We start from the raw sequence: 144179 nt of genomic DNA on the forward strand, positions 1-144179 counted from the left end.
TAGATCTAGACAACCTAGGCATCCTCCCAAGCCAGCCATGTCTAAAGTTAAGCCTTCCATATTAATGGATTTAACATTAGCCAAAATTAAATCTAGAACTTAAGAAAAAAATAAAAGTGGTACTTGGAAGGAAAGAAAAAAAAAGCCTGCAAAGAAATCAGAATTCATTATTAGGGATAATGTCTCTTTTGGAAATACCATAAAGGCAGAAGAACCAATGCAGGCCAGGAAAAATCCCTATGGCTGTTTGGAGAGGAAAGAGTTAAAGTAAACAAGATTCTCTCATTACAAAAGTATTTGAACAATGGTTGGTTTCAGTTTAGCTGCTGAACTTTGAAGAGTCTGGGTGTACTCCCAACACAAGGTGTACCAGCCCTAAGAAGCCATCCATCAAGCCAGCAAGAGAAAAGTTGTTGCCTTCCCTGCTTGAGTTTTTTGACTTGGGCAGCACAATTTCCAATCAGAAAGTGTCAGAACTCTGCTCTTAGCCTGGAAAGCTGAGTTTATAATTTCCTGCAGCCTGCCATTGCTTTCCCCCCCACACACACACACCTTTCATAACATCCCCTCCTCTTTCATTTCCAAGAGGCTGCAACCCACATCCCAGGCTCCCAAGGAAAACATTAAGGAGTGGGTGTGCTTCCTCAAGATTGTTTTGTGCTTAAAGATAAGCCAAAACAGAAAACAAAGAGCACATTTAGAAGCAACTGGAAAAGCAGCTCCTGAGGTTTCCAACACTTAAGGAAGTTTAAAGGAAAGTGGATGTTAATGGCAAACAGCCCCTTTCTTGCTTCACAACTGCACCATTGCCTTTTGCTGGGTGAAGCAGGAGATTATTGATAATTATGCATTTGGCCATGCTTGGGATGTCAGTGAAAGTCAGTGATACTGTAGAGCACACCTGCTGTAGGAAATACAAGCTGGGAGACAGATATACAGGTAAAAAAATTAAAATTGTGTAGGTAAATGGGATACCATGTGTGTTACTTTTCACATCTGAGCTCCACCAAGGCTTTCAAGAAGTCCCTAAATTGGCAGGTAAAACATATTAAGCTGGACATAATCTAAATAGGACCATATCATGCATTTCCCTATGTTGAACAAAGTCTTCCATTACAAAGTTGTCTAAAAATTCTTAAAAAAAAAAAAAAGCTAACAAATCCACAACACATAAATCCCTTTCACCTCTGGTGTTGCAAAAAGCTCCTGACACTTGGCAAGCAGAGCATCTTGGAGTTAGAAAAAGACCTTTTCTTTGTCTCATCAAATTCTTTTTGGTTCGTGTTGATATGAAATTGTTAAAAATATCCATTTCCTTTCTCCACCCTGCCAAAACAGCAATTAAATGCAAAGCGTGGCTGATTAACATCTCAAAGCAACACAAAGTTTGGCAGGATTTAAGTGATAGACTCTGCAAGTTAAACCATTTGTTTGAAATTTCTTTATCTGGACCATACTACCTGAGAACAGCTTGTAAAACACAGCATGGATTAGGAGAGATGGTTTAGAAGAGAACTGTGCACCTATGAAGATGACATTGGTTTATGGGTTGTTTCTTGTTTTTTTAAGAATAAATAGATAAATAAATTAGTTTTTCTTCTTTTATTTATTTAAAGGAAGAGGGAATTATCATAAAGCAGTTCTTAGGACCTTACTTTACCTTAGGACCTTACCTTACTTAGCTTACTTATGAAGCTAAATAGAATAACTTACTTATAGCTGAATTCTTGCTTGCTGAGACAGGACAGAAATTAAGGTTAGGATGGCTCTAGGGGGTTATTTGTCAAGGAGTACACCAGCACCAATAGAAGGAGTTTTCCTGCAATATTTTTTCTCCCATTATGATAATTTGGACAGTTAGAATTGCCACTGGCTCATGAAGGTGGAAATACCAGAACTGACCTTTGGAGTGATTCTGTCAAATCTATCCCCTTGTCCATGTTAGCACCACAAATGATGCAGCACTTGCCTCATGACAGCAATAAAAAAAGCAAGGCAAGACATAGGGATTTCTAGATTTATTACAAAAATACTTCCTCTGAAGAACTCATCTAATGAGTAACACCTCCAGAATTTTAGGGTCTCTGGATCCCCCCCTGAGTTATCCTTCTGTGAGCTCAGAACTCATTTGTAAATAAATTTAGATGCACACATCCCCATGGACTAAGGACAATTAGACCATGAATATCTTTTTGCATGAACCAGGTGTAAGAAATTACACAGAATTCATGAAATCCATTCATTGACCATAACTTTAAGAATTTGCAAATATATGAAGGCAGAAGGTCTGAAAAGCTCAGGCTCCAAAGCAACCGTGCTACCCTGGGTTCCAACTCAATGTGGGAAAGGAGAAGCAGCAAATCCAGCCCACAAACTGACTCTTATATTTAAGTTATATGCTATCTTAATACAAGCCAGCATAAAAACATAAATCTACTTGCTGGGAGTTTTTTGTGTCTTTTTTGAAAAAGAAAAGATTTCACAACTGCAAACCATGAAGGAGGACAAAGTGATGTAGCATACAATAGCAGTCAAGTAATTTGGTTATGTAGTTTACAAAGGCTCAAAATACACTTTATATCTTGTAATTAAGGTAATTAAATGTCAGATAATCCACATAGACTCTGCTTTGGCCACACTACAGGGATAATATTGTCAGAAGAATGATTGAGAAGAATTGGCAAGGTGCAATACACGTCTCTTTGCAGCCTGCCAATACCCAGAAGTGGGGAAAAGACCCAAAAATGCACGTTTAAAATTAATGACATAGGAAATCTAGAATGGCATGGATTTAACTACATTAGAAGGAACAACATTCTTATAACCTATGCTTCAAAACTCTGCTAGACTGAGGCAAAAAAAAATGACTTTAAGATGCAAAGTATCACAGAGAATGCAGGAAGGAAAATATTAGGATTAGAAGCAAACCACTTCTTCCTAATTCTACAAAAACTGGTTTGTGTCCAAACATTGATCATAAGCAACCTAGGAAAGACCTTTCTTGCCACCAGTTCTTCTACAAAGTCAAAATCACTGCCATGATAAAGGATGTTGGAGCCATCATTTTGAAACCCTGCAGAAAACACACCTCTGGAAAACTCAGTGGTTTTGTTTGGTTGAGCTTTCAGCTTCTGATCACACCACACTCATTCTCACTCTGCTTCCCTTTATATTTTCATGCACCATGGGTGTCAGGTTAGAGCCAAGAAACACTGTTCTTGGGCTTCCCTGGTCGCATTGGGAAGAGATTTTTAAGGCATGGCATACGTGCATATATTCTGTAGAGAAAAGATGCTTTATTCAAAGGTTGCTGCCTTTTCCTCCCTCGTTTTATTTTCACAAAGCTTTAACTTACAGAGTATGTGCTCTTTGCACATTTCCCCTGCTTACAAAAAAGAAAAATAATAATAATAATAAAAAAACAAAACAACAAAAACCCCCAAACCAAAACCAACAAAAACCAAACATTGACTTTAAACCCCAACATCTTTTGGGAAAAGCCACTGAGATGGAAATAGCAGTGGTGAGTTCTGTACCTAAACCTGAGGCTTTTGCTTTCTCTTCTCTGTTTCCCTCCCACATCTGCCTCCAGAAGTCCCCATCCTCATGCTCAGCTTTTCAAGGAATGAAAAGGAAAGCAGAGACAACTCCAATTGCTAATCTCTTCTGAAGAATTTTAAGAATTTAGGCAAATACTCATCAAGAGCAAACCAGAGAGTTTAATTTGCTTCAAGCACTGGGAAGGGGAAGGAAAAAGGTCCAGGACCCTTTGAGGTCTCAACAGAACCTGAAAGAGACAAGTTTCAAAAAATCCCTCACATGTTTTTCTCTGTGCCAATAGTGAGTACAAAGCACAGGAGCAAACTGAAACCCTGCTTTTTCTTTGCCCAGTTATTCAAGTGAGGCAAAAAATTCTCTGTCCAAAGTGAATAAACTTAAGCCATAAGTAAAGTTCTGCTTAAATATTGACACAGAACAGTATATTCTCGACTACCCACTGTTTTGTTAGCAATTAAAGTGTTAGATAGCCAGGCACATGTACACAGCTGGATGGAGAGACCTCAAAATTCTGAACTGGGTCCCAGTTTCAAGAGTCAGAGTTGAGTCAAAATGACCTTTATCTTGCCAGTGCTAACAAATTTAGATTAGGTACACAGATACCAAATTCCTTGCATGATTTATCAACTATGTAATGCTCATTTTTGTACCCAGACAATTTGTACAGTCCCATTTTACTAGGCACTGGATGAAGTAACATGCCAAGCATAAGACAATATTGAAGATGAATAAATAAGAATTGGGGGGATAATAACTGGGGGGTGGTTTCTTGGTTTATTCCCACCCCCCCAAAGTAAAAACTCAACTGTGGACACCCTGATAATAGAAAAAGCACAGTGCTTCACCTTGCAGATCAGATTGGCAGAGGCTTCAGTCCAAGGGCATTTTTAGGAGACAGAAAGAGAGATGACTGATGGGAACAGTAAGTTTTGTCCTGGAATTCAGGAAGGAATGAAAAGGTTGAACCTGAGAGCACAGATCTGGCCTGCTGGGCACAAAGCAACAGGCATTGAGATGCAGGTAAAAGTGAAACTCAGGATACTACTCCAACTTCCCCATGCTTAAACCTCTTGTTAGAAGTCCGGCCATACCATTAAATTTCCAAACAAATCTATCTGTTCCCAGATGCTCACCAGTAGCACTTCAATTATGTCTATGCATATTTCCATTCTTATATTCAGTGTCCTGAAATAATTCCATTTTCATTTGGAGGTTTACTCTGGCAAAGGGGATGCAACACCACCAACCTTCCTCCAAATAAATTAAAAAGCCATTTTAAGAGGTTTCTACTTTCTCCCTCCCCATACAGGCCCATTCCCTTCACACCACTGGGCATCCCCCATCGTTTGCACCATGCAGCAATTTGTGATGCTCTGCTAAGAACTGGTTTGAAGTCATAAAAGGTAAAAAATTAAAAGCAGAAATGCAGGGGCAAGCATTGCATGGCCTGATCCTTGTAGAACAGGACTCTCCGAGAGCCCTAGCAGGAGGTAGGTGATAGGAACTGCCTCTCAGTTGATCTGATGCCTCACTACATCATTAAAACCCCCTCTCATATTCCACAATAATTCAGCTGTGTTTCTCAGCCTTTAAGAATCAATATCAGTATGGAATGACACACTGAAGATCTGTTTCATGGGGTATTACTCTTAAAGAGCACCAGCAGCTAAATTGTAGTTAAAAATAACTATATTTAACCACACCTGCAGTGATAAGGGGAAGCAGTCATAACTAATGCCTACCTCCTGCTGAAAAAAAGGTCCTTAAATAAAGTTCTTCTAGTAGTATTGCTAGTTTGGTGGGATTTTTTTTTTCTTTTTACATGCTGTGTGCCTCTGCCTCTCATTTCTCTGAAATCTCAGAATTATTTCTTTTTAAAATTAACCAAACACAAGTTTGCATAAAAGAAACCATTGAAGTCTACAGCTCCTGGAATGCAGCTGGGAGGTCAGGAGGTCAGACACAGGCTCCCTCTCACTTCCCCAGCTATATATTGAAATATCATTAGCAAATTACACACTGAAAGGAACTCAAAGGATAGCTTTATAATTACCAGGTGAGCACCTCACCAGACATTTTGGCTTTACTAGGTTTGCTCAGACCTAAGATAGGATGAGAAGCTCAGAGCTTTGCTTGCCATGCTTGTGGGGTGTGCATACCCCTGACCTACGGGATGGGGTTTAGGTGACAGGATGACTTAGTGCATGGGCTTTGCTGCCTGCAAAAGTCCTCCAGGGAACATAAATTTGCCATTCCTGCTTTTCTATCCATTCATTACAGGAAAGAATGAATGCTCCCTCCTCCCAGTGCAGCTCAAAGTCACCTGGTCTGACTGGGGTATAGCTACAATAAATTTGGATGTATTTATTTAATTGTCCAATGATATAGTTCATCAGAAAGATCCATCACAAAGCAGGCACTTCATGTTTCACAGTCCTATTTAATGGCAAGTTGAGGAGCAGCTGAAAGAAGTGAGGTTGTTCAGGCTGGAGAAAAGGAGGCTGAAGGGAAGACTTTGTTCTCCACAACTGCCTGAAATGATCTTGGAGCAAGGTGGGGCTTGGTCTGTTCTCCCAAGTGATAGAACAAGAAGAAACAGCCTCAAGCTGTGCCAAGGGAGGTTTAAATTGGGTGTTAGGAACTATTTCTTCACAAAAAGGATTGTCAGGAGTCAGTAAAGTGTCCCCTCAGAGCTGGGACACAGCTCTGAACACTGGTTGGAGATGCCATGATCTCATCAGAAGGTAACTGGTCCAACAACATTTTTTTTCCCTTGTCAATGATGAAGGGAGACCTGAGAAGCAGCAGAATGCTTCCATCATGGGTTATGGTTGGCTTTTTCCAAGTATGGTAGGTTCTGATCTGGCTTGGACAACTTTGGGACATCCCCAGTTCCTCCTATCCTTGTGCCTCCTCCCTAGCCACAGGATAAGAGCTGCAATGATCCCCCAGAAGAATATAATTAAAGGCAAATTCAGCTATTTTCAGTTCCAGCAAAGACCACTTTGCTCATCCCTGATGCTGCATCCCAGAGGCTTTTTCCCAGCAGGACCAACCCTGAGCCCCTGGTGCAGAAATCCATGGCAGGGCAGCAGCAGGGCCAGCTCACAGCAAACACTGAATTTCCCCCCCAAGATATTGTGTAAATTGAATACAAAAGGTTTGACTTTGCTCTCACTCTTCCCTGTGTAAATCAATAGCAATTTCATTGGAACACAATGAGACATTAAAGTCAGGATAAACAGAAATAAAACATAACACAACTCCTGGAATTAAATATTGGCCACCATTTATAACTGCAGGGCAGCTTCTCTTAGGTTGTCTAGAGCTCAACAAGCAATCCAAATCTCTGAAAAGAAATGTTTTGTGTATTTCTAGGAAGCAGGTCACACCATTAGGTGTAAGCTTACAACAAAAGGCAGCCATAAATAAAAAGAAAAAAAAAAAAAAAGATAAAATCTGAATTAGAAAAGGAACAGGTCCAAACAGTGCCTAATAAGCTGTAAATTCTGAATAGCTGGAATGATGCATGCCTGGTGACATCAATGTTTAAAAGCCTACCCTAGAGAATGAGCTCAGATGAGCTGTTCTCCAGGGGATTTGCTGCCTGCACAGCATGGATTCACTGAAGAGTTTGGTGACAAAGCCACTGCTGGTGCTGCTGCAGGGTTACACAAAGTGCTGGAGAAGCCACAAGTAGATCAGAGTGCAAAAATAACACAAATCAAGACTCAGTTTTTTTGCAGCAGTTGTTAAAGAACTAAACTGATAGGAGCTTAAAAATATATTATTACAGAAGAAGAAAAGACCTTATTTATACAATTTCCACCAGAAAATACATGTTCCCATAGATTGCTCAAGTTTTTGATCAAGACCTTAGAGAAGAGGGTTTGCTCACTTCACCAATACAAATTCATAAACTCACCAGACATCACAAGTTTAACCATTGACATATTTCTCAACCCTGAGCCTCAGTAACATCTCACAAGTCATGGAAAAACATCTGTTCCTGGGATGCTTCAAGGGTCCTTTCCCAAAAGGCACCACGACACCCAACAACTCAGTTCTCCAAACAAACACTTGGCCAACAAACCACCTTCTCAACATTGACCAAACAACTTGGAATGGAGGTGCCACAACACTAGGACAACCTACACAAACAGAGAGAAGCTCTGGAGAGTCAAGACAACCTTCCCAAGGACATGGAGACACCCAGCACACTGACTGACACCAGGGCTGGGGACCAGCTCGTGTACTCACCTTGGAGAAGTCTGGACATGGCCATGGAGCTGGGCAGAACCTTTCCCAGGGAATTCTGGAGTCAGGGAGAGGGGTCCATAGGTTTCTCCTCCAGGAATCCTCTCCAATCTGGAGCTTGCATCTCTCCTGCTCAGCGTCCAGGGTGGGCCAGAAAAGGGCAAGAGCTGCTCTGCTCTTCCAGTCCACAGCTGCCCCACTGTTACATGGATGAAAATGAACAAACAAGACAGATCAGCTCAAGGTGTGAGCACAGGGGTCACAACACAGAGGTGGGAGTGACCCCCAGCAGATGAAGGTCCTTACTGCTAGCCATGGGACCCACAGCCCGGGTCCACAGCAGCTCACACCTCCTGCTCAGCTGGCATTTTTTTCCTAGAACATTGTAGCTCCAGCAAGCAGGTGGAGGAACTACCCACATGCCCTGCCATGTTCTCCTTAAGGTGGGAAACAGAAGAACAAACCCACCCAAACCCACAGACAACTCAACTCAACCCAACTCCCCTGTGTTCCACCAGAAAAACCTCCAGAGAGAGAAGCCCCCAGCTCCAGCCCTTATCCAAGTCTCTCATCACCCAATTCCTTCCACCTGTTTAGGTCTCCAGCCAAACCCCACCCTAGGGAGTTGCACCCAATCACACAGCTGCAGTTCTTCTGGGGCTCCTCAGCTTAAAGAGCTGCTCTAAGCACCTCATAGTCATCTCTACGATGTGAAACATCAAATAATTCAGGTCACCACTATTTTAGCAGGAGTGCAAGATCTACCAGCTGCTGGTTGTCCTGGAACTAAAATCACTACTGTGACTGTTATACGTTGCAACAAAAAACTTTAATTGCTTTGATTTATAGTTTATTTTATAATATAGGAATCAGCAAAGGTTTTCTTCTGGATAGTAAATGAAGTAAAGCAGTAGAGTTCTCTGCTGCTTTCTTTAATTTGAATTATATTTCAGTACCATAGTAAATTATCAGCAAACCAACCCAGAAAAATGGAAAAAAAAAACCCAAAAAACCAAAACCAAACACCTAAATATCCCTGATTTCACATCTGACATTATTAAATATACTGTTAATAACATACTATTAACAAGCAGTCATGCTCAAAGCCACAACATTTTTCTTTCAGCAAAGAAAATGTTGCTTTGGAGCAAGAGGCTGGGGAGATGTTTCTCATTCAACTGATGGTAATTAGGGGAATAACAACTTTAGCATGGGCAAGACATCCCCAAGTGGGAGAAAACTCAGTCAGGAGGTGAATTAAAGGCGTGTGGCAAGGAGGTCACCAAATTGCTTGCAACAGTGGTTTGAAGCTCATGTGGGGAATGATAACACCACACCAGGGCACCTGTGATCCCTGAATCTACAGATTGCTTTGGTCCAGATTGGCACTGGGGCCTATGACACCACCTGGAATACATCAGCAGATAGGCAGCTCTGGACTTTTTTTATTTTATTTCTTATTTAGCTCCAGGAAGGGCATCAACACAATATTAGTCATGGGGTCATGGATGCAAAAATTACTTTACATGTAGTAGGTGTTCACCTGTTTCTAAATCCTGTACTTTTAAAAACTAGTTTAAAAATTACTCCAAAAACAATAATCTCCCCTCCTGTGAATGACTGCCCAATGTGCAGTTTAATGTTCCAACAGCAAATGTTTAGATTGCATTTTTAAATCCATGATGTTCAAGGGTATACACAAAATTGTAAAAAAAAAAAAAAAGGTTTGCTCATTACTGGGTATCTTCACAGAACAATGAATATCCTGAACACTAAAGATATGATTTGTGTTAGATGACAGCTTTTTTTAATTATTAAATTAACTTCATGGCATAGGAAGATGAAGTTAGCTGAAGATATAGTACAGCTCACAAACTCAGGCTGTGTAAATGGATGCAGCTTCCTTGGTTATCCATTTATATTATTTTATTCATTTATATCTGCAGATATTCTCATTTACTTTGGTACTTCAGAAATTTAATTTAAGATTTAATATGATCTCAGGACAGAATCCACAACCCTCAAACATCTGCAGTGATAACCAAGTGGTCAACACAATGATGGCATCCACTTGAGTTTCAGCAGAGTAAACCTGAGGGTTTGTGCCTAGCTCTGAAATACACGTGGAAAAAGATCTTTTTCTCTTCAGAAAGATAAATTTAATCTAGCAGTTCAGGATTCTGGCTACTCCAGAAGGATAAAGGAAAAAAGATTTACTAGACCTCAGCTGGGAATGTCAGCTTTCAGCCTTTTGATAGCTGCCTCTTCTGGAAACTCCAGTTTCGCTCTTGGTTTCTGTGCTTACTTTGGAGTGCAATGAACTCCCTGATTGCTCAAATGAATACACAAGGTAATAAAATATTTGACAGATTTAACTTTTCTGAATGCAGAAACTCCGTGGAGAGAATCAACCTATTTCAATGTTCTCATTATTAAAATTGCACTGTGATTTATTTTCTTATATTTCTTTCCCTTCTTTCATTGATTCCTCATAGAGCTGACAAACACTTATTGCTAAAGCCATTTTATCTGAAATTGAGCTGTAAACACAGATTGCCTCCCATCCCTCTCTACCCAGTCATATTTTCCAGACACCACTACCACCTTTTTCTGCCCCAGTCAGCCAGACCAATACCTACATTTATTCCTGTGCTTCAGACAACCTGAGCAACAATCCCTCAGCACAGCTTGGGCACAAACACACCAAGGTCACTTACAACACCAGAAAGTTCCTTCCATCTACCTTCACCTAACATGTCCCCCTCCTTTTGTACCACCGCTGATACAAGGACTGATGGGACTACTCTGGGTGAGATGTGACCTTCAGCAAAGCCCAGGAGCAAACAGATTTTCCTGTACTTTTCTTCCCACAAAATTCATCTTCTGCTATGCTTATGAGGAAAAAATTATCAATGTGGATACCTTCCTCCTTATCACTTCTGCAGCTCTTGGATGAGCCAAAAGTGCTGCATTCACTTCTGTCTCCCCCACCTTTTTTTTTTTTTTTTTTTTTGAGAGAGAGAGAGAGATTAAGTATCTGTAATGCAAACATGGTAAATACAAAACTCAACTTGGGCTGAAGCAAATAATTATTAATAAAGATTGATTTTGAACTTGGCCAGAGATGGCAAGACAGAAGTGCTCTGTGTGTGTGTGAGCTCCAAAGAAGGAGGAACAAGGCCAAAGTGAATTCAGTTCAAAACCCAACTAACTATTCACAGAATACTTTGGCAAATGCTCCCCAGGTTTAGTCCACATCATATTTTTAATCTGTGTCCATTTTGCATTGCCAGACTGATGAGACATTCCTGCTGTCTACAGTGCTGTCTGCAGGAAAGCATCTTAGGCTCTTCTCAGTGGTGACCAGTGATAGGACAAGGGGTAATGGATGTAAATTGGAGCATAGGAGGTTCAAGTTGAATATCTGGAAAAATTTTTTTCCTGTAAGGGTGACAGAGCCCTGGAACAGGCTGCCCAGGGGGGTCGTGGAGTCTCCTTCACTGGAGACATTCAAAACCCGCCTGGACGCGTTCCTATGCGAGGTACTCTAGGTGGCCCTGCTCTGGCAGGGGGGGTTGGACTAGATGATCTTTCGAGGCCCCTTCCAACTCCTATGATTCTATGATTCTATGATCTTCATAGCACAGAAATTTGGAAGGTGACTAAACAAACAAAAGAAACCCTCCAGAATTAGTTGTCAGCTACTAGAACTGATTTTTTACATTTGTTATGGACCTTCTCCTCCTCTGGACAATTTTGGCTCAAGCACTGTTTGCATCAGCACAGAGGTGGCTCCAGAAAGGTGATGTCCTGGTTACTCTGAGTGTTCTACCTGTTACCTGACCCAGGCCTTAGTCAGGATCCTAAAAATCCTTCCTCCACAGGCCACCTCCACCTCACTTGTAGAGAAGCCCTAATACTGGTGTACATGATTTACACTCACCTTGATGGCAGTGGTGACAAAGGATGTGCATGAGGCAACTATTCCATGAGTTTGTTCCATGAATGCACGGATTTTACAGCAATGCTGTGAGGGAACCTCTTCAGGCTAGAGTTTCAGAAAGATCCCACTTCAATGAACAGGGCAGATACCCCTTTTTTATATTTCCCAAGTTTTATTCCCACCAAATCTATTAGGAAAAAGTGATGAGTGCAGCTCTGACTGCAGTGATGAGTTTCAGCATTCGGTGTCCATGCACTTAACCAAACATTGATAAAGGAATTAAAAAGCCAGCCAAATTAATTTGTCTTAAACACCTGAAACACAGAACAAGTGGCTTGTAACCATTTAAAGAATACTGCTGAGAAAGAAAAATCATACTCTGTGTAGGGAGCACACATTATCCTCTACTAAAAGATTTACAGTATTATCAGGGTGGAGTGACTTAACAGGAGAAAATCTTTCCCCTTCTGCTAGAAAACATGCATGCTCCCTCAATCCTCATTCTCATGGCTGTGGTTACCTTGAGGATTGTTCAGTAGGAGTTAAAACAAGCACAACTCCTTCAAGCTGGAAATCTGGTTTATATCTTTACCCAATTAGTTTTGCAAACTTTACCCTCGGCTGTGAACGCCTCCCGATCTCGGCTTGTATGCTGGGTTATCAGAAAGAAAAATAAAATAAACCAAACCAAAAAGCCCATCAGGATGGTTAAGGCTGCAGTCACAGTTAAAAACACTTTGGATGGGGTTTTTAAACTTCCATAAGTTCTCACCCAAGTTCCTGTATTGCTGCTGACAGAGCTGGGTGCCTCATCCAGGCGGACGCACTGGCTCCTCTCAGACTTCAGAGGTTGCTGATGTTCTTGTTACATTATGTGCCAAGTTTGTATTAAGATATCTGTAATTCTAAAAAATGTTTTAGGGATCCAGACATCATCCTGGTCATAATTTGAACTTTAACATCCAATGAGAAGAATTTATCTCAAAGCTGCTCCAATCCCTTTGCTTTCATTCAGGGTTTGGTTTTTTGTTTGGGTTTTTTTTGTTTTGGTTTTTTTTTTTGGTTGGGTTTTTTTTTGGTTTTTGTTTTTTTTTTTTTTTTTGGCTTGTATCTCTTATTGTCCCAAAATTAAAATGTTTTTTAACAAATTAATTTTCCTCTTTATCTGACACAAAATATTCAACACTGATCAAATTGAAGAGATGTTTTTTTCTGACACAAAGAGGGAGCTGCTGTGCTGTCTGTGTATGAAGATCACCTCTACTTCTTCAAGCAATTAATTCCAATTAATTAATTCTCAATTAGCTCTTGTGAAGGAAGGAATTTTATCTTGTGGACACTGGGCAGTGAATGAGCCTAAAAACTTCCAACATCTTTTCAGCTGAGCTCATAGGAGGGACTCTACTGTGCATATCCAAGCTCTCAAACTAATTTAATCTTAGCAACTGATCTGAGCAAGGATAAATACAATATGACCAAAAAAATTGTTCAGTTGCTTCACAATGCTTGTGTCAGTTTATTTAGATCTCTGTTTTAGGACAAGTCAGAGCCATTGATACAGATGGATTAGTTTCAAAATCTTTTTCATCTATTTCAGTAAGTTTCATTAGAGGAGCTGAAAAGAAATCAATGTCTCTATTAGAGCAAGTCATCATTCAGTTATGGCAGTGATGGCAATGATGTTTTGGCCATACATTGAGCTCACCAGAGCCCTTTATAAAACGTAGAGGAAGACAGAGAAGGTTTTGTGCTCCCTGTCTATCTGCAGAGCTAAGAGACATATGCCCCAGCAGCACATGGTGCTGGTCAGAGGAGGCTGAACTCGAGTGGGTCCCTTTCATTGCCTGCCAAAATCCAGCAGCCTTGAAACCTTCCTGGAGGAAGAGGATGATTTACAAGTGTCTTTGGGAACCCCGCTGCTCCAGCTGCTTCTCAGACACACGACTTCAAACTGCAACCCAGCTGCTGGTATTTTCATTCCAATTAAGTTTTGAGTGTTTTTTAAACAAAATATTTTCATAGAGCGACTATTAAGAGATTTCATCATGATCTGATTTCAAACAACAAATGCTTACTGAATTGCTGAGACTGAGAGATGAAGGAACGTGTGTTTGGAGATTATAAAAATGCTAAAAGGATTTAACTTGGCAAGCAGAAGCCTGAGAGCTCAATTTGACTCAAGGGATGCCAAAGTACTGAGGGCTGTGGTAAACAGTAACCCAGACCTCCTCCATAAGCTGTCCATTAATAGGGGACCTGAGGGACACATTATAAAATTAACAATTGGAAAAAATTAAAACAAATCCAAAATCCAGCAGAATGCATGCAGTGTCCAGGCTATATGGTCAATAGCTGACTTTAGAAGAACTTGCTGTGGAAGAAGTGGTAATTTGCTCTAGAATAAAATGGAGCTCCATTTTTTAGGAGGTGAAGTGGCAGCCAGCATGGCAGGGATGAAAGCTGCTCACTCCTGTCAGTCAGGTAGGGCTTTAAGAAGGATGGGGGTCCCTTTTCTGGGGAAAAAATAAATGTGGGAGAACTGATTTTTACCCCCATCATCTGCTTCTTCCCCTGGTGTTGCTGCTGCAGTCGAAGAAGCTGGGGCTGGCTGGTACCACCCACCTGGTGGTGCCACCCACCAGGGAGCAGAGAAGGTTTTCATGGAGAGAAGATGAACCTTACCAACAATGTTCCACTCAAGGACTTAGTGCTGGGGTTGTAGTGCCTTCCTCCAAAGCCTCCCAAGAACCCTCCTGGAAGCAGCAAGAGCAGCAAGCTGTTGGACTCAGTGGTCCAAAAACGTGATCCAGAATTGCAGCCAGTAAACCTCCTGGCACAGCAAGTTTAGGACATGTCACATAGGAATGCTTACTGTAGGTAGCCCAAGATCCAGAGAAACCAATGTTTTTCTGTTAATTAGGGGAGATGAAAGTGGCCACAGCAAGGTGGTCCTTTCTGTAAGCCCTGGATGTAGGAGTGAGGACACATACACCTGCCAGCTCCAGAACCATCCCATCCCATCCATGCCCAGCTGGGGCATCACATTCCTGAGGGGTGGCTGCCTCTTTAAAAGCCATCAACACATTCCTTTCACATGGAGCTTCTCTGTAACTGGTTATTATCTTGAAATGGCCAAGTACATGAGGGCTAAACACACAACGATCATTTCCTACTGGCTCTGTCCCAGAATTTTAAGCACTCACAGCTATCTGGATGTCCATGGCCACTCCACCACCATCAGGAGGTTATTGGTGTGTGATGAACCTTTTTCACCATCACACCCTCCAAATACTCCTTGCCTTTCAAGGAGCAGTGCAGTGCGGATTTAGGGATGGAGACAACTTCTCACTGAGTTACTCTGGCACCATAAGAAAATTAATTACATGGCCACTGGCTATAGGCATAATTTTAGTGGCACCAAATGTGCAGAGGTTTTGCTGAGACTTCTGTTACATTTTCCTGGTGATTCTTGAGTACTGGCTCCTTAGCAGACTCAACACAAGAACTCCTGATAAATAGAGGATTGTAATGAAAGGTAGGTTTACAAGAATGACAAATGGGCTCTCTTGACTTTCAAACACAGAATTAGGTGCCAGGAAAATGAAAAGATTTATTAAGCAGACTAACATACAGATCAAGCAAAGTTTATTTTTTAAACTTACTTTGTTGCTGCAAAAGTTGGGAGTCCCATTTTCAGAAAATTGTCAGATTTTTTCCATTGGGTTAAAAAGCTCTTGGGACATCCCTCCCCTGATGTGTTCAGGAATATATTCATGACCTCCTATAGAAGAACCAGCTTATAATGTGGACTGCATAGGGAGCACTGGCACTAATAGCTGGGTATCTTTCTCTTTTCACACTATATGAGGAGCACATAGTAATTAACAACAATTGGTAATGAGAGTAACCCCAGCATTTCTCCTCAAAGGATTTACAATGGATGGAAGAATAAAACCTCAAAACATTTTGGACTCTAAATATTGAAACTGCTTTGAGGAAAAACAAGTGCATTCCATAGTAAATAAATATATGAATAAATAACAGCTCAATAAAACTAAACTAGATCTGCTTGATGGTAGTTTTCTGGAAGTAAGCTGAGGTATGAGGAGAAGCACTGAGGAAACCAAGAGCTCTGAAGCTTTTTAAGAAGAAAGCATTTACAAACGTAGCACCCAACTTTGCCATGTTTGTATGGCATCTTTGCTATTAATTAATGAAGTGGGCATCTTTCCCTGGAAAGGAACATACCATTCATGGCTGCTGGGCCACTCAGAGCAAAAGCAGACACTGTGCCTGCAGAAACCACACAAACACAGGGACTTAACACCTCACCACCCAATGCTCCTTTACCCCTACTCCTACTCCCAGACATAAAGCCAACCTGTAGGTTTTCGTCTTTCCCTCTGGCTCTCTATTTCTTAAAACAAATCCATTTAGACCTGCAGAGGTCTGCAAACAACCTGGAAGCCCCACAATATTTTGTTTGCCCTCCATGCTCCTCAAAGCCCCAACTCTTAACACCGCTTGAAAAGGATTTTGCCAGCAGTATCTGGAAACTTCAGCTGAGCTGATTGATTGCATTTAATTGCTTTTTGGTTTCATAAACACAGCACCATAAATCTACCACCTGTCAAACAGAGGGAGCTGATTAATGGAGCACTGGCTGTCTGCAGTTGAGTTGCAAAGAAATCTCAACACAATCTGAAAACCTTTGAGGATGGATGTTTTTCCACTACTGATGCTGCGTGTTCTGCGGGGAGGAGGCTCCAACAAGACACCCTGAACGTGGTGCAATGAAAAACAAGGGAATGCTGCCTCTTTCCTTCTCATCTGCCTGCCATGAGTGAAACAAAGTGAAGAGAAAACCACAGAAGATTTTTTTTTTTCTCCTTGTGCATTGCAACACCCAGGACAAAGGGAGCTTGGCGCGTGTAACTGGGAAGCCAACACACAGAGAAACAGAGATTGCCAGATGCAGGCCTGGAGCCAAGGGATATATTTCATAGTGAGGACAGTCAGTGTCAAAAGAGAGACCAGGCATGAAGTTCTGGGGTCATTTTAAGACTTTTTTAGCCCTCCTGAATGTAACTGTTGCTTCCTGATTATTAAGCCAAATGAGGATCGACAGAGTGTTTGTGAACGATGAAGCAAAAAGTCAAATGAAGAGTAAACAAAATGCTGCCAAATACTAAGGGGAAGGAAAAAACCAAAAAACAAGTTATAACTCACATTAAAAACATTTCTTCAGAATTTTTATCTGGTTACAAACATTTTCATTGGCTCTTCCAGAAGCCTGTAACTCTCATGATTACAGCTGTTACATGACTACTGAACATTTTTATGACTTTAGCCTAAAGATTTAGCAACCTGTAGGGCTGGAAAGACAAAAATTCCTGTACAGATCTAGTCCATCTGCATAAACAGAGACAAATATACTGTTTTAACTGAAAAGCCCTCAAGAAAAGGCTACTTCATATTAAAAAACAAACTAAAGGATCATACTTCATTGACCAACTGATAAATAAATATTACACCTCCTGTGACATGAATGAAATCATGGATTACACCAGCTGAAGAAGTCCACCATTTGTTATGACAGCTGTCAGGGAATAAGTCTTGGAAAATATGAATTTGGAAAAACATGCAGTCAAATTTTTATTACTTACAATTCCCTAGCAGAAACCTTTGGCTTTTTGTTTTTTTTTTTCTTTTTGCAAAGCTGTGACCTGAAAAATGCAAATACTTTCTTTAAAAAAAAAAAATATTTAAAAGTAAATGGAATATAGTAAAGAAAACCAGTAAGAAAAGAGGGCATTTAATAAAGAAAATGCTTCAGCAAAGATGGATGTGCCAGGCAAGCTGCATCCTGGCACCTTCATTTCAACCCCATTGGCAGCTCCATAGGAGATGAGCACAGGGGCACTGGTGTTGGGGCTTCCTGGAGCTGATGAGGAGAAAATTAACAGTTTCTTAAGGAAACACTTTGAAGCCAGTGCCCACTGCCTAAGTTTTCCTCTCTCCCCTCTTTTCCTGCAGCAGATTGTGCCAGATCACCACGCTCCCTTGCTGCACACACGCATCCCCTGCACCACCAGTGTCAAGGCTGCACCAAAAAGGTCCCTTACCTCCAAACTCATTTTGCACCACCAGAAACTGGATGCTGTGGGCTCTGTCCTGCCCTCTCCAAAAGCACCAGGTCGAGCAAAGAACACAGGTTTCCTTCTGCCACAGCACTTGGGTCCCTGCTCAGGAAACCTCAGGGCAGGCCAGGTGCAGGTGCAGTCAGTTTCTTCAGGGATGTTGGCACTCACCTTTTGGGGGGACAAAGTGTTCCCAAGCATCATTAGCATATAGGACATGTTCAAGGACATCTTGAAATTCAGGAATGATGCAAGAAGATGAAACTCCATTTCTTCCAGTGGTATCACACTTGATCTTTCCAGACCAGGCTCTACCGTGCTCTTCTGAATACCCAAACCATCGTTCCCATGGCAGATCCTTCACTTACTGAATTCAGCACTACAGCAGGATTCAGCTTTTATTTTGTGCATCTCTGTGGCAACAAACTTTTGGAAAAGCAAATACTGTCTGCTGCTGAACAGGCCTAAAAAATACCTAGTTATGCCAGACAAACACTTCTAGGCATAATGCTGCACCTTGGCTACCTTCTTTGAGATGCCTTTAAAAAAGTCCTTGGAAGTATTGATTTTTTTCTTTTTTTTTTTTCTCCATAAATTGTTATTCACTTTGGTTCCAGTAAAATGGGCCATAGATTTCTCCAGTCAGCAGTGACACTGGGGCTCTCACTTGCTGTCCATTTTCTCCACTCTCATCTCAGACAATTCAAAGACATGAAGCTGTAGCAGAAGAATTGCTCCTCTGCAACAAAGAAATATTAATCCTCCCTGGAAATCCACTAAGGCTTTGGAAGAGATTGCTCAGTAATTCTCTCCTTTATGGGAGGCAGACTGGTCCAAGCATCTCCCCAGTGCTGGTCAAGGGAAATGACACCAAGCTCCTCATAAAGCCCCCTGAGCTCTTGGCCTCACTCATAGAAGTGTGGTTGGGTCTTTTAAGCTTGAGCTGGTGCATTAGGAAAAAAGTCAAAAGTATTGATCTCTGAACACAAAAAAACATTATTGATACTCAGAAGTGTATTCCTCAAGAAATTCTGGCACTTGGAGAAAAACTCACGAGCCTGAACTACAAATAAACCATGTTAAAAGTCCAATTATTTGCAGTACTTGGTTGTCACTCTGGGTTAGTCCAACCATTCTTCTGATATAATCAAAAGGCCTCCATTCTTACTTCAACCTTATGTATTATTGTCTACTCTCAAGTAATTGCAACATTAAATGACTTCATTTCCTCCTGATAGGATGACTTTTTCATAGGGTCATGTCATTCTGGTAAGGTCAAAATACTTTCAGCTTCTTCAAGAGGCTTGTGCTTTAGAAAGCTTTTGACAAAACATGTTTTCCCCTGCATAGGAATGCAATCAGAAGGTTTTTGACCAGCTGTGATAACCAAAAACAAGCCAGGACCTGACTTTTAAAATCCAAATGCCATAATAGAGTGAATCTCTCATGTTAAATGCATCACTAAATCAAATTTACTGAACAATACACCCCACTAACAACCCAAAAGTGAGCCAAAAGTGCAGCTTTCCAGAACTCCTCTGCAGACCTGGGTTACCTCTGGCCAATAATGCAAATTTGCAAAAATCACAGAAAAAGTCTCAGCTGGAAGGGACCCCCTAGGTCACCTTGGCCAAACTCGTGTTGGAAGCAGAGCCTTAAATAAGGTTTTCCACTGCCCTGTCAAGCAGGGTCTTGAATATCTACAGGCAGACACATTCCATTGCTTTCTGAGCCACTTGTCCCAGTGGCCTCACAGTGAAGAAATTGCTTCACAAATCCAGAGAGAAACACCCTGCTACCTCTTACCCCTTGCTCTGTCTCCATGTCTCCTGGTAAAGAGAATGAATGCCTCTATCTTCTCTCTCCTTTAGGGAGTTTTATGGAAAATCCAGTTAAGAGGAGTTTTGCATAGGTAGAAGGGGATAAAACTCATGTCTTGCTCCTTAGTTTATTGCACTTGAGCTGTTTGCAACGTTCAGGACTGATGATGATGGAAGCTCAGAAGCACACACAGATATTTAAGGGCAGGAAAGGACTGATGGTCTTGCCAGGCACAAACTGTTGGAGGTAACTTATGGTTCCTCCCAATAAATTTATTACATTTACTGTGGAAAAATCAATGAAGTGTTTTTATAATAATTAGATTAAATTATGCAGATAGAGAACTTCCTGATTACCAAATGGACAGATCACATTTAAAAAACAGAATTTGATTGGCTTTTTTTTCCCCCTTCTATGAATAGCAGCCTTTTTGCATCACTTTTCCCCTTGAGTATGCCAAGCTACGTAAAAACATCCAAATGAAACTGAAGCAGAAGGTTTCCAGAAGGTTTACTGAAGGACTTGTCTTCTAACAGGTCTTTACCTTCCCTTATAAATAACAATCACACATTCTCTGCACATATTTGAAATTTCCTGGACTACTGAAATTCTCCAAATTTTGCCATTTGGGATCTGCACAACTTGAGCTTTCCCATCAGAGACTTGGAGGACAGAAGGAAACATCCCCCAACTCACTCAATGGCACAGCATCATTTTGCTGCTCCTACCCCTGATGACTCCAAAATACCTTTCCACCCAGCCTGGATGGGTTTTACTCCACCTTACAAACACTGGGTCTGGAGTTTTTATGGAAGAGACCTTGGTTATTAAAAGGTATTTTACTATAACAGCAGTTTATATACCCTGAACAAGACAACTCCTAACCTTCCCTTGCTTTAATTAATTACACTGAGATCACAGAAGCTTTCATTAAAAAGATGGTCTCAAGACCTGAGGGCTTTCTGATGCTTTTTTCTCAAGGGGCAGACAAGAAAATGACTACATTTTGTACACAGCTTTGCTCACATTACTTACAGAAATAAAACCATAAATTCTCTTTAGACAAATCTCAATCTCAGATCCCAGCTCAACTCTTGCTTTTGGAAAAGCATAACCAATAAAATATCAAATATGAAATCAACAGAAAAAAGGGAGAAAACAGAAATTACCTTATCTAATGTATATATCCCATGGTACTTGATATATGGTAGTAAAAAGGGGGGGGGGGAAAGCCAGAGCAAGCAACAGGAACTTGTTAATGAGCCTGAGCAACAACAAACCTGATTTCTACACCCAGAACATCTCACAGATTATGAAGAATGGATTTGAATCAATACTTAAATGGAGGGACAAGAAATAATTGGGCGCTGCAGGAAACTGATGATACCCAGAATATTCATGAATTCATTTCCAGACATAACACTATTCTTCATTATTCCTTGTGTTATTAATACCACCTTAAATATTATTAATTCCACCTTAATTTCTAAGATTAGGTAGCAATGCAGATTCCTGCCTCCTTCTTTTCATGAAAGAGCCAAAGGTAGGAATAGCAATAAATAATATTTGAAAAAAATTCAATACAGGTTCTTATTTTCTGCTCTCTAGTTTCCTCTTACAACTCCACACAGAGAAGACATTCAGCTCCCCCCCAGAAACAGAGTTTGTAATATTCTGGTTTAGGGCTAAGGTGAAAATCTAAATCTTTGAGCACTAAACCAAAAATAATCAAAGAAAAAGGAATATACTATTGAAAATGAAATCAGGGTCACCAAATAAGCTTACATTATTTAATGGTTCCTTTCCATCAGGTTTCTGAGTGTTCACATACTATTTTTAAAAGGATGACAGAGTAGGAAAGATGCATTTCAATTTATTTCAATAAAAACTGAGCAAGATTTGAGATCTTCCACTACCCTTTAAAAGAATCTTAGAAGCAGACCTGTGTCATGAAGAAGTTTGTGGTTTCTATCAGACAGTAGCTACCATTGCTGCTAACAGTAAAGGGAATTATTACATTTTAGTACAGCCAGGGGGAATTTTTCAATCAGATAATTCCTTGGGAAAACAGCAGTTTTTAACAGACACTTCTTTAGAAAGTTTCTTGGGATGGCATGGGATTTCTGGTCAAAGTAGAAAGAGACAAAAAGAAACCAAAGCAAAGTTTGGTGTCTGCAACACTTCTACAGATTCAGTAATTCTTTTCTGGATAACCTGCAAGTTTATATTGCATAAAGTTCTGTCTCGAGCACTAAGCTATTCTGGTTTCTCTTCCTTCTGTTTTCAAGTAAAAAAGCCACAAAACTTTTCTACTCTTTCCAACTGTTACTATTTTTTTGTAAAATCTCCCTTACAAACGATCCCAAACCCTCTCCAGAATGATTCAGTAACCTCACTAATTAGTCTGACTAAAAAGCCTGACTAAATAAAGGGAATATATTTCATGTCTACATGACGAATACTTCAAACCATTTTTCCATCAAATAGGGCCCCAGAAACACCAAAGACTGCACTTATATTTACTCAAATAACCCAGGTTATGCATGAGCAGACATTTTATAAGACAGAGGCAAAAGCATTTTTCCTGCAAGAACTGCTTTGTGATACAGGATCTATGATAAGGGCAAAAGGAAGTATTGCTGGATGTGTTCCATCACTTGATGTTCAGGAAACCATTTTGGGTGACACAAAGGATTAGGAAAAATAAGCTGCATGAAATTTATTTTGTAGTTTGAGCATTAATATCTGTAGAAACATTTTATTGTCAGTACAAAAGTTAACAGATTTTAATACTTCTTTTACCCATTTATTTTTCTTTTTTTTTTTTAAAAAAAAAACCAAACAAAACAAAAACAAAAACAAAAAAACCCCAAACACCAAAAACACCACCACATAAAACAGTTTAGTTTGCATTCATATTGCATGGCCATATCAGTGTGAGTGTTCTGAAAGAAAAAGCACAAGAATTCCCTAAAAAAAGATACAGACAACAGTGATGTTTTAGCAGAGGCCAGTGCTGTACTTACTGGTATGGAATGGATCAAAAGGAAAGACTGGAGTCAGCATGAATTAATCCCTTAAAAGATGCTGATATTCCTATGGCAAATTGTCATTATAAACAACTTCTCTCTTTTTAACTTAAGTTACAATAGAGGGACAGTCTAAAAGGCAAAAAGATCCAGGCCAAAGAATCTGGAACCTATTATCCCAACTCAGGGAAGAGCTTCAGAGTTAATTTGATGCATGTGCAACTCAGGATAGAAGCTCAGCTCCTTTTAGAGCAGTCTGTTCTGCTATGGTTATAGACAAATTCATGTCTTTCCTTTATTTAAGAACCCTCTTTAAAACTTTTTCTTTTTTTTTTTTTTTTCTTTTTTTTTTTTCTTTTGGTGTGTGTAATGATTCTGCTTTTTGGCCACGGGAAACATTGCTAAGGAGTTAAAAGTGTTAAAGTGACAGGTATTGAGAATAAAAGACTCTTGTTAAAGGATTTGGTTTTGAGAAGAACAATCATCTGACACTGCAGTTTTTAAACACAAATAAATCAAAAGTTTAATTCCCCCCAATTAGTTATATACTGTAAATATTTCTTTTTTTTTTTTTTAAAAAAAACAAAAAGATCTGAAAACTAGTAAAGTCTGAGCAATACACCTACTAGTTCTCTGTGCTGCCTGCATAGAAATGCCATTTAAATTACAAAAACACAACAATCCTATAAACGATTAACTGTTTTGTACATTACCAATTAGTTAATAAATTAACGATATACCATTTTCCCTGAAAGCAAAGTATTTTCCACCTCTGGATGGTGAAAATTAAGAAATTCTGTGTAAGAACAGCATTTAGCAAATAGCTGTTAAAAAAGAGACTAATTTGCTAGGTGGATTGGGACATCCATTTTTTTTAAATCAATACAAAAAATAATTCATTGTAAATATATATAATATATATTTATACATATTTTGAATATATTTACATACATCCAGCACCTATATACTGCATTTGTGCTCTGTAAGTGTGTGCCAACATATATTTTCTCCAAATATTACAAAATAAACAAGAAAGGCAGACCCAGAGTTTGCCTCAAGTCCAACTGGTCCATTGTACAAACCAAGTCTGGTGCAGCTTACAGGAAGCCAGAAAACTGATAGCAGTGGGTATCTAGACACAGCTCATAAACATTCTTCTTTGTTGGGAATATTTAAAAGATGCAAATATGAGATTTTTTTTTTTTAATGTCTCCTTTCCTCCAAGTTTTCTCTGGTTTGGTGTTTTTTTTCCTTTTTTTTTTTTTTCCTTTCCATATATCATATGTACAAGCAGAAACATTAAGGTCCTGGAGAAAAGATTTTTGTTTTGTATATGGTAGGTAGCTTGATGTCTCTCTATTCCTCTGTCTGGTTTCTTTTCATGTTTTAACACTTCCATTCATGTGTTGGTACTTGGGAAGGCAAGGTTCATAAGGCATTGGATCAGGAGAAAAAACAGAGTCATCACCTGAAGAACACGAACTCCTCGTGTCTGGGTAACTAGGTGAATATTGTTCAAGAGGTCCACTGAGGTCCAGATACTCCTATGACAAGAAATAAATTGCATTTTAGACAGTGAGTAAAAACTGATAATAACATTACTGCTGCTCTGACTTGGCTTGATTACACAGTGGGTAAAAGAACAGCTTAAAACTGACACATTCTAGACAACTGCATTCAAAACTGGCTGTTGCTTAAATATCTCAGGAAAAAAAAGGAGTTTGAATAAAGAAAAAACCAAACCAATAATGTGGTATTTTTCTGAAGTCCAACATCACCAGCATTAGCTGCATCACTTGCAATAAACATGCCAACCACATCAAAAGAAGACTTTTCACTCACAATGATAAAAATGAAATTTCATCCTAAATAGAACCATTTTGCTTTAGCACATGGTAATGATTTGGAGAGGGAAAGACCCTTCCAACTTTATATTCCCTTGGTCAGTTTGAATATCTGTTTTATATACTGTGATATTAAAGCTGAGTTTAAACATCCAGTGGCATATGTGCAAAAGAAAGCTGAAAGGAAAACAAAATTAAGTTCACCAGATTGGGGTTTTTTTTACTCCATATTCATAGGTGTGTGTGTGTGTACCAGAGCAGCCATGACCAAAGCAGTCATTAAAAAAGGAAATAGTATCTGCTGAATCCAAGTTTGGGGTTAAGGCTCTTTTTTGCTAGAAACAACAGTTTTGGCAAGAGAAGAAAGTGATTTTTCCCCTTGAAAAGTTCCTTCTCTTTCAACTTCTAAAGGCAGCTGCATTCATTTAAATGCAATCTCTTCATTTGCTAAACCACAAGTTATGATCACACAGACAAGAAAAATCTTCCACCTCACTCAGTATTTTTGTGCTGCTGTGCTTAGGTTTGGGGTAATTTAGCTCTTGATTTTAAATCAGAAATTTGAGCATACTATAGCTTTAAAATGGTCACCAATTTAATGGAGAGGTGGAGTTTGAGTTTTAAAATGCTGACAAATATATTAGGCAGGAAAAGAAGGCAGTTTGGATCTAGGATTCCTGTCTATCTTGCTACCTAGGCTTTCAGAAGATGCACAAGGACAATCTTGACACCTTTTTATATATTAGCAAACTGGCCTCATGTAGGCAGAAATAACCAAGCACTTCCTGGACAGACAGAAGACAAAATAATTCCAGTAGTTAAAGAAACTGGGCTTTCTCTTGGGAGAGAAATGGCTTGATGGGATTCAGTCATTAATTCACTATTAAAAGCAGGAGCCTTATCCACTCCCCCAGCCTCCCTATCCAACAGCAAGGGCCAGAGTCAAATAAAGGGGGATAAGAAATTTCCAGTATCAATGATTCCTTGCTGTCCCAGCAAGTTTTTGAGTTGCTGGATCAACAGTGTCATTTAGGGAGAGTGCCACTGTGGAGAGGACAGCCAGATTTCATGTCAGGCTGATGGGCAAAGGACCTGAACAAACTCTGCAGATGACCCAAAATCACTCAAAACCACAGGTTATAGAAGAAAATGGGACACACAGGAGTTCTCAGGAGACACTGAATGAGAACTTGAAGACTTTTCAGGAGCAGAAAATGTGCTGTAAAGACAAGCAAAATAATTTGCTTTCTATGTCTAGGGTAAATAGGACAAAAGCAATACCTTATGTTGAAAGATTAGAGACTGGGAAAAGCTTTCAAGAAGACAGGCTGATGAAACAAAGCAACAGACTGTCAAGGGGTGATGCAGAAACACAGCAGTGGAGATCTTTAAGGACAAGTTACACAAACATCTGTCAGGAATGACAAACGTACCATGGATCCTGCTGCAGGCCCATCAAATGCACTGGATGTATTCCTGAGCTTTTTCCAGTCATTTTTCCTATGGTTCTAGTCTAAAGTAATTTACATAACTTTAAAGGACTTTCCAGGTTACCTCTGAGATCATTCCAGGTCCATGAGCAGTACAGAATTGGGAAGGCAAGGTGGTTAAACATACACAAAACAGAGCAAAATCCTTTCCCAGGCTCAGAATTGCAGCCCAGAGCCTCCCTTTGGAATTTCCAAATGTCTATCCAGTTCCAGCCACCAAATACTCAGTGGTGGCACCTCCAACCAGTCTTAGGAAATCATAATATATAAATTAGGCAGGAAAAGCCACAGTCACCATTGGATGAGGGGGAAATGGGAAGGGCAGGCAGAGCTGTGTTACTGACTCCATGGGGAGCACAGCATCATCTTGCCTCAGCTTTGAGCTATCCCTGAAGATGCCCCTTCTTAGAACAAACCTTCCACAACAGAATCCAGACACATCCAGATGCTGCTACCAAAGCCAAAAATCTTTTTCAACCTACTGGGCAAATGATGATTCTAAAAAATGACATCTCTTTACCCAGGTTCTCCTGTCATCTCTGTTGTATATGACCTTTCCCAGTGCTGCTGAATAATCAATTTTTGTTCTTTCTCCAACAATTCTGAAAAATTATGAAGTCACATTGAAGGTCAAAACAAAGCAATCCAAATCTTTTTTCTTATCTCCCTTTTGTAAGGATCCACTTATAATCATAGAAAAGCTGAAAACCCCATTTTGAAATAGTCAAAACAAAATGTCACAACTTCCCTCTGTGAGGGTTTTGTCATTTTTTCCACCTCATGCTATGCACATAATTTCTCAGATATAATAAAAATTTATAAAATCTATCTATGACACCAAGCATTTTTCTCTCAGAAGAAGTTTCCACCTAAAGAATCAACATTTCCACCACTTGTGATCTCTGTATCAAAGCTGCATGTGACTGAGTGATGAGCAGAGCGATCCCTGTGTGAATACCCTGATCAGTGTGTTTCTTGCTAAACCTAATAATATCTCAGACCTCTGAAAGAATGCTCTTCAAATAAAACCATTTTTTTGCATTCATACATCCCAACCCGAAGCAGTGCTAGGCAGGATCTTTGGATAATTGGATGGCTGTTCAAACGTTCCCCATGGGTTCTCATTCCCTCCACAGAGAGCTATTTCAGTGAACCTAATTCACTCTCAGACTTATAATCTGAGATCTACCATTGACAATTCCTCCTCTCCTGACCTAGATATCATGGCTGGGAATCAAACAGAGTTTGATAAATGAAAAACACCGTGAACTCTACATCCCTCCCTCACCCAAAATTGGTGTTGAACCATAAACATTGCCTCTCAACCTGAGTGCCTCCATGCTGCAAACAACAGAAGAGGCAATGAGAAATAAACAAAAACCCCCCTAAAAGATGTGTGTCTGTTTAGTTACATAAATCAAGGATAATGGCAAGAAACCAAGAATTTCATAGGATACATACTTTAGCTGTGTGTAACCTCAGAGGACAACAATAAACAGCCCAAGAAAAGAACTTGAGCAAGATTTTATAATTGAATAAATTCCATCTGTCTCCTGATCTGGTTGGTGTTCTGGAGGGAAGCTGCTTATGGAGAGGCACAATTTACCTACCTCGTTAGTTGTGAGAGTGAGAATCCGATCCAAGTCTTCTACCAACTGTTTAAAAGTTGGTCTCTGGGAAGGCACAGCATGCCAGCAATCTCTCATCATCATATAGCTGTAAGAAATACACATTTTCTTGGTTTAATTAAAAGCATCCGTCCTTCTTGCAAACCTTTCCATAGCCAGTCAGTGTTCTTCATCACAAGTTCAGCAGCAAACACCCCCAGCCCTACATGTGGAGCACTAATGTTCCCAAAAATCTGAGATTTCTACTCCTCTATCTCTCCTAAACTACCTTTTTGTGGACTCTGCAATCTTCTGTCCCAGGAATTTCAATGGTATTAAATTACACATGCTTAAATATCTGTGTGCTAGACTGTGGTCTTTGTGAAGTGAAGAAATTAAAATGGGGAAAAAATATTAAAAATGGTTAAGGGCTACACTAGAATATCAGAAAAGGGAAATACTCTTCCCTTATCACCAAGGGATAATGCTGTGGTAATGCAGGAATTCTCAGATATATATTTTGTTTGCACAAAATGCTGCACACTGATTAGTGGTATGTGTACCAGGTAGGAATGTTCATGATAATGAGCTTAAAATACAGCAAACCTGGGTATAAAAACACTGACAAAGACTGGTTTGTAAATGATCTCTCCCCAGTGGGATCACAGCAGGGTTTATAAAAAAGCATCCTCTGCCAAACATTTCCTGAAGACCTTCTAGTACCTTTTTCTTTACACAAACACACATCCATCCACAATTTTAGAGTCAAGCAATTCTAAAAATCTTTGATTCTGCCAGGGATAGCATTAACCAGGTGAATTCAGCAGTTTGTGCCCTTCAGTCCTGGTACATCAAAGGAGGATCCTTACAGTTCATTGGTGCAGTTGGCAGGTTTATCCATCCGGTGCCCTTCTTTAAGCAGCTTAAAAAGTTCCTCCACTGGGATTCCTGGGTAGGGTGATCCTCCTAACGTGAAGATCTCCCACATTAACACCCCAAATGACCAACTACAAATCAAAGAGAAAACTGCATTAGTAGATGTGCTTTAGTGCTGAAAACAGAGATGTGTCTGTGGCAGATGCAATGATTACACTGGCTAAAGCTTGGACTTGATGATCTTAGAGGTGTTTTAAAACCAAAATGATTCAATGATTCTAAAGCCCTCTTAAATGATGCTTAAATCAGCATCTGCCTAACTCTGACCACCCTGATCAGGGCATCAACTTGTGAAGTGCATCACATACACGGGCAGCACACAGAACAGGGAATGACCTGAGCATGATCTCAAACACACTCTTTGCCTTTGTCTGATGGGCTCTGAGCACCCAAGTTTCCAGGGCTACTGCAAAGAACTGCATCTTCACAGCTTAATTATTTACAGAGCTCACAGTGGAGTTGAGCTGCAATTAAGTGTTGGGGTATTTTGGAAAAAGTAGACTGTTCAAGACAAAAATATTTTGCACCATTTTTCTCCCTCTTTTATTTACTTATTATTTATTTTTGGTAGGAAATTAAGGAGGATAGTTTTAAGCCAGTTTTCCTGCCTGGTTGCCACCTCCTTGCTGGCAACCTGGGGCTCTTTGGCAGGTGAGCAACAGCCCACACCTTGCACTGGTCCCAACTTTCTCTGTAGCTCTCCTAGTTTTGCAGCAGTGTATTTTAGTAAAGTGTATTTTAGTAAGCTGTTTGCACAAACTTAAAATAATATTATTCTTCAGCTATCTTCCAAGCCACCATGGGACCAAGAATCTCCATGTTTCAGTACTGAAACCTTTCTAGCTGCTTAGCAGATCTGACTGATTCTCAGCCCTGAGTCAGTGAAGTAGTTTACTTCACATTCACCCAAAGATTTTGATAAGATGTTATTTTAAAATAAAAGATTGATCCACCCTTAACCTATGTATATAGTTTCCTTTGTAAACAAGGTAAAGATGGAAGGAAAAGCCTCAATAAATGCTTAAGGGGAGGGCATCTTGTGAAGTGCACATAGGTTTAAGAAAGAGGAGATACCTCCTATTTTCTCCACGTTTCCCTTTTCTCTTTAACCCTACACTAACTTGCATAACCTTTTACACCTGTGCTGGGAAGCATCCAGCCCTTTACAGTTAGCAGCTTGTCTTGGAGAAATAAAAAACATAAGATCCTCATCTGTACAGGATAAAAAAGTACACATCTACTTTGAGCACGATGCCCACAAGTGCTGTAGCTGGGTTAAGGACACTGTAATAGGAAGCAGAATAAATCCTGAGTGGCTGCATCACTCAGCCACTCTGCACACACATTAAAAGAATTTGAAGTGTCAGAGCCCAATGATTTTCTACTACATATGAAGTACTGCTGGGAAGCAACAACCCTTCTAAAAATCAGAGAAAACTCTTCTAATATACCCAGCCTACGTTTTATTATACCCAATCTTAGCATGAATTTTTATTAAAAGTTTTCAGGAACTTTATTGCCTTTTTTTTTTTCTCTATTTTCTCTCTTTTTTTTTAACCTGAAGGAAGTCCAGACCATGTCAAAAGCCAAGCAAATTAGATAGACTCTTTGTAGCTGCACATCCGTAAATAAGTTCAAGGGGGGAAACTTCCGTACTGACAGAAGGAGGTTAGAATTTTCCACCTTTCATGTGCTTTGAAGCTGGGCAGATTAGTAACAGAGCACTGGTTAGCAGTCTACCATAAAATCCTCACTTTCTAAGGGCAAGTCCTGTTCCATCTATTAATATGTGAAACAGAATGAAAATACTTAAAGGTAAAGAACGACACCAAAGTGCATTTGAAATATTCCAAACTACTACATATATAACCCAAACAAAATCCTTCCTATCCCCAAGTCCCCCCTGCAAATGAAGCCACTTACACATCACTTTGATGGGTGTAAACTCTGTCAAACAGAGCTTCTGGAGCCATCCACTTTACTGGAAGCCGTCCCTATAAGTTTGGAGGAGAAGGGAAGAAAAATTAAAATGGTAGCAGATTACAGGATGATTTCAAAGCTAACTTTTCACAAAGATGAATATATTTTCAGAGAGCAGCCTGCTAAAGCAAACCAAGATATAATTTACCTTGAATTTTTTCAGGGAAAAATTAGTAAAATGGGCTAAAGTAGGGAGACTGCTAAGAAAAATGGATATAAACACTGAAGATAAAATTAAAAGCATTCAGGGCTCCCCAAAAATCCCCAGACTGCTTACTGAGAAAAAATTAGGATAAGCAGAACAAAACTTAAAAGATCATCCCACCATGGATCTTTAAAGATGAAATAACTCAATCAATAATCCCCTGAAAAATAGGCCTGCCTGCAAAAATCAGTAATTACTAAATCCAAACATTTTGCTTTTCTTGTTGCAGCTTTTTGTGGTGACCCAAAGCTCACAACTGCTTTTGGCTTTAGACACAAAGCCTGCCCTGCTCAGTGCCCAGGAATTGCACTAAATTTGATATAAAGAAGGTTGGATTCCCTCCAGCAGTGATGCATCCACACCTGGTTGCTCTGTCTTTTGGAAGTAGGAAGATCTTACCATTAAAATGCCATCACTCAGTGCTTTATGTACATAGAGAAGCCACTTAACATGATTGTTAATTAATATTTAAAGGCTGTACAACTAAATTAGCTCTACAAAGTTCCCAGCAAACACAAATGTAGCTGATCAGGATCCGAGAAGGAGGGGCAAGCTGTTCCAACTAAGTATCAATAACTACATCTGAAACGTTTTATCTTCTTGATTTGGTACAGGTAAAAAACTCTGAAACTGTGACAGGGTGGGGAGTAAAAACCCCATTTTCCCAATCTCTAGGCCCACTTTGATGCTGCAGCCATCACTTCTATATTACAAGCAAAAGACATCAAGCTGTATGTGGTGGCACCACTTCTAACCAGGATTTTTTTTTTATTATGGTTATTCCTAGGACTGTTTGTCCAGTGTTTTTCAGGATCCTAGGCTTGCTACAAAAAGCTGGGATGAACTGGAGTATTTCCACTTATTTCAAATGACTGGAGCCAGGGACCCACAAAAAAAAATAAATCTTGTATTTCAGCATTTCTAATAAATCATACAATATACAGCCTCTGTGGTTATCTTCTTAAATGTCAATGTAAGAGGGGACAGAAATGCTTATTCCTTAATCCCTGTTTTCTGTCTGAGATGAAAAGTGAGGCTGCTGTACAAGAAACCCATTAAGTCTATAACCATAGTTTTGAAGTGAATCACTGAAAGAAAATCCTTGTTTCCAGAGATAAGAAAACCATCCACTTACATTAGTAGTCTTTTTATAATAATCTATATTGTTGATGTCTCTGGCTAAACCAAAGTCTGCTATTTTCATGACATTATTTTCAGTTACCAAAACATTTCTTGCAGCCAAGTCTCGATGGATACACTGGAAAGAAAAGAAGAAAAACAAAAGCCCAGTGTAATAAAGTGCTGTAAAATTAGATATTTCTTCACCACAACTAAGTATTCTTTACAGATTTTAGCCTAAACCAGGAGGTGGGAAAGCCACACAAACACTTGTGAAATATGATTGCAATCCATCTCCTCAGCTGGTGCTGGCAAGTTGAACATAGAGCTCTAAGAAGCCTCTTAGAACAATCTTGTTTATTTAACACTTATATTTTGCTAAGAATGAAATTTTGGGTGGTAACCCCAACTGTGCCAGGGTGTTCATTCCCCATCAGATGTGCCCAGGTACAGGTATTGCAGCACTCACATAACAAAAAGCTCATGAGCAGCATTTGGGAAGTTGCTTCTCTTACATTATATCACCTCAAGAGTCATAACCTGACAGTCTGGAATCAGTGCAAGCATTTTTAATATAAAAGATCTTAATATGAGGTCTATCCACAGTATATAATTTAAAACTAGATGTCTAGGATGTGTGTATCTACTTCAACCATGAGACTATACCAGCTGAATTAAGGAAAAAAATCAAATAAACCCAAAACTAAATGAAACCAACCCAGGGCTGGCCTTTTTGCTTTTCAAACAGCTTTGGTACTGAAACTAAAAATATTATCTCCTCAGAGATTTTTTCCTTTGTGTCAGCATTATCCTGAAAATCTGCAATTGGTTCTTTACACTAAAAGGTTGTTGTGACTGCTCTGGATATTATCCCTGTGCTTAAGCAGCCTTATTAGTGTTGATGGCTGCAGAGATGTGGGAAGAAATATTGCATTTGGGCTCTCCCCAGGATATTCTACTTCTTTTCAAGGTTTATATATATATATATATGTATATTTTGTTATCATTACTTTTTTTTTTCCTCCTCTGTTTTGGATTATTCTTTATGTTGTCCTCTTTCTCTCAGCACATGCATGGACATGCTGGACTAAACCACTACAAAAAAAAACCTGTACAACAGCCAATTTCTTCCTTGCATTATAACCTGCCCCAGCAATTTTCTGAGATCTCTTATCCTACATGTGTAGAATAAGCCTACAAAGCTTCTGCTCCTCACTGGGTTAGTCATGAGGAACTGCCAGGAAAATCCTGCTCTAGCAATGCCTTCCCATGCTTTAGGCATCAAACCAGTCCTCTAATCCAGCTTCAGAAATGCTTCCCTCTCCCTCTTCTCTAACCCTACAAGAGCATCCTCTGAGACACCAGAAACTCAGTTCAGTTGCCCAAACAGAACTATACATTATTGTCAGAGATGCCCTGTGATACTCAAGGTATTTTGATGAGACCTGGAGCACTGTGCTCAGTTTTGGTCCCTGCTGTACAAAAAGGATGCAGACAGGATGGAGACAGTCCAGAGAAGAGCCACCAGGATGTTCAGGAGGACTGGAGCACCTCCCATAGGAGGAGAGGCTGAGAAAACTGGGTCTGTTCAGAAGGCTTAGGGGAGAGCTTATTATGACCTTCCAGTACCTAAAGAGGGGCTACAAAGAAGATGGAGACTCCTTGTCTCCATGGACAAGACAAGGGCAATGGGCAAAAGTTGCTCCTGGAAAGATTCTGATGGAACAGAGGAAAATTTTTCCATTGTGAGGACAGTCAGACACTGGAATGGTCTCCCAGGGGCAGTGATGGATTCCCCCACCTGGGAAAGTTTTAAGTCTCATCTCACCAGGGTGCTAAGACATCTCAATAATATTAGAAGGGTTGGACCAGATGAACCTTGAGATCCCTTCCAACCTGACATTCTATGATTCTGTGAGACTACCAGTTTTACAACTGAGACTCTTCATGCCTTCAAAATGGTTCCATTGATTTACATATTTTTGATTTACATATCTGAGAGGAGCCAGCCCTCCAGCCTCAATGATTTGCTGTCTCTTTGCAATGATCTGGGCCATCCCCTCTCCTGAAGCTTCCTTTGTTGTTTTTGCACAATACTGGAATGATGCAGAAGACACATCAACAGAATTTTAAAAAGCATCCACCCATCTACCTTAGGAACAACATCCCATTTCCAACATATAATTGGTTGCAAGGCAAAAAAGAGGTGCCTCAAAAACTTCTTTAAATATTTCTCTCTTTTTTTCTTGTTTTTTGGTCTCAATGAGACATTTATTGGATCAAAATAACAAGCACACTGGCCTTCTCACAGCTCCTGCATGCTGGCAATCCCGTGAGAAGCCCAGCTCTCTTATTATTCCAGCTCAGTAAATGGATCCCTAAGGGGAAGAAGAACTAGTGAAATCCAAACAGAAACGGGGGGATATCTGGAGAACTGGAATACACAGTTTTACTATGTGCAGCCTTTGTTTTCTTTCTGCCTTGTGCAATGCCTCCCACACTCTGTCAAGCATCAGCACAGTTTTTGCAAAGGAACTGGATCAAGGATGAAAAGGTTCTGCCATGTGCACACGTCCTTGGCAGTGTCCTCCAGCAGCACTTCAGAGCTTCTCAGGCAGACACTTGTTCTCAAGATTTGCCAATCAAAAGATTTATTTTTTTTTTTCCTTTCACAAGGGTTCTTTTTTCTTGGGATGTGGCTCGCTGCCAGGCAAATGTTTCATAAATCTTCAAAAGAGATATCCTAAGGTGCTTTACCTAACACAATATTCACACTTCCTCCATGAGGTGATTTCTGTCTTGGTGTCATGCATGTCTCCCTGTCTACACTACTGCACTGAGGCTATTTCAAAACAAGAGGATAAAAGGAAAATTAGACCTTTTTTCCCCTTCTACCTAACCTCTGCAAGTGCAGAAAATCAGTATTAAAAATAAAAATAATAAAAAAATTCATTACTCTACACAACAAGACTGGAGGTTTACACTCAGCTCTGGTCTTTGGTTAAAAACAGCTCCCTACTCAGGCATGGAAATGACTGGAATTGGTCCCACTAACCACTCCACACCTTGCAGGATGTGCTTATCATCAATATCTGGTGCTCTGGTTTAGCCACTGAGTCCAAACACCACTCAGGGTATTCATGATTGCTTGTCCACCGAGCCACATATGTTTACAGAGTTGGTGAAACAGGGCTATTTATGGTTTCATAACTGTAATTTGATCAAATTACTGGCTTAAAAAAGTAAAGAAAAACAAACAAAACTGTTTGAAGAAACAAGTGTCTAGGGACACGATGGGATAAATAAATTCTTTCAACAAGCTGCACTCCTGACAAACATCAGTTTTAAGCAAACTGCCTAATTTAAGTGACTAATTCTCTCCTATTTATTTTTACCTCCTCCATTCATAATTTTTACCCTTGCACTTTCTGGTCTTCTGAGCTCTGCCTGTTATCATTCTCTACATCCTTTCAGTAAATGAATTGATTTATTTTCCACCCCTACATGAGCTGATTTGGTGGATTTGACTGGAAACAGAAGGCAAATGGTGCCTGCTGCCTCATGGGTGGAGTGTGGCTTGTGTAATCAAGGGTCCACCTGTGCTTCTGAATTCAAAGTGCAGATCCAGATGCAATATTTACCTTAAACCATCTGTTCCGGGCCTCCTTTTAAGCAATGTCATTAAAGAGAGATTAAAAACTTTCAAGTGTATGAATTTTCCCACCAATTTTCAAAAGTACCGATTATGCAACTTGTTTGAGAAAGGCCTTTTTTATCCAGCAAATCCTTGAACTCAAACAAGATGAGAACAAAACTAAACTGAAAAAAAAAAATAATAATAAAAGAAAAGCACCGGATAAATTCGCCCCGCTTGCTTTCTGCAGTGTTTGCTGAGTTCTGCTTACTTTTTGGGATGCCAGGTACTCCATGCCTCTTGCCAGTTGGTATGTGCATGACACTAAGTCCTTGAATGTCATCTGCTCCTCTGGGACCCTGTTAATATCGAAGGAATATTCCATCCCTGGGGGACGGCGTGCTCGCAGGTACTCCCGCAGGTTTCCTTTGGAAGCATATTCCACTATCACGTACAAGGGACCTGTGGGTAAAGAGAACCTTGTGAAAACTGGAGTAAAGTGGAAGGATAACATGATTTAATATAAAGGAGTTTATAAAATAAATCAATTAAATTAATAAATGTGAAATCAGAGAGCACAACTTGAAAGCAAAGAAGGTTTGGACTCGGTTACTGTCCCAAGCTCCATAGCAGGATAGCAGCACAGCTGCAATTAGTGGCTGAAAGTATCTAAACCTTGACCCCAACACCTATTCTTTCCAGAGCATGCTAAGTACTGAAAAGCAACCATTTTCAATCAAAAAAAAAGTGAGATATCAAACAAGGGGGAAGTCCTTCTTAATATTTTTTTAATTTGCAGAACTTTAAGCCCTTCTGCATCGCTCAATGTGATGTAATTATCTTTTCATAAAATACCACACTCATTTCAAATTCATGGGATGCACTAAAGCAGGACAGAAAATTCACAACAACAGGTGTGGGAAAAGCCATTACAAAATGTCCTTTTTTCCCTTACATCAAGGGATTAGAGAGTTTTCATATGATATAGTACCTTTTCTCATATTAAAGCTCTAAGCCTAATGAGAGACAGAAGTTAAAATATTGCTGCTAAGCAGGGGATGTATCTAAAAATCCCACCATGGCATGACTGCTTCCTTAAAAACTCATGAAAAATTATGATTATTCAGACTTTTTGAAGACTGTTGGAAAGTCTTACTTTCTCTTCCCTACTCACCATCCTGGGTACAGGCTCCAAGGAGATTGATGATATTTTTATGCTTCCCAATCATCTTCATCATCTCCATCTCTGACACCAGGTCAGACAGATCTTTTTCTGTAGCATCATCTGTAGAAGACACGGGTTCAGTTCCTATTTTCTAGTGTGCCAACCTGAACTTCACTAGAGCTCACCAGCTGGTGTAAAACATGGGCTTCAAAAAGCAGAATAGGGGTTTTGTTTTCCAGTATACAGTGGATGTCCTAACAAAAAATTGTCACAGCTTCCTTTGATGGACTTAGCACCTCTTCAGTGTTGTATATTAAGAGGCAACACAGTTGTATCAGATGTAAAAATGGCATTCTTAGCTATCAAACCTTCAATAACTCCACTTTTCATCCAAAATAACCTTACAATTGAATTTTAAATAAATAGGCACCAACCACCTGGAGTGGATGGGGTAGGATCTACACATGGACAGCCTCTGACATGAGCTAAACTAAAAGCAGAGAGTCCCACACGATGCTAATATATCTCCTGGCTCCTAAATACTCAGTGCTCAAGATAAACAGGCTGTCAAGGATGCAGATTTACACCCCAAACTGCTGAAGGCTGAGGTCAGCTATGTGCTCTTTGACCCCCCCCACGATGACAGAGTTCAGATGGCACAAAAGAAACTTTTTTGTGGCTAAGAACTGCTGGATCACCCACCCTGATCCCTAACCACCCCATTTTCTTACCTTTCAACATCTTGACTGCCACAGTCACTGCTTCTTTTGGCCTGTCTTTATCAATCCCCACTGCTTCAGCCATGACAACTTGCCCAAAGCAACCTTCTCCCAGGGGTTTACCCAGCGTCAGCCTAGAGGTGTAAACAGGAGGTGAACACACAGCATCTGGTGAGGGGATGCAGCCAGTGAAATTCCAGGGCTAAATATAAAAAGCTTTCAACAACTTGGTGTGGGGTTTATCAGAGGCAACTAAAGGGGCTCTGGGTGGGCACTGATTTTCCCGTGTGCTGCACTGTGATTTCTTAGGGATGACACAGAGAGCACCTCATTTGGGCAGATCAGTTGCTAAATCCAGTTTTTTAAGCTCTCCCTCTCCTAGAAATAAGAGGCTGGACTCCATGGTAGTGGTGAGACACAGCGTGGAAGGGAAGAGCCTTCAAAAAGCATCAGATCATGGCTGGAATTCAGAAGTAGCCAGGCACAGGCAAGCTTTTGCTGTCATTGTAACTTGGCCAGTCATAGTCTTTTTTCACATTAACTGATGAAAGAAAAGGTTCTCTGTGTGTGCTGCCATGTGGTTGACTTCAGGCAGCCAGTGATTCATGGGGTATTGAGAGCAAGGGGATGTTTTAAATGTTATTAACTCCCACGATGTAATGGCACAGTGCAAAGAGAAAGGGAAATCAAACAGGGTCTCAAGGCAGCTTAATTTTAGCTCAAAATTCCTCTCCTTGCCTTCTGTCTGGGGACATGGGATGTGAACATTTGCCTGATGATCTCTTGTGCTGAAGAGACGAGGCAGGGCAGGGACAGCAAGTCATAATTTGGTCACAGACATGGGTAATTAGCACACTCCTTTCACTTGTGGCTAATGAGGTGCCCTGACAGCACCTTGGGGCAGAGGAAAGATGAAGGAGAGAGAGAGGGACATGGCAAGGGGTGGGTGACACACAAATGGTGAAGGCTCAAGAGGAGATCCTGCTGGCAGAGCCTGGGCAAAGGTGCTGACAAAGCTCACAGGCTCCAAATGGCTGCCAGGAGCTGCTTCTCAGGCACCTCCATGGGACAAAGCCCTTGGCAGCAGCATCCCCCACCTGAGTCGTCTTCTCCAGTACCACCCCATCCACAGCAAGATCCCTTTTCCCACAGCCTTGTGTGTTTGCTTGGATCCTCTCAGGGGAGAGACATGGACGCTTTGTTCATCCACAGCTGAGTCCAGCAGAGGCTGAGGGCACTTTGGTGCCATGAAGTAGGAGAAGAGGAGGAGATGTCTCCTGCCTGCAGCACCCAGGCTCTGGTCAGAGACTGAGGGACACAAACTGCCTTGGAATCATGGTATGAAGGCAAGAAACCTTTAAAAAAGAGCAGTAGGCTATGGAAAATGCATTTTGTGGGGTGTACACCTGGTTGCTCTAGCAGCTGGACGGAGAGATGTCAACCAAGAGAAAAGGAGGCTGAGGGGGGATCTTAATCAATGTTTATCAACATCTAAAAGGTGGGTGTCAGGAGGATGGGTCCAGACTCTTCTCCACAGTGCCCAGTGAGAGAACAAGGGGTAATGGACACAAACTGGCACACAAGAGATTTAAATTAAATATGAGAAAATACTTTTGCACTCTGAGGCTAACACAACACTGAAATAGATTGAGCAGGGACCTTGTGGAGTCTCCATCATCCCTGGAGACATTCAAGACCTGCCTGGATGTTCCTCTAACCCAGCCCTAGGGGATCCTGGTCTAGCTGGGGGGTTGAACTCAATGATCCTCAGAGGTCCCTTCCAGCCCCTGATCATTCTGTGATTCTGTAATCTCAACTTTAAAGAAAAAAGAAACTTCAGAGGTTCTGGGAAAAATCTTTTTGGTTGCAGCCTAAGGGACACATTCAGGCTCTGTAACACACAGAGAATAGCATCTAGCTCCAAATCAGTGAGAGTGCTCAGCAAGTTTGGTGCTCAAACACGACCCAATGTAGGGGCCAGATGTGGATGAGCATTTTCACAATAGATTTCTTAAGATCTTGGCTTTCCATGGTAAAAAGCAGGATTCACAGATGTGATACATGCAGGGACTTGTTCTTAATAGCATGGACTTCTGTCTGCCCCCACAAAATACAGGGAGAGGCTGTCACACCATCAAGACAAGAGTGGTAGCCCAGGGCTAAGGGGTTTGAAAACCCCACTCAGCCATGAGACAGGAGTGAGAGGTGGCTCCTTCCCAGGGCAGCCAACAGACTCCTTGTCAAACGTGGTCTTTGCCTCAGTGAGAATTCCTCAAGCTGTTTCAGCCTGGTTTCTAAAGCAAATGTGAGTTTTAAAAAGGTGCAAGGATTAAAGGGCAGCATATGCTATGCTGAGGTCATCCTGCATTTTCTCCAGAACGAAAATTGAATTTAGGATCTTGGCAGAGAACAAATATTTGCATTGGAAACTGCTTAATTTATGTGCTATTGCCCTGCTAGGACGAAAGTAACAAACCTCTCATTGTGTGCCTCCTGCCCCCCAACCTAATAAACTGCCTCTAAATAGCCTCCTTTCATTGCAGATCTGCTCCACCTACATTTGTGCTGAATGCTGGGTTTAAATGTTTCGCACTCGAAAACTTTCTGCCTTGAGTGGGTACCCCGAGGGGCTGGGCTGACAGAAGTACAAATACAGACCCCACTGTTGACTAGGATACTGCAGGTGGCAATTACAGCATTTTGCACCAGTTTGCAGCTCCATCATTAAATTTCCAGAACGGTGTTGTCAGAACCTTCAAAACTGCAGCTCTTCTATCCAAAAGACACAACCCTGAGCTCTAAAAGAGAACTGTTTGTGATAAAAGGTGTTGTTTTCCCAAGCCACCAAGACACTTCTTAAAATTAGCATTAACTTTAATATAGAATCGTGGTTCTACCCGTGTTAATATCCTCTCTCTTTTACATGTCTTTTTATATTAAGAAATATGGTTACAGCCTTAATTAGCTTATTCAGCAGCTCATTTTGCATGCTAGTCAACAGACTTTGAAGAAAATATTATGTAGGTGGATGAATTTGGATACATCAAGATTCAGTGTGCTCTGCTTGAAACCTAATATTTTTAAGCCACAGAAGTTGTACATGTATGTACACAATATGCAAAATGTCACACTAAACTAAACCCATCATCTCCACTAATACATCCTAATATAAAACCAACACAAAATACTAGCCAGGAGGTCCTGGCAGAAAGAAAAGATTGTCTAGCAACCTATTCTAGATCTTCTCTTTCTCCTACATGATATTTTATCACCTATTTTGTATATATTGAACAGTTAATTTTAATATTTCAACTAAGAAACATGGCTTAATGTTCAGAGGGTACTGCTTGGGGAAAACCCAGCTGCCCCTCAGCAATGCTTGGGTATGGACATGTCTCAGCCTAAGTCACTTCTGGTTTGCTAAAACATTTCACTGCTTTTGTAACAGAGTTGTTACATTTCAGCAGGGTATCCCAAATCCTACCAGAAATCTGAATATAAAAGCAGAATGACAAGCAGGGAAAAATCACCTTCTGCTGAAAAAACAACTGATTTCAGGAAGCTGAATTGAATCTCCATCTTAGAGGAGGTTCAGAAAATGGAGATTTTCTGATACATGGATACTTTGGGAAAGATGTTTCCCAAATCATGGTTTTCAGGGATGTGTAAAGAAACAGGCTACATACTTATCTCTTGGAAACTCCCATTTTGGGTCTTCTGGCAATTCATATTCTGAGACTCCTGCCAGCATGGGGGCATCAGCAGTAGAGGAGAGGCGAGTGGTGATCCTCACCAGGGGAGTGTTGGAATTCATGGAGGAGCTGGAGTCAGCTGACACCTGTTGTTGCAATACAAGATGCAAAAAGACAAGAAGGCAGAGATGTAATCTTGACCCAAAATCTGAAAAACAGCAGTCCCTGATAACCAAGCCAGCTCAGAGCAGTGGGAAAAGGGGCTGAATCTACAGTTTTGTTTCTATTGCACTATTCTCACACATTTACCCTCCACTTGTAAGCACAAGGGGGACTCCAATGGCTGCCAAGGCTGTAAGTCTGTTGTAAAAACATTCACTCAGAAGATAAATTAAGCTTTTCCATCTTTTTATCAAATGAGTATTTTTTTAATCAACTCAGTATTTCACCACCTTTAGATACCTCAGTAGGCACTGTGAGCCAAGGTAGCCAATAAGTTCTCCTCCACACACTTGTAGCTGTCAGTGTTCACTCCTTTCCACAAATCAGCACACAGTTTAACTACTTTTTGGTGTTACTCTTCAACTGAAACTTTCAATTTCACATTGAAAAACCAGTATGTTTTCAAAGACTCTCATAACTGTCACCAGTGCCAATGAACAAGTTCACATCCTGGATTCTCTCACATATTTTTTAAGTGTTCAAGCTATCACATTACTTAGGGGATATTTAAATTTTCAGTTGACCACATTCTTAATTAAAGATTCAGCAGGCAATGTGGAGAAGAGCTCATAAAAATAATCTAATGTCCAATGCTTTGAAATGTAATTTACTTTGGAGTATTATTTCTCATTGTCCTCAACAACAATTTTCCTTAGAGCATCAAAGGTAGTTAATGAAAATAAGGTAACAGTTCCATCCTTGTAACACAACTTGTCTTGCTGTGTATCCTCTGTCAGGCTGTATCCTCAAACCTGCAAGCAGCAGCCTGCTGTCTGCTGACCTCAGGGTTTCAAGTTTTGAACACAAAAATGCTTCTATTGCCAGTCTTCTCCTTTAAATGTGGATTATTTTTCTCTCTTCAGGCCACAACAGTCTTGGCCATGCCCAAATCTGGTGGTTGAGGTGGGATGAAAGGTGTTGCACAGTGCCATCAGTGGTACTCATCCTTGCATCAGGTTGCAGGAGATGCTTCTTGTCCAGCATCCTTGGCACCCTGCTGGAAGCCTAGAGCATCAGAGGAACCACCACTCTTGGGTTTTATCCTCCTCACTTGTTGTCAACTTTGACACCAGGTTTACTTATATAAAATGGCACCAGGCTACAGTTTTGTTCCACACATAACCAAGAAGAAGAAAAAAAATCAATTAGAAGCAAACAGATCCTGAGAGCACTGAAGTGAAGGTCAGTGACAGCGAGATGAACACAAAATCCTCTTGTCTCTGTGACACCTGGTAAGTCAAACTTAATGCTCCCTTCCATTATTCCAATTAACAATTACAGTGTTTCAGCCCAGGGAATTACTTGAGCTCCTCAGACTGGGGTTGAAAGGTTTTTGCTACCATGTCATGCTCTTACACACTGTATTTTGACAAGACAAGGCTAAAGTGCTCAAATTTCTCATCGTGACTCAGCCAGCCTGTTTTGTTTGAGAGGTCTTTTTGCAGGTCAGCATCCTCAAACCCATCTCATCCCATGGGGTTGGCATCTTGACACATTTTTCTAAGACCAGAGATTAAGACTGGCAAGAGTTTTCAGAAGGAAGAATGTGTTAAGGGCCACTATCACAAAATTAACCTTGCTGACCTTTTTTTGCAGCTGACTGACAGCTGTTTCTTGATATTAGAAGCCTCAGCTTCTGCATGCAGGACATGGTATCTAGGAAACTCCACAAACAACTGAATACATTCAGATTCAAGTGGTGGACTGTCCATGCAACCATTGTTAATGTTTGTATTAATATTTCTTTTCAGCAAATCATAGAATCATAGAATCATAGAATCCTTGGGGTTGGAAGGGACCTCGAAAGATCATCTAGTCCAACCCCCCCTGCCAGAGCAGGGCCACCTAGAGCACTTCGCATAGGAACGTGTCCAGGCGGGTTTTGAATGTCTCCAGTGAAGGAGACTCCACGACCCCCCTGGGCAGCCTGTTCCAGGGCTCTGTCACCCTTACAGGAAAAAAATTTTTCCGGATATTCAACTTGAACCTCCTGTGCTCCAATTTACACCCATTACCCCTTGTCCTATCACTGGTCACTACTGAGAAAAGCCTAACTCCATCTCCCTGACACTCACCCCTTACATATTTGAAAACATTGATGAGGTCACCCCTCAGTCTCCTTTTCTCCAAACTAAAGAGACCCAGCTCCCTCAGCCTTTCCTCATAAGGGAGATGTTCCACTCCCTTAATCATCTTAGTAGCTCTGCGCTGGACTCTTTCAAGCACTTCCCTGTCCTTCTTGAACTGAGGGGCCCAGAACTGGACACAATACTCCAGGTGCGGCCTCACCAATGCAATACAAGTACCTGGAACATTCTCTAGGCTAATAAATATGGTGATCACTGGGAATACAAACAGAAAACTACTATTAGGGTAGACTAAATAGATCAGTATGTGATTGCTGAAAAAGTCCATCCAGAGGGATGCTGCCATGCCCAGTCTAAAGGGGAACACACCTACTGGAGCTAAATTGCTCACTCAGAGCTGCAGGGCAGCTCAGCATGAGAACCCAGACTAGAATTAGACTTGTATTATTTTTACTTTTCATCATTTCGCTATAATTTAAAACTAATGCTTCATTAAATGAACCAGCTCAGCACTAAGAAACATGAAAACCTCCAAGAACAAAGTGGCAATTCCTCTGTCCCTCAGGACTTCCCTTGAACTTCGTTTCTCTTATTTCTAGTTTCCATTTTTAAATCTCCCTCATTTCAAATCTACTACTAATGCTCTATGACCATTTCTTTCACATTTCCAAAATCCACTCATCAGCCCCATTCTACCAAGAGCTTTATTCAAGTCCTGACATATTTACCTATTTATTTCTTATCATTGTCTTTACTTTCTAACCTTCCTTATTATAGCCATTGTTTTCTTGGGACATAAGGGAGGCATGGAATTGAAGCTGCAAAATTCAGATGTTATCCCTTATGTATCAGAAATAGCACAATTTGTTCTGGAGTCTTTTTTTAATGAATACAATACTTTTATTAGGCACTGCTCAAGTGTCTAATAATGTAAGACAAAGGAGTCTTAGCATGGTTAAAATCTATAAATGTAAAAATAAAATAAACTGAAATACTCTGGTGATGCATGTCAAATACAGAAGTTAAACAGTAATAATGTATAGAGAAAAAAAAACCAAACAACAAAACATAACAGATGAAAGGCTCTGCCAACTTCCCTTTTAACATGATTGCATATTTACTTCACGCAAGCATTGGATGATTGTCCAGAGAGGCTGCAGGTAACCAAAGTGCTTTAACATGGAAAGGAATGATGAGAAATCCAGAGGAACCACTCAGTGTCTGGGAGAAGAATAATGGATGCACTCCCAGGGAATATTCCTCTGATTGATTAAGTGGAACAGTACAGTTACAGGAGCTCAAGGGCTATAAAAATCAGCTCCAGCAAAGACAAAGCCAACCCAGGCTGGCCAGTAGTTAGAGGAAATATTCCATTTCAGAATGGCCTTTCACCTTTTCAGCAATAGTGCAGAATTAATCTTTGAACTCATCCCTTGAGCAACTTTTTTTTTTCATCACCTCAGAGTGCACTATAAAACACTGAGCAACACCCTACCTACTCCAAGGTCAGGAGACATGGTCAAATTTAATCTACATGTCTACATTTAAGTAAAAGCATACAGAAAACCTCCCTTCCAGCTTCCTGCTTTCCCCTTTTCACCTTTCCCTTTTTCCCCTTTTCACCTGCAGCACTTTCCTCCAACCCCTCCTCATGTGGGATCATGAACCCAGGACACTCCTGCCATGAACCCCATATTTTAGCACATGGAGTTGCTTTTAATTATGTGGACTCTCTTTTTGCTTCCAAAACTTCAAGGTTCCCAAGACACAGGTGTAACAGGGACCATGCTCACTTTGTGCAGCAAGCTTGGAATGGTACAGGACCAAAATAAAGACTCCAGGGCCACTTTGGTGCCAAGAAGCAGCAGCTGGACACCCAGGCAGAACACAGGAATTTCTTGCACTATCACCTAGCTTACCAACATGGGCTTCTTGGAAATAAAGGAAAAAAGCAAAGCCAGGGCAGAGAAGCAAAGAAGGGCAGCTGATATAGTTAAAACAGACACTTTCAAGGTCTATAGACTGTGTTGGTAGTGTCTGTTCTCCACTATGACACTGCACTAAGGAGGTATTTTGAGTGCTTAATTATAGCAAGGAAGGCTTGACTTGAGCAGAAAACTGAAAGTACTACTGTGGGATAAGTCAGCCTCAATATGAAGGTAGATCCCCACCATAAATATTTCTTCTGTGCTTCTTTTCTGCTTTTAGAAAGGCCAGAACCAAGAAAAGCAGCAGCCTCAGACAGATCTTTTGCTCCATATCTGCACTTCAGAAGGAGAAAAGCCCCGTGTCCAAACTTCATGCATTATAATATCCCCATTTTAACAACATATGTGTCCTCTGGACCACATAAATTCTTTAATCAGCTCTGAGAGAATGCTTTACAAGCATTTTTAAGCAGCGGATCATTCAAAACAAAGGAATCTTTGCTGGAATCTGGAAATGCCATGTGGCAAAATCAGCTGCAAAGCAGTGTGTAATTGTCTGTAATTGATTAGGAAGGGTGTTTTCCTCCACTGATGATTTATACCATATCCCGAGGCCCAAATCTGTCACTTCTGCCCAAATCTCATGCTGTGAGATTTTAGCATTCATGCAGTGATTTCCTATAATTGTCAGTCTTTTTGAAGGCTCTGCCATAAAAGTTAATTTGAAGTCAAATGCATGTATGTACACAAATATAATCAGTAAGTAATGTTATTAGCTGTTCATAGGAAGGGTCCATCTGAAGGACTGGAGCTAGGAAAATGCATTACAAGAAACTGAGGGTTCATATTGTTAAGTTCTGACATTTAAAACACACATGCCAGCCCTTCATGAAAATTACTCCTTCTGAAACCCACAAAAAATAACAAATGAGCACTGCTAGTCAATGGTTTCCATTTAGAGAAATCCAAGGAGAAAGCAAGAAGCTAAAAGAGGTATTCAGGCAAACTCCTTGCAACAAATCCTACTGACAGTTGGGTATTAATCTTAGTATTTCATGTAGCATTGAGCTGTAAAAATATAATTAATTTTAAGGAATAGATCCTGAAATACAATGCTACTTTATTTATTCTGGATTACTTTTTTGTTTTTCAGGTTCCAGCTGCCACCATCATTTTGAACTGGCTGTTCTGCTTGGTGTGTTTAAGTCTTATTTTAAACCCATCAGTTTTGGCTCATCACAAATGCCCTGACTATACCTTTATGAAGCATTAGCAACCACAGCCCCAGAAGACATAAATTAATGGGAATGTATTTAAAATACTCAATCTAAAAAAGTGATTTCTCCTTATGTAAGACACATAAATCCCCAAGTTGAGGGTGTCCAGATTTGACCAGCTGAATGTGATAGCACAAGTGAAATGCTCTAGTGATGACACTTGTACTTGGCTTTGACTGGGCAAGATGCAAGACATGGAACCTTCTATAACCACTAAAGCATCACTGTCTTTTTGTCTGTTTAAATTATAATTTATTTGTTAAAAGGAAAAAAAAAAAGTAGACATACATCCTACTGAAGGCTGCTCTACACCCTTTGGTTCAGTGAACCTTTCACCCATCTTCTATGCATCTAATGCCAACAGAGCACTGCACCTCTCTGCTTTATATAAAAAAAGAGAAACTCCTTGCTGGAGTTCCCAATAAGCAGTTTCCATCTCAAAAACCAAGTTTTAGAACCTAGTGAGGGTGAGGCTTGTAGGGGGAGGGAACTGATAATTCCTGACTTCATCGTGACCCTTCCGACGAATGTGGAAAAAAGCACATTTTGGCAGGAAAATAATAAAAAAATGCCTGCATGAGGGGAACGCTGTGGTAGCTCAGACTAAATAGTGTATGAGAATCCAGGCAAGCAAACCAAACCATATGTTAACTCAGCAAGACTCTTATTCTGCTTAGACAAGATGGCATCAAAGTCATGCAAACGTCTCTTCGTGAACCAGGATTATTTTCATATCCAGATCCTCAGGGATCTTGACCCAGCAGCAGAGAGCTTCAAAAACAATTATCAGGAATTTCTCAATCTATGGCCTCATTTCTCTGGAATTCCAAAAAATCCCATCACCCAGCCTCAGATCCCTGCCCAGCTCACTCAGTCTCCTGCCACCAGCATCTCCCCTGCTCCCTCTCACCCATCCTCTTGTCATCTCCATCATTCTCTCTCTGTTCTGCCCCTGCACAGCACAAAGGCAAGAAAGAACCTTTTGTGATCAATAAATAGAGGTTTAGTGACAAAACCCCGCCAGGCTTTAAACACAGTTCTCTGCAACACAAATAAACTGAAACAAAAAAGTAAGCCTGGTGGTAGAACAAAATAAAGCAAGTTGAATAAACCAGAAACACACACCCATTCAATAAAAACACTGCCTTTTTGAATTCTTGATTTGTGACAGTAATTCAGATATCCAAAACCAGCTTTTAAAAGATGCAGAAACTATACAGCTACTGCTGCCCCAGAGACCAAGGAGCTTAAAATTTAAAGAAACTTCACTAATGATGAATAAGTTTTCAGGCACTGATCGTCTCATCCTGCCTTTGCAAGCTAATATAATGAGAGAAACGACCAGTGAAACCAGTAAAGCAGAAATACAGATCTATTTTAATATTTTACAGGAGTTGTATTTTCCCTCTGAAGATACAACAGCAGAGAGCCCTTCAATGAGAAACTCCTGTTCATGAAAAAAAAAAAATACTTGGGAGAACTGAGCAGTGGAACTTTTGCTTAGAGGTTGAAATGGGATTCACACTTTCAAACATCCATTGTTTTTCACAAAACAATTCCCACTTTTATAAGGAAGATGCCCCTTTTTTGCTGAGACTCTAGAAAAATCAAAACAAAGCAATAAAACCCAATCTGATGAGCTCTTTAGAAGGCAGAGGCTTTTTTTCTCTGCGTAAACAATAGCTTTGGAGAAGGTCCATATTGCATCATTTCATCTTAACTGGCTAAAGCCAGGGCAGTGGTTGGCACTGCTGTCACATGCAATGAAATAACACTGTCCCCCTGGGGAGCCATTTCCATCTGACACAACTGAGCTCACACCAAACCCCAGGTTATTTTTTATGCTGCCAGCCTATCTCTGAGTCATTGTGATGCTTTTATATTTAGGCAGAAATCTAATAAATGCCTTCAATCAAAGCAGTTGATAAGTGTCTCTGTCTAACTTGCTCTGGTTAAGTACACAACATCCAAAAAAGCTTTTTGGTTTGTCCAGAAAACTACAAAGAATAAATATATATAAATACTACAAACTATATATATATATATACACACACACATATATATACTACAAGCTATATATATATATATATATATATAAACTACAAAGAATATATATATATATAAATATATATATATATATATTATACTCAGAGGCAAAAGTTCCTATCTTTCAGTGTTCCTCAAGCAAACGAGTAAACCCATAAAACTACAACAACACACACACACACACACACACACCCCCCAACATAGACAAACCCAACAAAATAAGAACATTTTTGCATATAAACCAAAATGAGTATTTTTCAGTTCAGACAAAGTTCATAAAGATCTGGTAAAATACAGCACTGCAGAGGAAGATGGCTAAAGCATTACCAGAGAAAGTTCCCTGCAGCATTTCTAACCAAGGTGATTCAGAAGCCCTAGAAAAAGGGTTCAGAAAAAAAAATAATAATGTCTGAAACCTCAAGCCCAAGCTCCACCCTGACTCTGGCCAATTATGCACTTACCCCCACTGAAAACCTATTTTTAAGGCAGGTGTATTACTGGTAATTATTGTACCCTCTACAAATGTAGAAATAATTTGCAGAAAATCTGCAAACTGTGGTGCAGATAGGCTTGAAATTTGCTCAGATCCAAAAGCCCTGAGCAGATCCTGGATCCAACCAACCCCTGCAGATGGTCCCTGTTTTAACAAGGAGCTGAACCAAAGCCTCCGACACCAACACTCCTCCACCTCATAGGGCTGAAGCCTGGGGGAGGATTTGGTGGGTTTAAAGGTCTACCTTGAAGACCTACTGTAAGAATTAATACTAAAACATGGACACTCCATCTTCAAAAGCAACAAGTCTTTCAGGAGAGGACAGTATGTGGGAAGAGAGGCTGCTTTGGCAAGTAATGGTTTGTGACAAAGCCAAAGGTCTGTTACTGGTTCAACTGGTTTGGTGCTTGTGGTATTATTGCCCTTTCCAGAAACACTCATTGTCAAACACAAGCCATTGTAAAATATATTTTATGTGATGCTGTTGTATTTGAAACCTGACATTTGCTTTCATTTCTCATGCAAAATCATCAGCATCTTAAGCAAACTGCCTGAGATCTGATAGAATATCTCTCCTATTTTTACTTGATTACAGTGTTTTCTATTTTGGGGTGGTTTCTGACTGTTTGGCTATGAAATTCCCTTTTCCTCAGTTTTCAAATTTCTTCCTGAAAAATACTTCTCTGTATCTGGTACCTAGTTACTGTTGCAATAGTTACCTTAGAAACATTATACATACAAAAATAAATAGGATTCTCTTCCAAAGTCCATTAAGTCAGCAAAATTTTTTCCACTGACTTCAATGAGCTGTGGGGTAAATACTTTAAATACTTTTTTAAAATAATTTTTTTCCCCCATCCATAGGCTGCTAATACAGAACATACTCAATTTTTTTTTTTACATTTCTCCTCCAACATCCCTGCCTTGTTTTCCCTGCCTGGAGACACCCATGGCTGCACCAAGATCCACTTTCTTCCCAGCGTGCCAGCTGAAAATCCCAACCCTCCTGCCATTTGCTTTAACTTTTAGTTATTTGGTTTCATTCTCTTGACTCCCCACTCCCAAGCTTTCACCGGAAGGATGTGCTGGCTGAGTTGTTGGGTTAAAAATAAAGGGTTCTGAAACTCTTTATCTACTTTCTGTTACCTGTCTGCGCAGAGGGATTCGCTTTGTCAGCTTGTGGACCGCGGGCTGGCTGCTGAAATCCGGCTTCTTGGTGGTGTTCTTCATGCGACACAGGATGACTGTCAGCACCATGCAGACAATGAAGAAGACCCCTATGCAGTAAATTGCTATTTCCAGGTAGTCTGGTGATGCTGGAAATTCTTTCTCTTTCTCAGGAGCTGGATTGGGAGTTTTCGGGAGGGAACAACCATGCCAGAGAGTTAGCGCGCGGTACAAGCACGGTTCAGTACAATGCTTGGAACAACATAAAATGGGTAAAATACCAGTTTTCACAGTGTCTCTGTGACATACAGAAGACTGTGAATGTTCAGGCTACGTTGCAGTCTAAGAGTGATTCCTCTTTCTAAATCACTGCTTTGACTTCTTTGAGACTGCCACTGAGTGCGAGCTTGTGCATATATGCACACTTCTATAGACATATCCATGTGTCTGCCTAGGTAGGTAGCTACATAGACATTAAAATATGAGATAATTAAGCCTAATTTCAGGGCAAAAGACTAACTGAAGTGTTCAAATTAGGCTCAGGTTCATTTGGTTGCTCTAGTCAAATTTCAAAAGCACTGGAACTCTTTTTAGCCTCATAAAGACACATTGGAAGTTAAGACACTGAATTAGCCTAAAAGAGAAGTGCCACAAATTAAGTCACAAATTGTGAATTTAAAAACAAACAAAAAACCATAATCACAAATAGGCATTTGGGCTTGAGTCTGCATTGGCTGTTTATCCAAAATTCTCACTGGGATCTAAAAATACAGAGGGAAGGCAGGATGAACCAGTTCAGGTTAGGGATTTTAAGAGTGTTTTGAGGAATCAGCTGCTTAATTCACTGCAGTTGATGCCAGGTGCCTACCTCCCCTGAGGTCCTTTGAATAGCCCAGCACTGGATTAAAACACATAATGCCAGTGAAAGCTGAATTGCAGGCAATATGTTAATTATGAGTCTCCTTTTTTGTGAGGACTCCTTATTTCAAGTAACCTCCTCAGTGGTTACCCAGCCTGTGAGATTAGATTTTAGAAGGAGTGGTCCTACATAGCTGTTACTCTGATTGAAACCACTTTGAAATTATCTTTAAAGCAGTTCTCTGAGCAAACACTGCCCCTAATCCCTTCTCTGGGATTCATCCCCCAGATAAACAGCATTCCACAGCCATCAGCAGTCACTCTGCAAAGCAATGCATGTTCAAGCTGATATTTTCTTGTGCCTCATTCTAGGCTTCTAAAAATCATTTCATTCAAGAAAATCAGGTTTTAAAATTAAAACCAAACTAAAATAAATGCTGTTCAAGCCCTTGCAAAATGCAGAAGCAAGCTCTACACAAGTACTGCTTTGCCTGCTGGGTGATGGACCACGCAGGCTCAGGGCTCACGTAGGAGTGAGATGGGATAAAGTTGCCTTTTTCAGTATATTTTAATAAAGGAATTATCTGCAGTAAGTGGGAACATTTCGCTTCTGCAATGTGAACCTCAGCCATATGCACATGCAGGGTTTGTACCTCCCTTTCTCAGGATTAACAATTAATAAATTGTAAGCACAAGATTACCCAGCAAACTTCATATTTTTTCCATAGGCACTCCTAAGGCAGCTGCCAACACTTATAAATGAGAACATTTGACTAGTGGCAAAACCTCTATGGTTACATCTCTTTTTTTATGGTTACATCTTTTAACAGCTGATAAAAATTTTCAGGGAAAAAAAAATAAAAAATAAAAAAGCACATTGATATTTATTGATGTTTGTTTCTTTTAAGGGCAGAAACATCATCAACCCCAGGAAAGCAAGACATGCTTTGCAGTAAAAGCAAACCACCACTAGTTTCCCCAGAGCATGCAATGTTTAAAGATGCAGGGAGCTGATTCCCAAGATATGGAAGGCACTGCTTCTGTACACAATCCTTTGGCATTAATAGTAGAATTTCTGTAAGAATTTTGGATGATAGGTAAATGAATTGAAGCATAACAAATAAATAGTTCAGAGATTTTGATGAACCGGTTTTGATTGTGGCCAAATTAGTCCCAAAGCTTCATGAGAAACTTTGAATTTCCTCCACTTGAAAAAGTTTACAATGATTAATGTGTTGATTTTCAGTTATCTCATGGAAGTGCTAAGAAAATGCAGCTCCTTAGCCCTTCTGATGAACAGTTACCAGATGTAAAAACACTCCAATTGAGTGCAATAGACATTCCCCCTCCCATTTTTTTTGTGTTTTTTAGGCTTTTGAATTTGCAAATATGCAACAAGTCAAATCACTGGCTTGAGACAACCCCGTTTAAAAATAATAATCATTGTAAAAGTCCTTTTCTGAGACAGAAGCCGTGCTAATTCTGTAGCGATCAACAAGGGGGGGTGGAAATAAAATAAAGAGGAAAAACCACAGAAAGAGAGCAGTGTATACCTGGCAGAACTGTCAACCATGCAGTGTGAAAGGATATCCCAATAGAATTACCCGCCAAGCATGTATACTCCCCAGCATCCTCAAAAGTTACATTCCGTATATAGAGAACCTCAATTTCTTTGTCCGTGGTGTTAACACCGGCAGCCTAAAAAAAAAACAAGAGAGGGAAGCAAGAGAAAAAGCTAGACACTGAGAGAATCCTTGTGGATAGGGAGCTGGAGCCACGGGGCTTTGCACTTTGGAAAGGCAGAGGTGTAGAGATGCAAAGCTCCTTCCCCATCCACAATCCCTCACCTGAAAGGCATTTACCAACAGGTCCCAGCTCACCTCAGAAAGTAATCAACACCCTTCACCAGACCTAAACTCACCACCTAAACATGCATGCAATCAAATGACATGGAAAAATTAACCCACAGTTGTTGGTTTTTTCCTTCTTTTTGAATAATAAAAGGAAGTGTAAAGAAAAACAAAGAAAACAAAGTAGGACAGGAGGTGGTGTCCTTCACGTGTAGTTATCTGCTACAGAGGAAAGACTTTAGTGTAAAAATATACTCTGAAAGGGAAAAAAAAAATGAAAAAGGCAAATTGTGCTCCAGGGGAGAACTCAGTAGCTCTCTGAAGCAGAATATCATCCTTCCATCATTCACTGCACTACATTTAAGTCCTGGACATTTTGCAGTGTTGCCAAATCTCAGTTTAATTTGCAGTCTGGTAATATTTGGTGACTTGCTTAGAAGCACAGTGGAGAGAGCAAGAAGGTAGCTCAGGTCTTGTTCAAAAATCAGTCATAGCTCTCAGAAATCTGGAGAAAAAACAGACCTTAAAGGTCCAAAAACCAGGAGATGGAAATAATTTATTTTTTTTTCTAAATCATACAAACTTTAAAAAAATAATCTGGAAGGTTTTGTTGCCTTTATTGCCTTTACTGCTATGGAGGGGTTATTACCCAGTTGATAACAGGTGAATAACAACTGGAAGACCCCTCATCCTGCAGAGTTGGAGTTGAGGTGAAAGTTGTGACTAAACTGACACTTGACTCGGTACTTAGGTGAACACTTCATATATATACACACATGTGTATATATATAAATATGCACTTATTAGGTCATAATTATATTATTCAAAGAGTATCCTATAGGTGAACTGCGAAGTATGAAGAATTAACAACAAAACTAGACATAAACACACACAGACATAAAGACACCAAACAGGAGAGAACAAAGAGCAGGGTCAGAAACCAGTGCTTACGTTACACTCAGAATATTGTGGGAATTTTTCCATGGCTGCTGGTGTAATACCAGTTGCATCACCAAAAGAGGATTACACATATACCACAAGGCCAAAGAGTTAACCTACAAGCTGCCTGCAGTCTCCCAAAGCACCATTTTTCCAGCTTCTACATCCAGCTTGCTTTAAAAAACATTGTTACCTTGTATACTTGGCAGAACAGAGAGCCAGGCAGACTGGTTGGCCTCCCCTATATAATTGGAGACCTTACAAATATATTCTCCAGCGTCCGCCTCTGTCACATTGTACAGTGTCAGCACTTCAGCATTGGAACTATTTATCCCCGAGTGCTAGAATAGACCAATAACACAGGAGAACAACGTCACTGCTGCCCAAGAAGGACACCGAGCTGTCTACGGTCCCACCACCAACATGTCACAAGAAATACTTCTTCCACTTCATGCAGGGATCGGTGTCAAAACACCGAGGGGTTGGGGGTTGTTTGGGGTCTTTTGGTGGCGTTTTGTAATTTTGCATCGGAAGCATCACAGGAGGGTGTTAGAAAACAGCAGCACTGGGGGGGGAGAAAAAAACACCAGAACAAGATGATCTAGAGCTGGCTGTCCTGCCTGCCAGCATGCTGAGTTTTGGCAATGCCACCCAGCTCGGAAAAGTTGGGAGTTTCCTTGGTCAGGGCTTGAGTGCCAGCAGGAATGACACCACCGATACGCGGCAGCACGCCAGTGAAAAGTGGACATCTCTGCAGGCTCAGCATCCAGAAAACCCAATCCTGCCAACAAGCTTTTGGCAGCAGGTGCCACGTTACTTTGAAACAAAGAGGCTGAAGAAACGTGAAAGAAATGGAGTACATTGTCCCGGGTATGTTTTGGATGGGGTCTGCTGAAACACAACTGTCAGTGATGTGCTTTAAGAGGGTTGGAATTTTTTTTCTTAACAAGTCATGCCTGAAACATTCAGAGATAAAGGAGTTTATGGAAGTATAAAGAGAACAAAACAGGATCTATAATCGGAAGAGTTATTTGAACTCACATATGTTTCTCTAACTCATTATTTCATTTGTAAAGTAACCACTTCCATTTTCAAATGCAATTCGGATCTGAAAATTCTTGGATTCACAATAAATAAATTCAATGCTCTAAAGAAGTCGTCACCATCAGCAGCATCTGCAGAGCCTCACCTTTAACACCTGAAGGTAGGGCAGCCCATCTGGTCCATATTTACTGCCATTCTTCTCGACATGTTTTATCCACTGGATATGAGGTTGAGCATCACTGTAGACCTTGCAGACAAACTCAACGTCACCTCCAACCACTGCTGAGGCATTTGCTGGCAGACCAGCCTGGAGGATGGGCCTGTGTGGTGATCGCTCTGGTGGGGAAGGGGAACAAGAAGGAGCAATAGAGAGAGAGAGAGAAAGAAATAAAGATGCATAAATAAGTAGAGCTGCCAAGAAAACTAAGTGAACTCGAGCCAAAAAGCCCTGTAAGCCTGTTGGCTGACTCCTCCGAAATAGCACTGCAGCCAAAACCTATAACAAAAACTACAGTTCAAAGGAGATGACTTGAGCACTACACTTGTAATATAAAGAATAGCTCTTTGGGGGGAGGAGGGGAGAAACTGTACTTCAAAACTTGACACATTTTTCATCATTCAACTCAGGAAGAACCTGATGGCTTTTCTGATCCATTGCGATAAGTGCCTCTGAGTTTTAAAACATTTTAATTGGACTAAGCCTCCACAAAATAAGAGGAGAGATTTACTGATTAATTCTGAAACCAATTAATGTGCTAAAATAAACCGAGGGGAATTGTTCAAAACTAGCAGCACTGAAACTCCTCATGCAGGATGCACATACCAGACAGCTCAGCTTTTCAAAACACTCTGACCAATGCTGCCACAATAGCTTCTCTCTACTTCACCCAGACACAGCAGCAGAAACACCAGTTTGTTCTTATTCTGAACAGGACACCAGGAAATACAGAGTTCTCTGGAAAACTGTAGTGTATTTAATGTGAGACAATAAAGTTTTCAATCTATGGACTTGCATAAGTATCAATGTTCTTGCTTCCATCACTGAATATGGTAAGGGCACCCTGCATCACCTGTGTACCAAGAGAGCCACTGTTCCCAACCCAGTCCTGTGGATATATGTTGGATACACACAGTCTTTGGGCAAAGCTCACCTTCAGCTATGGCAGCAAGGCAGCTTTCCATCCCCCCCCATTAAATGTGATTTAAAAGCTGCTGAAATCTTCAGGGTGATGGGCAGGGCTGAGCCCAACTCTCCAGCCTGCAGGGCCACCAACAGCCACCTTGGTGCTGGACGAGGCAAGTGGGAAAAGCAGAAAAACTTTGCACTGAAACATCACAGATGAGAAAGTCCCCTCAATGACAGCCCGGGTTACCACATTTCTTTATTATCCAGCGAGCAAGAGAGACACTGAGACCCTCCCCAGAAAACCTTCAGAGAGCTGCAGTGTCCTCAGCCTCGCTGGGAACTCGCTGCCTTCTGCAGACAGACTTAACTCTCCTTTTCCCTTTCCTTTTCCAAGAAAAGAAAGTTTATACTGATCTACATAGACTTTCAAACCATGAATTAGAAGTGAAACGCCTATTGCTCAGCCCCAGCCCCTTCTCCCCAGCTCCAGGAATTTTCTCTAAGATAAGCAAAAACCAGCAGACCTAAATATTTATTTGTAGAGGCTGTACACTGCAAAAGCTTTGCCCATTCCGAGCCAAATCAACTGAATTTCAAACCAAGTGTTCCTTTTTAAGCATACTGGTTTCCAATAAACTGTTTCACAAGCAAACATTGCGAGTGTAATAGCAAATAATGATGCCTGTGGAACAATGGGATCTTTTATCCAGTCCAATATATTTGGCATGCAGCAAACATCTACTGGGAATTTATTCACTGAGGCTACGCTGGCAGCACACTACAAAGCAGGGGTCTTGTTTTACTTGTGGCAAAAGTGCATTTGTGTTGCAGTTATTAAATTATTCCACAGCTACGTGGTGTCATTTGTGAAGATCTAGGAGCCATTTAATATTTTTTAATTTGTAAATTACAGTAGAACTTATAAATGACTATTTTACAGTTCTGGAGAGAGCTTGTAGTTTCTCATCTGATGCTGAATAAGCTCCAATTCTGTCTCCTCGCTCCTTCATTTGGGTACAAAAACAGCAAGCAAAAAAATCTCTCTTTAATAGAAACCTTACACCATCTTCCAAAACTTATTACAGCTGCCTTCAGTATAAAATGAAACCTTAGAGAATGTTATTTAAAATGTTTTTTAGAAGTCAGTAGGCCTCATGTTTCATTTCTCCACATCAGGGTTTGATTTCCTTTGTGACCTTATTCTCTGCCCTTAAACAAACCAGAGAACGAGGCCTGAAACATCTTGGAAAAGTTCCTACTATGCCAGCATCAGCACACAAAATGTGTTTAGTTTATCCCCATACCCATCAATGATTTAATCTTTTATTGATGACTGTCAAACATTTCCTCTACTGAAAAAGAGGAGGCAAAGCCAAGAAGTGAATGCAAAGTTCTTACATTCTTGATTCCAAATTCCACTGAAAAAAACTAAATAAAGTGCAGGAATATGCATAGCTAAAACATGGTGAAATTTCTTCTCTAAAGGTAAATGTATTAAAAAGAAACTTTAGTTGCCCTCCAATATATGGAGCAACTATTAGTGTTCATCACCTCCCCCAGTTCAGCAGAAGGGAGAATTCCTGTGCCCACCCAGGGAAATGACACAGAAGAACCAAACCATCATGACACAAATTCAGTAGCCTGGGGGACAAGGACCAAGAGAAACACACTCAGTATTGGAGAAAATAATTAAATTTGGAGAAACTTGCACTAGTTACAAATGACCAAGTGTAATTCTGTACAGCATCATTTCTTGGAAAAAAGTCCTTTCAGGATGTTAGCCTGTCTTTCCCATTGCTCTGCAAACCACACACATTTCAGGACTCTCCTGAAGCACAGGTACTGAAAAAGCCATATTCATAAATCTAACATCACTGCTTAGCCTTTAAAATAAAAGTCAGGCATTTGTAAGCAGGTATCATCACTCTGAACAACTGGCTACACTAATATTAGATGAAAACAGAAGGGTTTTGTTTTGTTTTTTTACTAAAGACAGGCAAGAACCAAAGCTGTCTTTAAAAATAAAAAACAAATTTTAAAGCTTGTCAAACTAATTTTATCATTAGACTTACATAACTTAATAATCAGGATCATCACAAAACTTTAATGACCATATCCATCTTTACTTATTTAACTCAATATTTTCCTTAAAGTTGGCCACCAGTCTCACAGCTCTGTAGCCCCACCAATTTCACTGTTCCTCATGCTCATTTATATCTAATTCCATCAGAACCTCAAAACCCAAATCATTACTATTGGATTACTGAAATTTCAGTGTTTCACTGTTAAGATGTTTTAAAACCAAGTCAGTGTATGCTATAATACAGGAAGCCACCCCATAGATCAGCTGTCTTCATGCACACTAAACACTACATTATAAGGACCATAAAAAGCAGTAGATACTAATTTTATTACCATGAGTACTAGTTCCTAATGAACTACACAGATATGCACAAGGTTGTTCATAGATATGCCTTGCTTTCTCAAACAAATTCAACTGAAATGTAATAGATCATAGAATCACAGAATCATAGAATTGGCTGGGTTGGAAGGGACCTCAGAGATCATCAAGTCCAACCCTTGATCCACCGTTGCGGTTGCTAGACCATGGCACTCAGTGCCACATCCAGGCTCTTTTGAAATATCTCCAGACACGGAGAATCCACTACTTCCCTGGGCAGCCCATTCCAATGTCTGATCACTCTTTCCGTAAAGAAATTCTTTCTAATCTCCAACCTAAACCTCCCCTGGCACAACTTAAGACCGTGCCCTCTTGTCTTGCTGAGAGTTGCCTGGGAAAAGAGCCCAACCCCCCCCTGGCTCCAACCTCCTTTCAGGGAGTTGTAGAGAGTGATGAGGTCTCCCCTGAGCCACCTCTTCTTTAGGCTGAACACCCCCAGCTCCCTCAGCCTCTCCTCATAGGGTCTGTGCTCGAGTCCCTTCACCAGCCTGGTTGCCCTCCTTTGGACCTGCTCCAGGACCTCGATATCCTTCCTGAACTGGGGGGCCCAGAACTGGACACAGGACTCGAGATGTTTAGAAGCAAATGTAATGGATGTTTTTAAAAAATTAAATTTAAAAATATTTTCTGTATATTCTTCTGAAAATAACCAAGATAGACTGAAAGTATAAATTAGTATAATTAATGTCTCCATATGTTACATTTCCTTTTTATTTTTATTTCCCAAACTCTAGAATACTTTTTAAAGATCCTGCTTAATGCTGGATCCCATCTGAAGAGACAGACACCAGCTTGTTTGCTCCCTGCTGAAGATTAGATACAAACTCAATATCACCCCCATTTGAGCAGTCACTTATTTACAAAGGGCAGAGCAAAAATGGTTGCTCATGTGAGGAATATCACATTCAACACTCCAAGCATCTAAATTTTACACCACCATAAAAGTGCCCAGGGCTTGAGCATTTCTGCTGGCTTATCTATAGACAAACAGACTGGTTATCTGAAAAGACAACTCACAGAGAGACCTGTCCAATGGCTTAGCAGAACTGTCATTTAGCCTGTTAATGTTCCAACTCCAGAATACCTCCCTCCAAGAGGGAGAAAACTGCAAAGAATCCAGGAAAAATGCAAGTTTCCAAAAATCGATAATAATGAAGGGAGCTGCCCAGGAAAGTCCCAGCCCTGCAGGACACCTGGAGATGGTTGGGAGCCTATCATGCCAGAGATGATGGAAGGAGAAGTGACTGGAAGGACTATCCTGGAAATGACTATTGGAGCCTGCAAACTTCACAAGGAGCCCTGAGAATTGGCTCTTCAAGATGCTTAAGTCCCTGGACAGGTGGTTCCTATAGAAGGGCCTCATCTCTGTCCTGGTTTGGACCAGTGATAAACCATGAAAATCTCTCTCATCTCCTCCAGCTTCTTTTGCTGACCAGCTGCAGCCAACAAAGAAGGAAATCAGTGAAGAAAGAGACAGGGAAATCCTGATGCTAACATAGAAGATGAAGATGGAAGTGGTAGGGACCAAAACCAAAGTTTCACAGCCAAGAGAAACCAGTAGATAACATCCCACCACCCTGCTCCTAGGGTAGGGATGGAAAAACTCTAGGAAGAGAGGCTGTCTGCCAAGCACGTTGATGGAGGGAAGATGTAGGGCAGGATTTGCTGGTGCCAGAGGCCAAAGTGGAGGGTATTGTGCCTGAAAGAGTGGCTGTGGCACTGCTGGAGTGGAGGGAGAGGAGACAATAACCCCGGAAGGGGTGAGCGCCGGGACCCATCCCCAGGCCAAGTCTCCTTAGCAACCTGGCTGTGCCAGGGGCTGAGAAGAGCTCTGGGGATTGTCTATCCAAGCCTCCTTGTCACCCTAGCACAGACAGTTCAGGACCTTTCACAGGAGCTAAAAGCCAGAACCAAAGCCCATTGAAGTCAGGGGGAAAACTCACATGGAATTCAATGGGCTTTGGATAAGGCATTTGATTCATTTCAACAGAAAAAAATGAAAACTACTCTTATTTTTCTCCTTTTGAATGTGCTCGTTTCCTCTCCTTGTAAATGTGCAATTCAAGTGCAGGCCAGGCAAATAAAAGCTGAATAGCAAGTGGAAGAACAAACATGAGTTCTGGGGACAACAGAGAGATCCTCAATTAGAGAGGGGGAGGGAGAAAAACAAGTTGCCTAATTCTTTTCCACAATTTTCAACTAGAAACATTTATTATTAACTATAATACCAGTTTTGAAATGTAATTGACTCCTTTGGAGTCATCTTGATCCTTGTCACTGTGAAGTTACAGAGGGCTCCCTCAAATGATGTCTCCCAGAGCATCAGTAACCTTTCTCCATCAATAGCCCCTGGAAGAGATGCTGTGTATCAAGTCACCACTGAAGGAAAACTGAAGCAGTTCCAGCTGTCTCTCCACAGAACTGAAAACTTGGATCCCTCATGTCCTCTGCTTCACTTGCCCTGGTCAGCACAGCACGTTCAGCCCTAGTTGCTTCTTTTGCCTGACTCTGAGCTCAGGAAGCCTTCAACAGCAGTCAGGACATTGTTCAGTGAACACTCTGCCCATTCCTAATCACCTTCCTTCCAATCATGCAACATCTGTTGCTTTGGAAAATGCTAATTATCCTGTAAATTATGGGTCTCAAAAGCATCCCACAGTGTTTTAGGCCAGACTGTAATCACAGCTTCTTGCCTTGGCTTTGGCTTAGCATGCCAAACCTGCAAGATTGACTTTTCAGCCTTAAAAAAAAAAAAAAAAAAAAAAAAAGAGAAATCAGTCACAGCCTTTTCATCATAAACTGGGACTGAAAAATGTCTCCCCTATCCAGAGTTATCAAGTTTGTACAAAGGACCTGATTTGAAACTACACCCCTAAAGTGGAGTGGCAAAGGAGGGGTCTCACCAAAGAGATGGCATTTCCTCCTTCAAGCTACCTTTCTACACAGCCCAGGCCAACTCTTTGCTTCCTTTCTCCATCCATAAACAAATTGCTGCCGGGACCTGTGCTCTATGCAATGCTGGAAGGAAAACACAGGTAACCCCACGATTTTTCTCCATGGCTTGAAGGAGTAAGGTTGAGCTCTGGTGGCTTTTTCACAAGCTCAGAAACAACTGAGCAGGTGTAGGCAAAAAACCCTCCACTAATTAATGTCAGACCCATGAGCCAGGAGCTGAGCAGCTTCTACCAGCTGCACGTCAGTTTGGTTTCCTTTCTGCATAACATGAAGCCCTCTGTGTTGTTTATGGCCAATTCAGAACTGCTGCTGAACTGTCATGTTCCATTTCTACATACACACATACCCTCCCCTCAAATCACTGCTTCCCAGGTAATTTATCCCCAGCAAATTAAGGACAAGGCTCTCTTCCCAAACCCAGCACTACAAGATTTTTTTCAGGCTACAAGGAATAACAGATTGCTGTCCTGAAACATTAAGAGATAAAGACCATCCCTGGCAAGAACATTTGATAAAGAACAGGAGCCTCTCAGGCAGCTTATGGATCAGACCAGTATTACCAGTGCTGATGAAGTCATGCTTTACAAATTTTGGCATCTTCTACCAGTAGGCATCAGCCAACAAATGCTCATCCTATTCAATATTCCTGGGCAGGAGCCTCCATGTAGAGCACTTCCCATTGGCCCAACACGGCTTGAAGAAGTCATCTTGGTGGCCAAGAGCTCAAAGGGGCATCCCTGCATCTGGAGTCCTCAGAGGTCAACCCAGGGAGGCACCACAGGGCTCTGCTCATGCAGTGGGGGTTAACCTCCAGAACCACTTTCTAAAATCCCTCTATTCTCACATGTAGAAGCCTTTTATGCAAAGCTGAGGCATTTCTTTCTGCTACTGTGTCACACACAGCATCATCACCAACTATTGGACCCATCTATGTCCATATTAGCCTTGGTTCATGGACCAGTACCAGCAGTCAGTATAAAGTGAGACAGCAGGGTGACAGACTTCATATATGCCCTGCTTCCTTATAAAATTAATAAACATTTGAACACTGGCTATTAGAGAAATTCAGTTCTAAAGATCAAAATTTGATGGCAGACACCAGAAGCAGACTCATTTGCTACCTATAACAAAGCCTCAGCCACCCCATCCAACTTCCTGTACTACCCAAGCAAGGCTGACTGAGTAAAAGGCAATGCCTTTTTTAAATCTTTCCAGAAACCAATTCAAATGTGTTCAATTCAAACCCTTTGTCCTTGGCTTCATCACCTTCACCTCTGATGGGAAGCAGTGGCACAGGTTCTCCAGCAAGCAAAGCTCCCACTGATGCTATCCCATCTGTCTCTTTGGATAGCCCTACAGCACAGCTTCAGCTTGCTCTCCCCTATGTTCATTTTAGCCAAAATCCATCTTTGCAGCATAAGTTCACCTGCACACCTCTTCCTCACATGGCAGCAAGCCGGGGAAAAGAAATCAAGCAAGACTGACTTATTTGGCTTGATATAAAGTCCAGTGATGTCAGTGAAAACAGGAGGGGGAAAAAACAAACAAACATCACAGTCAGAACTCATTAAAATCTCTCCTTTGTCCTTAAAGCAAAGCCCTGTTGTCAGGCTGACAGAGTGTGGGTTTCATCAGCACTACAGAGCAGAAAAAGTCATAGCAGCAAGAGTTGTACAAGACTAATCCTGGAGCTGGGTTGCAGCATCCCTCCTGCAGTGCATGCAGAGGCAAAAGCTTCATCCATGTCTGAACAAAGCAGGGAGAGGCCTTATTTTGGTGTGAAAAATCATGAGAAACAGCACAACGAGGAGCTGAAATTTTCATTGACATTCTTTGCAGTGTACTCGAAATGAAACAGGCTCTGAGAAACTATGAAAAACAACTTGTGACTTCTCACAGACAAGTGGTAAAATTTTATTGCTCCAGCTGCTTCCAGAGACTGCATTAACTTTTTACACACAGGGAAACCACCCTTGCCCCATGTTACAAAGCTCCCAGCTGCTTTCTAACAACCAGAGACAAGATTGGGGTCCAGCATCCTTGGACTGGTCTCTCCAGAAGGCTCTGCCAAAGGTTTCCTGTACTCCTGGCAAAAAGCATCTTTCCCAGAGGGATGATGTCCTCTCCCTGTTGATGTGGGTCTTGCTCACCAGTGTACCCAGCAACACCATAAAGTAACTGTTGTTGTGACCTGCCTGCACAGTTTTCATCCTCCAAATTTCCTGCTCTGCCTTCAAAGTCAAATGGAAAAGATTATGTCAACCTTTAAAAGCCTTATATTTCTACACCTCTCCCTGTTTTCTTACACATTCACTCCACTGAGGAATGCAGGTGTGAAATTATGGGAAGGACCATGGAATTCTGCCTCTCCTGCTAGACACAGGGGATGGACCAGAGACCATTCCTGCACACAGCTTCTCCAGAACCAGCTCCAGCTCCAAGTGTTTCAGTGCTCTGTGCTGGACCACCCTGGCTCAGAGTTGATATCCCCAGTTGGACTTCAATTAGGCTTTGGGCTTGCCTGAAGTTTGCTATCAAGTGGTCCTGAGTCAGAAGATGTCCCTCCATCAGGATTACATCCATTCCTGCAGCACAGAATCCAAAACCTGCTTTAAACATTGGACCTGGACTACTGCTCTTGGGAAGACCCTGATTTACAGACCCTATGAGGAGAGGCTGAGAGAGCTGGGGCTGTTCAGCCTGGAGAAGAGGAGGCTCAGGGGAGACCTCATCGCTGTCTACAACTACCTGAAAGGAGGTTGTAACCGGGTGGACGTTGGTCTCTTTTGCCAGACGACTTTTCAACAAGACAAGAGGGCAGGGTCTTTAGTTGTGCCAGGGGAAATTTAGGTTAGATATTAGAAAGAATTTCTTTACGGAGAGGGTGATCAGGCATTGGAATGGGCTGCCCAGGGAAGTAGTGGATTCTCCGTGTCTGGAGATATTTCAAAAGAGCCTGGATGTGGCACTCAGTGTCATGGGCTGGGAACTGCAGCAGCAGTGGATCAAGGGTTGGACTTGATGATCTCCGAGGTCCCTTCCAACCCAGCCAATTCTATGATTCTATGATTCTATTATAAACCTTTGTCATATTTCAAGGAATTCAGGTAAATGCAGGTAGAGTTTACAAGATTTAACATCTTCCATAGCAAGCACATTGGCTGCTTGGACACAAACTTTGTGCTCCAAACCAAGAAAGTTTTCCTCTGTTCTTTTCTACAGTTCTTGACCTCTTTTCTGCACCCATGTTTTCTTGCCTTTCAGCACACACATCCAAATAGAAACTTCCTACAAAGTAGACCTAGGAACACCATCAGCAGCCTCTGGCTGAGCACAAGTCCCTTCTGGAAAATACCACTGAAGAATGGGGGCAAAAAATCAATTTTTTTAAAAAGGTATTTTTTTTAATAGGAAATGTACATTTTAAACCAACTATCAAAATGGAATGCTGTTGTCCAGTGATTCATCTAATCCATTCAAACTGCAGAAATGTTGCTGCAGACATAAACACCAACCAATACATGAATATTCACTTGGAAAGGCAGAACACAACCCTAGAGCAACTTCTCTGATCACTTCATTTGTGACACTAGTTAAAATTCCCTGAAAAAAAAGAGATTTTAGAGTTTCACAAGCACTTTGTAAAGAGGGTAAAAACTAGCTTTCTTCCAACAAATGCTCTGTCCCTATGAATTCTTCAGTCAGCTCAAGTTCTGACAGTATCAGAGTTTTCTATCAAAAATAGTCCAAAACTTCAACAGACTCATGCAACCTTTTTAAAAAGCAACCTTGAAAAGAAAACAAATGTTTTATTTACAGAGACTTTCAGTAACTCAGAAGTGCTTTACAAACTACGGGTTTTTAAAGTGGCTTTTAAATTCTAATTAAATTAGATTTTGGTTTATTTTTCTGTTCAAATGAAGCAACTGCTGTTGAAGCTGCACCACAGGACTGGTACTAATCCAAAAATGACCTAATCCTTTAAAATCCTGAAAATCTGTCAAGATGCAGCTACCTTTGAATTTCCAGTCACATAGGGGTTTGCAGAGCAGGGAGAAGATACCAACAAGTTTCAAGTGCAACTTTTAATAGCCACAGAACTTCATATTTTACTGACATGTCTACACTTTGGTAGTGCCAATTCTCACCTCTTTATATATTTCAACCTGGTGCCCATCCCTCAAGGTTTCTTCCCTCCTGACACTCTTGCATCTTCCTAGTCCCACCATCCCCAGCCTTGGCTCATTACAGCCACACACACCCCAAGTGCCATCTCCATCCACATCAACCTCTGCTACCTCTCTCTTAATCCCAGTTTAATGTCAAAAACCATTAGTGTGGTGGGTCCAGTTAGGATTCCCATCATCCACCATGGGCAGCTGTCCCATTTTAGCCACAGGACTGTCCCACCTCTGTGTTTCCTCCCATACCTGGGAACAACACCAAGAAACGTAGGTGGAAGATACTCATTAATAGGGCAGCCATGATGCAGTTCACTTATGATTTTTCTGTATTTGTGATATGATAATTTAAACTTTTTTCCCTTTTTGTTGTTGTGGTAGTGGTGGTGGTGTTTTTTCTTTTTTCTATTTTTTTTTTTTTTTTTTTTTTTTTTTTTTAAGAGGAGGCAACTTAACCAATTCACTGCCAACTTTTTCAGTAACAAAACCATGGAGCAAAGACTTGGCCGAGGTCAAAAAGCCCATGGCTCTTAACAAGTGGCAGCTGCACATCTAACAAGACTGTTTTTGCCTTGTTAGAATGTTCAGACAACCCCTGCAAATTCCTACTTTCCATGGGTAGGACACCGCGTGAATTAGAAGGCACGATTAAAAATGATAATAACAGAGCTGAAACAATATCCTGCTCATCACTCATCACAAGCAAGAGAAATACCTGCCTGGGGGCTGTAATAAGACAGAAAGTGGGACAGGGAGACCCGTCCTCCCCCAGCAGACTCTGCAGAAAGCATTCCAAACACGACAAACCCAGCAGATGAAGGAACAACACCAGGATTTGTCCATAAATGCAACTCAGCCAAACTACCCCAATGAAATCGGGGGGTTGGAATATTTTTACCTTATTAAGAAAGGAGAAGGGAAAAAAAAACCATGTAAGCTTTCATTCTGCCCTTAGCTGAACCATCACACCGGGGGCTTTGTTTTCAGGAGCAAACCCCACGGCCTCCAGCGCTAAACAAGCGGCGTCATTTCTCCTGGGGGTGCCCACACCTTGCCAAAAATCAAGCCCAGTGCCAGGTGTGAAGTCCACACTCAGGCTTATCAGTAGAGTAAATAAAACCTTCTCCCCCCCTCAGCCTAACCAAACACCTGGGGGCAAGCATCGGCGTGGATTCCTTCATGCTTCCAGCCCCTGTCTCATCATGCCCCGCGCCGCCAGCACTGGGGTGAAGACGTCAAGCCAAAGCTTGTCCCTGTCAAGAGCCAGTCAACAACTACAGGCACATCTGCCAGGAAAGCAAGTTTGGGCTTGGTTGGAATACCTACACACTTAACTCCTGCCAGACATTTGTGATGCAATGTCCAAAGCGTGTTAATTTAGTTGGTGTCAGTCCTTTTCTCGTGTGTAACGTGAATCCTAAAAATAAGTCTTGGGACATTAAGGACTGTGCTATAGTTCAAGTAATTCTCAACTTCATTTCACTGAAAGAAGCCTTGGCAAAAGAGGAAATCACACTGCATGTGTTTTCATGAGTTCAGGAATGATGAAATGGAAGCATGTCTTTAAAAAACAAAGATGTGTCTGTGCCACGTTCACAGCTAAAGACTCTGAAAGCACAGGGAAAGCCAGAAATAAAACCAAGTGGAAACAAAAATAAATTTCTTCTCTTTAAAATAAGGGAAATACAAATAGTGAAGCAGCAAGAGCAAAAAAAGTCAATTCCATTTTTATCTTTTTTTTTTTTAATAATATGCTGTAAAAAGCAAGATTAAAATTCATCCTAAAGTTCTCTAAAACCTCCAAGAGCTCACAATAGGAGTGGTTTTCTGCATATCCATCAGTAAAACCACTTATACATGAGATTTCTGGGGTGCAAGCTTTAAGTTGACAGCCATTTGAAATGCTTCCTGGATGAGAAGTTATTCTTGCCCTGCTTTCCTATGGAAATAAGAATTACTGAAAAGGGACAACCATGTGGTGCCCTGCCACCTCTGGAGCCAAAGGCTGTTAGGTAAATGAGAAACTGGTCACAGCACAGCTATGCTGCCTGCAAAAGCACTTCAAAAAAAAAAAAAAAAAAAAGAATTTAAATATTTGTGGCAACTTCTGCTTGTTTTTATACTAAACAGCAAAGTCTTCTTACACATTCTTGGGAGATGTGTTGTGCTATGGCAGCTGCTTGTAAAAACCCAGTAAAGGAGGTAATGTGGCTAACTTCAGCTGAAACCAAACCATCTTTTGTTTCCCTTGGTGATGCCATTAAATAGGACAGAAATGGCTACCTGCACCAGGAGTGTTTGCAGCCTAACCTTTTTCTTTTTTTTTCTTTTCTTTTTTTTTTTTTGCCATTAAAATATAAATTCAATTAGTTACTTCCATGCTTAAACAGAACTGCTGCTGCTGAGATTGTGCTCTAATGATAATTGCAATCCAAGAGTGATCTAATTATACTCAGGTCTCAGTGGCTGCATTCCCAGGTCGCTTCCTCCAACCCGGATTCACTACAGTACAAACTCATCAGTGAAAACCACATCGTTTGCCATCATCCTCCCCTAAGACTGCATGACTTTATATACATTTAATGAGGACAGAGTTAGTCTATTAGGAAGCCTGGTGCAAAAAAATGTGAGTTCCCACCTGCTGTTAAATACAAAAGAACAGAAAGGCACTTCAGCTGCATGTAAAAAACAAAACAAAAAAAAAACCAAACCTGCTGATGGGCTAAACTGTACAAGGGAACATTCTTTTAATTAAGGTACTGGATTAGGATTCAAGTACCAGCTTTATTTCTTGGCTGTGCCATCAGCTTCCTGTGTGACCCTGGGCAAGAAGTTTCAGCACTCCCCAGCTCCTATTTTCATCTATAAAATGGACAGGGAGGTTTCCTTCTCCTGGTCTCTCTGCATTTTGGTTGGAAGCACCTACTGTGCAATGGAATGTTGCCTTGGACAATAGGTATCTGATATTAATTGGGGCCTCTGGGGTTGTAACTAAATAAAAAGCCACAATTGATAAATTGTCCCCTTTCTGCAGGAGTTTCTTATGGCGACCATTGGCCCCTACTGCAATTCCAACACTTTTGGAGCCCTGAGCAAAGCCCTGAATATCTTTTGGGGAGGGACTTCTTTTGTAAGGCTATGTAAGGAATTGGACAAGGTTTTTTACTGGAAGAGGGGAAACTCAGTTAGACATTAGGAAGTAATTCTTCACTATGAGGGTGCTGAGCCTCTGGTTGCCCAGGTTGCCAGAGAAGCTGTGGCTGCCCCATCCCTGAAAGTGTTGAAGGTTGGATGGGGCTTGGAGCAACCTGGGCTGGTGGGAGGTGTCCCTGCCCATGGCAGAGGGGTGGAACTGGATGATCTTGAAGGTCTCTTCCAACGCAAACTAGTCTGGGATTCTGGGATTCTATGATACACAACCTGCTCAAGCCCTTGTTTTGAAATGGGGGAGGAGGAGCAGAGGAAGAGGCAGTCGATCGGGGCATCCCAAACATTTAAAGAGTAACTTTTTCCAACACAGAGTATCCTGGCCAAATGTGCTGGACAATTCCCCACTAACACTGTCAATGTGCAAAAGCCTCCTGTGCAATCCAGAGAGGCTGCCAAAGACCTGCTGGTTTTTTCTTCACTATTTTCTAGTCCCATTGTAAAAAATTCAGTGCAAGGTTTTTGCCAGGTTTGTAAATTTGAATGAGACCATCTGAGCTGACTTGACTATTTTAAGAGGGTTCTTGCAAGTAATTACAAGGTAAAAATGAGAATACTTCACACCTACATTTTGAACTGAAAACTGCTCAGCCCTGCTGGCTCCAGGCTTTTAATTGTCAAAAGAGTTCAAGGTTTGGAAAGTTATTGGCATCGAGTAATACTGGATATTCCTAACTAGTATTGTGTCATTATTTGGCACAATTTTTGCTGGGATACCTCCCAAATCTGTGACATAATCAGAGGGTTCTCTACATTACACCATATAGTCAGATGCTCATGTTAGTGTAATACTTTACCATGTTTTATACCATTTGCTATTACTTACACTTAATCAACTCTGGAACCAGTTAAACCATGTAGGAAAAGGTATTTCAAAGGCTTTCAACTGACAGTTTTCCACTCACAACTTAACCTAAAATTACACCCTGAAGTTTTTAAGATGCAGTCTACATAGGCAATCTGCTCTAAACAAACAGCCATAACTCTCCACAACCCTGTGAGAACTGAAAATCCATAGGAAAATGGAAGAAAAAAAAGAAAAGGGAAAAAAAAGCACAAAATTAACTTCTGTAGAACTGTCTGAACTAGAAAAACTGTCAGAGTTTCCCCTTCTGGCCAAGTTTAATTTACTGCTTCAGCAGTTTTATGCCCAACCTCCATGATTATTACAAGCTTTTGGCAACACAGAAATGGCTCAGCTCTCTACCTTCAATATCCTCTTTAGGTTAAAGTCCCAGTGCAGTATCTCTTGAAAGACTCAGAATCAATTCAACACAGGTATCTCAAGGTGCACATTCCCATATACACATTTTCAAAGTAACAGTTGCACCCTTTAACTCATCAAATTATTGGAACTCCAAGATGAAGACCCAGGATTCCCAAAAGTCACTTTTGGAGTTGTGGTTTTCCATCTCACAGGGTCTGAGCATCAGAAAACGCTGGGTATTTGCCCAGGGAAAATCAGGGCTCTTTTGGGTGCCACCAGCTGGGCACCCAGCACCCCAGATCACTAGTCACACTCTTGAAAAACCTCATTATTTACTTTTCTGTTTTTCTATAGGAAAGAAATAGACATTTAAATAAATGACATAATCCTTATTACCATTCCATTCATTGATGCAGGCCTCTATAATTTACTGCCAGGAAAAATAAACTTCTGCATAATATTTCTCAATGCAAGACATTCAAAAGGCTCTGAGAGGAGGTGAGAGGGCTCCTGATAAATATTTTCTCAAGTGATCACATCATCCAGGAACACATTTGCTAGAAAAAAATGGGTGAAGAAATATATGGCCAAAATTAAACATGCCAGATCAGGACTGAGGTGGTGATGAGGAAAAGGAAGGAGCAGGGGACAGAGAAGGGGAATTTTTAGTTAGTTTTGTTTCAGCAAGCAAAACCCCTAATATTGCAAAACTGGCTTTCTTCTCCCACGTAGCCTACTAAAAACCAGTTTTAAACAAAACCAAAGCTGAGTCAATCTAGGCTCCCTAAACAATTTAGAAAAAAAGCAGCAAACCACAAATGCTAAAAATCCTCCAAAAATCCCACATCTCATCATCCCCTGGGTCAGGCTCTGTAAATCCAGCCTATATTCTCCAGCAATGTGGACACCAGAGACACACAGAAGATGATTTACTCCCATCTCTGGCAGCTGCTGCTGCTGTAATACCCTCCATAAACATTTTCAACCAAAGAGTGCAAGAAAAAATGGCTTTACCAGTCCCCACAAAACCCTCAGCTTAGTCTACAGAGGATGACAAAATATTGCCAAGGCTATAGAAATCCTCAGTGCTACCTAAAACCAAGTACAGGTGAACTGGGTGGTTCCCAGACTGAATTTGAAGACTGAGATGTACTGGGGATGGTGGTAAGGACTTCAACCTGATGGCACCACCATCATAAAGTTATCTTTTTCCTCCTCTGCACCACAAAATGCCATTTTCATGGGGAATGTTTTCCTTTTTTGCTGCCTAAGAAGCTGGCACTTGTTTTGCATTGGGTTTGGGGGTTTCCACAGATTTAAGTTGTCTCAGACAAAATAAGGCTCTGCTTTTAAAGATCATCCACTACACTTTTTTTTTCCCCATAGAAAAACCAACCAAGAACTTGGCAAATGAAAAATTTGTCACTTTTTTTGGTCATATAAACCCAAACCCAGAGCTCTCCATAGATGACAAGTTGGGCTGCCAGTCTCCAGCCAAAAATAGCCTCCAATTACCAAATGAATTTTTGCTTTCAATTCTGACTGATCAAAAGTTTGATTCACAAAACTTGTGATCATCCCACAAGCCTGGGGAGAGCAAAGCCCATTCCAGACATGCTTCAGAAACCACAGCTGAGATCCCCAGAGGTAGTCCCAGCAGGTCTGATTACAGCAGCCAAACTGATTACTTTTGGGCACCAATGCCTCCAGAGTCAATAAAAGTGCTCACACCCATCCAGGCTAATCAGGAAGAAGTAGGGGCTGAATGGAATTGGTTCCTGAGATTTTAAGCCCTAATTTAGCTAAGTACTTAAATAAATATGTGTAAGTCTTATTAAAGTCAACAGGATTTGGGTGTTATTAAGTTAATATTACTGAGCACATGCTTAATAGTCCTGCTGAGTCACAGCTTTGCTATTACTAAGAATTCAGACAAGTTTTTTTTGAATTTGCCCTTAAGTAAAACTATTTCTTCACCATTTCTTTTTTGCCTGTGTTTCCAGGACTCCTCATGGGCCAAGCACCAGCCTATGGCTGCATTTCTGTTATGCTGCTATGAATCCAAAGCACTTTTCCTGAAGCTCCAGGTCTGCTCTAGCTTCACCAAAGCCAATTAACCAGCTTTTCATTAAAAAAAAAAAAAAAAAACACAACACCTAAAAAACCATTTCATCTGTAGTAACAGTAATCTCAAGAATCACTCAACAGTCTTCATAACTAAGCAGTTATTAAAATTCGTGTTAGTAAAACTGAACAAGTAACAATTAAAGTGTAATACTCATTATTACAATTGCATCAGTATTTCTTAATTGCCTGTCACAGCAAGCGTGGAGGTGTATTACAGCAACTAGAACTCACTTGCACATATGAATACCACACCTCTGCCAAAACCTGGGTAGATGAGTCCTACAGACAGCAGTGAGATAAGATGTAGATGAACACAGAAAGTTAGGTAGCAAAATCTTCTCTTTAGACTACTGCAAAGTCATCTCCCAAATTAATGCAAAAATGTATCGGCGTAACTCAGGGTGTTTTAATGAAGTCATTAATTAAGAACACCAGGTTTGAATTAAACAATGATTAAACATTAAAGCCTTTTTACTTACCCACAACATCGAGATGGTAGGTGTGATTGATGGATCCATACTGGTTTTCCACAATGCAGGTGTAATTCCCTTTGTCAGATGGGACCACGCTCTCCATGATGAGACTCCAGTGCTGGTTCCGGACCTGGGGGAGATGCAACCAGAGGGGTTGGGAACTTCACTAGCACAGTTTCTCTCCCTCCACCAGAACTTTCTGAGTAGTTAACCTGCTGTAATCCATGTTTAAAAGCCTCATTGTGCTCTTTGACATTTATGGAGACAGAAATACTTGATTCCCCGGAAGGCAGAGCACGGCTGCAGCACTAAAAGCTTTTATGCATTCTGATACATAAATATCCTGATCCACCTCATCCCTGACCCAAGCACTGCAGATGTTGGTGCAGACTCAGTCCTGCCAGATTTATAAGGATGGCACCAATTGGCAGCAGTTGTCTTACCAGCCTTTAACTCTCAATCTGCTCTAAAGCCAGTTCACACCCTCAGGATATTTTCCATCGGCAGATAACATTAAATACCTACACCAGCAATATGGGATGGATATGATCCCCTAGCATCTAAGCCTCCATCTTTCTTTAAGATTTACACAATTACATAGCTTGTATTGTGGAGAAACAAGGTAAGGAAGGGCAATGGCTGGGATCCCTACCACAGCCATGGAGTGGCCTCATCATATCCATCAGCGGATAACATTAAATACCCACACCAGCAATATGGTATGGATATGATCCCCTAGCATCTAAGTCTCCATCTTTCTTTAAGATTTACACAATTACACAGCTTGTATTTTGGAGAAACAAAGGGAAGGGCAATGGCTGGGATCCCTACCACAGCCATGGAGTGGCCTCATCTGGGGTATCCCGACAGAAAGGAAAATTCTGCCCCAGGAAAAAATCCTGAAGAAAATCCTCATGAAAAAAAGAGCATAAGGATATACATTCATTTCATGCAATCTTTCTCAGACAGAATGTATTAGAGGTCCTGATTCTGTTCCCATTTGAACTCAAATTGGCATTGGGCTTGAAGAGAATAGGATCCAGCCCAACCCTGGAAGGATACAGAGCCATCCGGTATACACGTATATATATTTCCTGCATCCTCAGTTGGCTCCCAAAATGACCTGTTGCTGGCTACCCACTAAGCCCTTGGTTTAGCATTACATTTTTGACAAAGACCTTAACATTATGGAGCTGTAACATATGACTTTCTAACTGCAAAGCACATATTTCAGCAAATGGAATAAAACTACAATCTGGTACAATCATTTTAATCAGCCAAATGGAAAGCAGTCATGCAGTGCAGTCCACCAGAAAAATTTATGGGCCATTCAAGTGATGCTTCCAGTAACTGTATGTTCTCAAAAGATCATTACAACCATAGGAATGAAATTCTGCTTCATGCCTGCTTATTGTGTAGGTGTCATCCAGCCAAAAGAGCTACACAGGGCTCCATCCCCAGTGCCAAGAGCTTGGCTCTGACACTTGCTGCAGGTAAAAATGCCCTCAGTTCCAAGCTTGGAAGAAAAAAGTCCTTTCTGTAAGGAGCATTCCTAGTCCACCTAGCAAGTAATTAGCTCATTAGCCAGTTATTACTATTAGTGGCCAGCTACAGGCTAATAGCATTGGCTAATAACTGGCTACGTGGGCTTTGAAACACAAAGAAAATTGGACAAGGCTCCAGCAGCTGGCACAGGGCATGGATGCTAATCAAATGTCACAGAAAAGTGTGGCAACACAAATCTCCCACCCAAACTTACAGCTCCTCTCCCCAGCCCCCTGTGTCTTGATGTTATACTTCAAAAACTACATATTGATACTTTTTTCACAATATGAAGTGCTGAGAAATAAGTTTATAAAGCTAGAAAGAATTATTTTATTGTCTTGTTATTCTGCTAAGCAACCTTGAACATCAAAGTTTGGGTGAGGAAGAATTACTGTCAGAAAACACTGGCAAATAGCAAATACAACAGCTCTGTATTTTGAATATTTTGCTCCTTTATGAGCTACTTCAGGGGAGACTTGGTCAAAGTGACCTCAACTTTTTGCCATTACAAGTTACATCACACTTTGCAGAACCAGAGCAAGTGTTTTTAACCTATCTGACTGCAAAACAGGAAGAACAGGTCATGGTTCTGTGGAAGTTAAAGCAAAATAAAAATGGGTAACAAGCTGTAAGCAATTAATTTGACAGGAAAAACACAAGAGATTGTTTAGCACTCAACAAGAAAACACAACTAACTTACAGCCACAAGTGGATATCCTGGATGGCAATGTTCAAAAGTGTTTTGTGCCATTTCCCTTCTTGTAAATCCAATGAGAGGAGATAATCATAATAAAACAGCAGTTTAAGCCTCTTCAGTTTAAGCTAAACAACTGCTGCAGAGACCCAAAGAGTTCATGACACATCAGCACACAGCTGGATTCATGTCACCAGTCTGGATTCAACTGGATTCCAGTTTGCTGGCTTGTTGCTTTCTGCTCTCCAGTGCAGCTCTGCAAAGCCCAGAAAAACTCCCCTTGGCTGTCAATGACAGCATCTTCTCCTCCTGAAAATTCCCAAACTGAGCCTTTCCCTCTCAGGCACGCAATGATCCCACCACATCCCTGTGCAACCCAGCAGCTCCCAGCATCCTGATCCTGCAGGGCTTGCTAACCAAGTGGTGTTGCTATCTAATCCCAAGAAAGCCTGTCTTGGGGCAGCAAAACTTTGCAAAACTGAGAAGCAGGACCAGCAGCACCCCAGTTTACAGAATCACAGAATTGTTCTGGCTGGAGAAGAACCTGAAGACCACAGAGCTCAACCATTAACCTAACTCTATGGAGCCCATCACTAAGCCACATCCCTGAGCACCACATCTACAGCTTTCCAACACCTCCAGGCATGGGGATTCAACCACTTCCCTGGTTAATTACCCTTTCAGTGAAGAAGTTGCTTCTAACAGGTGATCTAAACCTCTCCTGTTGCAACTTGAGACCATTTCCCTCCTGTCTTATGTAAAAGTGAGCTTCAGAAAAAGGTTGGGAGTAGCTCTTGCACAGCACACAGGTCTGACAGCAGCTGTCTGTGTCTGGATGAACAGGGATATTCATTTTGGGGGAAAAAAAAAGCCAAAACAAGCCAAACAAACAAAACAAAAAATGTCCCATACCCGTGTGCCAATAGATGGGTCTCTCTGGTAGAGCAGGTTAAAGCCTTTTGGTCCCTCCTGGTTGCTCACTGGATCCCTTCTAACTAAATATTCCCTAATAAGCTTCCCTGGGTAACACCAACTGGGTCCATTTAAGATGCTTTCCTAGATGACTTGAGCTCCTCTGGCAGACAGGACATATGAGGGAACACAACTATATGTGAACTAAGCCACTAGAAAAAACCATGAGGGCAGCAAGTGGGAGCATCCTCACCAGGCACATGGGGTCCAGCAAAGGAGAAGTGTCCACAGCCAGAGATTCATCTGTTGCAGAAAGCTCTTCCAAGCTTTCCAACCTGGATGGCTCCTTGCTAGCTGTTATTCTGTTATTTCTCCTATTTTGCTCCCTAAAGCCCAACTTCATATAAAGTTCTGTCAAAATCCTAGAGAGCACCAACCCAGTCCCACCCACCCCCATCCCCTGGTCTTCAGGGTACCCCTTCCAACTTGTCATTGCCTTTTCTTGACATAGGGAAAGTTCAGGGAACAACTGCATTCCAAGGATCCCAAATCACAGCTTGACCTTTCCCCTTGCTTTGCTGACATAATTTAATAACTTAAAGGTTTTGCCTTTTTTTTTTTTTTAATTATTGCTTTGAAATACCTATTTTCATGGTTTATCTGTGCTTCATACCCAAAAATGGTACTTTACTAAGGTAATAAATATAATATCACCTTGATTTTTTTTTTCCTGATCAAGCAGGAATACCTCTAGAAAATTACTGAGGTGCTTATTTCACTCATCTTCTCCAACAAATTTTTAACCAGTTCTTCCAAACAGCTCCATTTTGAAGCTAAATTATCAATATCAAATACATATAACAGTACTCTTAGGTGAAAAACTTAAAATGGGGTCAAAATGCCAAGAAATATTGGTCAGAACTTAAGAGTAGGAATGTTTTATAGAAACATTTTGGGTTTGGAGTATCATATAAAAAAAAAAATGAAAAGTTCTATTTAATTGTAAAATCTGGGTCTTCAGATACACCATGCAGAGCTGGCACTTCTCAAAACAAGGGGTAAAAAGTGGTCAGTTTTAAATACATTTCTAAAGAAGGGAGGATTAGAAACCAAAAATATGATTCCCCACAAAATCAGCACAGTTCTGGTATTGGTTGGGTAGGGGGAACAAGTGCACAACATCAATACAAATGCCATGGGTGTTTACAGTTCCTCTTGAGTCTGAACTCTTTCTTTAAATTTAAATATGTGTAAGATAACTGTAGTGATGAATCTTATCAAAATGTATATGTAAAAACACACACCTGTTAATACTTCAACTCTAACTACTGATAGAAGGACATTTGCTTTCTGGGTGGTGTATAGAAAAGTAAAGGCTCTTTGGTGTCCCACAGAGGGTTTAGGTTATGGACTCCAAGAAATCATAAAATGCCTTTAAATCCACCAGCAAGAGCTATCATCATGTTAGAGACAAATAAAAAAAAAAAGACTAAAGTTTTATGACATTCAATAATTTTTCTCCTTGCTGTAGGAACTTTGTGCATACCTGGAAAAATTATATAAGGTTTGATTTTGAAATCCTCCACCCAGAATTAGTCACAGCAGAGGAATTTCACTCTGGAGGCTATCTTGGCCAGCACCTACACCCTTCTGCTACCCTGCCTGAGAGCAAATTGACTCAAGACATTCCCCAGTCAGAGGGACAAAGTGCTACAGGTCACTATCTGATTGTGATAAAGAGAACACAAAGAAGAGGTTTCTCAGCTCAAGGCAGCAGGAGAGAGGTGGTTGGAGGACTACTGGAAAGCTTCGTATATTCCTTCCCTTTACTTGGTTTTTAAAGTCCTCAAGAGGTGATTGCCTCTTCCAAAAGGGACAGCTGGTGGCACGTCAACTGGTGACAGCAGGTTTGGTTCCAGCTATTCTAGCAAATCCATGCGTTATGAATAGAAAGACCTCCAGCACAAATTCTGTACATCCAGATTCAAGACAAGCACAAGAATTATGCCCTGCTGTGATACCTAGGTGTACATGGCCCAACATGGAAAGACTCTGTCCTTCCTGAGGATTCCTGCATTACAAAGTTTTGTCAGTATAGAGGTGCCAAGAAAATACAGTTCTTTTATTCTAGAATGATTTTGAATAAGCCCCTCTAGCAGAAGTCCTGGAGACCTCCTTCTTTAACACCCATTCATTGCAAACAAGCCTCCATCTTCACTTTTTAGGTTAACTTTATGGTTATTCCTAACATAGAATCTAGAAGACACATAGATTTGGTAAGCAGAACGAAAATGCTCACTAAATGCCACCAAATCATTTAAAAGTTGATGTATTTCTGAGCATAAAGAACGTTTAAAATCCACAGCTGTGTCCCCACCTTTTTTCCCCTTTAGACTAAAGAGATCTTAGAAGTTATGATTAAGAATTATAGGTATATACTTCATTACCCAGCTGGCTTTAGAAACAGGCATCTGTGGTTTCTTCCCAGAATACATACATACCTAGGAAATTGTATACGTTTAATACACATGAATAAAAATTTAATTTGTGCCACTTAATGGGCACAACTCTAAATGAGCTCACCCAGACCCCTAACAGAGGTGAGCAGTGGCAGCATGGAGCTGACAGACCCACCAAAGATCACCCCCCCAAACCAGAGGTCGGGCATCTCCATCCTGCCTTACAAGACACATTTTCCTTGATTATTTCAGTGGTATCTGCAATTTCCCCTTCACGAGATGTAAAGTGTTCAAATCATGTGTCATTTAGTACCGAAAGAGTTACTATTATTTGCAGGATTCATTTTTTGGGGGGTTGTTATTTTTTTTTTTTTTAATTGGCGCTTTTTTTGCTTGTTTGTTTCTAAAAAAACACCAAGAAAAGTGAAAATCACTGAATTGGAGCCAATTCGTTAACACTCCCCAGCGTTATGAAAGGCAGAAGGTGTTGCCAGGTGTACTTACTCATAAGCAAAAGTAATTTATGGTGTAAGCAAACATAGATGGAAAAGTCTACTTGGGTAATTAGTGTTCATGTGGGGAGATTTTCTGGGCTTCGCTCTCTGCTAACACAAATGGTGGAAAAATTGACACTTTCTACAGTAAATCTTGCTAGTAAGGAAAGTAGACCATGGCTTGCCCTCCTCTGCACTGGAAAACATGTGGGGATTTTGTACCAAACAAGATCTGGGTTTGCACACCAAGAAATATCCATCCTGGCTCCATCACAAAATGCAGCACCCCAAAACCACTGCAACCCCTGGGGTACAGTGGCCAAGTGGCCACCAGGACTGGGCCTTGAGCTTACTCCATCATCTGGAAAAGTCATTTAACTTCTGTCTTAATTACCATTACAAATTGCTGGGAGCTCTTTGGATGTTCTAAACTGTGGCACGAGGTGACTAATTCAGAAATTTCTCATCTTGGGAGAGAAGCTGCTGAGGTGTTGGGTGGGTGAGAAAGCCCTGGACAGAAGGTCTGCAGAAGAGGTTATGGTAACACAGGGCAGGAGAGCAGAGGGATTGCTTGAACTTAAGTTTCCCATCAGAAAGTCACACATTCCCCTTCCCTGGGAGGAGCAGGCTAAGATGACCGAATCCTGACTCCTGACCTGACCTAGGCAGATACCAGGAGGTTAAAGGTCCGTGCAGCAACCCACAGAGCTCACTGGCCTCCCTAAAACTCTCTCTTAATCAGTAACCACCAATTTAGAATGAAACATCTAATCTGAAGCTGTTTAAAATTCAAACAAACCCTTGTAAGTAATTGCAGTGACTTTCCCTCAAATTCTGCTTCCCATTTCAGCTTCACAGACCATAAACTCTACAGAAAACAATAACTTTGGACGCCCAACCCTTCCTTCATTAAGCTGTCTACAATCAAAAGAGTGGACAGCCGTGTTTTTAACAATGCAGCTGAAAATAAATTGAGCAAAATAGGCTTAACTCTGCTTTGCAAAGTCAGTCTTTAGTTTTCCAAATAAGACTCTACAAATAATCCCTTAGCTGCACAGCTATGCTGCCAGCCTAAACTCGAGAAAAAAAAAAATAAAAATACAGAATTAGTGCTCAGTAACCTCCAAAGAAACCACGCACCCTTCCCCAGAAGAAAACAATTACTTCTTTTTGCTTCTACGTTTGATCCAAGGCCATTAAAAGATTTTCTGTTGACTTCAGCAAGTTGCTCTGCTTTTTTAACAGCCTTGGTCAGGAACAGAAATTGCAAAATCACATCCCAAGAACGTACCTTATATCCACCAATGCGATGCTCTTGTTTAAACTCTTTCCCATTTTTCAGCCACCTCATGGTTGGGGTTGGGTTTCCCATCGCCGGGCAACGAAACTTGACGGTGTTGGCCGCCGGCACCGCATGCAACCTCTTCTCCATTTTGTCTGTATGTGTCCAATATGGTGCCCCTGTTTCAAAGAGAAATGGCCAGAAATATCAGGACTGGGAAACTGAGCTCCCTTCCCAGCCCATTCCATGGACATTGAGACTGCAGGTATCCAGCTGTGCAGAGCCAGAGAGGTTTAGAAAGAGTCCGCGCCTGGAAATCATGTGCCGTGAGTGGTGACCAGAGTTGTGCAAACAGCTCCATCTGCACCCTGGAGGACATAATTTATGATAAAATTCCAATAATTAACCACAATACCCTTTGCTTGTATGTCAAGTAAGAGAGAGGGACCGAGTTTTCAGCAGGCTCATGATCAGATGATTGTGACCTCAAGTTATTGTGAGTGCTCAGCAAGCTCTGAATTCTCATCCCTGTGCTCTGAAACCAGATAGGCCAAGCTAGAACTCTTGGAAGCCTCAGCCTGAACCCTTCTCCATCTGTTAGAAGGGGGATAGATGTACCTGGTAAAACTTGGAGAGTACCAGGGCAATGTGAGCTGTGCTCCCACCACCACAGAAACCACCCAAATATATCTACAAGTGGAGACCCAGCAAAAACTCAGCAATAGCATTGATCATTTTGCAGGGATCTCCCATTCTCCTTATACTGAAAGAGCCACAGATGCCCAACACAATGGCACAAACAGGAATGTCCCTCTGAGCCCGAATTTACTGGAGGAATCACTTCTGCCAGCTCCTGGCAGGGCTATCCTGGCTTTCCCTTGCTCCTTCTTGTGCCCATTCAATGAGCTTGAGGAGCACATGGAAAAGCCTTTTCTTGTCCAGGTTCTCAATCATACCAGAACAGCAAACAATCACTCAATCTGTTTTTACCATTCAAAAAAACCCCCAAACTTGGGAAGACAGCTCCATACCCAAGGTTATCCCATACCCTGGATATAAGCAACACTTTAGCCCAGCATCTTCATGACATCTCTTGTCTCACCATACCAGTTTTTTAAAAGTTAAAGATTCAAGATCTTTTTAACAGTAGGAAGCATTAATTTCTTTTACAATGGAGTTTTCCTGGAGCAAATCAGATTAGTTTGGAATTTTTAGGACTAGAGGGGTCCAGAAAAATAACTCTTTCTCTCAGCCCTGTTTCATTTCCTTCATTAGCAGCCTAACACTCCACTATAAATAAACTCTTCCGTTCCTCAAATATTTATAGCAGTTCTTACAATCAGGGCAAACTCAGAAATCCTGCCACCCCCCTCTCTAAATAAAAATACAGCTGGATAGAAAATACAGGAATAAATCCTTTAACAACGTCTCTCTCAGTATAAAGAAAACATTCCAAAAGCAAGTCTTGTAATGATGCTAAGAACGATAAGTGATTTTAGTTTTTCTTTTTGCCCAAAGTGGCAATTACTGTTAAAATTAATGAAGTAGAAAAGCAAAGCAAATTTGTGCATGTAATCAAAACAGAAAATCAGGTAACTATTGAAAACTTAACTGCAACACTGAGAAATTGTTATACAGACTAAAGTGAATTAAGGATGCAAGGAAAATCACTGCTAACATTATTTGCTAAAACCAGGATCACATTTGACAACAGAAGACTTTAATTACATTCAAAGACCAAATTACATTAAAGCAGACCAGCCAAAGGTGGAATTACACGTCAGTACTGATCTATTAAAAGACTATTTGCTCTGGATCACTAAACACGGAATCACAGAATCATTTAATTTGGTTGGAAAAGACCTTTAGGATCATCAGGTCCAACCATAAAGTCTTCCACAAGGCTATGCAAGGTGACCAATATTGGGCCTTGCCCACAGCTCCCACAAAGTCAAAATAAACGGGCAGGTCAAAGCCAATCAACCATCCAAGGCCACTGTAATGGTACCACGAGCAGAGTGCCCAGATTTGACCCCAAATGGGCAACATCAACCTTGCAGCTTTGTCACTTCTCATCATGTCCCCCACATGCACCTTCTTACATCTATAGAGTATAAAAACCTTGAACACTTTGGCTGGACAAGCCCAAACTCTGAGCTCTACAGTCAGCCCCAGCATTGCTGCCCTGTCCTACACAGGATGGAGAGGCCAAGCTCCATGGAAGCTCCCAACAGGGTGCATCTGGGCACAGGGCATCTGAGTTGGTCCAGTCATCAAGAGTTGTCCTAAATGTATCTACTGAAACACAGTGGCAGCTCATGATCTGCTTCTCTTGCCTACAACCTCCCTTTCCATCAATCCTCACCCTCTTAAAAAAAAAGAAAAACTCTGCTCCCAGAAAAGATGTTCTCCAATAAGCCTCACAGACAACATTGGGTGAAACTCTTTCCTCTGTGGAAGAGGTGGGAGCAGGGAAAAGACCAGGAGGATGCAAGCAGGCAGGCAGAAGCAGCTCAGTTCTGAGCCATGGAGAGAAGAGAGAAGGAAAACTTCCCAGGATGGGAAAAGGACTCTGGCTTGGAAAGATTTCCCTTGAACATCCCTGACATCAGCATAACTTGCAATGCTCCTGAATCACAGGATTTGGGAAAAAAACACGAGGGCATCACATGTTGAAAGTGCCATCTGAAAACACTTCAAGCCATTTTTCATTAGGTACCATTTTTCACTAGGCAGCAGCACCATTTATCAGCAGATCCTCAGTGTGCTCAAGGGGAATGAGAAAAAGGCAGCAGTGGAGATTCAGGGAATGGCTTGGATTGGAAGGAACCTTAAAGATCATCTTGTTCCTCAGGCTTTAACACTCACACTCATTTTCTGCTTCTTTAACATGACTGATCCAATTCATGCCCAGCGTTTCTCCTTACTGATTTAATTACCAAAACGTAAAAACACCTTTTATTACTTCTGTTTGAGATGAAAACCACCCAAAATCACTAAAAGCAATGTAGTCACTGTAGTTAATGAGTACATATATCACACCTACATCTTCCAGACCCTGCCCATCACATCCCATCTTCACTGATAGGTCAGGTTAGAATAGGTAGTACCAGTAGTAAAAATTCCCAGCAACACCAGGGCAGACTCCAACACACCACAGTAACAAGCAGCAGGAGAAGGGTGGGAATTCCTGATTGCTTTTAGAGCTCTCATTAGTGAAGAAAATATCCTGCTGACCCACACTGCACTCGGCTGCCAATGCATTACATCTAATCAGGCAAATCTCCTGCATGTGAAATTGAAATTAGGCAGCCCAGGGGACCACTTCACTTCAGGATGCCTCGATTTTTATTTGGACTTATCTAATACAAAGAAATGCAAAGGTTGTCAGCTCCAAGCCTGCCTGACAAGCACCTCAAGCAAGCAATATCATGCCTGAAATGACCACATCAAACCCCCACTCCCTCCAAAGGTTTTCAGTACTATTGTATTTGACCTTTAATTAACAAACATTTCTAGGCAACATCCAATTTTTGCTGTTCCCTTCAGTGGGTTTCCACTCTACAGGATTTGATGAATTTGAACCTTGTTTTGTCCTTTTTTTCTGAAAATCTTCAAGGCATGAAAAGAACAGCATGTGGATCATATTTAGATACTTTTTTGTTCTTGGTGCCAATTTACCATCGCTTGGCCCAGAAGAAATTGTTTAAAGGGTGATAAGGGAAAAAAGCCATAAAGCTTCCAGTTGCCTGACTAGAATTTAAGGCAGAATAACAACATCTTCAGGGCTACCCAGGGGTATCCCAGAATAAATTGCTGTTGCTGGACCTCAGTGCAACTATCACAACAGCTGCTGCCTTGCCAGCCCCACGCCAGGATTAGGGAAATCCCTTAAATTAGGGCTACCTCTCAAAATCATAATGAGGATGAGACAACAAGCACCAATAATCTATTTTGCACTACTGCCAGTAAGAACTGAAGAGGATCAGCCCTTAGCTTTGTAAAAGCAAGTCCTCAGGTCAAAGTCCTTGGAGGTGGCCCTCCAACACCAAGTTGAAACACCTTTTCAGGGCAAAGAAGGGAAAAAACTGGGTTGCCAACAAAGCCATTTCATGGTGAGAGGGGACTGTTCTGTAGTGGAACCAATCCTGCACCTTCCCCACGAGCACTAATCCCTTCAACAAAAGCTGGAAGTAATAAAAAGCTATTCAGGATGCAGTCTGGAACAAATCTACCACAGTGGGTTTTTTCAGACAGTTAAAATATCTGTCAAGCTAGAAGGACACCAAAGGCAGGGAGCAATCTGCTCTGCATGCCTTTTGCTGAAAAATCCACACGGGGCAAATGGTCAAAGGCAAACGTGGACATGGGTGTCCCCTTCTCCTGATTGCTCCTCACAGCTACCAAGCCTCTTACATCCTCTGCTGACTTCAGGAGCTGTTGTATTTTCCAGGCAGCCTTGAAAATCAGGCTTAGATTTCCTGAACAGCCTCTCTGCCTGCATTTGGAAACCTTGGCCTCTGAAACAAAACATTTGTAAGAGAGGCAAAGAAAATAAGAAAGCTTAAAAGGATACTCACACTCCTAAATAAAACCCCGCTCTAAAAAGGTTTGCTTTTAGTTTTAAATATGCAGGAATGAGAATGCCAAGGTTCAGTTTCCTGTGGAAGGCACTACAGCCATTTCCTGCCTCATCACATCATAATTAACATGCCAGGACAGCTGGACTTTATCAGAATTGTTTCATCAAAAAGCAACAACCTTTGAAGACTATGGCCTTTTGTTTCCATCAGTGAAGGCATAGCCAGGCCAATTTCCATTGCTTATCCTTAATGATCGCAGCTGTAATTTGTATGTAAATTATCAGTTAAATTGTTTTAGATCTGTAAAGCTCAAACCAGGATTCAGGAAACACTTAAAAGACTTCTTCTCTTACAGAAAAGCAACCCAGGGAGTCTGGTGAGGTCTTGGACTTCCCCAGGCTCTGCCTCATGCAGGCAGAAGGTGGTCAAGGACACTTGGTCATTACACATGGGTGCTCTCAGGGTGCACTTGAACTACTCCTCAACTCATTGTCCACTTCTCAATCTGCCTCGCAACACTTTCTTTAGATTAGAAGTGGCCTTTTGGACTCAACAGAAGACCTAGAAGGAGAATGGCAAATAATACTGATGGGAAGGCTTTGAAGACAGGAGATCTGCAAGCCTCAGTGCTTTGCAAAGGCACCACACGCCGTCCCACCCCTAACTTTCATACAGCTCTGATCTTGCCAAATCACAACCCTCTTTCAGCAACGTTGCATTAATCCAACTGAGTTACTATGATGCAACTTCTCATTGAAAACAGACTCCTTGCAAAGATGTGATGCCACGATTGTTCTTCTGCTTCCAGCTCTCCCCCCCTGGCTCAGACACCAGGATGAAGCCTGCGTTGCTCCCCGAGCCCATCTGCAGCCTGCAAGAAACTCCAGAAGCTTTGTGGGAGCCTTGTAAAGAGCAATCTAGCATGAGGACTTGTTTGTGCAATGCTCTGCTCAGGAGCAATCTGTCTTCTTGCAGTTTCCTCCCTTCTCCACTGCTCTCCCCACCATCCAAGCTGTTTAAACATTCACGCTCTGGAGAAGCCTTTCATTTGGAGCAGGGAAAGTGTGACTGACCCCTGCTAAAACACACACCCCAGCCCTTGGCAGATGGAAATTATCAATGGCCTTTCACCAGCAACTGAATCAAGATTGATTAACAGGAGCTTAAAGTGATAGCTCACACTGCAAGAACATCACCGGGTGTTACAGAGGACACCACAAGGTATTTCTCCAGGTTACATGGAGGAGCAGGGATTATCACCTGGATGTTACAGAGCACAACTGCCTTGGGACCAGGCCCTTTTCTTTTTCCTTGCATGTGCACTTCCAAAATTGTGCCCACAGTGAATCTCCACAGCCATCAGCATGAGCTACCAGCACAAGATTTTCACAAACACACCAAAAACCCTGCCAGCATTTTTTCTGACCAACACCAATAAAGCTCTAAAATGACAGGAGTCACAGGGATGTTTCCTAGGAGGAATTCCCTACCCACCAATCCCTTTCAGGGCAACAGTAGCATTGCCTGGGTTGGTGGTTTTCACCCAGAAAACTTCTTTTAAAAGCAGTGTCCCTTTTCCAAAGCCACCAATTATCTTTGTCACGGCATGCCTTTGTCCCAGCAGCCTCCAGCTGCTCCATCTCAACCACTTCAAGCTGCACCTGTGAATCAGAGTGGCTTAATCACACTAACAGATGGCAGAGGCCAAACAGGCAGCTAAGAACTTATATCATTTTAAATAGCATCTAGTGTTTCACAGCTTCAGAGCAGGGGCAGTCATATACAACAGTAATTAACTAGAAGGACCCCAAATCAAGCGTGTAACTTTATCATCCAAACAAGGGTTTCAAGCATACAGTATTGCTGCAATTACTAACTAGGTTGAGGAGGAAATATCCTACCTGGCTACTGAGGTTGGCAACTACCAGGCAGGATTTCTCTGTGTTATTGCTTTGATAGCAACCCACTGCAGGGATTTTGCAGCAGTGCACAGGGGCATAAGGAGCCAGTATGAATTTTACTACTACCTTTTTCTTTTTTTTTTTCTTAGAAACTGCTCTATTTAGAGCCTATTAATAGCACTCCAAATGCTCTAAAGGGACTGAAGTTTAACATTCAGATAGGTTTAAGGCTCTCCTAGCCCATTTTCATCGTAAGTAACAGAAAATGTGGTTTTAGTGCTGGGTTGCTTTCTTTACAAAACAAAACAAAATACCCCACAAAAAAAAAAAAAAAAAAAAAAAAAAAAAAAAAAACCACACCAACCTTGAGGTCCTTCACAGACAAAAGAACCTCCTTGTCTCCAAATTCATTCTCCCTGGGGAGATTTCTGCCAAGATCAAGGACTGAAGGATTTGCCTCATTACAACTTAATTTTATTTTAAAGTTTCCACACCACCTCTTAACAAAGTGAGCTGGACTTTTGTTTCATCTGTTAAATTTCAGCTCAGATCCAGGGACAGTTAGTTCATCCGAGAGTCTAAACCAGACAAAGACTGAATTTCACTTCAGGAAGAAAGGAAACTGCAGAAAAGCTAGCAAGAAGGAAGAAAGAAAGTACAGACCAGTAAAAGCGTGTTCAGAAGAATAGTTGTTTATTTCTCTTTTTCTTTTCCAAGTTATGAACTACCCGAGACAGAAAATGGAGGAGGACAAAGAAACCCCAATTTGACAGCCCATGCAGTTAACAATCAAGAAGCTCTGAAGGCAGGAGAGCAAAAGACAGGACATTATTTTCCACGTGGATCTTGCTAGTGACTTCTGGCAGGTGGCTGTTACTTACTCATCTGGTTGCTGTCATTCACAAAGTCCTCGGACCCATCATTGTCATCTTCATCATCCCCAGAGGAAAGAGCATCTGCACATTAAAAATAATCAAGTCTTTAAACCAGCCTGGTTTTACAGACAAGTAAAACAATATGCTGCATCTTAGATTACCTGGAACTGATGTTGTTAGTTGAGCAGAAGCTAGAGAAAAAGAAAATCTAGCCACAAAATGTGTTGTTCTCACAAAATCCTAACAAAGCTAGCTAACAATCCTGAAATGCTACAAAGCCTCCAAGGGGAGCTTGCTACCTCCAAAAATGTTTTTTCCCTTAGAATCTGTACTTTCTTACAGACACAGTTGAACAGAAGTGAGTGCCTCCAGAGTGATTTCATCTCTAAACTTAAAGGATGGAGGACACCCATTTTCTTCCTCTGCTGCGGAGGAGAAAAAACTTGTATTCCTTCTACTGGCTTTATCATAAGAGACAGCATAATTTAATCCTGTCACAGTGGCATAAAGCAGAGAGCTATTCAGCAGCTGTTAATCACTATAGATCCCAGGAAGTAAAAGGGAGTATACGCAAACCGAGCCCATTGCAGGGTCAGGACAAGAGGGGAAAAAAAAACCCAAACAACCTGAAATAACTACAGAATTCAGCTCAACTCACTGTGCCTGACTGCATTATATCATGCTACATCAAATTGTGTCTTTATATCATATTTCATAGCTTCTACATGCAAAAAAAAACCAAAACAACAAACCACCACCTACTTTGAACTCACTCACCTGTAACATTTACAATGAAGTACAGAGTATCACTGTCTAGGGTCCTAACAGCAGTGCAAGCATAGAGGCCCGAATCTCTGGGTGTAGCATCCTTAATTTGTAAGTATTCCCCAATAATCACTGTCCTATTATCAGGCCCCAGAGGGACCCCATCCTTAGTCCAACTGATCATGACGGCGTCTTTCAACTGACAGCGCAACTCAAGCGGTTCTCCTGGGAGTGCTGAATAGACATCAGGCTGAGAGATTTGGTATTTGGTTGGTGGCTCTGCGAAGGTGGGAGGAAAGGAGGAAACAGGAGAAAGGAGGAAAAGGAGAGAATTGCCAACAAAAGTCAGTGAAGGCCCTTTTCATCCACAGACATTGTTACGTTCAATAAGCAAAGCTGCATCCGGACTAGCCCAGCAAAACTGAACCACGTGCAGGTATGGGATGGGTTTTATTTTCAAGAAGTTCAGCACAAACAAAGCTCAATCCCTGTTGATCAGTGTCTCAAGAGCCACACAAAGGCACAACTCTTCTTGCTGCTTGCAGTGAGCCAAGCCTGGAGAGATGAGTACTGCTGACCCAGGGGGCTTGGAAGAACTTGGAGGTGCCAGGAAGAATTCGTGAAGCAAATTCAAGCAATTTCAGTTTTTTATCTTAGCATTTGTGTCTAGGGTTGAAACAAATATTTATCTTCCCTCAGCTGGTTTTGTAAGTGGCTTTTAAAAAAAGAAATAAACCCAAACAAACTTGAAAAGAGCTGTGCTGGAAGTAAAGGCAAAAAACCCTTCACTAGCTAAGCTAATAAACATGAGTTCCCATCACAGCATATATGATAACTTTTCCCAAAGTCTCTACATTTAATTGCCTTCTACACTGCCAACTCTGCTCCCAGTGACAGCAACTTTTTCCTTCAGTTTCTGTGCTTAAATTTCTTATTTCACAGCCTCTCCCAAGAAGAGCACAGCAGGAACACAAGTGAAGCTTTCAAAGTCACAGTGTTCAAAACAAAATGGCTCATCCATTAGTCCTCTTTTGTAACCAAGGAACAAGAAGAATGTCAAACCACAATCTTTTACCAAAAAAAAAAAAAAAAAAAAAAAATTAAAAATCATCCTTGGAAAACTACAGTTGCCTATAATTACAGAAGCTTCATAACCCCTTGCAAGGCTGGTTTTTAGCAGAGGAAAAGGAACCGCAGCTCTGGGAACTTGTGAATGTTGGGCACAGGGTGGAAAGATTTCCCCTACCACATTCGTGACACAGTTGGACCATGCCCAGTATAGAATCCCAGACTGGTTTGGGATGGAAGGGACCTTAAAAGATCATCTAGTTCCAGCTGCCCTGCCACAGGAAAGGACACCTCCCACTAAGGAGGTTGCTCCAAGCCCCATCCAACCTGGCCTTGAACACTGCCAGGGATGGGGCAGCCACAGCTTCTCTGGGAAACCTGAGCCAGGGGCTCACTAGCCTCAAAGTGAAGAATTTCCTGATGTCCAACCTAAATCTTCCCTCTTCCAGTTTAATTGTCCTGTCCTCACTGTCCTATCACTCCATCTCCTTATAAAAAGTCCCTCCCCAGCTTTCCTGTAGTCCCTTCAGGTACTAGAAGGCCACTATGGAGTTTCCCTGGAGCCTTTCCTTCTCCAGGCTGAGCCACCCCAACTCTCAGCCTGTCCTCGTAGAAGAGGTCCTCCATCCCTCTCATCATCTTCATGGCTCTCCTATGGACCACTTTGCAACTGATTTCACCCAACAGCCCCACTATCCCACTCCCACCAGCATCTTTGGCCTCACCAAGGCCATGACAAGGCAGCAAGGGAGCTCAGGAGGATGGGTACCCCAGCCAGCTGCTCCCCTCAAGCCTCCTCAAGCACCAACCATGGGCTGCTACTCTTGTACATAAATAACACACCCCTCTCTCTCTGCTTGTTTGGGAGTCTCAGGTAATAATAAAACAGGTGACTCCTGGGTATACACCCTCACTTCCAAGAACACCGAAACCCTGAAAGCCACGTTCCTCATCCTTGGGGCACAGAGTTGTCATTTTGGTATTGCACCTCCAACAGAAAAGTCTGAAATGGGCAACATATCCAAGCTAGCCTGTGGGTGGGAGGGAGTTTGGAAATGCTGAAGCTCTGCCAGTAGATGAGTTTTAGGTGGTTCTGAAAGAAGCTGGGAGTTGGACTGGATGATCCAAGGAGATAATCTGTGAGTACCACCCCAGTGGGACACTCAATATTGGGTTATCCTGATGCACTTGGAGATTGTGTGCCCAATTTTGACTCCAAATCATCCTGAAATCTTGCTCCTCCTGGCTTTTTTCCCTCGGGCAAACATGGTTTTTCAAACAACAGGTCCAACACATGCATCACACCAAGATGGTAGCAGGGAGAAGTACATAAAACCATCCCAATGAGACCAATGATGTGGACTGTAAAGATTCTTGGATTTTGATTTTATAATAAAGTCTCTAAACTTGCTAGCATGCAAAGTTCCTTCCCAAAGTGTAGAACAACCCACAACACAGTTTTATCCTCCTTGCAAACTAATTCAGGCTTGCTGATACAGTCATATCCCCACAGATCTGCAAGGCAGGTGTTTCACTGAGCACTACACTATGCTGCTAGAAATCTCAGTTCCAGGAGGATCATAAGCTCCTTTCTACATATATTTTCTAACAGTAATGAGTATATTTGTGTCTGCTGGCTATTTTTTATAAGTTCAGATTCCACTGTCGAATTATTTTTAAAATAAGCAGCTGAAGCCAGCTAGCTAATTCACTTTGAAGTTTAAGACTTCTTTGTAACGCTCTACTGGCACAGAAAATTTCTTTTAACAGAGTTTTCACTGTGCCAACAATGTACAGGAGCCTTTAAAAATGTCTTTGTTTAAGCTTTTTAAAAGCCACCGTGGGTGAAAATAACTCAACCCTCCTTGAACTGCACTGGAGGCTCTCCCTGAAGAGCCCCAGGAACATCACAGAAAGGTCACACAGGCTGCAGAGTCCTCCTGAGCAGCTTGGTTGTTTGCATACAATTACAAGGAAAACAATTTTCTCCCCTCTGTACATGATTTCATCTCTTCTTAAATTATTATTCCCATATTTACAGCGAGTCCTTCAACATAAATCCAAACCTAAACTCGAGAAGAGTCAAGTACAGTTTTCACAAGGAAAACTGGTAGGATGGTGATGACAAACAAGACTCAAACAGGTAGTAGCATTTGGTAAATATTATCCTGTTCCATCCCTTTCGTTCCAGAGAATCAGGGAAGATACAGCACAAGTGTTGTCATGAAATAATGAAGTCATGTTTGGAAACAGTGAGTTATTTCAGGTAAGCCATTGTGTTGCCAAACTTGAATGTAGCAGCATTTAAGACTGTCACTTTTTATAATGTTTGCCTATAAAAACTTTTTCCAGTGTGGGTTTGAAATGCTGCCCAAAAGCAAACAGAGAACAGGTGGGATTCTGAGGCACAAAGCCGCCCAACAGCTTCACTGCAAAAACCAACCAGTTGAAACTGTTAAAAAATAAAATTCCAGGCTGCACATAAACAACCTCAAGCTGCAAAGTGAACTCCCTCTCCAGGACACTGTGCAGGGATTTTTACCCTGCTCTGAGATCTGGGGACAAATTTTGCACTCATCTGCAGGCTGGACCATCAAACCAAAGGTTCTCCTGAGGCTGGCATCAGTATTATCTCCCTGCTTCCACAACTTCTGAGCACAGCAGAGAAATAAAGCTGCAAAACAGCTTGGCCCACACTGGTACCCAGCTTCCCAGCAGCATCCTCTGGAATTTTCCTGTAGTGAAAACAGCCAGATGGGACGAGGAGGAGGAGATAGCGCTGCAGAGCCCACACCACCAAGCAAGGCCTGATGATCTGGTATCACATCCATGCTCCTCTGGCCTTCTCTGAAGCCCTGCTTGGAAACCATAACCCTCAGGCATCCCTGGGAGCCTGTAAACCAGCCCCTCCCTGGGTGAGGAAAGCAACACGGGGTGCCTTTCTCCTGTAAATCCTATAATTGTGGCACAAGTTCCTACTGCAAAGGTGCAGACCTGACCTAACACCTGTCTACCACCCCTTCGAAAGCAAACAGGTGACAAAACCACGTGTAAAAACCTCCAGCATGTGTAAAAACCTCCAGCGGCGTCCTCAAACACTGGGGGACAAGGGAGGGCACCTTGCTTCTGCTCTTGTCTACCCTCAGCTACATCCTTATTTGTCACAGGGGTGAGCACAATGTATTTTAACTTTATAGGTGGAGTTCTTGAACAACAGCACCATGGAAAACCAAAGCTGCTCTTAAATAAACAGAAGTGAACTTTTCCTCTGCCTTGCTGGGAATCTCACAGCATGGCTTATGCCATCCAGCCATCAAATGGAGTAAATAATCTTTGTATAAAAAAACCCAGGGCCACAACAGAGGACTGGGGACATTCTCAATGCTCTGTTTCAGATGATTAGGAGATAGGTAATTATATTCCAAATCACGCTTCTATTCAGGACTCGGTCACTGAAATGAGAGATTTATACTTCCTTAGGTTTTAAATTATTTTTATTTGCCTCCGTTTATTAAAACGTTAACAAAGAGCTGCTTATCTTAAGGCTCAAGGCATTTAGTTACTTAGTTACAGAGCCAAATAATTAAACAATCAGCTAATGGCTAACCCCGGCAAAGATTCTCACACAACTCTCTGTAACACAAAAGCCTCAGACCCCATCAAGCCACTTTCCCTTCAAAAGGCTTTAGTAAATAACTAAACACTCACCACAGCATGCCCAGAAAGGTCAAGGGACCTGACCTGTCAAGAATCCAAGAGGTTCATTGCAAAACTAAATGTCTTCATGGGGAACACCATCACTCCTGCTTCTTTCCCCCCCTTCCCCTTTTCTTCTTGTTATCAAGGAAGACTCAGCAAGACCATGCTGGACAAGCAGCAGGGGATGGGATGTTGAGTTATGCCTGAAGTAGAATAGCTCTGGGCCCTATGACTTTGAGCTGAACCCAAGCTTTTATATGGTCTCTCCAACAAATAGCCTCTGAGGGATCAGGAAGCCCAGATTATCATCAGTCAGGTTTGCAGCTTTCCCTCCCACCTCCCAGCCATAAACTGATGGCCATTTCAATCTGAGTTGGCAAGTTAATCCTAAGAGTAACTCCACGTCTTCTGATGATGGGTAAACTCAACCTACAAAAGAAATGGCCACTGCTTTCAAGAGTCATTCCTGGCCACAGTGACTACCAGCAAACCACAGCCACAAAAGCTAAGCACAACTCCTTATACAAAGGGGGGGACAAAATAGTGTTTGAAATTCATCCATCTGCTTCTCAAAAGTCACTGGATTCCTGCTGTCTTATTTGTTCTGAGTTTCCATCAGGGAACTGTCAGCTATGCCCAAGCTCAGCCTCTGCCAGCCATAATCAGGAAGTCTCTCTGTTCTGATAAAATACTTTTCAAGTTACTGAAGTTCCTTCTAGAATTTTAAAACACACCCAAAAAAAAATTAAAAAAAAAAATTAAAAAAACAATTCTTTGTTGCTATGAACAACACCCTGAGAGCACAGGACATTCTACCCCTGCCTCGATGTATTAGAACATTAATAGTTAAAACCTGACAAAAAACCATTTAGGCCTTGTAGGAAAACTTCAAACAGCACCAAAGAACAGGAGATATATGTGATTGTTATAAATGCAAAAAAATGTGGCAGATTTTAAGTTTTTGTTTTTTTTCCTTTAGAAAAAGCTCCCAGGCTTCTCTGTTTGAAAGCAACATCTTCCACACCAAACATGAAGCACCATGCTCTCCAAAATAAATTGAGATACTTTTTCCTGGCATCTTCTTCAACCATGCTCTCCTTATTCTATAAGGACCTAGTCATCTGGTGGGTACAGGAGATGAAAACAGACCCCTCAAAAATTAAAACAAGAAAAAAATCCTGATGAACAGGAAGAATTCCTTTGCCCCGGAAATAAACAATGGTAAAACAAAGTATATGTTGCCACATACCAGTGGTTGGCACCCTAGCAAGCAGAGAGCTTCCAGCCACACTGATCTGCTGGAGCATGGACCTCCAGCATCATGTCAGCTCCTACTGAGCATTACATATACCAAGATCATAAAAATAAGTGAATCTCCTCCAATTGAAACCCATGCCAATGTCATCATGGGTAAGGGAAAATATTACACTGCACGAAGTTTTCCCTAAGCTTTGAAGACTTAGAAAAATAAGTAATTCTGGTGAGCAGCAAAGAGTTTCACCACTTGCAGGACCCCTTTGTCAAGAGAAAAGTTTTGTGTGTTATCCCCACATGAGTAACCACGGCCCTCCAGCTCGTCAAGATAACTACCCCAAGCAGCATCTAACCCTGGCTACAGACACAAGGGACTCAGAAGACCAGACAGAGCAGCAGGGGCAAACCTCAGGAGGTTCATCAGGACATTGGCTGAGATTGGGGTGAGATTCAGGAACTCTTTCAGCACGCTGCAAAGCAGTGAAGCTGACGTGGCTCAGCCCATGCTTAAAGGAATATGACTCCTCAAAAAAAAATAAATAAAAAATACAATTGTACTTGTCTAGGCTTCGTGAGGATATTAAAAATTCCTACAACCTGCTTGCTCCTACCTGTCTTTTATAGCTGGGATTGTTGAGTTATGGCAGCACAACCACGCAACGTGCGTCAAAACCGCCGAGTATCACCGGCTGATGGGCTTGGCTGTGTGCTTTGTGCTTCTGGAAGCCAAGCCAGGGAGGACTTGGAGCATGCCAAGTTCTAAGTAAACAGCAGAGAGACCAGCAAGGCCACCTCCTGCTGCTGGGAATTGCCCTGCAGTTTCTTCCTGTTTGTCCCCATTCTTCATGGTCTGCTCCTTACTGGACGAAGACTTCTTTCTGCAGATCTCCAGATACAGGACAGGACAAGAAAAAGCAAAGTTTCTTTTTTTTTTTAACCAGGGAGGGAGAAAACACTCCCCAGCCTTGAACTGCCAGGCCAAAACCTCTTGAATTATTGTGCTGCCTTTTATAATTTCAACAGTAAGCTGAGAAACTTCAGGCCAACCTCAAGATTCAAGCCTTTGGTTCCAGGCACCAGATCTTGATGATTTCTGTTCAAGCCACAAGCTCCATCATCTGCCCGAGGTGCCAGAGTGACAGTCTCTGTGCTGAGTGTGCTGGGGAGTACAATCCAAACCCAACACACATGTAACACAATCTCAAAAATAATTAACTGCTCCTCAAACTCATTACAGAAGAGTCTTCTCATGTAATCTATTAAACAATACAAAGGGGAAATATATCACCTCTTGCCAGAACCTCAAATAAAAAGCTGAAAAAAAAAAATAAAATTAACATTCTCCCTCTAAAAAGCAGAATCCAAGACTAGGATCATTTTCTCATTTCTACTTTCAGCAACAGCAGAATATCAAATCTTCCTGACTGGATTCTGCACATAACCAAGTGGCAGAGCAATTTAACCAACTCTTATTGTCCAATGTAGCATAAAAAATCTGCTTGGGAAAGGCTCCATGTAAGATTTGCAGCTTTGGGAAAAGGTATGAGTACATTTATTTAGTTGCAGAAGGTTTTCCTTGGGTTTAGGACATTCTTTCATCTTTTCCAACCTGTAACTTTATTTCAGATTCTTCAACTGCATCTCAAGAGCAATATAAAAACATAACAGAACCTAGCACAAATCCAAACATAAAAACACCACCTTTTTTTCCCCAAAGGCCACGCTCGGGACAATTGCTACTCAACATGAAAAAGTAATAAATTATAACTGTGAAAAAATTGCACAATTTCATGTTTGAGCATTAGTTCTGGATGCACAGAACATCATTTTGGGTGCCCTATAAGCAAGTCAGCAGTTGTTTCTTTTGTACAGTTTTACTTGACTATACAAATCCCCCTAATTTTAGCAGCTCATCTAGAAGTCTCATCTTGCCTCTTTCCCCTGAAATTCATCTTCCCCCACTTCCTAAAGTGGGATTTCAAAACAGTCACTGGAAACAATAGCCCCAGAACATCCCCTCAGCCCTTTGCTAAGTGCTATCTACAGTGCATACAAATGGTAGGATACTCTCCAAACACTTCAGAGCATACCAGGCTCCCTTTAAATGGAGAAAAACATTTAGTCAATAGGCATCAGAACTCATTTAATCCCAGCTCCACACAGGAGCCCCCAGTAGTACCTGGGGAGAAGGAAGAAGCAGCAGAACAAACCCTGAAGTTGAAGCTAGGCTGGCCACCTGCACTTCCAGGTGGCTCACAACCATTTACAAAGATTATTTTTAACTTGCAGACACCTCCATCCTCACTCAGAGGCTCCTGGGAACTTTGCCACACTGATGGAGGATGGTTCAGGTGCTTCTGAGCTGTTAGGAGAAGGGCTATTACTTAGTAGGGTGTTCTGAAGATTTATTACAGAGCCTCCACGTTCATCTTGCACGTCTGAAATACCCCTGCTCCCCTGGTGAGGAAACAATACCAGCTAAATCTTGGTCCTATCTACAAAGGGTTATTATTATTATTATTATTATGATATGTTTCTTAGAGCCAAGTTGAAGAATTGCTCAAAACTCAAACTGGGGTTTTGAAATTCTTTTTAAGAGCTGCTGGGTGGCATTCAGGACTAGCAACCATCTCGCTTTCCTGGAGAGAAATTCCACATCACAACACCAGAGACACTGAGAAAAGGGCACTTTATAAACTTTCAAAGCAAGTTTATTAAAAAAAAAAAAAAAGCACATTCCCCTTGCTGCCCAGCAGCTCACCTTTACCCCATGCACCCATCGAGGCCATCCCAGAGGAAAGGTATCAAGAGGCTTAATTTTTTTTTCAACACCCCAGCTTTTTATTACGTGCAAAACTAAAATTGCAGCGCGGTGCTTTGATCCATCCAACTACAATTTAAGCTCCTACAAACCCATCCTGGTCAGTAGAGGCTGGTAAACAATGTCCAGCCACAGCATCCAACTCCAAACCAGATTTAGAAACAGCCCCAGCACAGACAACAACCCCAGGAGAAAGCCTGAGGTGGTAACTACCACGTCAGAAAACTCCTTTCAAAACAGAAACTTATTAAAAGCGAGGAGAAAAAAAAAAAATAATAAACAGCCCAAAGATGAGCTTCTCATCCTCCCTTTTCTCCCTTCCAGCCCCATGCCCAGTAAACCCTCACAACATAAAGGAATTCTCTCCTTCTCTTGGTTCTTGTGGCTTTGGTACTGTCAGGAGCTTTGCGAGGCTGCCCGACACCGGTTCATGTCCCAAAGTGATGAGCCAGTTCTTTTGCGGGGGAGGCAAAGCAATAATTACACACAACTTGCAACAGCATGCAAGGAGGAGAAGGAAAGTAGGTCAGATCTCCCAACTCCTCAGCTTTGCTGAGGTTCACCAAATGCTTTCACTTACAGTCACTTTAAAAATACAATTAAAATAAGAATAGCACAGCAAGAGAAGGAAGCAGCGCGGGGTACAGTTCAGCTAGAACTTAAGTTTGCTTTTCTTTCCCTCTTTTTAATACAGATAATGGCATTTGCATGGTGACAAGCAGCAAAAGGATCTGACCCAGCAGAAAATGAAGCCCGTGAGACACGTCTCTAGACCAGGTGCTGACTACTCTGATAGTCACAAGTAAATCCAGGAAAAACAAACCCAAAAAACCTGGCAGTGATAATTAAGAGATGGGATAGGATACCCTGGAATTGTATATAATTGTTAAACAGAGTAGAAGCTATTCAAAAATTGTTTTTTTATAAATCTATATCAATATTTACCCCTCTTGCAGAATATTTTGCTGCTGTTCCCAACTCCAGTTGAAACCCAAAGGGCCAAACTCCCAGACCCGCTCGGCGCTCCCGGCACACGTTTCATCATTACAACAGGAGCTGCTGGCTCCTGCACTCTTGAAAATCTGGTCTTTATTTAAGATTTGCCTGCCTTCAAAGCTGCTCCAACTCCTTTTCTCATGTAAAAGTCAGTTTAGTCCTCAGTACTACAAGACTCCACCTCGGATTTGGGGGACACACCGTGCCAGATCTCCACCACCACAAAAAACCAAATGCCACAGATGCACAGTACATTGTGCTCAACCTGCATGCAAAATTCTGATTTTCAAATCAGACCCCAAATTGCTGTAAGGTTTATTTTACCCTGGCAGGCTCCATGCCAAAGCCAGTACTGTCCAGTTTCCCACAGACACCAAAATCTGGGGATGTGATGGAGCTCAGCACGCCCAGCCAGGGCACCAAACCCTCAGTCCCCCCAGACTCTTCATTTCAGACCTGCTTTAGGTTCCTGGTGTCTTTTCAGCACAAATTTTGCAGTTCTTTAACTACACCAAAATGAATTTTCTCTTCTAGTTAAACCAGGTGCAGTATTACAAACAGACAAGACAGAACTTGCTGAAGTGGGTGATGGTTCTCTTGAAAACACAGATTTATATTGCTAAGGAATGTTGCTGTGAAAAATATCTCCACTTGCACTCTAAATCTTCAACCTTTAGCAATCACAAATGTTTAACACTTAAAAATCTGACCCTTCTGGTAAGGAATCTCTCTCTATTAAGGACAGGAATCAGGACAGTCAAGTATTTTTCTGACACTCCCATCTATTCCTAAACTAAACAGTCATTCTAAGAAAATCCTCATCTTTGAATGCTTTTATATAAAGGCAAGTGATGATTTCTACTGAAGCTGGGAAGCTGGATATAGAAATATGCTCATTAAGAGCTATGCTATGGTTATTATTAAAACATTACAATAGTCCATCATTTCATGCATACACAGCCTTGCATAACTGGAGTTGTCAGCATTTTCATTGTAAATTCAGCTTTCAAAGGTTTGTAACTTGACTGTAAAAAAAAAAAAAGTTAGCATAGTCTGAAATTTGTTGCAAGTTGCCTGCCAAGGGAGAAGTATTTCAAGATTAGAAAACTATGCAGCCATTGGAGTTGGTGGCTGGTTTGGGGTTATAGCTGTACAAGGAGTTGGGTTTTTTAAAAAAAAAAAACAAAAAGTTAAAAACTCCCACAAGGCAACATCTTTGAAAATCTGGCTCCAAGAAATCGTTTTAAAAAGTTGCTAAAAGAATTTAAATCCTCAAATTTAACATTTTTGTTTTTTCCAAAAGCTGCAATTGTGAAATAAAGCAGCTGAGCCTGAAATTCTGCAATTATTTGCTCTGTTCTGTAAAAGAGTTGCCATGCTGAACTGGTACCAACTCCCAGTACTTCATCAACATCCCAGTAAGTAACAACCCACCCAGTGCCCGATTAGTCTGCAGCTCAGGACCATCTCTCTTCTGAGGGTCTATGGATTTGCAACACAGAATGGACACATTAAAACTGATTTCATCTGGCTGCTTCTACAAATTCCCCAGAATCTCAGCTAGCAATTCCTGTACTGGGCCAAATAACTTACTGAACCAGATCTCTGAAAGGGCATCCAGCCCTCACTGAGCTGTGGGGATGTCACATTCCTCCATAATGGGCTTTGAAAATTGTTCTTCCTTAAAAAAAAAAAAAGAAAAAAAAAACCAACCAACCCTTGGATTTAACTAATCAGTTTCAGTTGTTAATCATAACTTGCAGATATCAAAGCCACTGCTCTTGTAGAATAAAATTAAAAAGGTACCAAGGGAATCCTGGGTGAATTTGCCTTTTTTTCCTACCCTGGTGCTTCTCCATCACCTCTGCTCCAGGAGGATGCCCACCTTGGCAGCCCCACCAGCTCTGCAGCTTCCAAAACACAGAAAGGAGCCCTGGGGACACCCCAGGGGACAGAGGAGGTCTCACCACCAAAGCATCCCTCCTCCTCCCTTCTTGCCTGCTCCCTGGGAGTCCAAGAAGCATTTCAGAAGCACCCACCAACCCAGGCAGGTGATGATGGCTAAAAAAAAGGAGTCTGAGTGGACTGTGCTGAGCACTGGAGCCACAGGTGATGTGAACCTTTAAGCACTGATAATATTTTAACAAAGATTAAGGTAGATTGCTCCTATTATGCAAAACTCTTTAAAAAAAATTATTCTGGGTACTGCATTGAACAGGTTTATAGTGGATGTCACATACAGCAAATAGCTGTGACTGAATTGAAACCCAAATGACAACTCACAGCTCAGGTCAGAGCCCACCATAAGCACACATCACCCTCTACAAAAGGGCACCCTCCTTCACTGCTGCCTCCCAAACACACATTTAGAGCCATTTTGATGAACACCCCCTTGTTTTTGACAGGCCACAGAATGAGGCTGTCCCTGGTGGCAAGCTTAAATTAGTCCTTTGGAAATCTGACCTAAATTAAAAGAAGTGAAACACATTGTTATTGCACCAGGCCAGGGCTCGGAGTGGGTGCTCCAAGGCCAGTGTCAAGGCATTGTATAGGGGGGGAAAAAAAAAATAAAAAAGAGCCTAAATTAGCTCCCCAGCAGAACGATAACACACAGCTTGGGCAAGGGAAGGTCAAGGGAGAGCTTGCTATTTATCAAATATATGTCTAAACTAATTATTCAGTTCACAAAGTAACCCTGCAACCTATGTGTGCGGTCAGAGCCCTTCTGCAATGTTGGCCATCATCAAAGGCCTGGCTGCCCAGAGAGAGAATGGCTCCTTTGTACTCACTGGGGCAGCTTTACTTCTAAATATTTAAAAGCAGAAAGTCTTTATATCCCATAGGGGAAAAGCAAAAGCAAAACACAACAAAAACGTCTACGTAAACACTTGATGTAAGATAATTTGAGAGCTGAGAGCCCCCTGACTAATTCCTAGAGGTTCTCTTGCAGCTCACACTGCTCAAGAGCCTCAGATTTTACGATCAGGAAGCACAGGACCAGAAACAACCCTGCTCAGGATCCAGCCCTTCGTGAGCACTCGTGACATCAATATTGACATTATGATTTGAAAAGGCTCAAGATACTACCTTCAGTGTAAACATGTACCAGAGTACTATCTAATGGTTAGAGATGAGACCCTGAGCTCAACAAGTCCAGGATTTTTATGAAAGCACCCGAGAAAAGTGCTTTACTCTTGTAGAATAAAATAAAAAAGATACCAAGAGAACCCTGGGTGAATTTACTTTTTTTTCCTGGCAAATGGGAAGCAGCACCCTGGTGTTTCTCCACCACCTCTGCTCCAGAAGGATGCCCACCTTGGCAGCCCCACCAGCCCTGCAACTTCAGAGATCAGATTGACTGCAGATAACCAGAAGTAAAGCACCTTGATGCAAGACATCTTGGATGCATCCTGCACGTAAACTGCTTGTGTTAAAGTCCTCATTTAACCAGATTCATGTCCTGCACATACACTGCTTGAGCTAAGGTACATAACTTAACCAGATACTCCACAAAAAATGATTGCAACTGTCCCTAAAGTTACATCCAGCTAAGAGACAAGAAGATACTTCCCACCACCATCAAAGGGATGCAAAGCCACAATTCCACCTCCTGTTACTCTGTATACAGCTTGTTCAACATTCTGAGTCACTAAAACAAGAAATAGTAACAATAAAAGCACCTAGAAAAAAAAAAACCAAACCAAACACACACACAAACACACACAAAAAAGCAAAATTTAGGGGATGCCCACAAAGGCAGACACTAAGGAACAGATCAACATGTCACAAAAGGTCATGGCCCTGTCAGCCTTCTCAGCTGGTACAAAATGTCATCGCTCTAATGACTGCACAGTCAGCAGCCTTATGGAAAACATACATTATTAGAGCACCTGACCCCCCAAATTAGCTGTGGCCAAAATGTTTGGCATTTACTAAATTAAAAAAAGAAGGCGGCTTTGTCTTTGAAGGTATTTTTTTTTAAGGTTTGTTTTGGTTTGTTTTCAGCTGAGAGCTTGTGGGTGGCAATGATGGAACCCAGAGAAGGTGTTAATTTTTTTTTTTTTTAAAGAGGTTTAAGAAAGTACATAAAGGAGGTTTTATTTCTCAAATCTCAGATATAAATCCCACACAATTCCCTGTATTCTGCAGCATAAAACCTCTTATTATACTATTAACTTAAAAGCATGGGGGGGTTCTCTTTTCTAGTAATGATACAACTTCTCACATCTGAAATTGCTTCATGTCAGTAACATTCCTGCCCAGGGAAGAAGTTTTAAATCCTTTCTAACAATTTATGCTTTGATAAAAATCAGATTCCACCCCCTGGATATTCACCGTGGCAGAAACCTATATTTAAACTGTACTTTTTAAAATAATAAAAGCTATTCTTTATCTGAAAAGCTGAAAAATCATCAGGTATCCTTCAAAAAAATATTACTCTTCTACCTGTAAAATACTCCACCAACCAAGCAATCACATTCTTTCCGATTTAACCACAAAACCTGAGGATCTCACTACAAACAGATCATCTGAAACCAGAATTATTCATGATTTTGTCATTCCTCTGAAAAGCCAAAAAAAAAGGCACCAGATGCACAATTACTGTATCATAAAGTGAGTGGTGCTTAAAGTTGGGCTTTTCTAAATTTGCAAGTTACCTTAACAAAAAAAAAAAGACACAAAAATCTTTGCTATCAACAATCTCTGTGGCTGACAGACAACTCTGGTCATTTTTTTTCAGGAATGCTTGCTGGAGAGGAGGGCTCATCGTGTCTAAACAGTTCATTCCCTTCCATCTATAAAAATGTAATTGGAACTGATTCTAAAAACATGTTAGCTGGTGACATCTGTTTTTACATAAAAACAAATAAGTTTTGCATGAAAACATACTAAATAAAAACCAAAGTTGCATCTGTGGATATGAGTAGTAGAGCATGTGAATTCTCTCCAGCAAGCCTCCAGGATGAGAAATGCTCCATGGACAGCAGAGTCACTAGAAATGTGATCACTACTCTGAAGGACAAGTAAAACTTCATGAAGGAAACCACATTTTCCCCCTGCTGTGCTCAGAAAGCAGGAAAGATCCTACACAATACAGTAAAATTATTCTTAAATACAATCAGCTAATGACAAAAAAAAAAAAACAGCCTCTCCTAAGATGCTCAGAGATGAAACCACTTCATAAAGCTTGAGGAATGGATACACCTACAAGAACACAGCAGCAGGTGCAGGCTCAGAGAAGGAGATTTTATCAAAATATCTATTCCAGTGTCAAGGTCTTGATTAGCCTTGGCTTTCAGAGTAATGAGCTGCAATCCTTGCTATTCAGATCTCAACTTTTACACTTCCAGAACCTGCAACCCAGACACCGCACCGACTGTTCTCAGGTATTAACAGCACTAAGGGAAAATATTCTAACTTCAAACACTACTAAAGCTGCAACACCATTTCAGCAGAGTGCCAGCAGATTTCAGCAAAGAGGCCACGTGAGTGAAAATTATTGGGATTTCTTTTTTCTCTGAACAACTCCAATTAAGAGAATCCCACAGACATGCAGCAACAGAGCCGTTCTGTTCCTGGAGACAGCAACACGTGTGTAGGTGCAACAGCCCCATTCCCTTAAAGGCCCATTCCTGAAAACTCTGGATTATACAACATGATGACAGTCCCAAGTGAAATCACTGACACCACTTGCTTGCATAAGATTAAACACAGCCCATGCATGAACAAGAAAATGGGAAAAAAAAAAACCCCACATAACTCTGGAAGGGCTAATGTGTTACTGGCCTCAGACTGACCAAATACATGGAGATCCTGACTTCCATTTCAGGCAGTTAAAATTAATTTCTGCAGAATTAAGGACTCTAGAGACTTACCTTCAGGTTCCAGCGTGGCATCTTCAACAACTAAATTAAACGAAGGTCGAGCCAGGGAAAGTCCAGCCATGGTGACCACCACCAGGCAGATAAGGCAACCCGAATCCCAGCTGACCATCTTTTTAGAGTAAATTCCTGGTCCATTTCCATATCTCCATGTGGACTTTAATCCCATCTGAACACCTCTAGAGAAGCATGGAGAGAAAGCAGTGCCTTCAGCCAGGGTAAAGCCTCCTCCCTTGGAACAGCAGCTGTGGGGAAGAGGGAGATTGCACAGTGTCAGCAAAACCATCCTCAACAGCAAACTCAAATAAACCTCAGAAAGTCCCAAACTGAGCTGAGGTGAGAAGGGGAGGAGGAGGAAGATGGGAAAAATAGTTTTCAAGCTTCAAGAATATGTGAAAAGTGAGTGGCTTTTCATTTTCTGTTAGCAGTTTCCATCATCACCTGAGGCGTAACCAAGTCCTCCTTGTTTTCACAAAATCACTTCTCAGCACATATTTAGAGAGCTCTTTTACTGACAGAAAAATATACAGTTTTGAAAAGAAAAAAAAAACCCTGAGACACACACACACATGTGCAGGCATATAACCTGTAATGCTACAAAATTACCACAATTATACAAATTATATTCTTGTTATTGTTTGAAGGTTTATGTAAGTTTGCCTTGGTTTTTCATTCCTTCATCTAGACAGTTCTGCAGCTAGCTGAATTTGGAAAAAATCAGTAATTTTCCACAAAAATAAAACCAAAAAAAACACCATAAAACCAGATGAAAAATACTCTTTAGGCTTGGATAATCTGTAAAACTTCATTTCCCCTCAGGACTTCCAGCTCCCCTATGGACGTGCCTTCCTCTGACTCAGTTCACTCAGAGCTGAGTCCTGTACAGGTGAAAGGCTCCAGTCTTTGTAGGGATTCTAATTAGGGATTCTAATGTAGGGATCAAATTATAGGCAACAAAAGTTTGCCTAAAGTGTGGCACAGATTGGCATTTCACAAGGAGACCTCCCCAGCATCATTTTCCATCCACACATTAGTCACTCCTCTCTCAACGATGCTTCTTGGTATCTCTTTTTCAGACAGAGTAACATTAAAAAATAAGTCTGTTTTATTCTTGGTAAAAATGGAATTAAAATGATAGAATTTACTGGTGATGCAGGCATGGCTGATGGAGGAGAAGGGTACTAAAGTAACTAGCTTCAGCAGACCCTGTTGCCACCACCCTCAGATGCCAGGTGAGGGTCAGAAGAGCATCCTTACAGGGTGATTTAACAACTGAACCAGAAAATTAGACCCGATTTTCCACTTCAAAAATAAAAGATGGTAAACCTCAGTAAATGGATAAAACCAAGTAACTGCAGCAATTGTTCTAATCTGGCCAATGATTCATCCTAGATGTGATGAAACTCTAACTGAAGCTTAGAAAACACTTGTCTTGAAGGAAAAAATAACATCACTCTTTTTCCCTCCTTTTTTCCCCAACCTTTAAAGACAACCCAAAAAACAAAAAAAACCAAAACAAAACAGAAAAAAAAAAGGGGGGTGGGAGGTGGGGGCAAAGTGTAGTCATTAAGGTAAACTTCTTCAAAATCCCTGTCATCTAGACATGGTATCTCTGCATACAGTACAGAGAAACACAGACAAATATTCTCCCTTCATACAGCCAGCCATTAAAAAATTTATTTTGATTTTATTAGACTTGTGCTACCTGCTTCATACAACCTAAATTCACAGTCCTACTAAGGGCAGAAATGCTGCTGAGGCATCCTTTACCTTATGTACTACCTATAGTAAATTCCGGAGTCAGCAGAAACTGATTTTAGTAGAAACCATAAATAAGGCACTGGGGGAAAATTAAGACAATGTATCTCAAGCAAAACCCTGACATTTCAGGGCAAGCTTTTCCACCTCAGCTGATACCAGCTCAGAGCTCCATCCCTCCTTTACACATTTAGGCACAGCATGATCATCCCAGACCACGAGCTACCAACTACTATTACATCTCCAGTGAACCCACCACGAGACCACTGCATAAACATCTGCAAAGAGCTCACCCTGAGCTTCTTTAAATAAGCACAGAGCAGGTGTAGAACTGAAGTGAGCTCTGTTTCCAAGACAGGTTGAAGTCTGGTGAAGAACCAAAGCCCTCCTGGAAGCTACCACCCAGGTCCAGAGCCTGACTCCCTGTCTGATAGCCTCAGCTCTGCTGCTCCATTTATCCAGCTGCAAAGCGGGTAGAAACACTAATTAGTAGGCTGGAGGTAATGCTAATTTAAAGTCCATAAATCATCCTGTAAACCCTGATTAAAAGCCATGTATATAAATGCAAAATGCAATCACAATTTTGCAAAAAAAAGAAAACATACCAGAATGCTAGAGCCTTTCCTAACAGCGTTAATTCCACTCAGATTTCAGCTGCTTCAGATTTTCAGGCTGCATTAAATGCCACTGAAAGCACATCTGTGGTTCCTACCATCCTATGAAGTCCTGAAGCACAAAGCTGCTTGACTACGTCTTCTCACCTGAATATTTTTGCCAGCTCCTGCACCTGAACATCTGCCAGCAGAGAGAAGAAACTCTTCATCCACAGGGCAGCAGCAAAACTCAAACCCGGGGCTCACCAAGGGGCAGCAAAGCAAAAATCAGAGATCTGGATCCATCCACGGAGCCAAACCACTTTTTACCACCCCGACAAAGAGCAGGTTTCAAGGACTGCCCTTTCCCAAAAGATGCAGGGCCTGATGAAGACGAAACAAACCCAAATTCTTTTCATAGCTGAATGGCCACAGTTGCTGGGGGACGATTCTCTGGAAAGACCTCCTGTGCTGGATAATTATGTACCTCTATCTCAATGTTTGGAACACAGCCCCAGCATGCTTTTTGGCCTCCACTATTCTGGCTTCCTGACTACAATACCATAATCCCTCCTGGAGTCTCAGACTCAGTGAAAGCCACACGTAGTGTTTATTTTTCCCCTTGAAAGGGAACTCTGTCTCTCTTCTCAGCCTACACTTTGGGGAGGAGTTGTCAGGCTCCCATGATTGATGGCTCTCCTTGCCACTCGCTCATCAACTCAATTTTCACCTCGTCACATACCTGCCCAAATTTCTTTGCCAAACTGACAAGCATGGGAAAGCAGACTGGTTTGGGAGCCCAACCAAATTCCTCCAAGCTGTACTTCAGCTTAAACACACTCACACACACAAACAAGTAGTACTTGTTCAGCAGTGGCATTAATTAAATTCAATGCTCAGTGTTCTTTTTAATCTACTTCTATTGTTGTTTATAAGATGCTTATCACTCCCCAGGGAGAGTACAATGTGTAGAATATGTTAACCAAATCAATATATTGCTCGCTATACACAACCCTTCAGCATCTTTCTCTCCATTAGGCAGGGAATAGCAAAACCTGAATGAAATATGGATATTCCCTCCACAGAGAAATCTCAAGCAACCTAAAAGCCCTGCAGCTCCATCAGAAAAATCCAGGTACCTGAAGCTTTAAAGCTAACATCTTTATGTACACACATACAAAAATATACGTCTACAAATATTTATATATACACACATATACATATATAAACAAGATGCTTCACCATAGTTTAATCTCCAAGCAAATCTGAGCATCACAACTATTAAATATTAATTCTGGAGGACTAATGGGAACCGGCTGGCAGCTTCAGGACTTTTTCATTGTTTGAACTTCTTTCATTTGCTTTCCTGTTTTTCTCAAGTCTTTTGCCACTAAGAGATCAGGGGGAGAAAAAAAAAAAAATCTGCATTTTAATTGACATTCCAGAGAGAGAGAAGTCCAGAGGCTGCTGATTGCTGTCTATTCAGCCCAAACAGGCTTTTCAGATGAAAATGAGTAAAGGCTAGTGGAAGATTTACAGGGATTTGGTACAAAGGAGACAATGAAGTTTTAAATGTTGATAGCGTTTCACACCAAACACATAATGGGTCCCTGTTTGAACGGGCAGTTTTGCATTTAAATCTATATTTCATTGAAGATTTCTTTACCCGGTTATCTCAGGCGGGGGCAGCTCTGTACCTCCGACCCTTCGCCTCCGAGCACCGGGTGGGCACGGACAGGGGAGGGAGCCGGGACCTCCCGGTCCAGCGGGCGGCCCGTCGAGGCGATGCCGTTCCCTTAACCTGGGGGAGACCGAACCTCCCCGGGCTGCCCGTCCTGATGTCACCGCTGCAAACCTTCCCCAAAGTCCCCCTTGTAGCCGACAGCCGGGAGAACCGGTGAGCTGAGCCCCGCGGAGGCGGTGAAGGGACAGAAAGCCCGACCCGCAGCCCGCCTCAGCTGCCGAGGAAAGCTCCGGCACCCCCAACCCTCCGCCACTTTCCAACCACTTGGCTTTTATTTTTAAAAGCGTTGCCGCCTTCCCCTCCTCCCCGCTCCAGCCCAGCCCGGTGCCATTCATTACCTGCAGCGAGAAAGCTCGGCGGGAAGGTTCCGCTCCCCCTCAACCGGAGCCGGTTCCGAGCGGCGGCTCCCCGGGACGGGCGGGAACTCCTAGGCGGCCGCGGTCACTCAGCGGGCAGCCCCGGCGGGGCGGGCTGGCAAACCCCAGCACAAGCCCAAAAACCCAAGCCCTCATCAGCGGGGCGCATCCCCCGGGGGACACGGCTTGGGGAGGGGACGGGGCGGAGTGGGATTGAGGGAGGGGAGGGGGGGGAAAGCAGGAGGGAGGAAGGGTGGAGAGGCAGGAGCCGGTTCGGCGTCCCGTCCCGTCCCCTGGCTGGGCTGCAGCCGCTACCGCCTCAGAGGGGCGAGCCCGCCGTGCCCGGCGCCAGCAGCCTCCTCCCCCGCCCCGGCATCGCCGCGGCTGCCGCTCCGCTCCATCCAGCCGCCCTCCCCGAACCGCCGCAGCTTTGTCGAGCCGACAAACCCCCCTCTGGTGGGTGGGTTTTGGGTTTGGCTTTTTTTTTTTTTTTTTTTTTTTTTTTTTCCTCTCTCTCTTTCTCTCTCTCTCTCTCTCTCTGTCTCCTCGCTTTCCCTCTTTCGGCGCACTCCTCCGGCTCCCTTCCTCCCTCCCCTGGTCACTCCCCCCAGTGCAACCCGAGCCGTTTCCTGGACGGTGCTGTTCGGCTCTGCCAATCGCGGCTGCCGCGGCTCCACAGCCCCTTCCCCCGCAGCCCGGCCCGGGGCGGGCTGCACCCGATCCCGCAGCACCCTGTCCCGCAACCCACGGCCCGGTCCCGCACTTGGGCTGCGCTCACCCGGCCCCCTGGATTACTTTCCCGGCGGGGATCCGGGTGTGTGTCAGCAGAACCGAAGCGGGGAGAGGGTAGCGGGACCCCCACCCTGATCCTGTCCCGTGCATCCCCAGGGAGCGGGGAAGCGCATCCCGCACGGATGATAAGGATGGAGGGGGGTTAATCCCGCACGGCTCCGCTTGGGTTGGGTCAGTAAAATTTTTCCAAGGAGTTGGAAAGGAAAGAACCCGGCGTGGTGCTGCCTGGGCCCGGGCGGTTCCTCCACCCAGAGGGTGATGCAGACCGGCATCGAAATCCCCACACAAGAATGGTACCTAAGCTCAGCAAATTTTCCCCACAAACCTTTCCAGAAGTTTTGGCTCAAAAGCCATGGCTGAGCTGTGGCTTCTTCCAGCTCGAAAGGATGATTTAGTGACACCCACTCAAAAAAAAAAAACAAAATCACCTTGGATTTAGGAGCTTTCTAGTGCAAACTCTTTTTGCAGCTTCCCCGTGAATTTGTCTGCCTGTGTGCCTTTAATAACTCTGGGTAATGCCCAGACAGGGAAAGTTGTCAACTAGTTATGCAAACATCATTTGCCTAGACACACAGATTTCAAACTGCACCCTATTGGTATGCAAAATTCAGTCTAACTTAACCTGCCACTCGCTTAATGAAACATTTGCTTTAGCTACCATCACCTATAAGGTTGCTCCCATACAGTCCGTGGAATGCTTGCTGTGTAGTATCAGCTTGACAACAAAATCGATAGGTGGTGGTTGCCTCAAATTAAATCAGCCTTGATCAATTTAATGTTACTTTATTTAAGCAGAGCCTGTCTGTATATACATTTTATATGCTGTGTGCAATACTCATCAAGGGGATTTTCAAGGACTGTGGTAGCACAGCATAACTCTTTCTTTACATACTTCCAGACACCAAGAACTTGAAAACAACTTTTCCATGGAATATGCACTGACCTCCCAGAAAGTACTTTCCCACCATCAGCAGCAGTATGGAGGCTTTAGGATGGATGGCAGGCAAATTTGTAATTGATTAGAAACACAGGTTTATGGGGTTTTGTTGTTCTTGTTGTTCCTAAAGCAACAGACATCTGAATGTTCTAATTGAGAAGCTGAGATGTCACAGTCAAGATCCAATTTTCCCAGCTCTGGGCATGTCCATTGCCCATTGAGAACATTGTTAATGCATTCTCACATAAATTATTGTCTGACACAGGAAGCTGCAATACCTTTCCCCATTCATCTTATATCTTTGTATACTCTGAAAGAAAAGGAAGCATTCCACTAAAAAAAAAAAATTAAAAATCAGAACACCTATTTCTGGAAGCACTTGTCAGAATTTATTCTTTTTTTGGGGGGGATGAAAAGATAGCAGTCTATCAATAGCAGCCTTTTCTCTTAAATGAGTCACATTCTCCTAAAGTGGCCCACAACAGCCCAACTCCTCAATCTGAGAAAAGCAGAAGCATGTTTGGAATTAAAAGGGAGGTGGGGGGGAGGTGGGGAGGGGGATCAATTCTGTCATCATATTTAGGCTTCAAGAGATCTCAGTGGGCCCAGGGAGCCTTTCAGAGCAGTCGGGCTGCTGAATGAGAGCATAATCTCTTTACAGTTTTTTTTCCTCCTCCTCTCAAAGTGGCTGGGATCTTTTCTGTGAGCCCTCCAGCACGTGAATGGGGTGGCTAATAAGCCTATTAATGAGGTTCCACAGCGGAGTGTGAATAGGTAAATAAGCCCCAATCTGTTGAGGTTCAGGAGCAAGGGCAGTAAAGCCATCACCAACTAAAGGTGACAGTTTGAACTGAAATAGGAACAACAGCTCCAGGTTTCAAGGGAAAGAAAAGACAGACAAGGCACACATTCAGGCTCCTTCTACCCCCTACTGAGTCCTATTTTCTTCCCCATTCTTCCTCCTTTATAAAATGTCTTGAGTAGTCACCCATTTTTTCAAAAGCTCTTGAGACGTCCTTTTTCATCCTGGCAATGATACATCAATAGGGAGGAAGGAAAATGAGGACACCAATGCTCCTTTGCCCTGCCAGTTTCAAAAGCAGGAGCAGTCCTGTCCCCCCCCCCCTCCTCACACACATGGAAAGGGGGGGAGGAGAAAGTTAAATTGAATCTTTCAGCCCTGGCAGCTCTTTGTCACTGCTGTCAGCTGGACCCTGGTCCCCCCCCTCTGCACAGTTAATGTTCACCAGGGGCAGGGGACAAGCCAGGGGCTCCAGCTGCAGGGGAGGCACAGCTGGGCACAGCCAAAACTCGATCTTGGAGCTGACAGAGGTGAGGAGGTGAATTCATCCCCACCTGGCATCTCAGCTACCTGGCAGGGGAAGGTGAAGATGGGAAGAAGGCTTCAGGCTGCTCCTGGGCTGGCTCGTGGATCAGCAAAAGCCCAAACTTCAAGGGCTTTTAGGGATGAGAGGAGAAGGTGAAGCAGAAGACAAAGAGTTTGTGTCTGTGGAGAGATGAGGTGAGATAAGCAACCAATGCCTTGGAGTAGTGTGGGAAAAGTCATCTTAGAAAAAAAAAAACCATACCAGAGCTTCTGAGCAGCCCTCAGTTCTGCTCCTTACAGAGTTTCTGACATTTCTTTCAAGTGCTGGGGATATGAGTGTAGTCAAGGCTCCAGAGAGCCTGGGTCCTCCATGGGAGCTCAGAGAGGAACCAGCCCCAGCTCCTGCCACATTGCAGGCAGATGGCAAGGAAAGCCACGGGGATGTGAGGGAAGCAAATGCTTCAGAACTGGTCTATTCTCCAGGTGGTGGACCTGCAAATGTGTCACCTTTCTACCCAGCTGATGAAAACAGGAATATGAAACAGAAAATTAAATAAACCTATAAAAAGAAAAAAAAAATTAAAGAAACCTGAGACATTACATTTTTAAAGAACTCTGGGGTGAGATCTTCTAGATCCTAATTCAGCCACATTCATTGCTGAAGGTTTAGCTTCTCCACAATGGGAAGCAAAATTTCTTCCCTGTTATTCAAACTGTCCTGTCCTAAATTTTTGCTTGACCACACTGGATAGAATTAAATACTTCTCCAACATCTGATTTTTTTTTTTTTAAAAGTTCTTCTAAAGCTAAGTGCCTAAACCCAAACTCTGGCAGCTAAAATGTTTACCTGGTTTCCAAAGTATTTATGGCTCCCTTCCCTGGCAGCTTTGAACTTTTTTTTTTTTAGAGTGCCAAAGAAACAAAACCATAGGAACCCACTTCTGAAAATGTTTTTCTTTTCAAAGATAGGCAAAGTTGCTCCTGATATTTGTCAGTATCTTAGGGAAGAGTCACTTCATATTCATATAAACCTTTCTAACAAAAAAAAAGCTGCTTGAGAGAGGTGCATCCCTGTGTACTCCTTGCTGTGTATTACTTCAGGATGCTGTTAAACTGAAACACTAAGGTAAGTATTTATGTTCATGACAGTAGATCCAATAATTACCCATAAAAGTGTGAAGCAGATGGTCTATGAAGTCCTTTTGCAACAAAATTTATACAAATGAGGAGTGGGCTGCAGTTCCCAGCCCATAAAGGGATAGTTTATCAACAACAAAAAAAACCCCTCTTTTTGGTTAAGCTACAGATTGTGGCAAATCAACTCTTTTTACCTATCATTTTTTCATCTCTCTCTGCATTATGCACAGCAGACTCCTCTAAGAGATATTTCTCCAGGCAGTAAGGCCAAGCAGCTGGGAAAAAGAGATTTATTTTTACTACTATCATGTCACTGCCTTGTATTGGCATTTTGTGTATCAGCACTCTCTCCAGACTGTTATGCCTTGTAGCCATGTAACCTTTCTGGTACTCTTCTTATTTTTGTGCAACTTAAGGAAAAAATAATAAAAAAAATTACTTGTTTTTATTATTACACTGTTGCAAGATCTACTTAAACAGGAAATGTGGTGTGTTATGAGCAGGGCATTACACTGGGAGGCTGGACACTTGATGCTTTCTGCCTTTCCACATTGGCTTTCCTACACAATCCTGGGAAAGGCAACTTAATTTGTCTGTGTCCAAGCTCTCCAGCTATGAAATGAGAATAATAGATGCTTCCTGTCTCCCACCCTTTATCCAGTTCATCTATTTAGATGGTAAGCTCCTCATCTCTGACTATGTTTTTATGCATGGCTTAGAACAATAGGACACTGATCTCAGCTGGAACCTCCAGGCACTTTCCATAATGCAAATATTGAATACTAAATAACCAAAATAAAAGAAAATCCTCCATTTATTATGTATTCTCCCCTAAGGAATTTGTCACACGCTGTCCTGGGAGAGCACCTCTGCCTCCTGGGGAACAGTATCTTCCCTGAAAGACTGGAAAGCAGCACCCATTGACAACTCTGTTTTACTACTGAGCTCCCCTAAAGCAGGCCTCAGAGAAACCATCTGAATAAACCCCTTTTCAGTGCTGAGCAGGGCACAGCAAGACAGAGCCAGACTTATAAAAATGAGAAGACAAAGGCTGCGAAGACAATTTGTCTTTCTCTTACGGATCTCGGATATATTTGGCAGGCAGGCAGGCCCATGCACTTCTTATTTCTCTTTCCAGCTGATCAATACACACTGGTTTGTTTTACTGAAGCCCTGTTGTCTAACGAGACCAACTGGTGGTTGTGGCAGCCTCCCATGCAACGTTACATCAGATCAGATTCTTCTCTGGTGACACCACAGGGTTCAGCCAGCTCAGAGCAGAAGGTGTGAAGTCAAGCTTCCCCCTGGGTTCATGTTACAGCTGAAACCCTGGAAAGAGGCAGAAAACTCCATGGCAGGGCTCCACAGTGTAGGCATTCTGTTCTTTCAGGGCAGGGTCCTCTGGCCCAGCCCTCCCACACCACCAAATCCCTGCAGACCCCTCCTGCTTCCCACATCCCTCACTGCAGTGCCAAGCTCCCTGCTTCCAGATCTTTCTTTCAGAGGCCCAGCTGCAGACACAAACAGGCACACTCACTCTGGAGCAGTTAAAAAAAAAAAAAAAAATGAAAGAAATGCCATATTTCACTCCCCACAGCCCTGGGTAATGGCAAACTCAATGCCTACAACTGCTTCCCTGCTTCATTCTTCTCATCCCTCAAACATCTCTAAGTCAGCATTCCCCAAGTGGTTCATAATCTTTCTTCTCTCCCCATCCTTTGCACATGATTTTACTTCTCTGTCTCCTATTGTAGCTTCCACAGGAATTTTCTTCTTGCTGTCTGTCAGTCAAAGCCATGTCTTTTATCAGCTCCAGTCCCCACTGTAAGGTAACCTCCTCCTCCTCCACTTTGCCAGGTCAGTCAGATACCCACAATTTCACTTGAGAAACTGGATTGCCTTGGAGGGAAGCCAGTGACCTGCCCAAGAAAGCCTCCATGTAAACTGAGGTGCCTTGAGGTTCAGCAGCCCTTGTTTGTTAACTCTGTTACTGCCTTCACAACCTGCAGCCCAAAAATGGGATTAAAAAAGGTAATGGTCAGGCAGGTGAAGCTCAAATGTAAATAGGGGTTTGCTACTTGATATAAGCACATGGTGTTCCTTAAACAAAATTCAAGAAGCATAAAGTCATCTAGGTTGAGAAAGACCTTTAAGAAATACAAATGTAAACCTGCCAAGGCCACCACTAACCCATGTCCCTCAGCACTATGTCTACATGGCTTTTAAATCCCTCCAGGGATTGAGACTCCATCACTGCCCTGGGCAGCCTGGCCCAGTGCTAGCTAAGTCTTAAATTTATCATGGAAAAATTCCTGAAGTCACCACACAGACCCAAACCATCCTCTTTTCCCTGCTGACACAGACCCAGAAACACACTTTTCCTCTTTCATCTTTCTGTATTTTAGAGGGGGGGGGCTACAGGGAAGTTCAGTCTGCATGAAATCTAGACTTGGACTACTGAATAGTCATACACAGAGCAAAGAATATTTATCAATGTATGAATACAGAGCTGAGTTGAGGTCCTAAGATCTTTCCCATCTCCTCAGTGCTAGCAAAGGCTGTATTGGTGATGGCTGGATGAGAAAAGCAACAATCATGTCTCTTGATGTCAACTGAGGAGAGCAACAGATACTGCCAGAGACTCCCAGGGCTGCTAACACCATGGCTCAGGAAATGTTTTACATTGTGGATACAAGTAAGGAGGCCAGAAACTTGATTACAGGGGAGACTTAGTTAAATATTCACTGGGATTCATTATGTGAAAACCACTAGAAAGGAACATGTTTCTACAGGAAGGGTAGGGCTGTTTTATTCTTGCTCCTGCTGTAGAATGCTACCGATGGCTTTGCACACCAGCTACTGTCCTCTAGTGGGAGGAACACAGCAAGGTCGTGTGTGGAGGTGCAGAAATCCATCTTCTGCTTGTAAATGATAGCTAGAGGTAGCACTGCTGTCATTTGCCAAGAAGAACCTTGTGAAGCCAACAGGACTTGATTATCTGATATTCCCCCCTTCCCCTTTGCACTTGGTGAGCAGGTAACAAGAGTGTTTGGGGCAACAGCAATCTTATAAAGAAGGTTTATAAAGTCCTGGACTCATTCAGGCTGAAATAATCAGGAAAGCAAAGCCTAAGAGCAAGCTGCACAAAAGCTCAGAGGCTGAGGCAACCTGCCCTGGAAAGGTGATGGCTGCATCCCAACTCAGACATCCCAGGTGGGATGGGTTGGACCAGATGCTGGTGGCACAGGGCTCATCCCACCTTGCAGCAAGCAGACACTTTCCTCTGGGCTGTGAAGTGATGAGAGAGCACTGAGTGCTTGGGGAACTTGCTCAGAGCTGCCTTCCAGCTGGCTGAGCACAAGAAGAAGCCCTGGCCCCTGGCAGTTTGGGAAGATCAGGTCCTAAGAGCATAAACATAGACCAAAAAAAAACAACCCAAAAAAAACCCCAAGCCATCCCAGCAGATCCCCCCTGATGTTTCCTGTGAAGAAGTGGGGTGTGCAGAAGGACAGGGTGGCTGCTGTGCTGTCCCCTGTCCTGCACATCTCTCCTCACCCTGGGTATAGGTGGGCAACCTGCCAGACCTTGTCCCATGGGTGTCTCCACAGATGGCTAGCAAGAGATGGTCTCCTACAAGCCATCTCCTCTCCTCACCTCCCAGGGCTGGATGGATCCCAGAATATTACATATCCTTCAGAAAGAGCAGCCATGGTGCTCAGTGACAGCTGATAAATCTCCCCAGAGAAGCTTTTTTAAACAAAGCTCCCATTTTTACTGGCACATTCTGCCTCATTACGTGCAAATAAGAGCAATGAGTTTCCTTCTCACCACAGAGGAGGAGGAGTGAGAAGTCTGGAACTGGAGAAACATTGAATGCTGAGCTACAGAAAGCCTAAGCACTAATAAGAGGTTTTTTTGTGGCAAGCAAAGGGTGAAATTGGGTATATAATTTTTGAGGTAGCTCCATGGTAAAAAACGTACCAGGCAATTTCTCTCCTGTAAATTTTATTCCCTGAAGCCTTGCATTCAACAATCTACTTTCTGAAGGGAAAAGAAAAAAAAAAAAAAAAAAAAAAAAGAGGACAAAAAATAAAATAAATAAAAAGGCATCAGCAGTCCCACCCTGCTCAGCATGTAGCAACAGGCTCCCAATTAAACTCTGGAAAACAGAGAAGCTGAAACATTTTAAACAGAAACTACTGTGATCTCCAGTGCAGAGCAAAGAGGGAGTGAGAGGGAGGGAAGCAAGAGGTGAAAAATTGAGCTAAAAGCAAAGGCATTTGTACATGAAAAACATAATCCACAGATAAAAAGATAACACAGTTTAACAGTTTGTCTCTGCAAACAGACACCAGTAACTCCAAGGGATTGGTCCTCCCCTCCATCATGGGGTCAGGGGTCTATGGATTCCCTAGTTTGGGGAGAAGAAGGGAGAAAAGGGATAAGAAGCTGAAGGAGGGAAGAAAGGTTCCCATTAAAACTGTCATGAAGACAGGACATGGTGTGGCAATACCCAGGTTTCTGCTGGTTTGGGGGTTAAGGAGCAGACCCAGAATATTTTCCAAAGGGATATGAAAAAAAAAAAGTGGAGTTAACCCCATCTTCCTCAGGAAATGACTTGTAAAAGATCTGGGAGGAAAATCATGCTGTGATTCCATCTAGCTGGAGATATCCAGTTGCTTTGTGGAAAATGTGTCTGGTCCTTGGATGTGTCACATCCAGGGTTTAGTACTGATCCTTCCTTTTCATGGATGCCAAGAAGATCACCAAACAGGCCCAGGGGAAAATTCCTCCTCATGCCTTGCATTCAAAAATCTGACAAATGTGTCACCCATTTGGAGTTCTTAAAAGAAAGAATGGGGGCAGAAGGAAATTCACCTCAGAGGAAAAAAAGTCTTCCAAGATCCATGTGTCCATGTTAGACTCATACAATCACAGACTGGTTTGGGTTGGAAGAGACCTTTAAAGGTCACCTCGTCCAACCCTCCAGCAGTTGGCAGGGATACCTTCAACTCAATCAGGTTGCTCAGAGCCCCATCCAACCCAACCTTGGATGTTTCCAGGGATGGAGCATCAGCCACCTCTCTGGCCAACTTGTGCCAGTGGTTCACCACCCTTATCCTACAAAATTTCTTCCTTACATCAGATCTAAACCTGCTGTTTTCTAGCTTAAAACCATCACCCCTTGTCCTATTGCAAGAGGCTCTGCTAAGTTTATCTCCATCATCAGTAGGCATTGAAAGGCCCCTATAAGGTCTTCTCCAGGCTAAGCAACTCCCACTGTCTCAGCCTGTCTTCACAACAGGAATTCCACCTCTCAGATCATTTCTGAAGCTTCCTCTGGACCTACTCCCAACATCCCCAAGTCTCTCCTGTACTGAGGAACCCCAGATCTGAACACAGTCCCCCAGATGGATCTCATCAGAGCAGAGATGCAGAACCTACCTCCCCCAACTTGCTGCCCAGGTTGCTTTTGGCACAGCCCAGGCTACAGTTGAGGCTGTGAGTGCACATTTTCAGCTCACATCCAGCTTTCCAGACACTAAGCTCCAGGTGCTGGTGGTCCCAAGGGTGTAAGAACACTTTTTTGGGAAGAAGCAGCAGCCTCCAGGCCGTGGCCACCTCCTCCTCCTCTCCCACAGAGCTTGAGCTGCCTCTCCCTGCCCGGCCAGGGGGGGATCTTGAATGAGATGGGCGAAGCAGTGAGGAGCAGCACTTGGCAGCTGTCTCCATGGTACATATCTTGTGAATAAATAAATAAACCCCACCTTCAGCCCTGCTAAACATCCAGAAACCTGCACTCCCCCCAGATGTTCAGAAAATAAAGAGAAAGAGCATCGCTCGACCCAACCTCCTCTACCCAAACTGTCCCCTTCCAGTTGAGGCTGAAGTCTCATCCCCCCCCCTCCCTTAGATTTCTCTTCCACACTAATCCTCTGTCTCCATTTTTCCAACCTGATGGGTGTTTTTCCACATCTTCCAGGAGGCAGAAGGAGGCAAAAGAATGGTTAAACACCACACAATCAAAAATCAGCCCAAAATGCCTGGAGCTGCAATTCAGATGGATTACCAGATAACCTCAGTAGTTTCAAGAATGTAACAAGAACAGCCTTAAATCAACATAACGACTTGCTCAGCCATTTTCATCTCAGGATTAATGTCAAGACTATTTCTGTTTGGTTGTTTGGGTTTTTTGGGTTGGTTTTTTTGTGTTTGTGTTGCTGGGAGCTGGTGTGGGACACATTGCAATGTCTTGTGGGTCTAGTCAAAAATAAAAAGAAGCCTCAAGAAAACCCTGAAAATGGTGATAGCTGTCTTTGGGTACAACTGAGCAGATAGAGACAGGAGGGAGGTATCTGCCTGGCTCCCCACCAAATTTTGGCAAATCCTGGTGTTTCAGAGCACCATAACCCCCAGGGACACCCACCAGCACCAACCTTTCCTGCTCAGCTCTCTTCCCTTTCTCCAGGGGGTGTCTGGGCCCCTCTCCCCCTGCTCCTACCCCCAGGCTGCCCCATTCATCACCATTCCAATCCCTTTTCCTGGTAACCACAAAAGCTGGAAAATGGTTCTACTGCCACAGCCTTCCAACTCCCAGCAACACCTCCCTCAGGCCAAGTGACAAGCACAAGGTGCAGCTCTTGGTTCTGGGGGGACTCCTGCAGATTTTTTGATACTCAGGGGAAAAAAAAAAATAAAATAAAATAATCCCATAGAGGCACCTGTGGCCTCTGGGATAAATTTCTGCTTTAGGGTCGCCTGCAAGCTGGCTGGGAGGCACACCCTTGCTTGCTGGAGCACAGATAAGCTCCCAAGAACTTCAAAGGGATTGCTGACCCAGCCTGCAATGATTTTCTGCAGAAATGTAATGTACAGCATGTGTCTGAGGGGATGGAGAAGAGCTGGGGTGGTTTAGATTAGATAGCACTGTTTGGCTTTCGAGGGGCTCGAGGAAGTGAAGGGCCCATAATTGTCTTTTCAAGGGGAATATTTGACTTCAATTCACCCACCCTGCAGAGGGGCTCCCAGATAAGCAGAATTATTTCTGCACAAGGGTTAGGCATCACTTTCATACATTTAAGCTCCCTGGGTTTTCCATTCTCAGGGGAAGGGCTGGTTGTACACCCTTGGGTTGTGGCTGCTCCTCTCCATTTATTATCAAAGAGACACTATTTCTGAGGAGCACCTCAAGGCCACCCCCCATCCCCCTTTTACTCTTAGAGAAGCACCAAAACACAGACAGGTTGGGTGTGATGAGCTCTTAATCACAGCAAAACCCATATCCCAAGAGGCTCACACCTGATGCCCCAGCTGGTGACCATCCTTCCCCTGTCAGCACTGCCTGCTAGTTAAGACATGGACATTTTATGATCTGCTTAACTACAACCTGAAATGGGGAATCCTGTCATTGAAAGAGGAAATACTTGTATTACTTGTTAATAATACGTGCAGAAAAAATAGCTTCAGTCTCAAATCCTTTTTATAACTAGGCCAAGATGTCTGGACATGACCTGGGGTCTGCTCTGTCACACCTCCTGTCCTGGGAACACTATAAACTTCTTTGAGATATATGGGCTCTCACACCATGTTTGCATGTATCCAGCCAGGCTCTCTGCATCCTGAATTAACAGGAAGAAAAAGGTATAAGCAGCAAGTTGGCAATACCCTCAGATTTGTCCTTGTTGAGAGTTTCTGACTATTGCACATGTGCTAAATCTGCTGGAAGTGGTTTTTGACACTGGGAGTGTTTGATTGTTTGGTTGCAGCTCTACTCCATGAGAACTCCAAATGCAGATCTGTCATATTACATATTTTACATATTTCAGGAGCTTATCGTGTCCTCTTGCTAATGAGATGATTCTTTCTCTTTCTACATGAAGGCAATAAAATTTTTTAAGATTTAAGCCCAAGGATGAGTTTCTACTTCTGATGGAAAGTGCACCCAAAACAGTCAACCTTTTCACACAGCTCCTCCTTAGGTGACTGTTCTCCTTTTGATATCAAGATTTTCCTTTTTTCCTTAAAGAAATGTGCCAGAGCATGGCAGCAACATGAGAAACCCCTGTGAATTTGTCAGCAGAAACATTTCCTCTAGAGCAGAGTACAAGCTTGAGGAGCAGAGCCAGCAGATTAACTGTTTGTTCCATTAAATAACTGACTGGCCAAACAGCATGAAGCATTTCAAAATGCACTTTATGTCTCAGGCCAATAAAGAAACATCAGCCCAAGAAAAATTACCTACGTATTGCTCTCAATTGTCTGCTTTGAAATTCCTTCTATAAATCTCTCTGCCTTGCCTGACCAGAGGGAATTCTGCCCCACGTAGTAGATAGGAAAGCTACAGCCTTCAAATGCCACCCTGCACATCCCTCCCTGCCACCAAGGCAGAAAAACTTCAGAACCTTCCCAGCTGCCAGCTGCCAACCCAGGAGAGCTTTTCAGGTCTAAGCTTCACTGCCAGTAAAGGGAATTTCTCCAAGGAAAATATTTCTCAATAAACACACTGGAGATAAACATACGCCATTCTCTCCAAAACTTAAAATGTTTTCCTTCAAAAATGAACATTCTTGTTGGTAAATCTATTTTTATCCAAGGTTTATTTTTTTTTTTAATGAAAGTGTGAATTTTCCCATTGACTTCCATAGATACTAGGCTTGAAAAAATAACACTAATTTGTGAAGGTGCATTATGCTCAATGAAGAAGAATTTTTCATGGGCAAAAAGGATGGATCAAGGCTTTAGCATGATACTAAATTAAAGAATCCTTTTCTGGTGTTCTATCCCTTGCATATTACCTGCTTGTTCACAAGACCTGCACGTGAAGGTAATTTGGTTCTTCTCTAGCCCTGCTCTGTTCACAGTTACCAAGTTAAAATAAATAGCAATATGTATTACACTGATTTTTAAAGCACAAGAGAGGGAGTCTGACTGAGGTCTGATCAAACCACCTGACTGGATCAATTTCAATGGGAAATCATGGGACATGCTGCAATCACTACATTGATTTCCCCAAAAAACACTTCCTTTTTTACCTACTAATTCCAGAATATTATGAGAAGACCAATTATTCATATACAACAGAAGTAGATTTGGCCATTATAGACTCACAGAGTGATTTGAGTTGGAAGGATCCTTAAAGATCATTTAGTTCCAACCCCTCAACATGGGCAGGAACTCCCTGTATACATTTATTCACCACTATCATTTATGACCAAAAAAAAGACAAATAGACCTCATAAACAGTCCTTTCTTTTCCTTTTTCGTCAATGTGCTTGCATAGAAACAGCTAAAGTCCAAGGGTTCTTCTAGATGATGATTACTGGATTAATTAATTAGATCTATGCAATGCTGGAAGAGTAAATTCCTCTTTGATTTCAGAGGATGGTTCTAGGGGACTCTCTCAAAAAAATGCCCTCCTCTTGCTCCCTTTTTTCTTCCTTGCCTTCAAAACCCTTTTGCTAACAGTTCAGAACAGCTTTGGTAGCTGCTGCCAGCCAAGGTATTTCCAGCAGTGTAGTGAACATTTCCCTGCCCATACTGCTCCCAGCTCATCTGCAGGAGATGATGGATGGAGAGACCACTGGAGCAGGTAGCAGTGGTTTAGATGCCACTGGATCCCAGCTCCAGCTCTTTCAGAAGGGATCAGGAAAAGAAGGAGCAGCCCTGTTCCAGCCAGGGAGGTCTGTGCCTTCCAGACACAGGGGCTTTTGTCAAACTCCCCTCTATGCAGCAGCACACTAAGGGAAGAGTAGAAAAATATACTTAATAGCTCCAAGTCACTACCACCACAAATTTATTTTGCATTCCTTAAATATTTAAGCACATGGATTGTTTTTGCAGGAAAATGAGTAGAAAGAGGACTGCTGTGCAGCTCAGTACCTGGCCTGGGGTATTTCCTGGTCAATTATCCCTTAGTGCTGGTATTCCAGCAGGCAGGCAGTAACCCATTCCCCAGGACAAGGAAAGAGCTCAAGAAGCTCTACAAAGGTGATCTGATAATTTTTAGGTCAAATATAGATGATATGAAAAATTACTGGAGAAGGCAAAAATAAAATTAAAACTATCAGAAAAGAAACAATGCAATTTGCTCCCAGTTTTCCCCTCTTTCTTCATGCAGAGGAGCTTGTGTTAAGATTCAAAACACAAGTGTAGGCAATGCTTTAATATAACATTCAAAATATTTTATTTCACCCAAGTGGAGACTTGCAGGGTCTGGTCTGAAATCTTGTATCCCCTGGGTCATATACTTGCTCCCAGTACCTCCAGCATCAAGACCATAACTTCTGGTTGAACCAGATTGTTTGGAAAAAAAAAAACAAAACCAAAACCCATCTTAATTTAAGTTTTCAAAGAGAGAATTCATCATGTCCCTAGGCAAATTGTTTCAGATATTAAATTCTCCAGTGGCCAAGAATGCACACCTTATTACTGGTCTGAATTCTTCAGCTTCAGCTTTCAGCCACAGAACCTCATTATAACTTTGCTTCATTAAAGAGCCCTTTTCCTACACCAGTACCCTGGCACTGATGGTTTCACTTCATGGAGAAGCATGGGGTGATGCACATTCTGTAGGGGAAGAGTTTTTGTGGAATAGCTAGTAAACTCAGTGTAAATTTAGACAGGAATTTCCTCAGTAACCTAAGTGAAGGTTGCTTATCCAATCTTTAATTTTGGACCAGTTTAACCTTTGAAATAAAATAAAGCAGGGTCAGTGTGACAGGAGCATCCTTCCAGCACCCACCAGCTGGGCTGTATGACCAACAGCAGGAACAGCACAAAGAATCAGGGAACCATTTAGGTTGGAAAAGACCTTTAAGATCAAGTGCAAACCATTAACCCAGCACTGCCAAGGCCACCCCTAAACCATGTCCCTCAGCATCTCCACAGCTTTTGATTGCCTCCAGGGATGGGGACTCCACCACTGCCCTGGGCAGCCTCTTTCAGGGCCCTTTTGGGGGAGAAATCCTTTCTACTATCCAATCTAAGCCCCAGGTGACTCCTGCTCCCCCATATCCCTTTGGGTCCCCACATTCCAGCCAAGGGCACTGTCCCAGAGCCAAGCAGAGCCATACACACACCACAGAGGGGGGGGGGGGGTATGGGGAGCAGGTTCCTACCTCCAAGCACTCCTTAAAAAGTCCCTGTTCTTAGGTTATCCTTGTGATATGGACCATCTACCTCTGTGGTTACAAACCAATAGCCCTACTGTGACAATTCTTTTAGGTTTCTTTGGTTTTTGGTTTGTTTTTTTTTTGTGTTTTTTTTTAATTAAATACCCCAGCAGGGTAGAGGAGAGAAGTGGTTCACAGCAAATGGGTCATGGAAGCAAACACACAGTAGCACCAACACCTCCTCTTGGGATGACATTGGGTCTCAGAAGTTCCTGGGACATGCTGAGACCACCACATCTCACCCAGAAGAGCACAAGCACCATCTCCCATGTTGCACCAAACACCTTTAACTCCAACATCAACACAAAACCAAAGCAGCAGACTATACTGCAGTTGCCAGCACATCCCCAAACTGCAAAAAAGCCACCAGAAGGAACGTGCACAGCAAGCAGGCTGCTGCTGTGACTGTCCCCACGTCGCAGCACGGGGCAGGCTTGTTGTGTTTGGCACTGAAAAATTGAAAATAAACAAGACTCTACCTGGTTGTAGTTTTGCATTCCACCTTCGAAGGCTACAGCAAGGGAAGGGGGAGGGCAAGAAACCTTCCAAGAGGTGTGTCCTGGTGTCTATCTGGCATGTTCCAGCTTGACAGTTCTCCCTGCTGTGTGGGTAGAGTTTGTGCAAAGAGCCTGGGTTGTAACTCCCAGGTGAGAGCAGAGGGTGAGGTTAACTCCCTGCAACCCTCACTGCATGGGGAGGAATCAATGACCAACAAGGACAGTGCTGCTCCTCAGACTTCTTCTGCAGGTTGGGATGCTCCAGCATCCTGCAAGAGGCTGAGAGGCAGAAATATCTGGAGCTCTTTGCTTTGCTGGGTGAAGGATGACAGAGGTGAAGAAGGCAATGCTTTGGGCACAGCAAGGTTTCTGGTTTTCTGCAGAGGAACAGGCAATGAGATGGGAGGCAATGGCTTGGTCAGTGGTCACCACCACCAGTCAAGTGGCTTTGCATTTCCAGCTTCTGGGATGCACAGAGCCATTGACATCCTCAGAGAGAGCTTCCTCTGTGCAGATTCCATGTCTTCATAGCAAAAATCTGCCTTGGTAGCAAGCATTTGCTTGAGGACTTTCTCTCAGAGCCAGCAAGCCTTTCCATGAAGGCTCTTGGTGAGAGAAACACCCCACTACCTATGATTCTCAGAAACCCAACATTTTTGTGAAAGGGCAATTTATTTTCACACTCAACTCTTCATGATTAAGGCTGATAAGAAAAAAATATACTTGGGCTTCAAGACAGTTCCAATTTCAAGAGTTCTGTATTTTCTGATTATCTTTATTTTAAAAAGATGCACTGCTTGGCCTCGTGCTATGGAGGGAGAATGTTGCTTGCATGTCAAAGAGACTTACACCATATTTTAACCACCTCAGGAGACAATCAAATGCAGTAGCATTGCAGAGCTCAGCTTACCCAAATCATCTCCTCATCCACTCCCTCCTTCACCTTTTTCCAAGACTGCCTTCAGATTATTATTTTTTTTAGGCATAGTCTCTTATTTTTCTCATTTCTGTGCTACATGAATACTCACTCTGATAATTATCAGACTTTGGAGACTTCCTTACATTCTTATAATATTTTGTAGAGCAAAATAAGACACAAATGAAACCCCTGGCCATTCCAAATCTGGTGGCACAACTTTACTGCCCTTCAGCTGGTGTTCCATAACTAGCAGGGTACAGGGGCAGGAGGCACCAGGGATGGAGGAGCCTCTCTTGTTCCCGCAAACAGTCTCATACCAGGTCATGGAGGGTTTCCCCCAGATTTATGGTCAGAAGAACTTCTGGGGTTCAAAATTTCTGGCAGCACTTTCACCAGGGGGAGAGGGAAATTCTTATGGAAGCTGAAAGGATTTTCTGAAACTGAAAGGGGAACCTTCAGCATGGAGGGAGTCAAAGGGGAAAGCTCCCAGAAGCTTGATCTTGTGGCTGAATATGTTAGATACTTTCATTAATATTTTTGGCATACTAAATGAGAGCATGTTGATGAGTTTTGCTGATAGCATAAGGCTGGGAAGGGCTGTCAGACAGAGGAGGGTGAGAATGTCCATTCTGGGAGAATGGGATCAGAACAAACCAGAAGAAAAAAAGTAGAACTGAATTTCTTAGCACAATGAATGGAGTTGTGCTGCTCAGGATTAACTGGGACAATTTATGTCAATCTCAGCTGGCAATGAAAAGAAATGTAGAAGACAAGGAAGTTAGCTGGAAGTTAGGAAGTTTCTAGCTATTGAGAGACATTCTGAAGAATCTTTCCAGATGAGGACAAATTCCTAACTAACCTTAGTCTGGAACTATACAGATTTGCAGAGGATTACACAGGGTGGTTCAGTACCTCTGGTAGAGGCAGGAATTTTGAACCAGAGCTGCTGGCATCTATTCCACAAGTCTGTGGGTGCTTCTGCTAGTCAAACCCTTTCCATGATCATTGTCTCCACTCCCATTTTCTTTAGGATCACCACTAAAGCTGAACATCATCACCCCAAATACACATTTCTTTGCAAAATATTTATTCAGAAGTGTTCAAAGCAGACCTGGATCCCAACTGCAGCATCTCCTTACCCAACCATCTTCCTCACCCTCAGCACCTGACTGAGCAGCATTTTCTCTACAAACAAACAATCTGGGGAGATGTGTGTATAGGAAACACTCTTACACTAAACACATGGCACACTTCAGAGGGAAGAGGCAAGGTGCACAAGGTCACCATCTTCTGAAGTCTCTGCAGTGGGGCTAGATGAAAGGAAAAGCCACCCAGAACAAGATGGTGTGATACTGAGCAAACCAAAGGTGGGACAACGTGAGGAAAGCTGGAGTGCAAGTAAAGACAGGACCATGCTTTAGTACACACTCACTTCTAAGTGAGTTGCTACGCCTGCTACACAAAGGCTCCACTTCTCCTCTAAGCTGTAAGATGTTTCCAGCAAAGTCTGGGTTAGAAATAGAGATATTTGCAATGCTTTTATTACCAGTATAGTTCATCCAAGATGATGTGTCTGGTTTGAAAGGCACAAAAAAACATACTCTTGTTAAAAATGCTGCCAAAAAGCTAAATGAAAACAGCCTGCTGCTGAATCCTGTGTTTGCAGCATTACCAGGGTTTTGGGTTGTTTTTTTTTTTTTTTCAGGGGTGTTTATATAGACTGAGTTTCATTTAACAAGGCAAAAGCCGGAGCTCTCACATACTCCATTATTTCTCTGCAGGTCCTTCTCACCAGGGTTAAGTCTTTACACTACTTCCAAGCAAAGCAGCCAAGAAAAAGAAGAAACAAATGCTACTACTACTGAGCACAGAGGCCTCCTTTGCAAGAAATGTGATTTACGGAATGAAGTTCCTGGCACGTCTGCCGCGGGCTGTCACAACGTGTGCCTAAAATCCAAGGCTGAAATCTGATCCCCCTTCCTTCCAAGACGAGTTGTGGCTTCTAGCAAGTTCTTCTGGAAGAGCAAAGCAACCCTTCTGCAGTGCCTTCCTCAGCTTTTGCCTCTCCCAGTGCTGTCTGGGGGCAAGGATCCTCCTGGTTGCCTCCAAGGCTGGTGGTTGTGGGCCCTGATTTGTTGAAAGTCCTGGAAACTTTTTCCTGTAGTTTGGAGAATTGACATACACAGGGAGGAGACCTGGAGCAGAGCTCATTGAGGTACCAGGGATAAGGCTCTGTCTTCACATGGTCTTTAGCTGCCCACACTCCTACTCAGGACACCCAGGAACTGAACCATGGTGGAGAAGTTTCCATAATTTCACAAAATGGCAAGCAGACTATAGCAGCTTAAAGGCTTTCTGGCCTTTGCTGACCCTGAACAGTTGATTTAGAAGACATTTTCACCCCCTTTGTGCAATCCTTCAGGCATTCCTTTTCTTCTACGTGAGGCAGATGCCTTTTCAGCATCAGGCTTGTCCTCAGCTGCATTTCAAACACAGACAATATTTTACCTCCAACAAAAAATCCTCCTCGCTTTGCTGCTGTCTTTAAAGCCAGCAAGACAGCAGCACTTGAACACCACCATGGTCTACGTCAGAAACTTCTGTTTGTGCAGAAACAGAGATCTCAGCATCGTGGGATCCCCCCAGCCCTTGCCTACAGGTCCCAGCATATCCCAGATGCTGACTGATCCCTTGGGACACAGCCCCAGGGACCTCTGGCTGAGGAACAGCCAGGGAGTGATGGTTTTGCTCCTGATGGACTTCATTAGTGAAGATTGCAAGCATGCAAATAACCTCTTTTACAGAATCACAGAATGGGTTGGGTTGGGACAATAAAGATCATCTGGTTCCAACCCCCCTGCCATGCACAGGGACACCTCCCACCAGCCCAGGTTGCTCCAAGCCCCATCCAACCTGGCTTTGAACACTTCCAGGGATGGGGCAGCCACAGCTTCTCTGGGCAAACTGGGCCAGGGGCTCAGCACCCTCCCAGGAAATAATTTCTACAATTTTTGGATAAAATACACTCTGATTTTTGGATAAAATCCACTCAATCAGCTATACAATTGAGGAGTGTTGCTAACGTGTGTTGTCTGCATGATGAACAGGTATTTTCTAAGGGTAGCAGCTAATGAACTGGCAAAATTTTCTGCAAAACAAGAAGGCAGACAGAACCAAGCCAAACAAAGTCAGCCTGACCCTTGGCTTTGTGTTTGCTTCAGCGGGTTCTGGCACTGATCCTGCTCGAGCCACAAAGTTTTGAAATTCATGTGTTTCTTCATTCTCATCTTTCAGTTTTACAGTAGACTTTTTTCCCCCCTCTCTCTTTTCCCCCCCTCCCACAAATGTCTCTGAGGCCATGTGGGATGTGGTCCAGCTCCCATTAAGGTCAATGGGAGTGCTGCCACTGGCTTCCCTGTGGGTCTCAGCCCTCTCCCATTGTGTTCCATTTCCAACTCCAATTGGAGACAGCTTATTTCAATTTTTTTCCTCTCCTAGTGCCCACAATGGGCAAAGTAGTTTCCAAGCAGAAAAGAAGGTCCCACTGAATGTCCCTAAATTCCCTAGAGATACTGGAAAAAATCCTTCTAATTAAATACATTTGATGTGCAAGATCACAACTGTTCCCTAATATTTTTTTTAAAGGCTTCTCTCCCACGTAGCTTTGCTTTTCTGTAAAATAGCAAGGATTAAATCCTGATTCTGCTAAAGTTTAAGGGAGTTTTTCCAATTAGCTTCCTTGGGGTCATATTGTCTTCCTTTGTCTCCATCTTTAACACTACCAGACCTCTACTGAAAGGGTCCCAACAGACACCAATGATGGCACAAGGGTCACTTTGTCACTGCCAGTCACACACATTTGATGCACCCCTAAAAAATCCATAATAGAAATGGAAAAAACATGCAAAGTGTATTGGTTTCTCTTGAGAAAAACAGAAGCCTTGTGCAAAAATGAATTGCCAAGGCAAAGTGAGCACAGACTAACAGCTGACACTAGAAATGGCCAGGCAGAAGATCCCCACTTTTACAGAGATTAAAAACCATCCCATTTTCATAAACTATTAGGAAGTCCAGGGTGAGGATGTAGGAAATGCAGCAGTGCTGAGAACCTCTTAAAAGTGGGATCATTATACATAATTCTGTTTACAGAAGCCTTTATCCTCATATTAATGCCTCTTTTGGATGACCTGATTAATATATATATATAAAATAAAAAAAAAAAAGTAAATTTTCCCCCAGACAGCAAACCAGTAAATAATAAAATTAGTTACACTGAAGTGTTAAGGAAACCTTCTGCTATCAGGTAATTACCTTGCAGTTTATATAAAGACTTTGAGACAGAGACTTTAAAGACACCAGGGACATCTCCAAGTGGGGATTTCATGAAGGAAACATGAATTTACAGGGATTTAAAAGCAAAGCTGGAACCCCAGTTCAGCAGAGCATTTAGGATATATTATTAAACACATATGGAAGCCCCACTGAAGCTAATGAAAGTTAAAGATATGCTTAGGTTATTTGTTCAACAAGGATCAGCCTGGGGATGTACTTCAAGGACATTCAGGGTTCAAGGAACTGTTTCTGATCTCTCCTCTATTCTCATTACATATATATATATATTCACTCAGAAAGTTCTTCCCTTTTTCTCCCTCATCTTTTGCACTAGTGGCTTTCCACAACAAATGTAGACAAAATCCATCCCTCCCCCACCTTCTGAGGGCACAGAATCCTTACCATGGGCAATACAAACAGGCTCAGCTGCATTAAGCAAACATGGATTTTGCTGGTATTTTTTTTCCATAGCTAAGAAAATCTGCACTCTTTTAAAAAAAAAAAAAAAAAAAATCGATCTAAAAGCAGACAAATGTCACATATGTGGCCAAAATTGGTTAGATACTTTGTAAGCTTATTAAAAGTCAGAATTGTTGTTTGTGAACATACTGAATGGATTTTGCTGGTTTCCCAGGCTGGAGCCCAGGCTGGCATTGCTTTAGACTTTTTACTGCAAAAGAAATGTCAGGAATCCACTCATCCCTCTGACTGCAGCTCAAATCAAACAAACCAGGACAGACATCTCATAACAAGCTCTGCTCACTCTGGAGTGGCAGCTATGGAATTATGCCTCATTTTCTATATTATTACATGCACCATCTGAAAAGGACACTGCAAAAGCAACAGGCACTGTTTTCTTTTTGAATTGACCAGTTTCAAGCTACTGATTTAGCTAAGAACAAAAAACCCATTCAAGGAAGAATGTCTTCATAATTCAGTTTCCCCTGTCATAAATTATGATTCATATAACTTGGGGTTTTCTTACTGATTGAAGCTGGGGACATAGATGGAAAGTAATGTAAGCAAAACATGAAAGAAAATCAGAGCTAATTGTTTGGGGGTTAATTATGAAAGCAATATGACAATGTTTTGTTTGTGGCTCCAGTGCCAAAATAAAGAACAAGCCCAATTTTCAGTTTGCTTCTTATATAAAAATTAACTTTTAATTATTTGCAGCTATGCTTAAGAAATGCTCTGAAGGCAGAAGAACATTTGGGGACTTCTGCTGCTGCTCCATCTTCAGGGGGGTTTGCTACTCCCCCTTTTAGAAACAATAAAAAAAAAAAACAAAGCCTTTTCTATTGGCATCTGTCAGCTTTGCAGGGTTGCAGAGTGAAGATGGGAGTTGATTTCTTCTTGTTGGAAATCAGCTTGAAGAAATCCTGGCATGGTTGGAGGGAGTTCCATAAGTGGACCCTCAAAATAAGCAGTGAAGAAGTATATAATAAGTATACTAAGTATATAAAAATATGTTTTGGGGTTTTTTAGTTCTGAATTCCTACACCTAAATTCTAAATATTCACCCTAGCAGACATCACACAGCCTATGGATTCCAGCAACAACCAGAATGGAATCTCCCTCCAAGGGGATGAGCTGAAGGGCTTTGCCAACCCCCTGGCTATCCCAAGCACCAAACCTCCTTTCCTCCAAACCACCTTCTCCACACAGCAACACAAAAAGGTCACAGGACCAGTTTGCAGCCTCTCCCAGCAAAGGGAGTAAATGTGCAAACAAAGCCATGAGCAGATTCCAAAATAAACTCCTCTGCTCCTGGCCAGGGCTGCAGCAGTGCCACAGCTGTACTGCCCAGAAAGGTTTTCCTGCAACTCAGCTGAGCAGCTGGGAAGAGCTCTGAGCCAAATGAGCACTCTCCTTGACCACAGAAATGCCATCTTAATTGGTTCTTTTGATATGCTAAGCTTGAAAGTATTAAAGATAAGCAGAGGGAGATCAAGAGAAGGGTTTTCAGGTCACTTCTTTACTGCTCTGCTCAATTAATACTTACATCACACAGGTGTCACAACAACAACAAAAAAACAACAACAAAAAGACCACAAGAGATCACAAACAACAACAGGAAAAAACCAAACCCTACCCCAAGCTGTCCTAGAGCAGCATATTATTCCTGAAAGGACATACACACACATTACCAGGGAGCCATCTGTGCCACAAACATTTCAGAGATTCAACAGCCAGAAAAAAAGAATAATAAAAAAAAATAATCAACAGCAGTAAAGGCAAACATTCTGATATAAGATATGGCAAAAAAGTTTGAGTCCACTCAAATAAAGATTTTTCCTTGGTATTATTTTCCTTACCAGGCTGGCAGTGACAATTCACCCCTCTTGCACTACCCTGGTGGGTGACCCCTTCCCTTCTCACCTCTCCATCATCCCTGTCCCACTCCTACTCACTCCATTCACTCCCTGGGGCTGTCTCATTTCTCTTTCCTAGGGCTTCCTTTTCAAACCTGGGCTTGCCCTCCCACTGGAAATATCCCCTGAAACTTGTAGCATCAACCCAAAGATGGATCAGCACATTGTCCTCCCTGACCTTCTCAAGCCTCTCACTTACCTTCAAATTACAGAGTTCATGGAGCAGGAAGGGCATCTCCTCCTGGTTGGAAAAAGCTCCTGATATCTTCTGGCAGTAGCAGCAACAAGTTAATAAACCCATGTAAAGCCTGGTTTGAAATAAGCATCCAAAGAGCTGAGAAGGAATTAAATAATTGATAGTGACAGGTATTAATGGGGCAAACACATTTACAGGGGCTGCAGTTGTACCCAGGTTGTATTTGCCTGAAACCTTAACAGTCTGATGAGACTTAACACCCGGCTAATTAGCTTTAAAAACTCATTTCCACGTGCCACCACCCTCCTTTACTCCCAGAAGGGAAGCAGAGTGTCTGGCAATTGCCATCAATCCAGGACTAGCAGCTAATCCTCTTTTATTACCATCATTAGCCAAATGCACCGACCCTCCCCAGAGCAGCTTTTTGCTCATCCTCCATCTCCATCTCTACACACCAGATCCTGCTGCTCAGCCCACCAGCTTACTGTCTCCAGGTGGTCCTTCTTTCCCCTTTATCCATCCCAAAGGAGAGGTATCTCAGGTCCCACAGCTGGCCTGAGTCCCTGTCCTCCTGCTATCCAAGCACCACCTGGGACTCCAGGAGGGGCTTCCCCACAACTGGATTCAGTACTGAAAACTCAGCTTCTCTTCCCGAGGCTGGATGTCTCCTATTCTCCCCAAAAACTGGTACTCTGCAGGCACCAGGTCCTACCTGGGCTCTACTCAGCCACCACCACTGCTGCTCACCCCCTGGGTTCTTTCCCAAACTCTGTGCCCTCACAGAAGACACCATTAAACTCTCAGTAAAAGATCCTAAGCTGGCTAAGGTCAAAAAGTATGTATGAAAAAAAAATCTTAAAATTAAAAAAATAAAAAAATAAAATGCAAAAGACAAATATAACCAAGAAAAGAGTGTGTAAAGAGTCTGCAGGCAGGGAGACCATGGGGATTTGCAACACCTGAGAGGTGAAAATGTGCAAAGATCCATGCCAGGAAGCCAAACTGGGGAGAGTAATCCATGAACATTCAAAGCTGAACTTCTTCCAGAGAGCAGCAAGGAGAATAAATGAAAACCTTTGTTAGAGCCTTTGCTTGAAACAGTTTGCAGATTTTATTTATTTAACTTCAGCTGGTCCTCGGGCTTTTTTTTTTCCAACAAGTATGTGCCTTTTCATTAGAAAAAGGTGGCAAAGCAGAGCTTTAAAGGGTATTCTTCAGTCCTCAAGTTATTTTACCTGCATGGCAAGGAGCAGGCAGGCTTTCTTCCAGCCTGCAGAAGGAAACAAAGAACAAACTCACACCTGTGTCTCATGCCAAAGAAAGTAAACAAATGCACCGTGACTTATGGGACCTTCATTCCCTCAGCTGCCTTTTCTTGTTTGCTTCCCCAGCTCCTTTTCTTCATGGCACTGGGCCATTTAAAAACTCCTTTATCTGCTACTATTTACATTAAGATTTCTGTTTTACAAAATATGTCACGGAGAGTACAAACCAACATCTTCAAGCCCAGATGCCTAACGTTGGGTTTCTCAATGTGTGCTCAGCCTTCCAACACAGAGCTATCCAGTTTCTCAGAGTGCAAAACTTCATCAGCTCTTTTTTTCTTCTTCTTCTTCTTTTTTCTTTTTTGGTTGTTGTTTTTTTCTCTCTGCTACAAATGCCCCAGGCCAGACACACAGTTTTTGCTCTGTTCACAGATACATAAACTGGTTTGGGTTGGAAGGGACCTTTAAGCCCATCCAGTTCCACCCCTGCCATGGGCAGGGACACCTCCCACCAGCCCAGATTGCTCCAAGCCCCATCCAACCTGGGCTGAGACACTGCCAGGGATGGGGCAGCCACAGCTTCTCTGGGAAACCTGGGACAGGGTCTCCCCATCCTCAGGGTGAAGTTATCTGCCCAAACTGCTGGAAAACAACCCAGGGTATCTCTGAGTGTAGCAATCATCACTGGGTCAGCACTGACTCTGCACTGCCAGGAATCCTGTGGTCATGTCACTGCCTGGTAACTGGGAATGTTACCAGATGAAAGGAGAAGAAGGCTGACTCAGGGGACAGAAAAAGGGAAGGGGAGCAGAAAACACCAGAAAATAACCTTCCCAACATCATATGCTCACTTAGCTGCCTAAAAGCACTCGCTTTCTTCATTCTTTCCCTGGCATCAAATGACAGAACCAATAATGTTATCATGTGCCAGCCTGCACAAGCCAAGCCTTGCTAATCTTTGCTCATGCATTCCTTCCACGCGCTGTGCCGCAGTGTGCCCTCCCAACCAGCTGAATTGCCCCTTTGTTATTTCAGGTACAGTCACTAGCCCTGGTACAAACCCATTCTTTCCTCCTCCCCTTTTAGAGTCCCCATTGTCCCTGGTTGTTTACTGAAGGGGCATTGGTGCCCCGTGGCCTGGGGACAGCTGGTGACGAGCAGTGCCGAGCATCGCACAACCACCCGGCATCCTCGTTGAAACAAAGCTCCTCAGTATCCCTCTGAACATCAGCATCTGGGATGAGAAGGGAGAAAAGAAATGTGGTTTCTGAACTCAGCTTTCCTTTCCTTTCCTTGGTGGTGCTCTCATCCCAGGAAGCAAAGAGTCACAGAAGTTCAGCTGCTGGAGCATCCCCAGTCACAGAGTATCGTGATGCTGAGGCATCATCTGAGCAATAGATGGCCAGGGAACAGCTTTGCCTTCTGTTTGCAATATACATTTCTCATGCCACGTCATGTAATTCAGTAATCCCAGGCCGAAAGACCCCTTAATTTGAAACAATCAGTGGTAGGGAGGTTTTCAAAGCAAAACAGAACAGGAGGAAGGTTTTCAGACACTCACTATTGGCCTCCTTGCTTGCTGAACTCCAGTTTCACCAGGAGGATCTGTGACAAGGGACTAAACTCTAAGGTCCAACCAGTTTTCCTGCCTGATAGAAAGCCTTAGTGCAGCATTTATTGGCCACTGTTTAGAGAGGACATCAAGGAACAAGGGAGAACCATGGTGTATGGGGCTGTCAAGGACTGGAGGAAAGCAGGAGCAAAACATCCTGCATGGTTTAGTGGTGAGCTTGCAGTGTTGGTCAAAAGTTGGACTAAATGATCTTGAAGGTCTCTGCCAATCAAAGTCATTCTGTGATTCTGTGTATGAATAAAGCCACTGTGTTTTTTTGAGTTGTATGGGACAACTTTACAGAATGAAGGACACAGCCATAGGAGCAGGCAAGAAAACTCATCATGACGGAGGAGGAGAAAAACAGTGTTAGGGAGAAAGGAGGAAATTGAGAGATTAAAAAGTTGCAAGAATTGGGTCATTTCAAGCATTAAATTAACTGCATTTGTGCAATTTGTAACAGTTTTAAATTGTTTTGTAATTATTATACTCCTGATGGGTGGCATGATTAAAGAGCACTTTAAGAGTGGCTCGAGTCAGATCCATCCCATTCCCCTATGACCAGCAGCAGATGCCTGGTCCTCACAGCTCCCACCCCACAGCTTTCCTGAGGCTCTCTCCATGGCTTCTTTCATGTGAGTCATTGTGTTTTATAACCAGTGATGAATCCAGATTTCATTACTTCACTTAGTTCATTTTTTCAAATCTTTTCTATTCCTGTTCTTCACAAGAACTCGTGGCAATGAGTCCCACGGTTAATTGCGAATGGGACAAAAATAATTTTCCCTTTCCTAGTTTTACCTGCTGCTTGATCTAATCACTACTTATGCCCAGCTAGTTTTTATTGCAAGAAACATTCAATAACTATGCTCTAGTCGTGTCTCCCTTGACCAGGTTTCCACCCCTCCTCCAGCTCAGTGAGTTGTTCCACAGTTTTGGAGAGAGGAGATTTTCTCAAGCAGAGGGAAGCAAGGAAGAAGGCAGAAAGAGACATTAAGACCAACGTCATGGAAAGAACAAGGCTGTGGGAACTGAAAAGGTGTGAGGCACAGCTTGGGGCTGAGTGATTGATGTGAGGTCTTAAAGCAAAGCCCAGAATGTGATGAGTTTCATTTTCACAAAAAACACTGCAGTCATTATGTGGTGGCCAGAAGGCTGCAGGGCACTAAATATTGCTGATGGTTAAAAGCTTCTTTTTAAGAGCTTGGATCTTAAAAGTATCATCATGTGTGGGTACCAGCAAGCAGTTATTTGTGGGAAGTGGTGACCAACAGACAGAGAGCACAACTACACAGCATTGCAACTTTATTTTCTCCCTTTGTACTGCTAGTCCCCAAAATGTGCCAAATAAAACACATTCTTCTAAACAGACCCACTATTATTTTACGGTCTTGCCATGCTGGGTTAGAAATTGTAGTGTCATGAAAACATTCTTTAAATAAATAATAAAACCTGAGATTCCTGAGATGGGGGCTTTCATCTTGAAGGTGCCTGCACAGCATCACCAGCCCCCCCACCACCACCACTTCCACCACTGGGACAGTTACCAGCATTCAGCAGGACCAGTCAAGGGTTAAGGCCAGCAAATGGGGAGTAAATGCTGTGTGGCATTTAACAAGCAGTGGAAATACAAGTAGGAAATAAAATAAAAAAATAAAAATCCAATTATCCTCACTGGGAAGTGGGCCAAGAGGCTGGAGAGAACATCCCTCTATGGAGACATTGGTGGGTTGTGAGAGATCAGGGTCTTGTTGAGACAACTCTTCAGGGATTCAGGTACCTCTAGCACTTTGTGGCTCCTAGCAGATTGATGAACATTAGGTTTAACATTATGAATGCCCAGATTTTGGAGGTTTTGTGAATGATCTTCCAACCATCTACTGCTTGCATGATATCTGCCATGAGCTTGGTGCTCCACAGAGTTCAAATGTGACAAAGAGCCCAGAGTTGTTGATCTCTGGGAGCTTATTTCAAAGAGATAAAATCCACTTCATTTCCAGGCTGTTTGTCTATCTGTAGGAAAGAGCTCTTCCTGAAAAGTAACCCATGAAAATACACAATGTGCCTCCTGAATTATTGGTGGCACAGCACTGCAGGTGTGTTTACAAGAGTAAAGTTGCTACAGCATAGATTTTACATTCTAAAATGCAACAAAGCAAGGTAATGAATACAACTGAAGGATGGAAAGAAGAATGTGAGTCTCAAGATGCAGAAAGAAGTGTTTATAATAAGTATACATATGATACATCTGCTGCAAGTTCCAGAATGAAAGGCAAGATGGAGAGGAAAATCAGCAGCTCACTAAAAAGGAGGCACAGAAAGAGATTTACAGAGCTTTTCCACAGGAGGAAAAAGGCTTTGCCTGACAGAGGTTCAAATGAGTCAGGCCAGAGAAAAAGCAAATTCAGTTCCCAGCTATAAAAAAAAATATAAATTTTTAACCTGGACACAGCATTAATCATCATCCAGACTGAGAAATGGGGCTGAGACCACAGCCACAGAACAAACTGCGACTCCCATCCATGACTTCACTGTCAGTGATGTCTTCCTGGCATTGCTGTTGTCTCTGGAGAAGAAGTCTCCAGCCACCAGCCACACTCTGTGTGTTTGGGCACTGGGATCACACCCAGACCTCATTCCCTTCCAGCTGGAAATGGCTCAGATCACTGACATCACACTCCCACAGGAGTAGCCAAAACCTGGTGAAGCAATGGTTGCTTCTCTGCAGGGACTTCAATTTTGGTTTTTTTTTTTTCCCTTGGTAAACTAATAGAGTACTTGGGAGAATCACCTACTTCGAGGTAAGTCCAGGCATTTCTTTCCATTCAGCTTCATTCTGGGAGTGAAGTCCATCGTGGGGTAAATAAAGTTGGTTAAATCACCCAGCAGTAAACACAAATTTCAGTGATTACTTCCATTGGTGTCACAGCAAATATATACCCTCCCCTTCCCTACTTATTACATGCACCTGGAAAAGAAATGAAAAAAACATACTTCTTCTTTTTAATTATCTTACCTTTTCCTTCAGGCACAGCCTGACATTTCAAGTAAAGAACAAGCAAAAAATGAAGGCTGCAGGTTTTTAATTTAACTGATTTTTTTTTTTTTTGCACCAGTGACAACAAAACCAGAAGGGCAATGCCATAAAGCTCCTTCATGCCCTCCTCCAAATTCTGCTGCAGCAGAAATGACAATAAAAATGACATTTTTCTGCTGGGCTGTGGGGAGCAGTGTTCCCCTGGCACAACCCCCAGCCACCATTTGAAATATTCCTGAAGTTTGGATTTGGAAAAGAAAAGAAAATCAACATGTTTTAAAATGTTCCCTTGAGATTAAGTTTCAGTTTAGGAAGTGTGTGGGTTTGGGGGTTCAAAAAAAAACCCAAACCCAATTCTGTTTGGAGTAGCATTTCAGAGGGTTCCTCTTAGGAAAGCACCCTGGGATAAATGGGGAATGTGCAGAGAGAACTTACAGATACCAGTGAGGACCTAATGCCTTTTAATTCTGTTTTTAATAGTGGATAAGATTAAAATCATTTAGATATTTAATTATCTAACTGTTCTTTTCAGTTCTACAGGCAACAGCAGAGTCAAACCATCAATACTTTGGCAGATGAGATCTGCAAACCCAACCTCCCATCTCATTCTGAGTTCAGATCTGTGGGTGCACAATTAAAGGCTGAATTCCAACCAGTTTTTTTTAAGTTGCCTTTCAAGTGGTGAAATAAGAGCTGCCACCCATTCCCCAGCTGCCTGTGATTTATCTGGGCTGGAAGCTTGGCCAGCATCATTGGCAGGTGAAGAGGCCCTCAGCCCTGGCATGCAGAGCTAGAGAGAGTTAAGGGTACTTTTCCATCTTCAAGTTTTGTTTGGGAAAGGAATGCCTTGAATTTTGATGCTATTGGCCTGGGTCTCAGCTCCAGGGAGGTCAGGAGAAGCTGTGCTGCTGCATTCCAGCCACAAGGCTGAGGAGCAAGTTTTAGCCACCAGTGAGGAGTAAAGGCAAGTGATTAAACAGGAGGGCTGCATCCCACCACCCTCCCACCAGAGGATGAGGAATGATGCAGCAAATAATAGGATGCTTGCAGCAGTCAGGCAGAAGCTAAAACTTAAAAAAAAATACTAAAAAACCCCATAAAAATATTAAAAAAAAAAATACATCTGCTTTTGTTTCTTGTCTGTTAGATTCAGACAAAAATTGTTTCCTTCACATCCTCTGCAGCATCACCTCCACAGAGGATGTTTTCAGTGCTGTGTTCCTCTCACCCACCTTTTCCAAAGCTGGACCATGGCAGTACCCACCTATCCTTATCCTCATTTTGAGCTCCTCTCCATCAGGAGCAGAAAGTGAGATGTTTTTACACAACATTCTGGGAAAGCTGGGCACGGCTAGGAGTTGGCACAGGAGACACAGCTTCTGGGCAGAAAGCTGCAAGGAGCTTTGCTCAGTGGTGTGAAGAGCTCAGTATTTCCATTCAGAGATCCAGGCCTGGATGTAACTCTCAAATCTTCTCTTGCCATGCTCAGAGCCACATGATTCTTTTAATGGGAGGGGTTGAGGGGGAAATAATCACACTGGGGTGACAATAGTCCCCCCAGCTCAGCAGCTCAGATGCTTTTCTTGTTTTCTACATTGACAAGGTAGAAAAGTTCTTCCAAATCAGCTCTGAGAGGACATTCCAGGTTTTCAAACAGAGGTAGAAGGGTCCAGAGGGAATTCTGCCCTAGCCCCACGTTACTTCCTCATGGTTCCTGGTGGTTCTGCTCTTCCACTCCCCATCTCCTCTGCTGTCAGCTTGTTCACCATGCTGGCACCGTGGGGAGAAGAAAACCAGATTAAATTATTTGTGATACCAGGAGGAGAGAGAAGTCTCTCATTGCTCTGCCAACATCCAGCCACGGATGAACTGCAGCAAATCCATCCCTGCTGCATCCCTGCAGCCTGGCTTCACTCCTGGGAGTCAAGTTTCTGCCCTCTCCACTGCCTCAAGGAGCACAGGACCAGGTGGGAGAAGTCCCTGCAGCCATCTCAGGGTCTCTGCCCTTTGGAAGTTCTACCTCATTTGGTGACATCTACTTCTTCACTGGAAAACCTCACCCTCAGATCCTCTGTTTTGATAATATTATTCCCTTGCACCAAAGCTCTTTCAGTTTTCCAGGTAGACACCTATCTTGGGCTGCCAGCAGGCAGGCTGGGCATGCATCCACAGGGCTGAAGAGGAGGAGGAGAAGGTGATGACAGAGGCTGCAGGGAAAGAACCAGTTCTGGGCAGGAGAGGAATCAGGAGGAGAAGCAGTCCCTGTCATCACTTCCACCTGGCAGGACTGATCTATCCCAAAAAAACAGGATCCAAAGACAACACCACAGCCCAACACAACCTCTCCTTTTGTACCTAGGCTGTTTACCACATCCCTACTTGGGTCTGCACCATTCCCACCTGGGCTGTGTCACCTTGCTCACAACCCTGAGACACCAAAGGGCACCACGTGTCCCGGTGTCCACCTTGGGCTGGCTCTGAGCTGGGCTCCTGAGGTTTCACTGGCCATTTCCTTAACAGCAATTTCTAATTTCAAATCCTAATTTTAATTACTTTGGAGCAGGATGTAATCTTTCTTCTCCCTGTTTTCTGCCTGATTACTCAACCTGGACCAAAGAGCCAAAATTTCAAAATTAACTCCAGTTTCCAAACCTCCTTTCACACTTGCTGTTAATACCATTAGGATTTTATGTTATTCCCATAGATACCTTACCAAGCAAACATACACAGTCCTTGCCCTGAAGAAATTACAGGGCAGGCTTGAGATGTGACAAGGAACAAGCCCTAACAACACGGGGGCTGGAAGGAATGAGGTAATGAGTGTGCAGTTGCTCATGGCAGGCACGTGCACATCTCTGCTGAGAGATTAAATAATAATTATTATTATTGGTTTGTTTGTTTGTTTATTTAATTATTAAACTCAGAAGAATTTCTAAGCAACCCTCTCGGGATCTGGAAGCAGAGGTTTTGGTTCAGGTGTATGGCTTGAGTCTAAATAAATAAAAAAGGAAAAAGAAAAAAAAACCCAAACAGATGGTGGGTTATTAGATGGCTGCAACAGAAGCTGCCAATCTGTTGTGTCCCCACATAGGCAGGGGAGCTCAGGGAAGGGAATGGTGCAAGATGTGGTCTCTGTTCCTAGCTGTGCTGTGCAGGTGTTGATCCAGTGGCTCCGGAGATAAATGAAGCAGCCAGGAGGCTCCTGTCCTCCAGCCAAGCTTCTCCACCAGCTGACTGGCTCTGAAGGTTACTGAGGAAGGGAGAGGAAGAGAAGCAAAGAGCACAGTGAATGTACATCTCACCTTCTCCAGAGTCAGAACCCTACACTGCAGACAGAACCCACTTTATCTGTAGAAAAATGCAGGTTTAAAGCTTTAATGCTTGAGAAAACAATGCATTAAAATAACATCAAACCCTCTGGTTTGCTGCAGCTGTGTTATCAGCAGAACCAAAGAAAACACTGGTGAGAAAAGAGAGAGGCCGTGTGAAGAAAGCAGTATCACACAGTAAGAAATAAATCAGGTTAACACACAGGGATGATGCTTTTGAGGGGAATGGACTCAGCCCATGGCACTCATGAAGGACAAGGGAAGGCTGAGCTACAATGGATTTTTGATGCATATGCAGTGTCTCCTTAAACCAAATGTGGTGCCAAAAAAATCTGTGAGATCATCCAGATGATAGAAAAATCAATGTCATATTCTTCCGTTAAATACCTGCATTGAACACACCAAATGCCTTGGACTCCTTTTCCAGCCCAATGGGGTTTTTTTGCAGCTTCCACATCCCAAGTTATTGTGCACTGATAAGTGCTTCAGATGTACCATAAATCCCTACCCAGCACTGTGTGGACATCAATCATCTGGAAAACCTCCCCAAAACTCATCCAACCAGTCAATATCGTTTTCTGGGCCAAGCAGAAGTGGCTGCATCCCACCACACCAGAATGTTTGTCCTTATGGGCTTATTTTGCAGAAACCTTTGGAATGAGGGAAAGAAATTATAATGCTGGGTGAGAGCCTTGGGAGAACAAGGCTCAGAATCCCCTTGTACCCCTCTGAGATATTGCACAAGGTGTATTAATTCTGGTTTTCATGTCTTCTCTACAAAATGGGAGTATCTCCCTCCCAAATTAAGGGAGATGCAACAGCAAGAACATCACCAAGTGGTAGATGCTGCATTAATAGGGACAAAAAATACTAGAGAGAAGAGGTTTATGCTCCAAAGTCCAATGTCCAGAAGATCAAGCCCTTTAAGATTTTGCAGCATCTTTCTTCACCAGCTCAGGGCTGACCCTCTGCATGGGGCAGGTAAAGCAGTTCTGCTGCTGGATGGCATCAAACCTGATGGTCACACCTGGGCTCTTTTTTATTATTATTTTTTAGCAGATAAAGGCTGACACCAACTGAAGAGTTGAGGAGGTTCCATGCAATATTTTCTAGAGGAGTTTGTAAGGGAAGGAAGGTCAGTTTCTCCCTTGTGAAGCCTGCACCATGGGCAGCAAGAGCTGCACCTCATCCCTGTTTGCTTCAGCGTGGAAGGCAAAGATGTTTCTGGCAATTTGGGAATCATGAACTTCAGCAGGCACTCCCTGCACTCCCAGCCTATTGAATATCTGCCAAGAAAAAAAGAAAAAAAGGAAAAAAGGAACCTGTGATTTCTGTCATAGCACGCATCTTTTGTTTGCTGTGGTATTTTTCAGAGGGAACATTAAATCTGCCTTAGCAAAAACAAAGTAAAAAAAAATAAATCCCCCCAACAAAAACATCTGGAGATTCTCAGTTTTAAAATAGCAGGTAATGTGTTTGGAAAAGGACAAAAGTATGACAAAGAGTTTAATAAAAGAGGGAAATGGCTCATGGGACCAGTTCTTGAAACCTCCAGCAGGGGTGTGAAATGGTGCTTACCAATAGTAAATGGAGGAGTGCTGCTAAATGGTTATAACCCCTGCATCACAGCCCTGTCTTCCTATTCACATATATATTAAAATAACCATGACTTTCCTGTTTGTGTGTCCTCTCTGGAAAAATTCTGGGAAAAAGATTATTAATGGAAGATTCCTAAAACTAAGGAATTATGCTGAAATATCAGAGGGTATTTGTGAAATGTGAATTCCTGATCTGCAGCCATTCCCATTGCCTCCAAGAGCTGCATTTGTGACTGGCATTGGGTGCTCCCCCAAATCCCTGTGCTACATCCACAGCACATCCCCCTCACCCTGATCCATTGCCTGGCAGCACACAGGAGCCCAGAGGGAGAGGGATTTGGGAACTCTACCACCACAATAATAAATGGTCAAATAATAAATGAATAACCAGTCAGTCCGGGTACTTTTTGCCTTAATGGATTCTTGCAGTTCTCACAGACCTTACAACCCATTTCACTCACCTGTGGATAATGTTGTCTGGCAAATGAAACATTAATTTTTGAATTTCTGTTCCTTAATTTCTCTGGTTAATTAAGCACACTGAGCCTTCTGAGCCACAGATTGGCTGGGACAGCCCAAGAAGAAAACAGATCATCCCCTTCCATTCCAAATGGAACAACTTCTTGTTAACCTCCATGCAATTGTAGTACTTTCATCAGTCACTCTTTTTCCAGCTTCTTACTGCTTTCCAGTGAGAAGTACATTAACTGTGCTCTCTCTGCTGTTTTTCTGCAGCAGAACTTGGCCATTTGGGAGTCCTGAAGGCACCAGGGACATGCACAGAATATTTCTTAAGACTGATGAACCAAATTCATCCCTGTAGCCACTGCCAGAAATCAAGAGATTTCCTTGGTAGATCCTTTTAGGCTACAGCTGTGTGCTGAAAAAGTGTCACATCAACTCACACTCCCCAGTTTCCCCATGAATTCCTCCAACTGATCCAGTGTGGACTTTGCAAAGGAAATTCTAATATTCAGAGGGCATCATCAGACTCAGGCACCTGATGCGTGCAGGACAGGTAAAACCAAAGAAGCTTCAAGAAGTTTCAAGACTTCTCCTGACCTGCCAGAGGATTGAAAACCACCTTTTCCTCTCACTCTTTCCACTGGTTTAAGGGAGGAACAAATTAAATCGGGTTACAAAAGTGCTCCTAAGCCTTGAAGACCATAGGGCAAGAGGAGGAACAT

General features: G+C 42.3%; 1 protein-coding gene across 8 annotated transcripts; it reads right to left on the minus strand.

Annotated features, from left to right (window-relative positions):
* Positions 1-22514: 22514 nt before the first annotated feature.
* On the minus strand, positions 22515-108533 carry FGFR2 (fibroblast growth factor receptor 2). 8 transcript variants are annotated; one of them, XM_030453216.1, is made up of 18 exons: positions 108451-108533; positions 104012-104262; positions 88310-88576; positions 87539-87613; positions 80183-80352; positions 72794-72917; positions 55196-55386; positions 54200-54347; positions 50333-50535; positions 41134-41285; positions 37460-37581; positions 36738-36848; positions 35835-36025; positions 31946-32068; positions 30549-30619; positions 28559-28696; positions 27693-27798; positions 22515-24292 (listed from the first exon to the last, which is right to left on the minus strand). In XM_030453216.1, exons 2-18 carry the CDS (start codon positions 104184-104186, stop codon positions 24128-24130), a joined length of 2532 nt encoding a protein of 843 aa, XP_030309076.1. In that variant the 5' UTR covers positions 104187-104262; positions 108451-108533; the 3' UTR covers positions 22515-24127. The 8 variants fall into 8 exon arrangements, with proteins under 8 accessions (XP_030309076.1, XP_030309073.1, XP_030309072.1 ...); XM_030453213.1 differs by lacking the exons at positions 54200-54347; positions 108451-108533 and adding an exon at positions 52822-52915 and having other exon boundaries at positions 104012-104260; XM_030453212.1 differs by lacking the exons at positions 54200-54347; positions 108451-108533 and adding an exon at positions 52771-52915 and having other exon boundaries at positions 50339-50535; positions 104012-104260.
* Between the last annotated feature and the right edge of the window lie 35646 nt (positions 108534-144179).

This window comes from Calypte anna, chromosome 6 (assembly GCF_003957555.1).
Source record: "Calypte anna isolate BGI_N300 chromosome 6, bCalAnn1_v1.p, whole genome shotgun sequence".
NCBI classification, from domain to species: domain Eukaryota; kingdom Metazoa; phylum Chordata; class Aves; order Apodiformes; family Trochilidae; genus Calypte; species Calypte anna.

Coding starts and splice junctions, on each gene's coding strand:
- FGFR2 (XM_030453216.1), bottom strand. CDS start 104,186: ATGGGATTAAAGTCCACATGGAGATATGGAAATGGACCAGGAATTTAC. Junction 87,614..88,309: donor CTTCATTGTAAATGTTACAG/GTGAGTGAGTTC, acceptor TTTAATGTGCAG/ATGCTCTTTCCTCTGGGGAT. Junction 50,536..54,199: donor TGTTCTGCCAAGTATACAAG/GTAACAATGTTT, acceptor CTCCCAATCCAG/CTCCTGAGAAAGAGAAAGAA.